General features: G+C 42.9%; 1 protein-coding gene across 4 annotated transcripts; it reads right to left on the minus strand.

Moving 5' to 3' along the window:
- Positions 1–41,804: 41,804 nt before the first annotated feature.
- On the minus strand, positions 41,805–103,516 carry MICALL2 (MICAL like 2). Of its 4 annotated transcripts, none has more exons than XM_020978706.2 (17): positions 102,569–103,516; positions 82,552–82,600; positions 78,900–79,041; positions 73,086–73,270; positions 71,489–71,619; positions 66,543–67,583; positions 64,488–64,681; positions 59,897–59,987; positions 57,756–57,940; positions 52,538–52,675; positions 51,944–52,008; positions 51,317–51,440; positions 50,423–50,513; positions 50,044–50,117; positions 48,908–49,022; positions 47,200–47,246; positions 41,805–42,262 (listed from the first exon to the last, which is right to left on the minus strand). In XM_020978706.2, exons 1-17 carry the CDS (start codon positions 102,709–102,711, stop codon positions 42,171–42,173), a joined length of 2,907 nt encoding a protein of 968 aa, XP_020834365.1. In that variant the 5' UTR covers positions 102,712–103,516; the 3' UTR covers positions 41,805–42,170. The 4 variants fall into 4 exon arrangements, with proteins under 4 accessions (XP_020834365.1, XP_020834363.1, XP_020834362.1 ...); XM_020978704.2 differs by having other exon boundaries at positions 52,538–52,654; positions 64,440–64,681; XM_020978703.2 differs by having other exon boundaries at positions 64,440–64,681; positions 102,569–103,515.
- Positions 103,517–144,179: the final 40,663 nt, after the last annotated feature.

The following is a 144,179-nucleotide window of genomic DNA, read 5'->3' on the forward strand; positions in this document are numbered from 1 at the left end:
CTTGTAGAAGGTCTGCTACTAACCCAGCCAGCAACATCTGGGGCCAGTCAGGCTCACTGCCAGCTTCGTTTTGGATCTGTGCGCATAGAAGCAGCCAAGGCCAGAACCCCAGGTGAGTCACTGGGAGCTGTATCCCAACCCTAGAAATTGCTGGAGCCTAATCTTAGCCACCCACATCCAGGACTAAGCAGGGCTTGCCTGCTTCATCCAAGAACATGAGAGAGAGAGAGAGAGAGAGAGAGAGAGAGAGAGAGAGAGAGAGAGAGAGAGAGAGACAGAGAGAGAGAGAGAGACAGAGAGAGAGACAGAGAGAGAGACAGAGAGACAGAGACAGAGAGACAGAGACAGAGAGGCAGAGACAGAGAGACAGAGAGAGAGACAGAGAGAGACAGAGAGAGACAGAGAGAGAGACAGAGAGACAGAGAGAGAGAGAGAGAGACAGAGAGAGAGAGAGACAGAGAGAGAGAGAGACAGAGAGAGACAGAGACAGAGAGAGAGAGACAGAGACAGAGAGAGACAGAGACAGGGAGAGACAGAGAGAGCTCAAAATACAATGCAATCACAAAACCCTGAGCCTGCGGCTGGAAATATGAGAGAGAAAAAATGGAGGGCCAAGAAAGCCAGGGAAGAATTTAGACTATTGGCAATAAGGAAGCATGGTAGGCTCTTGGGAAGGAATGGAACTTGATCAGAACTGTGCATTAAGAAAATGAATCTGAGAGCCCATGCAAAATGAATTGAGAGTGGGAGTGAAGATGGAGACATACTAGTATTGGAGAGACCAGTGAGTAGGATGCCTTCCAGGGGAGACATGATGAAGGCATGGACCAATGTAGGGGCAATTCAGGAGCCTGGATGGAATGGCTACTGAGCCCCTCTGGGTATATTGGCACCAGTTAAAGGAACCCATTAATCTCAAATCAGAAATATCAACATAGATGCAACTTTCGAATCTTCTGATTGAGGGACACTGACCAGGATACAGAGAAACAAAGCACGTGCCATTTTGTGTGCTCTGGGATGCAGGAATATTTTTACAGTAATATTTGTCAACCTGTCTACACTCTCCACCTACTTTAAGTAGATGCTTTTTGAGAGCAGAACCATCATGCTCTCCTTATTCAGTAGCTCTCCATTGTACCCTCGTCAAACACACTCAGGGAAGGAAACTCTTGGCAAGAGCCGGAGTTGTTGGTGATACTTCTGATCACCTCAAATGTTTCTCTGTCACCTTTGGGACAAAGTCCAAACTCTTTAGACTGGTAAAAGAGTCTCCCTCCTCCTCCTCCATGTCACCTCAAAGCCTCCCCCCCCCACACACACACATACACACCGAGTCTGGTACTTGCCTCAGGGAGGGAGGGAAAGAATTTGGAACTCAAAATTTTTTAAAATGAATGTTAAAAATTGTTTTTGCATGCAATTGAGAAAAAATAAAAAATTATTAAAGTTTTTTTTAATGTGGTACTACCCCAACTTTTCAGCCTTAACCCCCTCTGCAAAGCCAAATTGATCTGCCACTTAGCATTCCTCAAGCATACTTTATGTTTTCCCAGACTCTGCACCTTTGTAAATTTGTCCCACTTGGAATGCCTGTCCTGGTCTTTTGCCCCTCTTTGGATACCATCTATGTCCAAGCCAAGTTCCAGTATCACCTTCTATGAAGCCATTCCTGGCCACTGTGGTCTCTTCCTCCTCTGAATTCCTAGGCACTTGCTGTCTAAATCACTCATTTTTGGCCCCTTCTGTACACTTAATTTTTTAAAAAATTATGAGCATTTATTTCCTCTCTCTCCCACTCACCCACACCCCCATTGAGAAAGAAACAAAAGAAAAACAAAATCCTTCTAACAAATATACAGTCAAGCAAAATAAATTCCCACATTGACTATGTCCAAGATTGTTTGTATCCTTCTGTACCAGTCCATCCACTCGATGTCAGGAGGTACATTAATTTCATTTCAGCAAACATGTTAGTGACTCTATGTGTAAGGTACTATGATAGGCATTAGAGCCGCTAAGAAAAAAAAAAGTCTCTGTCCTGAAGAATCTTATATTCTACTAGGGAAACAGAGGGGAATAAACTTGTCCACAGATAAATGAATAGTGGATAATATGAGGAGAGAGGGCTAACAATGAAGGGTGGGGAAGGATTAGAGGAGGCGTCTCCAAGGAGGTCCCATCAGGGTTGACACACATCGCCTCGTGTTATTGTCGTTGTTGTCGTTATTTACCTTTTTATGTATATAGGTGTGTTGTATCCCCAGGTAGATCATAATTACCTAGAGGTGGGAATGTTGACTTCTTCATCTTGGTAACTCCCCAGTGCTTTGCTCAATAAATGTTGATTGATTGATTGATGATTATTGATAAATGGTTATTGATTATCCTCCTGGTTGGCTGAGTGTCTATCAAAGTTTTCTGAACAACCCAGTGCTCCTGAGCTAGATTCATCACCCTCACCCTTTCTGGGCCCACTTTGGTCTCTTTCTTTCTTTTCCTTCTCATCCTTCAGAGTGGAGCCAAATGTGGCTAGATAAGGATGTAGAAGGGACAAGCAGCGCATTAGGTGGAAGGAGAGCCTGGCTCCTCCAGGCCAGATAACACCATAAATAATCAATCAATCTTTGCTTGATCCATAAGTGCTTGATGTATCCGCCAACAAATTGAATTACCTCCTCTACCAGGAAGTTCTCTCTTGTAAATAAATGAGAACAGAAATGGCCCATATTGAAAAATAATGTTGTTAAAGCCGCTGATTAAGTTTTACACAAGCATATGAGAGCAAACTAAAAGGTTTTAGCTTTTTAATTTAAGAAATGAGGAATATGATATAATTTCAATTTGTGATGAGATAAGATGTTCTCGATATTGTGGTTTCAATTGGATTACATCCTAATGTACTTTATAAAGTGTCAGGCTAGCTGCAGATTAAGGTATGTGTGTAATATTCTTTATTAACAATTTAATGGACTGGCTTTCGCTCTATCTATCTTAATCAGTGTTTCTAGCCCACCTGGGAGGCCTCGTTAGTGCAGAACCTGAAACTCCAACCTGATGAAAGAGGGAACAGAATGATCCATCAGTGTCAGGGATGAGAGGGGGTTATCATAGCTTGGGCCCAACACTGATGGCTACAACATCACCTCCAGCTTCTGGCAGCTGAGTCTGCCTCTCATAGATCAAGGATTCCCAGGATGGGTTCAAGGCCTTCCTTCGTGCTTATCCCCAGGCCTGCTTAGAGGATCAAAGATTTAGACCCAAAAGGGACCTGGGCGATCACTGAGTACAACATGCTCATCTTAGAGATAGGGAAAAGAAGGCCAAGGGAAGCTAAATGATTTGCCCTAGGTCACATAGCTAGTAAGTGTCCGAGGCGGAATTCATGCTCACCAGCTTTGGTTGGTATGTGGGAACGTAGCTAACGGAGGAAGAATGGGAACTAGGGGACACAGTTGTTGGGGAGAAGTTGACCATCAGAAGATGCTGTCCTTCATTAGGGTCCTTTGCAGGGTACTAACGACCAGAGAGAATAATGAAGAGATTCAGTAGCTAAGGAAGGGCTTAGGATCATAGATCTAGAATTGGAAAAGACCTTAGAAGTAGTCAAGTCTAATGACTTTATTTTGCAGATAATGAAATTGAGATCCAGAGTATTTAGGTTGCTCAAGGTCACATAGGCTGTACCCCATCAGAAGCAGGATTTGAACCCAGGTTCTAGTGCTTTTTCACCTGTACCAGCAGTAGCCTAGAACCATGAAAGAGGGAGAATCAGGAAGAGCACAGGATTTAGAGACATAAGAATAGATTCAATTACTGGCCCCACCACTAACTAAATATATGACTTGGGAAAGACACTTCCATCCCTAGGGAACTGTGATTCCTCATGTGCAAAATGAAGAGAATGAGCTAAATAATCACTATGGTTCTTTCTAGCTCTAAATTTTATGATTTTCTGAGAAAGAAGAAGAGACTTATATGTACAAAAATATTTATAAGCATCTCTTTTTTGTGGTGGCAAAGAAGTAGAAACTAAGGGGGTACCCATCCATTGAGAGAAATGGTTGAAAAAATTATAGAATGCAATGGAATACTACTGTACCATAAGAAAGGGGTGTATGGGAGGACTCGCACATCTGGTGTGAGGGCTTGCTGAGCCCTTTTCAGGGCTGCTCAGCCATCGTTGGTGTCCACCTGGCACTGGGCTCTCACCTGTGGCCCCACGAAGCTGCAGAAGCTGTAGCATGCACAGGTCCACACCCCAGTAAACCATCCTGCCAGACAGGCTAAACCAGGTTAAGGATAACTGAGGAGTCTCAAACCCTTCAGTGACTTGAGGGGGTATCTACCCCAAGCACATGAAGACTTCCTCCATGGTCAGATGAGAACAATTTATTCCAATGGCCAAGAAGGTGGCTAAAGCAGGTATCCTAGAGCACTCAGAGCTTGTTCAGACATCAAAGATGCCACTGCTTCCCAGGCCATCACCAGCCATCTTGACTTTTGTCTTGCCATTGGACTTTGATAACTCTGGAAGAGAGAGGGAGGCTGAAAGACTGTGCAACTCTGCTTCACTTAAATTCATTTCATGCTCAAGCCAAGACATCACCCATAATGCTATTGATCCTCTTCAAAGACAAATGACAAATAACAACTATAAGAAATCATGAAAGGAACAATTGCAGAGAAATTTGGGAAGACATGTATGAACTGATGCATAGGAAAGTGAATAGAACCAGGAAAACACTTTTAACAATAACAACAATATTACAGACACAAACAACTTTAAAAGACTTAAGAACTTTGACTAATTAAATGGTCAAAGGATTTCAGGATTCCAGAGGACTGATAAAGTAATATGCCACCCAACTCCTGAAGGAGAGGTTATGGATTCAAGATGCAGAATGAACCATACATGTTTGAACATGGCCAATGTGGGAATTTGTTTTGCTTGGCTATGCGTACTTGTTACAAGGGTTTTGTTTTTCTTTTTTTCTTTTTAATGGGGTGGGGGGATTGGGAGAGGGATAAAATAAATGTTTGTTAATTGAAAAAATACAATAAAAATTTTAAAAAGACATAAAATTATATATGATCTAAAGACCTAGATTAATATAATTCAAGACAATAAAAATAAGCAAAGCAAAGCATAGTAAAGTTTAACAGTCACAATGTCAAGGGAGATAAGAAGCAGCATAGATGGATAGTTCATCATAAATTACTGTCTCGGAGTTTATGAGGTCTTGTATTCTAGGAAGCTCAGGGTTAAAGGTTGACTATGCCCTTGAGATTGGGGGGTTGGATCAGCAACTAGTCATCAGCCAGTTATTATTCCTTGAAGAGAAAAGTCCTACTAGTAAGTTCAGGTGTCTTCATTGTTCTTGTCTGAAACCAAACAGAGTGGTCCAGAACCGTAGAGAGTCCCCAGGAAGGCAGATCCTTGTTTTATCCTTTGAAGACTCTCCCCTGGAAGGTTTTCTTCTGAGCGTGAAGTCACAACAGAATGTTTTCTCTCTCAATTTTTGAAAGTAATTTTTGTAGCATAGGTGTTAATTGTTCTTTAAACATCTGATAAAATTCATCTGTAAATCCATCTGGAACAAGTTTCTACCCTGCCTCTCCCCAATTCCTTTATTGCTAATTCAATTTCCCTTTCTGAAAATGGATCATATGAGAACCCTCTTTCATGTTGTTATAATTTGGCTATTTCACAGTTTGTATTTACAGTTTATTTGTATTTAGATCTTTATAATCCTCCATTTCTTTGAAATTCTCAGTTTTGCTGGCATATAATTATGTACTATAATTAAGCATCATAGCTTTAGATTGGCCAAGCACCTTGTAGGTTATCTAGTGGGTAGTGTCAAATTCAAATGGAAATGAATCTCTGCAGGCAGTGTATTGACTTAGAAAACAACAAATTAACATCATCTTTGTTGTATTGCATTCTTATTTATTTTGTTAGACATTTCTCAGTTAGATTTTAATCTGGTTAATGCCTCACTAAGGAGGAATCCCAATTTGGACACCTCTGACCTGAAGTGTAGAAGAGGAAGCATTTTACCCGTAGAGGTGAGATGGCTTACCCAAGGTCACACAGGTGATGTTTGGCAAATGGGGGATTTAAATTCCATTCCTTCCGCTCTATAACTAGAATTCTTTCCACTGTGGGACTTCAACAGTAGGATTACTGCTCTTCTTCACTCAGGTTTCTCTGAACCTGAGCTAGAATCTAAAATTCCCTGGAAATGGAGATGGACCATAGGAATAGAAGCAGAACTGGAATGGGTCTATGACGATGACTGATAACAATGATCGCTCGCTTTTGTAATAAAGTTTGCAAAACATTTTACAAATATCATCTCCTTTAACCCACACAACAACCCTGTGAGATAGGTGTTATTAGTCTCCCATTTTACAGATGGGGAAATGGAGGCAGGCAGAAGTTAAATTATTTGCCCAAGTCCCACAGGTAATACATGTCTGAGGCTAGACTTGAATGCTTGTCTTCCTGAACCTGGGTCCAACTGTGCCACCTAGCTGCCCACCGTGGCAGCACATCATCCAAACCCTCATTTCACAAAGAAAGAGACGGAGATCTTTCCGTTGTTGTGGCTGCTGCTGAGCCTTCATTTTCAAAGAGAACCAATGACATCACGGGGTGACATCTTGACTTGTGTGTGAATTGGATTCAAGTGAGGCAGAGCTGCACAGAGCCTGTCAGCCTCACTCTCTCCTCCAGAGTCATCAAAGCCCAGGGGCAGGACAAAAGTCACGATGACTGGCAATGGCCCAGGATGGCTATGACTTACCCAAAGCCATACCAGATGGTAAACACAGAGCTGAGATTTGAACGTTGTGCCTTTACCTGAGTCTAATGTGCTCTCTGTCTCTCTGTCCCTCTCTCTCTCCTCTCTCTCTCTGTCTCTCTCTGTCTCTGCCTCTGTCTCTGTCTCTCTCTGTCTTTCTGTCTCTGTCTCTGTCTGTCTCTCCTCTCTCTCTCCCTCCTCCCTCCTTCTTTTCATACACACACACACACACACACACACACACATATACATACCCTATTTGTGAATATATTAAAATGTATGGGTAAATGTATGATTCTAAAGTGCATGATGGAGCAAGTAATACAGGAGTATGAGATGAAGAAACTGAAGTAAAAAGAGCACCTGCATTCCAAATACAACAAACCCTGTAATCCACAGAAAAGGCTGAAGTATACACTGCAAAGAATTTTCTGCATCACAGGTATCAGAGTTATTACTGTTTTGAACATTTTGATTATGATTATGATCATCTTCAAGTCAAGCAGCAAGCATTTATTGAGTGCCTACAGCTTCTTGGAGCCACAGGTGAGAGTTAGGTGACAAGTGAACACCAAAGGCAGATGGAACAATTTGTTCCAATGGCCCTGAAGGCGGCTGAAACAGGCTCTGTGAAGCCCCTGGAGTTTGGTCAGATATTGAAGATGCCAAGTCACCCACCGCATCTTGGGCCATCACCAGTCATCTTGACCTTTGTCCTGCCACTGGACTCTAATGAGTCTGAAAGAGAGAGTGAGGCTGACGACTTTGCACGATTCTTCCTCACTTAAATCCAAGTCACGTGCAAGTCAAGACAGCACCCTGTGATGTCATTGGTCCTCTTTGAAAATGAAGGATGAACAACAATAACACTGCATGCTAGACACTGTGCTAAAGGATGGGGATAAAAAGACAGGCAAAAAACATTCCCTGCCCTCAAGGATCTAATGGAAGAGATGACATTCAATTCAATAAACATTTATTACAGTAGGTTATTGCCTGTGATGTGCCAGGCACTATGCTGAGTGCTGGGGATACAGAAAGAGGCAAAAAAGACAGTCCCTACCCTCAGGAAGCTTACACTCTAATGGGGGAAACACCATAACAGCTAGGTACAAACAAACATTAGCTATGATTAATCCCAGAGGGCAAAGCACTAGCATGAACAGGCTCTTTGCAGAAGGTGTGATTTCAGCTGACATTGGAGGAAACCAGGGGAGCCAAGAGGCAGAGATGAGGAGGAGGAGGAGCAGTCGAGGCACAGAGGACAGTCAGTGCAAATGCCCGGGGTGGAGACATGGAGTGTTGTGTTCTAGGAACAGCAAAGAGGCCGGTGCGACTGGATCACAGAGTGGAGGGGAGGAAGGTACGAGAAGACTAGAAAAGTAGGACGGCACCAGGTTACTAAGGGATTTAAAAGAGGTGGTCTTCACCACTAACTAACACTACCCAACTCCAAAGGATAATAGCTATGGGGAATAATAACTTACTTTTATAATTTACATAGCGCCTTGATGATGGTGATGTATTTTGCAAACATGACTCATCTGATACTGAGAACAACCCTGTGAATTAGATACTTCAGTCATTATTATTCCAGATAAAGGAACTAAGGCTCAGAGAGTTTGATTAATGTGTCCACACTCACACAGCTAATAAATGCCTGAGGCAGGATTTGAACCCAGGTCTTTCTGACTCCAAGTCCAGAGCCCTCATTTCACCAAGCTGCCTGCAAATGGGAGGTAGCAGAGGAGCAGCTAGATGACTCAGTGGATAGAGCACAGGGCCTTCAAATCCAGCTTCAGATACCTTCTAGCTGTGTGACCCTGGGCAAGTCAACTAACTTCTGGTTGCCTTAACCTGCTGGAGAAGGAAATGGCAAAGCACTCTATAATCTTTGCCAAGAAAACCCCATGAATAGTATGGTCCATAGGGTCATGAAGAGTCAAACACAACTGAATGACTAAACAACAGAGGAGTAGGAAGCAGTTTAATTGACAGAAGAGATAATGGTGGCAGCTTCTTTCCTGTGGCCGATGCTTAAACTCTTGCTCTACACCCGGTAGTTGCCTAATAAGTGTTTGTTGATTGACTGCTTCTGACAGAGGAACCCAGGATGCAGTCCATCCCAGCTGGCATATTAATTAAGCAGGTAAAATGGCAGAGATAGGATATAGAAAAGAAGGTGAACAGATGTCCCAAGATGGAGCTAGGAAATGGCAATAATAACTCACATTTATATGACATTTTAACATTTACAAAACTCTTTCCTCACATAATCCTGTGAGGTAGGCAGAGCAAATATCATTATCCCCATTTTACAAATGAAGAAACCAAGGTACAGAGAGATTTGGGTTTCTCTGCCTTGCCGTTCTCTCTCCCATTAATTTGCATGGGAGATGCCCCTCCCAAAAAAATTTCAGGCTTGAGAAAAACTGGGAAGAGGGGGCTCAGACACAGAGAGCTTTGGGCGTTTTCTGGAAGGGTTTTTGTCTTTAAACAAGAGATTCTTAACCTTAGTGTATTATGGATGGCAGTCTGGTGGAACCTATTGACCTATTCTCAAAATAGTGTTTTAAAATAATTGAAGGAAACGCTTAAATTTCAGTAAAAAGTTAATGAAAATAAAGATTTTTTTCTAATGACCTGTTCTCAAAATAGTGTTTTAAAATAATTGAAGGAAATGCTTAAGTTTCAGTAAAAAGTTAATGAAAATAAAGATGTTAAGTTTTTTTCCCTATCCAAGTTCACAGACACCTCCCCCCTTTGCAACCCCTGCCCCGAAATTTACCCATGGATCACTTCTGTGGACCCCACATTAAGAATCTCTGCAATGAAACTAATTGTTCATATGCTAATCTGCACATTAAATTTCAAAGAATTTCTAACCCTAAGTTATAGTGCAGCCTCTGATATAACCCCCTACCCCTTGAAATCAAGAAGTGGAGTTTAAAAAAATACTGAAAGTCTGTAGAAGCTAACTTAGCCAGCTATCTAGCTGACTGGCAGCTCTGTGTCCTGTAAACAACTCTCCAGGGTGTGGAATCTCCTTTTGGAGAGAAAACACCTACTATAGCCAAGACTCTAAGAACTGACAACTCCCTTTATATGGAAAAAAAAAAAGAACCAAAACCACTGAAGGTTTCTACTAGTCCAGTGGACAGATATGTGAAGATTATGTCTTTCAAAAACACCTGTAAAATAAGTCAGTGGTCCTTTAACAAAAAGGTAGGTGTGACACCTCACTCTTCTTCTTGGGGAAAAGAGTGTCGATCAGCTAAGGATTCTAGCTGAAGCCAGAAAGTAGAAGCAGAAAGAAAACTTTGCAACTATAATTCCCAGGGGCATAATGCCTGGCATTGAATAGCAGTGACGAGTGGACAAGTCCATCAGACTATTCATTGGTGATTCAAGAAGCGCTTATTAATGGACTGCTATGTGCCAGGCACTGAGCCAAGTGCTGGGGGTACGAGTTCAAAGAATGAAACAATTCCTACTCACAAGCGACAATCATAGAAGACTAGAAGGAATCAGCACCCAGCAGACAGGTGACCCATTTGTATTAGGGGAATGAGTTGCCCACACACGTATCTGCTCTGGCAACCCATTTTTCCTATAAATGTACTCCTCCCTTCTTACTCCCTACTTGTATCCATCCTTCCTATCGATGGTAAGTATTTATGGGATACAACTTCCCAAGTCAAAGAAAGAAATATTCTATTGCTTCTTTTCTTACAATGTTATTTCAATAAACACCTTATCTTTGAACTAATTGAGTGATGGAGCCAGTTCTCTGGTTGACTACGAACACATCACTTCAAGCTTATGAGCTGTTTTTGAGCACGTGCAGACCTACAGAATACTGGGAAGGGGAGGTGGTGGAATTTGTCTTGGGCGAGGAGGGTCTCATATGAATCGTGAGAAGGGGGTTCCCTGGGTGCTTCTGGGAGAATATTAGTGGACTATTACAACACCAGAAGAATATGAAGAATTCAGAGAAAGTACAGGATTTACATGCATCAATGAAGAATAAATAGCCCAGCCAGGAGAATAATATATATATCACAATAATGTCAAAGAAAATAATACCAAAAGGTATCTGAATTCAAATTAATCGTAATGCTAACCTTGGACCCAAAGAACAAATGATAAATTAAATACACTTTTCTTCAGTTGGTGGAGAAGTGGGGGACTATAGGTACAGAATATGGCATACATTTTGATCATTTTTCAGTCAGTTTCGCTGAACTATTTTTCTTTGTTGTGAGGGTAGGATTCAAGGCAGGGGAAGCAGTATAGTGGGGAAATAACTGTGATCTAAAAATAAAAGATAGCAATAAAACATTTTTAACAAGATAGTGATGATGGTGAATAAGATATCAGGACCCTGTCCACCTCCAACCCCCCCCCCCAGTTATTTCTTTCTAAATAGGTAGGAGGCTTATACTGACCAGTCCTCCCTCTTGGTCCTGCCCTGCCTGCTACCCCTTTCCCAATTTCCCCCCTGCTATCCACTTTTCCATTCAGGATACACAGAGTTCTATCTGCCTCCCTCCCAGCTACTTTTCCATTCAGGACCTGTTGAGGTCCATGAGGCAGGCAGCTTATGATTGGGAGAAACAGGCTCCTTTTAAATCCCCCAGTTCCCACCCCTTGGATGCCCAGCTCTCTGCAAAGGGGGCCTGGCCAGAAGGGGCCTAAGCAGGTGCTTAGAAAGTGGGGGGAGGAGTGCCCAAATGAAGTTGTTTGCGGCTTTTGCTGCCATCCCTGGAATTATTTACAGCTGCAGGCGGTATTAAAGTATGTCGAGCAAGTGTCCTCATTTACATGCTAATTCATTTATACCCTCTGGATTGATTTCTCCAATTCATTTTCAGCCCACTAACTCTTCTGATATGAATTATATTAACACCTCCAGAATGGCAGTGGGGGAACTCACTGGAGCCATAGTTTTCTTGCTGCCCTTCATCCTATCCTACTCATTTCCCTTGTCTTCCCATCTGGAGAGCCCCTCCCTAGGTCTCTCATCTCCCAGGAGGCCCCTGGGACAAGTCTAAGATTATAATAACAGCTCACATTTATATAGTGCTTTAAGGTTTATGGTGTGCTTCCCTCTCAAGAACCTTGTGAAGTAGGGGATCGCAGATATTTAGACCTCCATTTTACAGATGAATAAACTGAAGAACACAAAGGTCAAGTGACTTGTCCATGGTTACTTAGGTAGTAAATGGAAGAGCTGGGACTTGAATTCAGGTCTTTTGATTTCTGATCTAAAACTTTTTTGAGCAACCTACATTGTCTCATAATAAATGACAAATATATACTATTACAATGGGAAGCAGCATGATATAGTAGAAACAATGGGAAATCAGGGGATCTGGGTTCCAGTTCCATGTCTGCGACTCATTCAGCTGTCAACTAAGGAAGCTTCCCATATATTTGTAGAAGCTTTGCAGCAGGGGTGTGGGGGAGCCAGTGAGAAAACTGAGTGTTAAAATTTCAGTGTGAGCATATACATCTCAGAGATTGGCAACACTACCAATTAGAGATTGATTTATTGTTCTGTTGATTTTCTAGATTAAAGAAAGTAATGGAGAAAATTTAATAATGCAGGTTAAACTTAAAAGTGTAGCCTGCCCACATTCTTCCTCCAGAGAGCTGGTTGTTAAATATTTATCCACGCATCCATAGATGGAGGAGAGATTTGTTAGATATGTGGCAAAATGTCAGGGATGATGGGACCATAGAGGCAACGTACCATAGTGGCTAGAGTGCTGAGCACCGAGTTAGGAAGACTAAGTGGAACTCTAGAGTCAGAGGCCCTGGGTTCAAATCCTACCAGGGAAAGGATACTAGCTGGATGACCTTGAACATGAAACTTAATAACTTCCCAGGGCCTTAGTTTCCTCTTCTGTAAAGTGAGGGGTAAGAGTAGAGATAACCTTTCAGTTCTAAATTTATGATCCTGCCCCTGAACCTCTAGGCGTCTCAGGCTAGTCCCTAAGACTTATCTACAAAATCATATATGGCAAGGGTGTCCCCCACATGTATCATTGCATGGCTTGGAGGGAGGTAGAATAGACATCTCCAGCCTCTTCTTCCCCCCCACACTTGTCCAATGAAGACTTTAATTCCCACCAGCAGGGAAAGCAGGAGGTTAGGGCAAGAAACTTGGACATTCTGCTCTCCTTTGAGAGAGGGGGACCAAGCTAGAATTACATCTATTACATCTTAAATATTACTAACCTAGGGGATGTGACTTTCAGGTTCAAGCTCAGCTTCTGATCTCTGTTTCGTTAATGGGGAAAGGAGCAGGACCCCAATTTTATATCCAAGGTTTACCTCCCTTTCCAACAAATACCATAATGAACATGTGTAGCAAATAGCAAAGAAAACCATTTGTTCAAGCTGATAGGAAACAATAATCAGAGAAAGCATCCACATGATATGCCAGACAATCCAGAATGAATGAGCTTTCCCATAAGGAGTGAGGTAGCTCCGCTCAACCAAGAGAGAGTCTCAGATCTCACCCAAGGGGATCTTTCTCTAGTGTAGCAAGCTGAGGATAGGGGCATGATGGAGACTGCCAGCTCCTCTCATTTCAGCTTCTTCCCAAACTCTTAGTTTCCCTTCAGCAACCTGGAAGTAGGGTTGGCACCATCCATCTTAAAGCTGGAAACCAGACACTCTCAAAGTGACTATAAAACCTAAAGAGACTGAAAAGACTTGAAGAGCATGGCCATCTCCTCTCTTGTGCTCTTGCCAAATCAATCCTGACCCACGCTCAGATGGGGCACTTATCTCCATCAATGAGGAAACTCCCATACCAATAGACTTGGGACTCAGGTTACACATGTACACATACAGGTTAGGATGTGCATCAGCAACAGGTGTTCCTGCCTCATCCCATGATGGTATCCTTCATATTCTCTGGGAGCATTCCTGCTTCAAAAACACAGAATCTGCTTACAGACTCTGGAAGATTTTCCTAACAAATAGTGGGGCAAAGAATAGGTATGAAAATAAGCCATCTTTATGGATCTGGGCTCCACCACCATAAAGCAAACCATACCCTAAGATGGAATCAGATCAGGGACAAAGCGTAGACAAGAGTACAGTGGATTTCACACTGGATTTGAAGTTCAAGGATCTGGGTTCAGTTTCCAGCTCTGTCTCTGATCCCACTTACAACCTTAGATCAGTACTTGGGACCTCCATTTCCTCATGCAAAAAGTGGAGGATTGGACCAGATGCCTTCCAAGGTTTCCTTCCCACTCTAAATCTATGATCTGGTGAGATTGGTACCCAAGATCCATTTCAGGAAAGGGGGTAGAGAATGGTTGGAGGAATCTTGAGAAGTACCAAGTTGGGTACTCAGCCTGGGCACAGACTCCAATGATCTGAAAATATTGGGTGACATCACGCTGCAATTCTGAAATCCAGATTTATTGGCCAGCGATCTTCCCCTTCAATTTAATTCAAAAAGCATTTATAAAGCTTCTACCAAATTCCAGGCACTGTGTTGGGTGATAGAGATAGGCATAGGTACTGGACTTATGATTTCATTCATCTAGGGATCTCCTCAATGAGAAAATAAGTGCTGGCGCTCACTTTCTTTGTAATTTATTGTCTTAGAGAATGGTCTAGAGCACTGAGAGGCAAGCCAAACAGTTCCTTTGATTAAGGAGCCTGAGATCAAAAGGATCATAGGCAGGGGTATGCTGGTAAGTGTTTAACAATCAGCTTTCCCCTCAAAAAAATGTATTCATGCCATACTTTTAAGTTTAATCTGCATTATTAACATTTTCTTAGTCTAGGCAGTGAACAGAACAATAAATCAAGGTGATTTGTAGCATTTGCTTATTTCTAAGATGTTCACACTGAAAATTTAACAAGCAAGTTTGAGCTGGCTCCAGCACACCCTGACACAGGGCAAGGGGAGATGGGGGGAGTATAGATAAACACATAAAGCAAGCTCATTGTTTCTTCCCTTTGACCCTAGCAAGATATACTCCTTGAAAAAGGAAAATGGCAAATATTAGAGAGGCTGCAGGAAAATAGGCATATCAATGAATTGTTGGTTGAACTGTGAATTGGTTCAGCCATTCTAGAAAATAATTTGGAACCGTTTCAACCTAGTGATACTATTACTAGGCCTATGCCCCAAAGAAAGAGGAAAAAAGACCTACATGCACAAATATGTTTATATCAGCTCAGTGGTGGCAAAGAAATTGGAAACTGAAGATTTGCCCAACAATTGGAGAATGGCTGAATAAACTATGGTATCTGAATGAAATGGAATACTATTGTGCCACATGACAAAAGGGAAGGTTTCAGAGAAACTTGGGAAGACTTGTATTAACTGACACAAAGCAAAGCGAGTGGAACCAGGAAAGTAATGTTTACAATAACAACAATATTGTAGATATAAACAACTTCGAAAGACTTACAAACTTTAATCAATGCAATGAACAACTGTAATTAGAGAGGACCGATGATGAAGCATGGCACCCCACCTCTGGGCAGAGAGAGGATGGACTCCAGATGCAGAACGAGACAAATATGTTTGGACATGGCCAAAGTAAGAATTTGTTTTGTTTGTGCATATTTTCACAAGGGTTTTGTTTTTATTTTTTTAGTTGGGGGAGAGAAAACAAATGCTTGTTGATTGAAAAAAAAAGGAAGGAGAGAAAGAGGAAAGAAAGAGAAAGTAAGAAGGAAGGAAGGAAGGAAGGAAGGAAGGAAGGAAGGAAGGAAGGAAGGAAGGAAGGAAAGAAGGAAGGAAGGAAGGAAGGAAGGAAGGAAGGAAGGAAGGAAGGAAGGAAGGAAGGAAGGAAGGAAGGAAGGAAGGAAGGAAGGAAGGAAGGAAGGAAAGGAGGAAGGAAGAAATGTGATCTATGTGTATTTTTAAAAAATAAATAAATGAAGGAGAAAAAAAGATTCCCTGCTTCCTCAGACTCTGGTTCCTATTGACCCTGAATCCTTCCTCAGCAATTCAGGGCTATTTGTTCATGCCTGAGAAGGATGTTAGGGGGCGGGATTGGGTATGGAATTTGATTAAGTTACTCAACTTTTGCACTTTGGCTGATCTCATTTTCACCTCCCTGGGACTAACTTAAAATCACTTTGACCTTTATTTAGGCTTATTCTCTATGGACTTTGAAATTTGATTTACCACCATGAAATACATTGCCCTCTTGTGCTCAGCAAACTCCATAGTCCATTTGTGGAGGCCTCAGGTACTCCACATCAAAAGGACAATCTCCTTTTCACCCATCTTTCTGGAGCTGGGCCATGACCACATGCTTCATCGGTCCTGGTGCCCAAAGCACCTTGGTGGATGTCCCAGGCAAGCTCTCCCAGGGCAGGACTCCCAGGTATTGGATGAGCTTCTGCAAAGCTATGGCCACCCACCTGGGTCAACCTCTTTGAATACTATTTTTAGTCCTTAATACCTCAGTTTAGGAAGGATATTGATAAGCTAGAGAGTTCTAGGGGAGGGCAACCAAGATGGTGAAGGGCTTTGAATCTATGCCATAAGAGGTTGAGGTGAAGGTATTGGGGCAGGGGGCAGGGTGTATTTAAACTGGATAGAAGTAGAGTCAGAGTGGATGGGAAAGCTGTGGAAGGAGACCATCCTCACTGACTGATTTGGGAGGGCTTGGCAGCCTCCATCCAAGATCGCTTAACTTCCCTGGGCCTCAGTTTTCTCATCTGTAAAATGACAAGGTAGGATGAGATAGCCTCTTAGGTCCCTTTCAGCTCAAGATCTATGTATGAATCCTATGAATCACAACATCCCAGATTTCACAGGGGAAAAAAACCCTGGAGGTCATCCAGTCCAAACCCTTCATTTTTATGGTCAAGGAAAATGAGGCCCAGAGAGGTTAAGTAATTTGTCCTAGATCGCATAGTTAACAAGTGAGTGAGCCCATATTCACAGAATCACAGAATTTTAGGATTAGAAGGAACCCCATCAGACAACCCGTTCCCCCAAAAGAATACCTACTTCAACACTGCCAACAAATGGTCAACCATCTTCTGCTTGAAAAGTTCCAGTGAGGAGAAATCCACTAGTACAGTAAAAAAATAAAATAAAATAATTAATATTAAAAAACGAGGACTGGCTCTGGAGTCAGAATCCTTGGGTGTAAATCCTGCCTTTGTTGTTTATCTATATGATCTGGAACAAATTAATTTCTCTCAGTTTTCTCATCTGTAAAATGGAGAGGTTGAACTAAATAACCTTTGGGGATCCATCCTACTTTCGGTCTCTGATCCTCTTATGACCTCTTAGAGCAGCCCACACCACTTATGGATAGAACGCTGTTAGGAAGTTATCTTTGACATTATTTAGATTGGCCTCTTTGCTGCTTCCACTCATTGCTTGTAATTCTTCCTTCTGGGGGCCAAACAGAAGTAATCTAAACCCTCCTTTGCATGACAGCCCTTCACATACTTTAAGACATCTTCTGTGCTTGTTAAAGTCCCCCCCTGAGTGGTTCAGAGTGAGTGTAAACCATTCCTCCTACCATCCCTACAAACACTACCTCTCTAAGAGTGATGAGCATTGACATCAGTCCCTTTTACCCGATGGTGGGGTCAAGGGCTTAGGATACTGGTCCAAACTATTCATCCAAGCTCACTGTTATTATTTTGGTTGAGTCATTTTTCAGTTGTGACCCATTTGGGATTTTCTTGGCAAAGATCCTGGAATGGTTTGCCACTTCCTTCTCCAGATCATTTTACAGATGAGGAAACTGAGGCAAACAGGGTGAAGTGACTTGCCCAGGGTCACACAGCTAGGAAGTGTCTGAGGCCAGATTTGAACTCAGGAAGATGAGGCTTTCTGACTCCAGGCCCAGCACTCTATCCACTGTACCGCCTACCTGCCCATAAGCTCCCTGTGGCACTCTACAACTTGAGCCCAGACTTACTTTCCAGCCTTATAGCTAGCATGGATATAGCTCTTTAATTATTACAAAGATCTTTACATGTTTTCTCATTTGATCTTTACAACAATCCTGTGAGGTAGGTGCTATGATTATCTCCATTTTACAGATGAGGAACGTGAGGCTGGGAGAGGCTCACCGATTTGCCCAAAGTCACACAGCTACTAAGTAACAGAATCATTTGACCTTTTGCCCTAATAATCTCAAAGCAATCCTCCATTCCAGCTAAACTGGCTTGGGCACTAACGCCATCCAGAACACACAACAGATTTTCACCTCCAAACCTTAACTTCCTTACCTAGAAAGGCTTTCCCTCCTCTCTGCTTATGCAAGTATGACCCATCCTGAAAATCCCACCTCCCTTAGGAAGCCTTTCCTGATCCACCCCCATCCACACTAAGCTCTTCCTTACTCCCATAGTATTCAATGTCTGCACCACTCATTTAGCTCTTAGCACAGGCAGCCTTGAATCCTCTTTTATAGACGATAGGATTTTAGGATTAGAAGGGACCCTCGAGGTTACTGGTCTAACCTTCTCATTTGACAGGCCAGGAACCTGAGACCAAGAAAGTCAATCAGGAAGTCACCAAGCATGTATTAAACACTATGGGGTGTACGGGGTGTTCAGGGAGGACTAGTGCATCTGCTGTGAGGGCTTGCTGAGCCCTTTTCAGACCTGCTCATCCACCTTTGGTGTCCGCCTTTACCCAACTCTCACTTGTGGCTCTAAGAAGCTGTAGCATGTGCAGCAACCACATCTCAGTGAACCATCTTGGCAGATGGGCAAAACCAGGTTGAGGGTAACAGAAAGGCCTGTAACCTCTTGGTGAGTTACCCCAAGCATGTGAATGCCCATGGAATGGGCAGATGAGAACAGTTTGTCCCAACGGGCATGAAGAAGACTGAAGCTGGCACTATGGAACAATTAAAATTTGGTCAGACATCGAAGACTCCAAGATCATTCACTGCATCCTGGGCTATCCAATCATCTTTTTCTCTTGCCACTAGACTTTGGTGGCTCTGGAAGAGAGAGTGAAGCTAATGACTTTGTGTGACTGCCTCACTTGAATCCAATTTATGCTTGAGTCAAAAACATCACCCTGAGATGTCATTGGTCCTCTTTGAAAGTGAAACAACCAACAATAATTAAGCACCTAGTGCCAGGAACTTTCCTCAATGCTGGGGATATAAAGAAAGGCAAAAACACTGTTGATGCCCTGCAGGACTTCTCATTCTAACAGTCTAATGTGGCAGACAACTTATAAATAAGCTTAGACATACAAGATATGTAGAGATTAGATAGATAACAGTCTTAAAGGGAAGCAGGTGGGGGAGACTGTGGAAGGTAGAAAAGGCTTCCTGGAAAAGGTGGGATTTGAGCTGAGTCTTAAAGAAAGCCAGGAAAGTTAAGAGCCAGAGCTAAAGGAGACAGAGTATTCCAGACATGGGAAGTAGTCAGTGAAAAGAACTGGACATATGGTTTGAGATTGTCATATGACTTCATAGGTATATGTACTATCTCTCATTTATACTAAACTTGATACTATATTTCATTTATACTGTACTAACTTTATATTAAAAGCTTTTGTAAGGACAATGGATCATATCTTCATCTTTGTATCTCTAGTAGTGGCCAGTATGCAGTCCAATGAATGAATGAATGAATGAATGAATGAAAAGCATTCAATAAGTGTTAGAGATAAAAAACAAAAAGCAAGACAGTCCCTGTTCTTACAGAACTTACATTCTGATGGGGGAAGCAACTTATATGGTTGGTTTCATCTACAAGGCATTTGGAAAGGTCCAATGGTCCTTAGCCAAGCAGAGTCAGACAAGTAGTAGTTTAGTTACCTAACCCACACTGTTGCCTGACTACCTCCTACCACGTTTGGTGCTACCCATTCTCAGGAAATAACTTTTTCCCTCTATTAGAATGTGATCCAGTTGTCTCTAAGTGGGAGTCGTGATTGGCCCTTGACACTTGAACAGGCCCCTTACATGGCTAGAGTAGGTAGCCACCTAAATAATAGGATTTAAGAGCTGTGGAAAGGTACACCAGAATTCTTCCAACACTTTAACATGTCTGAAATTAACAACTGTTAAGCTTCTCCTTGGGATTGAGGTCTTAGGTCTCTTGGAGTCAAGATGCAAATATATTGCCTTTTGTATTTTTTGGAGGGGTGAGGCAATTGGGGTTAAGTGACTTGCCCAGGGTCACACAAGGCCAGATTTTGAACTCAGGTCCTCCTGACTCCAGGGCCGGTGCTCTATCCACTGCACCACCTAGCTGCTCCTTATATTGCCTATTTTAACACATAGTAACACCTTGCTATGAATCACCAAGAATCCTTGTATTCATTTCCTAAGGAGGTGGAAGGCAGGAGGTAGACCTTGGTGAGGGAAGGAGAGGAGACAAATGGGGAACTCTGGATAGATGAGGGACTCCACATCCTCCTCTCCTTCTCCCCACAGTGGGTCTGAAAAAGACAAACAGAAAAGAAAAAGAGACTAGAAGAATGAGGAAAGGAAAAAGGATTGGAGCACTGGTTAGAAAAGTCAGCCAATAGAGCTCTGGCCTTGGAGTCAGGAGGACCAGAGTTCAAATCTGGCCTCAGACACATAACACTAGCTGTGTGACCCTGGGCAAGTCACTTAACTCCATGGCCTAGCCAAAAAAAAAAAAAGGAAAGAAAAGTCAGCCAAGACAGGCACCAAGACATTAGAGTCAAATATAACCTACTTCTCAGTATTATCTCAAGCAGGCCTGAGACAGACCCGCCCAATGCTGGCCCTAGGCTAGATGGACTGGATAGGCAAGATGGTGGGGAAGAAGGAAAGCTCCAAAGCTACTTTAGTAGCTCCAAGGTCAGACACCTTCTACCTGGAGAACAGGAGACATCAGTGTCACTACTGTCCTAGGACCAGGACCCTGGGAAGCCAAGCTCTGGGGTAGGAAGACCAGAAGCTGCATGATGAAAGTCTTTTTTCTTTGTGTTCACAGAGAATCTCTCTGAGAAGCCCCTTATTTATTCAGAGCCGTTAATGATCTATCAGCAATTACCTCTGAGATTGTAATTAAAGGGAGCAGCAGCAGAGAGAAAGTGAGACTGAGAGGGAGGGAGGAAACTGCCATGAAGGGAGGGAGGGTGAAAGAGATGCAGAAGAAAAAAGAAGAGATGGTGATAGAAAGAGGAGGAGGAAGGGGAGCAGGAGGTAGAGGTAGATGAATAGAGAGTGCTAGAGAGATAAAGGAGTCAAGAAACAGAGACAGAGGGAGAAGGAGAAAGAAGAAAGAGATAGAAAGGATCAGAAACTGAGTGGAGAGTTAGAAAACAAGAGAGAGACAGAAATACCAAGATAGAGGGATGGAAAGAGAAGAAGAAAGGAAGGAAGGAGGGAAGGAAAGAAGGAAGGAAGGAAGGAAGGAAGGAAGGAAGGAAGGAAGGAAGGAAGGAAGGAAGGAAGGAAAGGAGAGAGGGAAGAACAGGTACATGGTACAGCTTATGAGAAGGCCTAGAAGAATGTGGCTGATTAGATGAAGTGGATATTTGAACTAGAGAAACAAGTCACTAAATAGATGGGGAATTAGGAGATCTAAGCTCTAGTCTCAATTCTGTCTGTAATAGCTGTGTGTCCTTTACCCCTTTATAGGTCTCAGTTTTCTCATCTGTAAAATGAAGAGGTTGGATTAGATAATCTATGCTCCATATAATCTATAAAGCTACCAACTCAGGCCACCTCAGAAAGTAAGGAATATGCTTTGTAAATCTTAAAGAGCTAGAGAAACATGAGCTATTATAATTATCACAACTCTAATATCTTATGCAAAATATTTCAAAGAAAATCTGGCCTCTTGGCCTGATCAGCTGTGGGACAGAAACACATGTAACCTGGAAGATTGTTTGTCTAGAAACAATAATAGTAGAGGGCTCCCTGAGGAAAGGTCCTTGGTGGTCAGAAAGCCACAGGGTGAGAACCTTGGGTAGAATAGAAGTGACCAGTACAACCAGTGTTCAGTCCAGAATACCCCAGCTACTCAAGGGCTTTGAGGCAACTAACACTCTGTCCCAAGACATCAAAGGGGATTCTAGACATCCAATGCTCTGAACCTCAAAGATCCAGGAGGGCTTAACCCCTAGAGGTGAAGATCACTGCAGGAACCTAAAGGACCCAGGGTGACACCATGCATAGTCAATGACCCCATCCAAAAGCACAGCAGGGAATAAAGCTTGTCCCTGGCATAAAGTCTCAGGGAATTAAAGCTCAAGACAAACACTAACCAAGATTATTGTAGATCTAGAGATTCCCCAAAGGAAGGCTAGTAACCCTGAAACAATATAAGCAGAAGTTCAAAGGAAAACAGATTTTCCACAGAGATTACATGAATACCTAGAAGAAATAAAGCAAGATTTTTTAAAAAATTAAATAAAAGCTTTGGAGGAAAGAATTAGGAGAAAAAATAGCTTAAAAGAGAGTGATGAAACTTATCAAAGTAATGCATTTCCTGAAAACTGAGCTATGCCCAATAGAAATCAATGACTCCATGAGACAACAAGAAATGACAGAACAAAATCAAAATACTAAAAAAAAAAATAGAAGAAAAGATGTAAGATGGCTGATATATTTTTAAAAGCTTACTTTGAAAACAGGTCAAGGAGACAGTATTTAAAACTCATTGACTTCCTGAAAACCATAATAAAAATAACCAGGATATTACATTTTAAGAAATCAAATAAAAACTGCCCAAATCTATTAAAACCAAAGAGCAAGATGGAAAGATTCCACTAATCATCTCCTGAAAGAACACCGAAAAGGAAAAGTCCTTTAGCCAAATAGCCAAAATCTAGACTTTCCACAGCAAAGAAAAACTACCATAAGCACCCAGAATGAAGCAGTTCAAGTGCAAAGGAGCCACAGTCAGGATTATACAGGATTTTATAGCTTCTACCACAAATGAGAGGGGATTTTGGAATATGGCATTCTAAAAGACAAAGGACCAGGGCTTACAACTAAGAGCGATTTACCCTGGAAAGCTGAATATAATTCTACAGACTTGAAGACTTCAAGCATTCTGATGAAGGGATCATAGCTGAATAGAAACTCTGAAATACAAACACAAGAGTCAAGAAAAACCTAGAAAGCTAAATTTATTTAAACAATTGGAAGGAACTATATGATGATGTACCGCTAACATTCCAATGGCAGTAGAAGAAACAAGTGTCCCTTCAGAACCTTAATACTGTCAAAGTATATTGACAGAGACAAACACACACATACACACACACACACACACACACACACACACACACACACTGAGAAGCTGAGGGGTGGGCATGGATTGTATCTGTTCTGAGGGCTTGAAGAGAAGAAAGAAAAGGAAGGGTAAGAGGAATACACTTGAGTAGAAAGGAGGAAGAAGGAAATGTAACTTGCCCTTTCTCATAATTGAGGGATGTGAGAAGAAGAGTATACAAATATGGAGGAAGAGGTGGGGTATTTGATGAAACTCACTCCTCTGAAATAAGGGAAGGAGGAGTGAACCCAAACAAAGAGTTTGGTGTAGAAATACCATAAACTCAACAAAGAAAAAGTAGATATTGGACTAGAGCAAGATGAAGGATAACCCCCAGGAAGATAATAGTTGTCAAGAAAACAAACTTCCTGATCCTGAAGGGAGAAATTTAAAGAAAAACAAAGAATAAGAATCTAAGAAACTATCAGCTGAAGAATGACTGAACAAATTGTGGCATGTGAATGTAATGGAATATTAAGAAATTGAAATGAGTTTATTTCATAGAATCCTGGGTAAAAGAACTGTTACTGAGTGAAGTGGGCAGAACCAGAAAACCTATATTTACAATAATAGAAATATTTTAAAGACCAAGAACTTTGAAAAACTGAAGAGCTGTGATCAATGCAGTGACCAGCCATGTCTCCTGTGGACCTATGATGAAGCATGTTAGCTACCACCTGACAGAGAGGTGATGGACTCAAGATACAGAAAGAGATATACATTGTTGCTTATAGCCATAGTCATGCATTTATTTTGCTTATGTTACAAAAAATTTTTTCTCTCAGTATTTAATTTGGAGATGGGAGTTGGTCAAGAGGGGGAGTTAGCAATAGGGATGCCCCCCCAAAAGGGCAAGCCAATAAAATATTTCCCAAAATGCACAGAAGGAAACAAAAAGATGTTCAGAAAGAAGCACAGACAGGATAGTTTTGAAAGTAACACGGGTTTTAGCATATACTTTTTATTTTTAAGTAAGCATTATAAAGTAGAGATTTACAGTTTCATGTCCAGTCCTCTTTTTGACTCCACCTCCTTCTCACCTGTCATATTGCCACCATAGGAATCCTCCCACCACCACCATCTCTACTTTCTAGTACTTCTGCTCATGTTGTTTTCCCCTATTAGAACATAATCTTGTTAAGGGTAGAAACAATCTTGCTTGTTTCTATTTGTAAAATCAGCACTTAGCCCAATACTTAGTACCTAGTAAACATTTAATAAATGCTTATCCATCTATCTATATGGAAATGTAGAAATGCTTATTTTTTATGTTTAAGCTCAAAATAAAAAATAATGTTTAGAAAGGAAATTAAGATGATTAAAAAAACCACTTTATCAGATTTTTATTAAAGGAGTATCCTATACAATAGACCAGCTAAGGTGGCACAGTGGATAGAGGGCTGGGTCTGAAGTCAGGAAGACTCATCTTCCTATGTTCAAATCTGGCCTCAGACATCTACTAGCTGTGTGACCCTAAGCAAGTCACTTAATCCTGTTTGCCTCAGTTTCCTCATCTGTAAAATGAGCTGGAGAAGGAAATAGCAAACCATTCCAGTATCTTTGCCAAAAAAACCCTAAATGGGGCTACAAAGAGTTGGATATGACTGAAATAAATAAACAATCCTATACCAATGAAATCACAGGTCTAAAAAAATTCTTTATGAGAATTGCCTTTATCTAGAGAGGCTATCCTTGATGAAAATATGAAAACATATGGGCAGGTTTTCACATAATTTATTGAAAGGCACAGCAAATACAAGATAATAGTAGTATAGATCTATAGACAGAGGGGACCTCAGGGACCATCTAGTCCAAGTTCCTCATTTTACAGATGAGGAAACTGAGGCACAGAGAAGTTATACAACTCTGATAGGAAAGAGTAAGAATCAGAAACCAGATTTGAGAAACACAAGAAAAAAAATCAAATCAATAAAGGATGCCACTACCTAGATTTGAGATGTGGTTGTATCGGCAATCCAATGCCTATGTCTTGGACAGAAACTATTGTTGAAGAAGAGTTGAGTACAGAATTAAGTAGGAATGGGAGGATGGGTTGGATCGCCTTTGGGAAATCGTACAAGGTTGTCTATGTTTCAAAGGCTACGTGGCACCATTGGTAGAACCTCAACAGAGATTTTATGAAAGCAAGAAATGCACAGAATGAACAAATGTGAATGGCCTCCAACCTGCAGCATTAGAAGGAAGTGTCATCGATGAAATCGCTCATCCTTTGAAGAAGGGAACTGTCAAATATTCTATGATTCTGGGTTCTAATTGGCTAACCCTTAACAGCATACAATTTCCCAGAATACAGACCACAAAAGCCAAAATTTTTCAAATATTATTCTGCACAATACTAATTGATGTTTAGAATAATAGCAGCTCACATGTATAAACACCTTCTAGCTATAAAAACATTTTTATATATTAGCTCATTTTGATTCAACTCCATGAAGTAGCTAGTGCATGTGTAAAGTTATTCCAATTTTAGATGTAAAAAATGAGACTCAGAAAAGTTAGTCACTTGCCAAGTTCATTTAGTTGGTAAAAGATGGGACTCAAAACCAAATCTATGTAGTGGATAAAGTGTTGGATTTGGAGTCAAGGAGCCCAGGTTCAAATGCAACCGTAGACACTTACGTAGTGTGAGACCCTAAGCAAGTCAGCTAACCTCTCTTTGCCTCATTTCTTCATCTGGGACATGAGTGGATTGGACTAGCTGATGTCTAAAAGTCCCTTCCCAATGGTCCTATGACCTCCAGACATCCAAAGGTGAATATAACAATAACCCTAAAGCTCTGTGACGTCCTGAAGTATCCATTCAATCAGCAAAGTTCTTGATAATAACTTTTATATAGTGTTTATTATGTGCTCACTGTGCTAAGTGCTTTATAATTATTATCTCATTATCTCACAACAACAATGCTGGGGGACAGGTGCTATTACTAACCCCGTTTTACAGAGGAGGCTTGGGCAGGGACCTATTGTAGGCCAATCAGAGAGCCAGAATGATTTGGGTTTGGGTATGGCCCTTAAAAAAGAAATCTAGGGGCAGCTAGGTGGTGCAGTGGATAGAGCACCAGCCCTGAAGTCAGGAGAACCTGAGTTTGAATCCAGTTTTAGACACTTGACACTTACTAGCTATGTGACCCTGAGCAAGTCACTTAACTCTAATTGCCTCACCAAAAAAAAAAAAACAAACCAAAAAAAAAGAAATCTAGCCCAGATGGCTCTGGAGGAAAATGTGAGGCTGGTGACTTTGCACAGTCCTCCCTCACTTAAATCTAATTCACATGCAAATCATGGTGTCACCTTCCTGATGTCCTGGTCCTCTTGGAGAACAAAGTGACAAGGAATGAAGAGATGAAGGAACTGAAGCAAACAAGAGGTCAAGTGACTTGCCCAGAGTCACACAGCTAGTAAGTTTCTGAGATCAAATTGGAACTCAGATTTTCCTGACTCCAGGCCCAGTACTCTAGCCACTGCACTACCTAGCTGCCCTAACTTGATCTAGTTTTAATGTTGCATATTTTCCTGTCTTCCAATTATTTGAAAAAAAGAAATCAACGTTCAACATAAGCTATAGATACTGACTCTCAGTCAACTAGAATATTCAGTTAACCCCATTCTCCTATTTCCTGGCCGTCCTAGATAAATTAGAGTTACTGGGTATTTACTTTAAAACAAATTTCTATGAAAGTGCCAGACAGGTAGATGGTTGGACAGAGAGATAGGAATTTGGAGTAACCTGTTCAGTGCTGAGTGCTTTAATTGCTATCTTATATAATAACAACAGCAAGCACTTATATAATGCTTTAAAGTTTACAAAGCACTTTGCAAATATTATTTCATTTTATCTTCACAATAACTCCAGGATGGTAGGTGCAATAATTATTCTTATTTTATGGATGAGGAAATTGAGACAGACAGAGGTTTAAGTGACTTGCCCAGTAAGTGCTAGTAATTGTCAGTTCCTCTTGACTCAGGCCCTCTATCCACTACTTCCTTTGTTTCTCAAGAGTCTAGCATAGTACCTGGCACAAAGATGGTGCTCCTAACCCACCATCAACAGAGTGTTTGCCTTGAAGCTTCTTCTAATAGCTGTGATAGACTGTGTGGAGTCTTCCAGACCCTCTCCCCTGGTCCACTGGTGTTAGAGATTTCTCATAATAAGAATAGCTTGATCATTACTATTATTATTATTATTATTCATATATATTACTTATATAGAGCTTAGAGACACAGTGTTACCTGGTAGAAAGACAACTAGCCTTGGATTCTGGAAGACCTGGTTTCAAGTCCCATATCTGACAAATACTGCCTCTGTCACCCTGGGTAAGGGTATCCTTGGAGTACCCCAGCAACTTTCTAAGACTTTAAATTGTAAAATACTTGAAGATTTGCATTGGTAGAAGGTGTTTCCTTCCAGTGAAATCCCAGCTCCACACCACCCATCTGGTTAGCTAGGAAGCCAGCTAGCTTTATGTACATTACCTCATTTGGTTCTCACAACCACCCGTGAAGTAGGTGCTAGGAGCATTAGCTTCATTTTACAGATGAGAAAAGGTGGAGATTAAATGACTTATGCAAGGGCAGGGGAGGGGAGAGAGAGACAGAGAGAGGAAAGAGAAAGAGAAATAGAGGAAAGAGAAAGAAAGTGAGAGAGGAAAGAAAGAGGAGAGAGAGAGAGAAACAGACACACACAGAGAGAAACAGAAAAAGAGAGAGAGGAAAGAAAGAGAAGAAAGAGAGAGAGGGAAAAGAGAAAGAGAAACAGAGAGGAGACAGAGAATTTTGATGTTTGATTTCATTGATGTGGGAATCTCTAACAAGGAAAACACCCTCTATTTAACACACCTTCACCCTAAACATCTTCTTGACTTACTGTCTCCCATCCAGAGGCTAGGGTGTCCAGACGGATGAAAGCCCATTATGTCTAGTGGCCTCTTCCTTCCCCAGCCATTTTTCTTCTAGGACACACACTTAGTCTGCCCCATCCCTTTCCACCTCTTGCTCCAGGAATAGTAATCAAATCGACACAACCATAGCTTCAGGGGAAAGTGCCTTAATCAACTGCCCTATTGTTTCATTGACCATCCCTGCTACTTCCCTGTCCAAAAGCCCTTCCCCAGTCTCTTTTCTTCTAGATGAGTTCTCTTCCCGGATGAGAATATAAATTTATTGAGGTCAGGTACTATATCTCTTGGGTATTTGTGTCCCTAGTCAGTGCCTGGTACATAGGTAAGTACTTCATAATTTTTTTTCATTCATTCATTCACTTATTCATTCATTCCAATGACCATACAGTAATTAGTGGAACCTAGATTTGAACCCAAGGGTTCTGTCTCCAAATCCAGTGGTAAGGAAAGTATCATATTAGTTCATCTGGGAGAGAGGAGTAGGTCCCTCATCAGGTACTATTAACCCTAAATTAAGTGAACCAAGCATCTCAACACAGCAAAGGAAGAAGGGAATGATTAGCACTGTGGTACCATGAGAGAATGAAGCTGGAGACATTGCATGAGACAGGGTATAATTCCCATGCCTCCTGCTCCCAACATAGTGTTTTCCATGAATTTGACTGGGCACCTATGTGACTATGCAGTCAGTGTAGAAAGAGCACTAAATTTGGAGTCAGAAGACCTGGGTTCAAATCCTGCCTCGAATGCTTACCACCTCACTTAAACTCTCTGGACCTCAGTTTCCTTATGTGTAAAATGAGAAGGTTTCACTAAATGGCATCTGTGATCACTTCTAGCTCTAGTTTCATGATCATGTGACTCTGAACCACTGTTATAAACATGATTATATTGACACCCATGTCTCTAGGTGCATCCCGTCCCTACTTAATTGCCACCCCCACCCACCCCAACTTTTGGAGCACTTTTCCCTTCTCTTCCCAGAAAGAGACAAAACAGTCAGAACGGTGGTAGCTCCCGAGGCTGATGCCATCATCCTCAGACCAGAGACCGTGACGCTATGGCCCCACAGGCAGCTGTATTTGCCCTCCAAGAAGGCACAGAGGGCAGAATCAAGTTGCCCTGTTGAAGAAAAGCCACAAATGACAGGTGGAAGGAAGAATGCAGATGAAACCTATCTGTGCTGAAATAGTAACAATTTCTTCCTTTGTCTGGTCCCAACATGAGTACAGGGAATTCCCGGTGAGGAAACTCCTACCAATGCAAACTGGCTATGGTTACTTAGCTTGTAACCTTAGAGAGCTGGCTACCTGAGGCAATGAGGGGTTAAACAATTTATCCAGGGTCACATAGTCGATGTGTCAGAGATGGGATTTGAATGCAGGTCTTCTGGATTTCAACGCTGGCATCATCATCATCATCATCATCACTAATTACACGTATCTAGTACTTTACCATTTGCAAAGTATTTGAAATACATTATCTCACTTAATGATATTGCTAGACATCAGATAAGGAAGGTTTCCTTCCCTAGCTGCCTTTAAGAACCAAGTCAGGCATCACCACGCACAGGAAGCATTCTCTGGTTTCCCCAGCTACCAGTGCTTTCCCATCCAATGTTACATTTCGTTTGTGTTCTATGAGTCTTGGATGTTTCCCCTTCACCCACCTTAGAATGTAAGCTCCTTGAGGGCAGGAATACTTTGTTTTCATATCCCCAGCATTTAGTACAAAGCCTGGCACATAGTAGGTGCTTTATATATTCTTGTTGATTGACTGAATGATGTACAGACAAGAAGGCTGCTGAGGATCTAGTCTAGAACATTTACCCCCAGCTTTCTGTCTGTCGCTGTTGTGAGAAGTCTCTTCCCCTCTGCCCCTCAAACAAACAAAAAAGGCAGGTTTTAAAAGTCTCGAGTCCTTGTCAGGGCATCTCATCTCTTGGGGTTATCCTGCACAACCTTGTGCAATGTGGTCAGCACTATTCTGAGCAAGACAATGATCCAAGACAATTCCAAAAGGATCATGGCGAAACACTCTATCTACCTCCAGAGAAAGAACTGAATGCAGATCAAAGCATACTATTTTTCACTTTTTTTATGTTTTTTTTTCCTTTGGGTCTCTGTCTTCTTTCACATCGTGACTAATACGGAAATATATTTTGTATGATTGGACATATATATACATATATATGTATATATACATATATATGTGTATATATATATATATATAAAACTGATACATTGATATATATCAAACTGCTTACCATCTTAGGAAAGAGAGAAGTGAAGGAGGGAGGAAGAAAATTTGGAACTCAAAATTTATTTAAAATGAATGTTTAAAATTGTCTTTACATATAATTGGGGAAAGAATAAAATATTCTTTTTTAAAAAAAATGTGGTCAGCACCAACCATCCTCCCAACTCCCAGAGAGGAATTAGGGGTCATTGATTTCCTCTTCAACCCCTGGCAGAACCTCATTCAGACAATGAAGCACAGAAGGGGGGTTATTCCATCTTACTTATCCTTTGAGACATAATTCAAGGCCCACTTCCTCCATGACACTTTGACCAACTATTCTAATTCCTACTGATTTCTTCTAGCTGTGAGGTCCTTTCAGTGCTAGGACTTCTAGCATATTTTGTCCTACACATTATTGCTGTTGCAGGGGTGTGTGTCTCACTCCCTTCTAGACCATAATGTTCCTTAAAGACAGATTATTCTATGCTCCTCTGGTATCTCCCAGTGCCTAGCATAGTGACTTATACTGGGCAAGAGGAGGAGAGTTATAGCTGCCCAGAGTGTCCCCAGTGTCTTCTGGAGGGATCTGAAGCAGGATTTGAATTTGTGCCTTCTTGACTCTGGGTCCAGGATTCTGTCCACTATACCACTTGAGGTCTTCCAGACCAGTTCTAACACTCTTTCTCACTATGCCCGTCTTTGTCTAGAACAAGGCCAACACAAATTTGGGGAAACTCCAACCAGTTGAAGAGTAAATAAGTGTGGGCCACAGGATTCCTGGATTCCAACTAGGAGCTTAAAGACATTAAACTTCAGAACTCCAAGATATCATAGGCTAGTCCAACTCTCCCCATTTGACAGACAGGAAAACTGTGGTCCAGAGAGGAAAAGTGATATGGGTAAAATCACACAGCAAGTTGATGGCTCATCATAGTTCTTGAATAAGGTGGGGTGTGGGAAGGAGCTATATCTGGTTGGAAGGACTTGCTTTTTCTATTTCTGACCAAGCCCCACCAGGACCTGTGCCAGAGGCTACAATATGGGATTACCTGAGGTTCTAATACACCAGTTCTTTTTTTTTCCCTTTTTTTTCTTTTTCTTTTTTGATGAGGCAGTAGGGGTTAAGTGACTTGCCCAGGGTCACACAGCTAGTAAGTGCTATGTATCTGAGGCTAGATTTGAACTCAGGTCCTCCTGACTTCAGGGGGTGCTCTATCCATTGTGCCACCTAGCTGCCCCGCCAATGCACTAATTCTTAACTGTCACAGCTGCTGAATGTCCATTCATTCAATCAATACACACATATTGTCCACATTTATTACCCATAAGTGAGCTCCTTGATGACAAAGAGGTTCATTTTTGTCTTTTTGTCCCAAGTGCCTGGCCCATCAGTCAGTTAAGCATTAAGCACCAGCCCTGTGCCAGATACAATTCTAGGTGTTGGGGAAACAAAAAAAGAAATAAATACGAGTTACGTGGTGCAGAGAATAGAGCACTGGGGTTGGAATCAGGAAGACTCCCGTCCATGAGTTCAAATCCATCCTCAGACACCTACTAGCTGTGTGACCCTGGACAAGTACTTCACCCTGTTTGCCTCAGTTTCCCCATCTGTAAAATGAGCTGGAGAAGGAAATGGCAAACCACTCCAGAATCTTTGCCAAGAAAACCCCAAATGGGGTCACAAAGAGTCAGACACAAATGAAATGACTGAACCCTGTGCTCAGGGAGCAGGGGGTGATATGCCACTTGTACACAGATAAGTCAAGTGACTTTGAAGAGGGAGAGAGGATCAATGACAGTGAGGTATGAGGGAAGTCTTCATGTAGGTGGTGGTCCTTGAGCTGAAACTAAAAGGGCAGAGATGAGGAGGGAGAGCATTGTAGGCCTGAGGGACAATCATTGACCTCTCTGCGTCTGAATATATTCTGAGACTGTGCCCACAGATACCTTGTAAAGAAAGGAGGCTGGAAATAGCTACCTAATTGATATGAGAGCATGAGGGGTTTTTTTGCCGCATTGATCAGACTTTAGCTGAACTTTCTATTTCCACAGGTGGTACAGTGGACAGAGCCCTGAAACTGAAGTCAGGAAGACCTGAGTTCAAATGCCACCTCAGACACTTATAGACACTGTGTGACCCTGGGCAAGTCACTTAACTCTCCCTGACTCCCTTTCATTAACTGTAAAATGGGGATAATAATAGCGCTTACCTTCCAGAGTCGTTGGAAGGATCAAATGAAATATTTGTAAAGCTCTTGGTGAAGTGCCTGGCACATAGTAGGTATTTAATTAATGTTTGTCCCTTCGCTCCCTTAGTGCCTCCTACTATGTGCTCTGCAAACAGAAAGTGGCTAATTAATCTGTGTTTGCTGAATGGAATTATCTGTCTCTTCTAGACTTGGAACCTTATCTTTTCAAACCTTTTTGTACCAACACATCCCAGACCTCTCACAAAGCACTATTTTAGCATCTCTCTTATTATATGCCATTTTGTATTAAAGTTATTTATATGTGTATCCGAGCCTCCCCGCTGGACTTTAAGTGCTATGAAGACAGGCATTTATGTAAGCTTTGTGTCTCCCCCAGTCTACCACAGTGCTCTGCACAAAGAAGGTGCTTCATTAATACGTGTTTAATTTAATTAAGTAAATTGATTGAAGCCCCAGCTGTTTGTTCCCCTCCTCCAGACAGGAACAGATGGCATAGCTGAACGTGTGCCGGATTTTGGAGTCCTCAGACCTGGGTTCGAATCCCATCTCTGTTCTTTACTATTCTGTGTCACTTTCGGCAAGTCACAAACTCTCTTTGGTCCTTGACGTCTCCATGGAGTCTGTCATTTTGACAGCTTCTAAGATCCCTTCCAGCTCAAAATCTATGACCTTCAGATTTCCCTGGCGAGGTACAGCTCATGCTGCTGGCTCCCTTTGGCACTCATCTTTGTACTTAATGCATTTGTTGGTGTTCTGTCCTTTCAGTCACGTCCATCTCTTCATGACCCCATTTGGGGTTTTCTTGGCAAAGATACTGGAATAGTTTGACATTTCCTTCTCCTGCTCATTTTATAGATGAGGAAACTGAGGCAAACAGGGGGAAGTGACTTGCCCAGGGTCACACAGGTAGTGTCTGAGGCTGGATTTGAACTCAGGTCTTTCTGACTCCAGGCCTGGCACTCTATGCACTATGCCACCCAGCTGCCATACTTAATGCATTCTCTGTACCATTTAATCGCTTTATAAGTTTTCCTTTGCTGTTTCTGGTATATTTGTTCAGACTGTAAACTCCTTGAGGACAGGGGCCATGGCTTCTCGTCCTCTTATAGTTCCCCCCCCCCCATCAGCTAATTACACGGTAGGAACTCAACAGCTTCTGGGGGACAAGACGGAATGTTTTGCTAACAATCTCCAAAGTTGGCCCCATTCCCAGCCTCCTGGAGCATGAAGTCCTGTGACCAGGGCTGGCCATAAGGTCACCCTAGAGTTATTGGCACCCTGGGTTACAGCACTTTTCGGTGGCTATCCCATTTTTAGGGTCCCCCTAATACGTGGCACCCCAGATCAGGCCCACGGTACACTTCACTTGCCCTGAGCTCAGTACCCATAATGCCCTTCGCATGCTGAGCTGGGGCTTGAGACTCATGTCCCGTGGGGGCAGGCGCCGAGCGGGAGGGAGCAAACACAGCGCACAGCTGGGCAGGCTGGGCTAGATTACTTCCCAGCAAGCTGGATTAATTAAACCACCAGGCTTCGGATCTGGGAAGGCGAGCTCTGCTTCCACCTGGCGATGAAAAAGCTGTACTACAATAATAATTATTATCTCTTTAATCCCATGGCCCTATTGCTTGAAGATTCGCATTATTCTGTCCTCCGTGAGAGTCAAAGTATTATTAACTTCATTTAATAGTTGGAAACGAAAGGTCAGCAAGTTGAAGTGACTTGCCTATGAGTACAGAGCTAGGAAGAATCCAAGCTGGGCCAGATTCATAAATCACAGGATTATAGATCTAGAGATGAAAGGGACCTTTGAAGTCATAGAGCCCACCCCTTTCATTTTACTGAGGAAATTAAGGCAATAGAGATTAAGTGACTAGCCAAGGGTCACACAGCTAGTAAGTATCTGAGGCATGATTTGAACTCAGGTCTTCTTGACTCTAGCGCAGCTAGGTGGCACAGGGGAATACATTTTAAGGCCTGGAATCAAGAAGACTCATCTTCCTGAAGTCAAATCTACCCTCAGACACTTACTAGCTGTGTGATCCTGGGCAAGTCATTTTACCTTGTTTGCCTCAGTTTCCTCATCTGTAAAATGAGCAGGAGAAGGAAATGGCAAACAACTCTAGTATCTTTGTTAAGGAAACTTCAAGTAGGATCACAAAGAGTTGGACATGACTGAACAACAACAATTCTTGATTCTAGGTCCAGCGTTCTCTCTGCTATACCATCTAGCTGCCTCCTATACCAATCTCTGGACTCCAGTTCCAACACTCTTTATAGCACCATGCTGTGTTTCCATGTCTCTCCAGAATCCTACATTCTTCCTCAGAATGAATCTCGAAAGCAATGGTGCCCACCCCAGCCTGTCCCTTGAAGTACAAAACTGGCTTGCCTAAAGGCACACAGAGAATAAATAGTAGAGGCAAGGCTTGAACCCAGATCTTTTGATTCCAAAACCAGTGTTCTGCCTTGCTGTTATCTCCTTCCCTGGCATACTAATATGAAGGGTTCCTCTTGGTCTGGGAACCGCACAGTCTCCTGGCAGGAGTAGCTTCATGACAGATGGAACCTCTGTCTTAAGTGGTATCAAACAGGGCTGTGTCCTAGCAAAGAGCCCTCCTTTTTTTTTATTACTAACAATTCAGTACTAGGTATTAGAGCAACTGATGCATGTCCTCCTGCTATAATAAACAAGAAGACAAGAATCCTCCTTTATGCTGATGAAATGGCTTTATTGTCTTAAATTAGGAGTGGTTTTAAGAAGCAGTTGGAAATGTTGACCTTCTCTATCAGAATAACAATTTGATACTTGGGTTTCCAAGTAGCAAATTATTATTCTGGCTAGAATAGTCAACAGATTCACAGCCACCACCACAGATAATAATAACCAGCATCCCTAACATTTGTACAGTGTTCATTGTAGTTTCTCAAAGTACTTTCAAGTACATTATCTAATCCGCTCCTCACCACCTGGACAAGAGGGTTGCTGTTCAGCCGATTCAGTCGTGTCCCATTGTTCGTGACTCCATGGACCATACTACTGTCAGTGGGATTTTCTTGGCAAAAATATTGGAGTGGTTTGCCATTTCCTTCTCCAGTGGAAGAAGGCAAGCAGAGGTTAGGTCAGTTAGGAAGGTATTTTTGTGCCCGCCTGAGATGAGAAAATTGAAGCTCAGAGAGATTCAATGATTGGACTAAGGTCACACAACTGGTAGATGACCAGATGAAGATTATAGGGATCATAGGATTTATAGCTGGGAGGGATCATTTCTTTAGCCCAACCTGCTCATTTTTACAGATGAGGAAACTGAGGCCCAGAGAAGGTAAATGTTTTCCCCGGGTCACAAAGAAGCAATCAGATTCAACAATAAGCTGCTTCAACTCAACAGGACTGTTTCAACTCAAGATCTTCTGACTTCCATGAATTACACCAAATCTATATTGCACACTGTACTAGGTAGGCATTTGCATGAGCCAAACCTATGATTTCATTGGTACAGGGAACTCAGGGTGAGGTGTAGGAAGCTCTGTCAATGGACATTAGCAACTGTTTTGTAAATTATGGTTTGAAAGAGTTGCCTAGGGGCACTGATGGGTTTAAGTGACTTGCCCAAGGTCACAGGACCAGAATTTGCCACAGGTGGACCTTGGTTCTGAATCTGACTCACTATCCATTATGTTACATTGCCTCTCATAATGGAATTTCAATGACCAGTCCCAAATATTTCCTTCCAAAACACCAATTCACTCAATGAAGGGCAAATTTTGTGGCTAACTCGTCATGAGTCTACCAGCAATGCTTCTTCCTTCTTCTTAAAATAAGATTGATTACCAGAGGCTATCCATCCAGAGCCACAATAAGGCAGTCAACTGGTAACATCAGCCCTAAAAACATTCAAGCTAAAGTCATCTCTTCCATGTTACACTGGAGAGAACTTTAAAGACTCAGTCTTAGTAGTGCCAGTGCTTAAGAAAAGTCAAATCTCTTTGCTAAAAACAAACAAAAAATCCAATGTTGACTCCATGCAGGCCCCCATACTGATTATGGCCAGTATGCTCTATCCAGGTGAGAACAGAAGTATGGCTTTTTAACTTTCACAACTAACTTTCACAAAATCAACTTTGCCAATGTTCACACCTGTTCCCTAACTTTATGGCACTCGATTTAGCCAAAACTACAGACTATAGAGTCAGTCATAAAATTGTCATGCTTGGAAGGAGACTTAGAGATCACCTAGGAAAGGCTGGGGTGTGGAGGGGAGGGGTATATAGTGGAAAGTACAATGGACACGGATGAAGGGCTGCATTACAGCCTGCAACACTCCCAAGTGCCACTAGAACCAGATTGAAATGTAATTGGGAAGTATTTAGCAAAATAAAGAACAATATAATAGATTTGTTATTGTTTCTTCTTCCTCCTCTTCCTCTTCTTCCTCTTCTCCTTCTCTTTCTCCTTCTCCTCCTTCTCTCCTTCTTTCTCTTCTCCTTCTTTTTTCTTACTCTTCTCCTCCTTTTCCTTCTCCTTTTTCTTACTCTTCTCCTCCTTCTCCTCCTTCTTCTTCTTTTTCTTATTCTTCTCCTTCTCCTCCTTCTCCTTCTTCTTCCTCTTCTCCTCCTCCTTCTCCTTTTCCTTCTTCTTCTTCTTTTTCTTACTCTTCTCCTTTTCCTTCTCCTTCTTTTTCTTACTCTTCTCCTCCTCCTTCTCCTTTTCCTTCTTCTTCTTTTTCTTACTCTTCTCGTTTTCCTTCTCCTTTTTCTTACTCTTCTCCTTCTCCTCCTCCTTTTCCTTCTTCTTCTTTTTCTTACTCTTCTCCTTCTCCTCCTTCTCCTTTTCCTTCTTCTTTTTCTTACTCTTCTCCTTCTCCTCCTTCTCCTTCTCCTCCTTCTTCCTCTTCTTCTCCTCCTTCTCCTCCTTCTCCTTCTTCCTCTTCTCCTTCTCCTCCTTCTCCTTCTCCTTTTTCTTCCTCTTCTCCTCCTCCTTCTCCTTTTCCTTCTCCTTCTTCTTCCTCTTCTCCTCCTCCTTCTCCTCCTCCTTCTCCTTCTTCTTCTTCTCCTTCCTCTTCTTCTTCTCCTCCTTCTCCTTCTCCTTCTTCTGTCATTCAGTTGTTCAGTCATGTCCGATTCTGCATGACCCTGTGGACCATAGCACACCAGGCACTTCCAACCGGAGGGGCTCATCTTCCAGCGTCATATCTTTTAGTACTTTAATACTGTCCATTGGGTTTTCTTGGCAAAGATACTGGAGAGGTCTGTCCTTTCCTTCTCCAGTGGATCCCCTCTTATCAGAATTCTCCACCATGACCTGTCCGTGTTGGGTAACCTTGCACGGTGTAGCTCACACTTTCATTGAGCTACGTAAGCCTCCCCACCACCACAACAAGGCAGTGATCCAGGAGAGGATAATAGAACATTAGTAACTTTAATATGAACATATATTAATAAAGAGCAGCTAGGTAGCTCAGTTGATAAAGCATCTGGACTGGAGTCAGGAAGACCTGGGTTCAAATATGGCCTCAGATACTTACTACCTATGTGAGCCAGAGCAAGCCATTTAACTCTCTTTGTCCTCAGTTTCTTCAACTGTAAAATGAGCTGGAGAAGAAAATGCACCTCCAATATTTAGAAAACCCCAAATGAGGTCATGAAGAGTCGAACACAACTGAAAAAACAACAACATTAATATGGGGGGGGTGCTAGGCAATGGGGTTAAGTGACTTGTCCGGGGTCACATAGCTAGTAAGTGTCAAGTGTCTGAGGCCGGATTTGAACTCAGGTCCTCTTGACTCCAGAGCTGGTGCTCTACCCACTGCACCACCTAGCTGCCCCAACATGTGGTTCTTTAAATAAATATTTAGCCTGCAGGGATCCTTATGTAAAGTTTAGTGGTCCCCTTTCTATTTGAGTTTGAGAACACTGCACTGGATGATAAATAATGACTTCAGAGGGCTAAGGAGTCTGACTCTGGATAGAGAGGTAGTGGACTACAGGGGCGTAGCATGGCATATATCATCAGACCAGCAAAAGTGCCACCACTTTCTGTTTGTTTTGTTTAACTGGACTTTTTGTGTTACAAAGGAATCATGGTAAGGAATATAAAGCACCAGGATAAATGTGAGCCTCGAATATTATTGTCCATCATAACACTCAGAGCAGTTGGCAAGTGGCTATTTTTCAGTCATTTTTCAGTCACGTCTAACTCTTTATGGCCCATTTGGAGTTTTGTTGGCAGAGATACTGGAGTACATGGCCATTTCCTTCTCCACCTCCTTTTACAGATGAGGAAACTGAGGCAAACAGGGTGAAGTGACTTGCCCAGGGTCCCACAGCTAGGAAGTGTCTGAGACTAGATTTGAACCCAGGAGGATGAGTTTTGGTGATTCCCTGTCTGGCGTTCTATCTGCTGTGCTACCTAGCTACCCCTAATGGCAAGGCAGGATGTCAAATCCAGGGCTCCTAACCTCAATCCAGTGCTCATTCCTACCATCCTGTTTGTTGGCACTTTAGGGATATCAGAGAAGGTAAGCTCTTTGAGAGCCCTGGTTTTGGGTTAGACTGTGAACTGACCAGCCTAACACCAGCCCAAATCTCACTTAAGACACAGCAGCAGCAGCAAAAACAGCATTTATGGAGCATTTTAAGGTTTGCTAATTGCTTTACATGTTAGATTCTTTGACCTTCACAACAGCCCTGGGAGGTAGATGTTATTATGATGTCCACTTAACAGATGAAGAAACTGAGGCCAAGAGAATTTAAATAATTACAAAAAGAATAACTAGTATTTATAGTTATTATGGCTATAATGATAGTTCATTAAGTTTTACAAATCACTATATATATATATATATATATATATATATATACACACATACTTATGTGCACATGTATGCATATATATATGTGTATGTATTGTCTGTTTGTATTCTCTGTCTATGTGTCTATCTATGTGTCTTTATCTCTGTTTCCTCACATGTAAAACGCAGATAATAATATCTACCATCCAGAGTTATTGTGAAGATCAAAGATTTTACAAATATATATATATATATACGTGTATATTTATTAATTTATTAATAAATATAAAAATTAAAATTAAATTATATCTCTCCTTTTTATATTTCAAATTCATTTAAAACATATACTTTTAAAATAAATTATATATACATACATACATATATACATGTGTATATATATAAATATCTCCTTTGATCCTCACAACAAAACCTGGGTGGTAGGTGCTGTTATCTGAATTTCACATGTGAGGAGAGAGAGACAGAGAAAAACACAAAGACAGAAAGGGACATAAAGATAGAGACACAAACAGAAACAGAGACAATGACACAGCGGCACAGAGACACAGACACAGACTGAGAGACAGCGAAAAAGAGATAGACAGACAGGGACCTAGGTTTGGCTCAGGCTACTTTATCGAGGCCATACAGGACCTCACTCAAACCATGAGGGCTTGGCCTTGGCCAGCCCTAGGGTTTGTGTCTTTGTGCACAGCTGAGCCAAGGGACAAATTAGAAGGGCACTGCCAGTATTTTTCCATCCAAACTTCCTTTGGTATATGTAAGAACTCTCCTATGAAGTGTGATTTGGGCTGGGTCAGGGATGGGTTAGTATGCAGCACGCTCCCAAACCCCTTTGATATCAGTGGGGCCCACGGCACACCTTAAAATGCAGGGAACAAGCTTAGAACTAGCTTTGCTGCTTCAGAACTAGCTGAAAATGGAAAAGGGCCATTAGTTTCTATTGCAGCAATGAAAATCATGCTGGGTTCAGAATTGGAGGAGCTAGGTTCAAATGCTCATTCTGCTACTTACAGTGTGACCTTTGGCAAGTCACTGAACCCCTTTGGGACTCCGTTTATCTCAATGGGAAAGAAGTCGCACCGGGTGGCCACAAGCTCTGATCCATTATGGTTTATGAAGTGTTGTATCATTTAATAAATATTTCTAGTCTTAAGTCTCTTGTAACTATTAGTTCCTTGAAATTAGAACCCTAAGGGGGCAGCTAGGTGGTGCAGTGGATAGAGCACTGGCCCTGAAGTTAGGAGGACCTGAGTTCAAATCTGGCCTCAGACCAAACACTTGACACTTACTAGCTGTGTGACCCTGGGCAAGTCACTTAATCCTGATTGCCTAAAAAAAAATAAAATTTTCTTAAAAAGGGAATTAGAACCCTAACAATGACTAGCTGGTCCACCGGACTAAAACACCCTTCACTGTACAGATGAGGAAACTGAGGCCAAAAAAAGTTAAGTGACTTGTCCAAGGTCACACAGATATGTAGCAAAGCCAGGTTCTCTGACTCCAAATCCAGCACTCTTAATATCCCACCTCTCTGTCTCCCCCTACTCTATCTAGATCACCAAAAGAAACCCAAACCTCTGACCTATAGGATCTCCGGACCTCCCCAGAAATGCCCTCCCTGAGTAACAATGTAATGGAAGGAGTGTGAGAATAGCATCTCTATCTTTTGTGGAACCAGAGCAGAAGATGGAGTCTTACTGTTAGCTCTTGCCCCTTCAACATGAACCTCGTCAAATCGGGCCTCAGGAATGCCTACCCCAGCAGACACATTTGCCTGTTCCCTCCCTTCTGAAAAAGAAATGAATGGAACTGTTATCCCCCCTTCCTCCCAAGTTGGCAGAAACTCTGAGAGCTGAATTTCCGTCCCAGCTGTCATAATCAACTCATTTCAGGTGCCTAGATGCTGCTGCTCCCTTTAGATGGACCCTGCTCTGTTTTCTCCCAGGATTTTCTGTTCTGGGTTTCATCCCTAAGCGGCTTCCAAGTCTTCCCGGAAGAAGACAGGGCATAAATCTTAAACAAATTAACTAATCTTGCAGGGGGTGGAGGATGGAACAGTAGGGAACGACTTGGGAAGGGATTGGTGAGCTCTATAACCCTGATCCCTCGGTGCCTCATTCCTCGGCAACAAGATGAAGGTAAATACCAGCATGGCTAAAAGCAGTTGTTCTCCTGGAGAGACCTCGGGGACTGTAAGTAGACCCTAGAACCCTCTTCCCTCCAAACAGTGCTAATTAATGCTACCATGGGAACCTGAAATCTTTCTGTTTTAACCTCGCATTTCTGCAATGCTTTCCCAAATGCTTTCTATAATATTTCTAAAACACCTTCACATACATCAAACAATGTGCCTCACTTGATCCTCATACTGACTCCAAATCCTCACAATCCCATAAAAACTTAGGAGCAGACAGGTTTGATGACTTTCCCAAGGGTATAGCATTAAGGTTCTAGGACTCAGATCTTCTGATTCATAGGGTTCATCCTGAATCAGCAATTGGCTAGAAGTCATGGGCATGACAGGGCAAAGAAGGGCAAGAAAGGGTGGAGAGAGAGAGAGAAGAAGCTGGATTTGGTTCAGTTGATTTTTATTATGATGATGCCATAGGAGAACTCACTTAAAGGCAAAAGGGTTTGGCCTCCTCTGGCCCTGGAGTCTCTGCTTCTATTTGAAGGCCAGGAGGTCTCTGCCTCCCCAGAGTAAACTGGCCAGAGGACTCCCCCTCCTAAGGAGTCAGTCTCTGTCACTTAATCCCTTCTTTCCCATTGTGGGAAGTGATGAGCTTGTCACCCTCTGACAAGTCCTGGATTCCACACCCCCTCTTGTCTTTTCACATCCCAGATAGTGGGTGAAGCTGCCAGGATGGATGGAGTTGGGGGATGGAGACAAAGAATCACCCCATCTGCTTTGGCCAGGTCCTTGGAGAGTGGGAGGCCTTACGCTGATGTTTTGCCCTTATTCTTTGGCTTCCAAATCTTGGATAAACGGGACTTGGTCTTCTTCTTCTCTGCTCCATCCTTCTGGAGGTCTGCAGGGAAGAGAGGGGAAACATAGTTGAGTCCTTGGCCAGCCAGACCCTCACCTACCCAGAGCAGAAATACACAAAGTAGGCAGTCGTCTAAGTATGTGCCCATTTCAGAGGATGGGTCCAATGTGCTCATGTTACAGATGAGGAAGAAAGACTGAGGCTTAATGAAGGGACACCAGAGTCATACAGATAGGATGTGAACCCGAGTCCTCTGGCCCCAAATCTGGTATTCCTTGCCTCGAGTTTTCCAGCCTCTGAACCTCAGCTAACACCATTCTCTCTAACTCCTTCCTCATCTGTAAAATAGGGATAGTAATAACACCTACATCCCAAGATTTTTGTGAGGATGAAAGAAGACAATAATTGTAAAGCACTTAGTGGCATGTCTAGTACATGGCAAGTATAATATAAATGTCAGCTATTTTTTTTTTGGAGGCAATCAGGGTTAAGTGACTTGCCCAGGGTCACGCAGCAGTAAGTGGCTATTAATGATTAATTTTAAATTATCCAAATCCTTCAAAGCCCAGTTTTTGGGGGTTTTTTTGGTGAGGCAATTGGGGTTAAATGACTTGCCCAGAATCACACAGCTAGGAACTACCATGTGTCTGAAACCAGATTTGAACACAAGAAGAAGGGTCTTACTGACTCCAGGCCCAGCTCCCTATCTAACATGCCACCTAACTGCTCTTCTAATGAGATTAATTAGAAGGGCTTTATGACCCACGAAGAGTTTGCGAATTCGATACAGTAATAGATTTGGAAATAATAAATAGAGAAGCAACTCTTTTTGAAAGATATCCTAATTCAGACCAGGAATGTACAAATAGAAAAGATAACTTCTAAAATCTCCTGATAAGATCTTTATTGATGGAACCCTAAATTATTTTGTTATAATTACTAGTGTGCTGAATTCAATCTGGGGCTATAGAATAGAAAGAAGACTATGTAGTAGGGGTTTAATAAGTGCTTGTTGATTGGTGATTTGCTGATTAACTGAGTTGGTTTTCTCAGTGGTTGGAGGGCTGTATCAGCAAGGCTGAAGGCAATTTGGATGCAAATGTTGGCTGGTTAGCTTCCCTCTGCTTCTGGGCCCCCGCTCACCAGACCTAATCTAAGCAAATGGTCCATCAAGTAAACCAGGAAAGAGTGTGTAGCCACAATGGTGACCTAGGGCTGAACCAACATGGCAGATCAAGGGAAAGGCACAGCCAACACTCTACTATCTTTGATCTCCTTCATCCCCATTTTCTCTAACAGGTTGCTCTCACCAATCTCTCTCTCTCTCTCTCTCTCTCTCTCTCTCTCTCTCTCTCTCTCTCTCTCTCTCTCTCTCTCTCTCTCTCTCTCTCTCTCTCTTTCTCTCTCTCTCTTTCTCTTTTTCTCTCCCTCCCTCCCTCTCCCTATCTTCTGTCTCCTTTCCTGCTGCCTACCAACATGGCCAAGTCTTCCTCCATCCTTAAAAAACCCTCACTAGAGCCTACCATGACTATCGGCTATCATCCCATATCTCTTCCTGCAAATTCTCTTACAAAAAGTATCTACCCTAAAGTCCTCCACTTTCTCTTCTTACTCTCTTCTAAACTCTCTGATAGCTGACTTTCATCCTCATCATTCAACTGAAACTGCTTTCTCCAAAGTTATCAATGATCTCTTAAAATTGCCAGATCTAATAGCCTCTTCTCTAGCTTAACCCTTCTTCTGCATTCAACACTTGTTCTCTCTCTGCTCATGGATACTTTCTCCTCTCTGTTCTCTGTTGGTTGTCTCCTACATGTCTGATTGTTCCTTCTCAGTCTCTTTTGCTAGGTCTTCATCTGTGTCATGCCTACTAACCATGGGGGTCCCTCAAAGTTCTATCCTGAACCTTCTTCTCTTTTCTCTTCAGGCTCTCTTACTTGCTGATCTCATCAGCTTGGGTTCAATTATCATCTCCATGCAGATAATTCCTAGATCTATTTATCTGCCCCTAGTTTCCATCCTGACCTCTAGACCCACATCACCAACTGTCTATTGGTCATTTCAAATTGATCGTCCCATAGGAATGCACAAAACAGAACTCATTATCTTTCCTTCAAAACCTCCCCCCTTGTGAACTTCCTTACTACTGTCAAGAGGACCACCATCCCATAGGTCACCCTCATTCTCAACCTTGGTGTCATCTTCAACTCCTCTCTCTTCCTCACCCCACAAATCCAATCAGTTGCCAATTTCTTTCTTCTCAACATTCCTCACATACGTGCCTTTCTTACCACTCATATCAACACCATCCTGGGTCAGCTTCTCATTGATTCTTGCCTAGACTATGGCAATAGCCTTCTAATTGGGTCCCTCCGCCTCAACTCTCCACCTATTCCAATCTCTCCTCTACTCAACGGCCAGAGCAATTTTCCTAAAGTGCAGGGCTAACCATGTCACCCCCTGTTCAATAAGCTGTCCCAGCAATCTATTACCTGCAAAATCAATTATAAAGTACTTGGTTTCGTGTTTAAAGCTCTTCACAACCTGATCCTTTCCTACCTTTTGCATCATCTTCTATTTCACTCCCCTCTACACTCTCCACCATACAGCCATACTGGTCTTCTTGCTATTTCTCACATATGACATTCTACCTCCTTTCTCCAGATCTTTGCACTAGCTATTCTCCATGCCTAGAATGCTCTCTCCCAAATTCAGACTCTTGGAATTCTTGGCTTCCTTTAAGACTCAGCCCAAGTACTGCCTACTCCAGGCCATTCCTGCTGGTGACATCCCTTCTAAGGCTTCGTTCCATCTACTCAGTATTTGTCTCATATGCTGATTTATGTATGTAGTTTTCCTCATTTGAATGTAAGCTCACTTCCTTAAAAATTAGAATAGAGCAATTGGAAGACAGTGACTTTATGAGAAATCAAGACACTGTAAAACAAATCCAAAAGAATGAAAAATTAGAAAACAATGTGAAATATCTCATTGGAAAAACAACTGACCTAGAAAATAGATCCATGAGAGAGAATTTAAAAATTATTGGACTATCTGAAAGCCATGATCAAAAAAAGAGCCTAGATGTCATCTTTCAAGAAATTATCTAGGAAAACTGCCCTGATATAGTAGAACCAGAGGGCAAAATAGAAATTGAAAGAATCCACAGATCCCCTCCTGAAAGAGATCCCCAAAGGAAAACTCCTAGGAATATTGTAGCCAAATTCCAGAGTTCCCAGGTCAAGGAGAAAATATTACAAGCTGCCAGAAGGAAACAATTCAAGTACTGTGGAAACACAATCAGGATAACACAAGATTTAGCAGCTTCTACATTAAAGGACCGCAGGACATGGAATATAATATTCCAGAGGGCAAAGGAGATAGGATTACAACCAACAATCAGCTACTGAGGAAAACTGAGTATAATCCTTCAGGGGAAAAAATGGTCATTCAGTGAAATAGAGGACTTTCAAGCATTCCTGATGAAAAGACCAGAGATAAACAGAAAATCTGACTTTCAAACACAGGACTCCAGTGGAACATGAAAAGGTAAACAGGAAAGAGAAATCATAAGAGACTTATTAAGGTTGAACTGTTTACATTCCTGCATGGAAAGATAATATTTGTAACTCATAAGAACTTTGTCAGTATTAGGGTAGTTGAAGGGAAAAAAATTGTATGTATGTATAGATAGATAGATAGAGGGCACAGGGTGAGTTGAAGATTAAGGGGTCATATCTGGAGAATAAAATTAAGGGATGAGAGAGGATGATACTCGGAGAAGAAAGGGAGAGGTAGAATGGGGTAAATTATCTCACAAAAAAAAAACAGAAAAGAAAAGTCTCTCACAGTGGAGGGGAAACAGGGGAAGGTGAGAGGGAATGAGGAAATCTTATTCTCATAGGATTTGGCTTAAGGAGAGAATAACATACACATTCAATTGGGTATGGAAATCTGTCTTACCCTACAGGAAAATAGGGGGAGAAGGGGACAAGAGAGCAGGGGGTGATAGAGAGGAGGGCAGATTGGGAAAGATGGTAATCAGAAGCAAATACTTCTGAGGAGGGACAGGGTCAAAAGAAAGAATAGAATAAATGGGAGGGCAGGATAGGATTAAGGGAAATAGAGTTAGTTTTTCACAACATGTCTACTATGGAAGTGTTTTGCATAACTGCACATGTACAACCTATATTGAGTTGCTTGCCTTTTCAATGAGGGTGGGTGGGGAGGGAGGAAGGGAGAAAATTTGGAACTCAAAGTTTTAAAAATACATGTTTAAAAAAAATGTTTTCAAGTGCAACTGGGAAATAAGAAATACAGGAAATGGGGTACAGAAGTCTATCCTGATCTTCAGGAAAATAGAAGGGGAAGGGGATAAGAGAAGGGAGGGGGGAGAGATAGAAGAGAAGGCAGACCAGGGGAAGGGGTATTCAGAATGCATGCCATCTTGGGGTGGGGGGAGGGGTGAGAAATTTGGAACTCAATAAACTTGTGAAAGTGAATATTGAAAACTAAAAATAAATAAATTTATATTTAAAAAAATAAATAAATAAAATAAAATGGGGATTTTTTTTAAAAAAAAAGAATGTAAGCTCCTTGAGGGCAGGGGCTGGTTTTTGCTTTTTTCTTTGTATCTCTAGCATTTAGCACAAGGTAAGTGCTTGATAAATGCTTGTTGATTGAATGATTGATAAAAGATAATGGTCTTGGGCAAGGATATGGCATAAGACATTCCAGTTTCATCAACATTCCCGTGGTTCACCTTAACTTACCCAACCTGATGACTGCTTCAGACTTCATTTCTTCCCACCCCTTAATTTGAAGTGATATGCTTAGTGGACTTTAAAGTGACCTCTGATTCACTCCCTCAGATCAGAGTTTGGACCTCCCTACTAACCCCAATCTTTTCCCAAGATTCCCAAGAATCTGCCCTCAGGCCCTGATGACTGCCTTCCTTCATAAGGGCAGGTATAGCTTACCTAGTTTCTGGATCATGTCCTGAATCACCTGGTCCTCCTCTTGCTCCCTGAAAAGAGAATGGAATGAGTTTATAAGGGCAGGTAACAGTCAATAGACAGGTTCCTACAATATCCTTATGTCTGGATATGGCTCTGACACCCAGGTACCCTCTATAAGACCCCACCACAACCAGGGAGGTAACTAGTCATATGCCCTTGCCCAGCCCACTGGACATTTGAGGCAGGAAGATGCCAGCTCCAGCCTTGGCATCTGCAACTGCTAGGAGCAGCCCTGGGCTGGACGATTAGAATTCGTTAACTATACTTGTCAGTTTTAAAAAGATAAAAGGAAATTAAACCAAAACAAACAGGAAACACAGACATACACACACATAAAATCTCCTCCAACAATGCATTTACTGGCAGAAGAAACTAGCAACTCACAAATGACCCCCTTGGCCATTCTAAGAGAGGTCGGGGGCCAAGTGGTGCATTTTCCTCACAGTTAGCGCAAATCGGCTGATGTATTAGCTGACTATGTTTTTAAAGGAGTCTATGGAGAAATATTAAAACCAGAAGAAAAAAATTTCACCAAATTAACCTCTCACCCTAGATTCCCCCCTCCCCTTTCCCAGGAGACAAGGAACTAGAATCCAGCCAAAACAGGGCCTCCTATCTTACAAAGAGGCCTGGAGAGTCCTTCCTCATGGAGGAAGGGTGAGAGAGAGGGGGGATCTTGGGAAGAGGCTGAGAACAACAAAGAGTCTACCCAGAAGAATGATTTCCTGTCCACACTCTTCCCTGCCCCCCACTCCAGACTGGCCTGGCTACTTCAGACAAGTAGTTTTTCTCAATCCCTTTCCCATGGCCTGTCAATGGGTCTGGTTCTGTCAGTCTCCCAGTTACCAAGGCTAGAAGCCTGGAAGTCTATCAGTGTGGTTCCTCCCTCGCCCTCACAACCAATCAGTCGCAAAGTCCCATCCTTTTCTTCTTTTTCAGCATCTGTCCACTGTACCCTTCCCCCCCATTATTTGTAATTTGCTGCTGGCCCTCACTTCCCTGCACCTGAACTATTCTTGCAATAGCCTTCAGCCTGGCTTGTTGTTTTTATAGTCCATCTAGCACACTGCGATCAGATCATCTTCTCTACCTTCCTTTATGTCACTCACCTGCTCGAAAGCATACAAAAGCTCCCTATTACCCTTCAGTTCAATCTAGCACTGCCCATTTGTATTATCTGGTTTGGATATCTACAACTATAGATATATACATACACTGATATGGGCAAGCTTTAAAGATTGCTCATTCACCTGCCTGTCATAATGTGTTGTGAGGAAAACAAGGTTTAAACATCACTTCTTACACCTAGCTTTGTTACCATGGGCAAGTCAATTAACCTTTCTGAACCTCAGTTTCCTCATCTGTATAATGGAAACATTGAATGTAGTATTTGCTTCACAGGGGTTTTATAAGGATCAGACGAAATAATGTAGATAAAAGGGGGTGGCATGAAGTAGTGGAAAGACCACTGACAACTTCGAACAATACCTCTGACATTCAGAAAGACCTGGATTCAAATCCAGCCTCAGACACTTACCAGCCGTGAAGAGCCAGGACAAGTCACTTAACCTGTCTACCTCAGTTTCCCCAACTATAAAGTGGATTGTCCAAGGCTCCCTTTTTGTTCTCATCCCCCTCCCTTTATCTACCTCAGCCATCACATCCTCACCTGATCCGATCCTCATCCAGACAGTCCACGATGTCACTGCGATCATTCACCGTATTCACATACTGTTCCAGAAGCTCCTGCTCCCTTTTCTTCTCCTTTGGTGTCTTCAGTTCCTCTGTAGGTTTAAAACAACAATGGTCCAGCCTGCCCTGCCGATTCTGTTTCCCAGGGTGAGCAAGCTAGCCCTTATCAAGTGGCTAGTCCCTACTTCTCCTGCAGGTGGCAGCATCTCTTCTTCTGTCTGATGGTAGCATGGATGCCAAGTAATTGGGAGTCCATGACAAGACAGCTTTCCAAAGCCACAGAATCCTATAATCTTAAGAGTTGGAAAGGACCCCAAAGGCCATCTAATTCAACCTCTACTGCTGGCAAGATTAAGACCTCTTGAATCAGGAGCTGAAGGTATTTTAAATGCTTTCAGCTAAGTAACAGAGACCTCAGAATGGTATAGAGGACAGAGCACAGGATAAGTCAATAAGCCATGTGACTTCATTCCTCTGGCCTCAGTTTCCTCACCTATAAAATAAGGGGTTTGGGATATACTCTTCAAGGTTCCTTCTGGCTTTAAATCTTATGACTTAGCTGCTAAGGTGAGAAAACTCCAGAAACCATGAGCAGGAAGTAGCCTAGAGATGTACAAGTGATAGGATAGCTATCTTTAAGTATTTCCAGGATTACCATATGGAAAAGGGATCAGACTTATTCTGCTTCTCAAAAATAGAACTAGTAGCAATGGGTAGAGGTTGTTTAGAGATAGACTTGGGCTTGATAGAAGGAAGAACTTCCTAAAGGAATGTGCCTCACCTAGAGGTACTGGGTTCTCCTTCACTGGGGGTCTTCAGGCAGACCCTGGATAACCACTTATCAATGGGTAGTGGAGACTGGTCTCCTGTCCAGTTGAATGGGTAGTAGATGGCCTTTAGGGTCCTTTCTCACAGGGTGTGGGACCTACAGCCTTGAGGCCACATGTGGCCCTCTAGGTCCTCAAGTACGGCCCTTTGACTGAATCCAAACTTCACAGAACAAATCTTTGTTGTTCCAGTAATGATTCCAGCATTTCATAGTGGGCACAGATATTCTTCTGCCTTTCTCTACTTGGGGTAGGGGGAGGCTAAGAGGCCTGGTCACCTACTTACCTGACTTTTCCAACAAGCGGCGAAGTTCATCAGCGATATCAAGCTGCATCTCCTCTAGACGCTGCTCCTTGGCCCTGGGAAAATCCAGCACTGAGCTCAGAGTGACCTGGGCCTTCCCTTTCCCACCCGACTAAGAGTTAAAGTCACTGGGGGATGCTGTTCTCTCACTGTTAAAAAAAAAAAAAGTCTTCCCCAACATCAGCCCAGCTCTGCCTCTCTCTTTCAGACGGGGAGTCTGGGGTGGGGGAGGTTTCCTGCTCAATCTCCAACCCCAAGGGCACAGAGCAGCAAGCAGAAGGTTATGTGCCCTCCCCCCAGTTCACATCAGCCATGAGGTGGGGGTGGGGGGTAGGAGACTAAGGATTCAACTCACACTCACTTGTACATCAGCTCCGACTCCTGCCTCAATAGCAGCTGTTTCTCGTGAATGAGTTTGAACCATTCTACCATGAGGGCATCTTCAGAGTCATCTAGACAACAAGAAGGGAGCATAGGTAGTCTTAGACCAACATATTCTGGGGTACCCTGAATACCAAAGGCAGGACTCCACTGGGAACTAGGTGCACGTGAGGCACCAAATGTTTCCACTGTTCCCTGTCCACCTTTGCCTCAAATAGGGTGAACCTCAATGAAGACTGCTCTTCCATACACCTAACTAAAACCAGATACCTAAACCCCTGGGTTTTAGGGTCCCTGCCTTGGCATAGTCCACAGGTGATGCAGAATAGAGCGCTCAGTCAAAGCAGCTTCTTCTAACCCACCTTGTCTAGGGGTCCTCTAAAGCTTCTGAGCAGCAGAAGCCCCTCCCCATGCCCAGACCTTTCTTTCCCTCAAGGGAAAGAGCCAGGGTTGAGCACCACTGAGATGGAGATTGCCAGGACCTGAAGCAGGGGATGTTTCAAGGTCGAAGGCAAGGGTGGGGAGAGGGAACCAGGGAGATCAAGCAAGAGTGCCTCGAGTAGCAAACACTGGCCCCCCAAACTACTAAGAGTAAACCCAAATAGAGTTAGAACCCAAAGCCTGGGTCACAAGTCAAAACAAGGGTAACTCAAAGAAGGTATGGGTCAGAATACCAGGCCAGTGGTCAGCCTGATGTTGAAAAACTGGGCCTCCCTTCTCCCTGCTACTGGGCCAGTCGGCTTCCTGGCAGGTAGGAGTGGTTAGCAGATAGCTCCAGCCAAGGAAACATACCTGGGAGCAGCCCATCCCTGACCCCCACCAACCTGATTCCACTCTCTCCCCACCGGAACTTGGAGCCCTCCCGCTAACTTACCTCCCTCGGCTTCCCGAAGCTTTCTCTCCAGGTCTATGCCTTTCAGTTCTAATAAGTCCAGCTCTTTCTCAATGTCCTGAATCTTCTTCTGAATCTCTTCCTCTGACATATAGTCAGGGTGGAGCTAAGAGGCAGGAACAGAGAGGAGGAAGGTGATTACAGGCAGAGATGGCATAGTATAATTAGAGTTGGTGTCAGGAAGACCTTGGTTCAAATCCTGCTTCTGACACTTGCTAGCTGAATGAGCCAGGGTAAGTCACTTAATCTCTCTAAGCCTCAGTTTACTCATCTATAAAAGAAGGAAGTTGAACTTGGTAGCCTACAAAGTGCTTTCCAGTTCCAAATCTACAAGCCTATGATCATTGCCCCCTCCACCCCCAAAATAACCACTAATCTCCTGAATAATACAATGCAGAGGGGATTCAATTTAATTTATCACACCTCTTTAAGTATCTACTATGTGGCCTCCCCTCATTCTTAATGTGAAAAAAAATAATGCCAAGCCAGTCCTTTCCCTGCAATGATGGTTCCTTCCATTTGCCCTTCCATTTTGCCCTTCCTTCTCTCTCCCTGCCATCCATCCCCCCAAACCTCCAATTCTCTTGCTATTTCTCTTTTCAAACACACCTTGACTGGAGATTTCACCTCCTTCTTCGGTGAGATGGAGAAGCTTGGTGGATTGCAGGGTCTTTCTGAAAAGGAAACAAAACCCACCAAACCCTTCAATAAAATGAGACTTGGCCTCTATCACTCCATCTCCTGATGCTGGGTATTCCAATGACTGTCCCTCATGCCTGGAATTCTCTCCCTCCTTATCTATATCTCCCGCCTTCTCCAGCTTCCTTCAACTCCCAGCAAGAATCCTCCAAAACTCACAGGGTTCAAATAGCCCCCTTGTAGCCTGGGTCACATTCATTCCCCTCCCCCCTCCCCTTAACCACTGCAATCTCTAATGTTCTTTGTATTGGGTCTGAGCCCAACAGGACCACAAAGATACCCCACGGGAATGTCACAAGGTTTCCATGCCTACGAATATTAAATGACTCATGAAACTTTCCTGACTCCTTGGGTTATTTCCCTTGGGGAAAAACCAAAGGGATAAGGGGGAGAAGGAAAGAAAAGAATTAGGAAGATTGATGAGGGGAAATGGAAGGAGGAAGGGTGGTATCCATCTGAGGGGGCTTGGCCCCCCACTCTGGGCAGGGAAAGCCTCAAGCTGACCTGGCTTGTTGAGCCGACTGGGCTTCTCTGGAGGGATGGACTCTTCCCACTTCTGCTCAGGCTTCATCCAGTTGTCAGAAACATCCAGGTTGGGGGGTATCAAGAGTTTCTTCCGACCTGTTGGTAAAGCATTTGGAGCTACATAGGGAAGGAAGGAAGAGAAAGACAGGGAGTGATGAGAGCCAGGTGGATTTGCAGTCCTGTTTAGGGCCATATTAACCTCAGCCCCGATTTCCAAAACAAATCTTAATCCACAGGATTAAGTGCACACCGGAATTCATCTTCATTCTTCAACCACATACATTTTTTTTAAACCTTATTCTCTTAGTTCTAACTCCCAACCCACCGCAAACCTAAATCACAGACCTCTAGGAGTAGAGTTGAAAAGAACTCTGAACCCCAAGACTTAGGGTTTGTTGAACTGAATAGAATTTTTTTCAGTAGTGGGGATGGGTTTGTATTTTACCATCCATACTCTCACCTAGTCTCCACACCCCTAAGTTAAGCAGCAGACATCATGAGAACTTTGCTGTGAAAACCAGTCATGAGAACAGAGTTTGGATCTCGGTTCTGACACTGACAACCTGTGTGAACATGGTCAAGTCCCTTAATCTTTCTAGTCTTCATTTTCTTCATCTGCAAAATAAAAAAAGTCAAACTAGATGGTCTCCAAGGTTCCTCCCACATCTAGATTCAATGATCCAATTACCCTAGAAATAGAAACACTCAGGAAGATTAAACTGGGCCCAAAACAACTGAGCCAGGGCTCAAAGCTGGGAAGCAGAGAGGCTGGTGAGGAGGAAGGCATGGTAAAATAAATGAATGAATGAAATAAGCAAATAAATAAATGGGTGTACAAATAAATAATTAAATAAACAAATGAATGATTGAATCGATAAATAAGTGAATAAATGCCAGATAGATAAATAACAGCAGCTCAGATCTCAAATCACTTGATAGTTTAAAAATCACTTTCACAACAACTCTTATTATTTCTTTTTTACAGAAAAGGACACTAAGCTAAGTTCAAATCCAGCCTTATATCAAACGCTTGACACTTACTAGCTGTGTGACCCTGGGCAAGTCATTTAACCCCAATTGCCTAAAATAAATAAATAAATAAAATAAATTTTTAAAAATAGAAAAAAAGAAAAGGACATTAAGACTCAATGTTAGAGCTGGAATGGACCCCCTCATTTTACAGATGAGGAAAATGAGGCTCAGAGACTTGCCCAAGGTCACAAAGCTGGTAAGTGGTAGAACTGGGATGTGATCCTACTTCTTGATTCCAATAATAATGACAATAATACCTAACATTTATATAGCACTTACTATGTGCCAGGAACTAGGCTAAGTGCTTCATAATTATTATCTCATTTGATCCTCACAATAACCCTGGGAGGTAGATGCTATTATTATCCCTATTTTACAAATGAGGAAATGGAGGAAAACAGAGCTTAAATGACTTGCCCAAGGTCTCACAACTCATACCTGTGGCTGAATTTGAACACAGGTCTTCCTGCCTCCAAGCCTGGTGTTTTATCCACTGGGACTCAAGTTCCAACACTCTATCCCCAATGACACATTACCTCTAACATAAAATGACTTGCCTGATTACACAACTATGTTGGAGCTGTCGCTCAAATTCAGGCAGTTTACTCCAAGGTAAGCACTCTTTCCACTATACCATGCTGCCTCTCATCTCAGGGAACAAAGAATGTTCTCATATTTGAGAAGCAGAGCTAGGAGAAAGGAAGACTGCCATAAAATCCGTGGCAGCTCCCCAAAGTCAACCTCTTTGTTCAGTCATTTCAGTTGTGTCTGACTCTTCCTGACCCCATTTGGGATTTTCTGGGCAAAGAAACTGGAATAGTTTGCCATTTCCTTCTTCCAGCTCATTTTACAAATGAGGAAACTAAGGCAGGTAGGGTTAAGTGACTTTCCCAGGGTCACACAGCTAGCAAGTGTCTGAGGCCAGATTTGAACTCAGGAAGATGAGTCTTTCTGCCTCTAGGTTCAGAGCTCTATTCACTGCACCACCTAGCTGCCTAGAAGAAAGGAAGACTGCCATAAAACCTGTGACAGCTCCCAAAAGTCACCCTCTACCACCCCAAATACTAAGGCTCATATTCTCCCGGAAGGTCAATATCTACATGTTTCTCCCATGCCTTAATTTAGGATCATCCTATATGGAGATTTTTCACAAGTCATCAAAGTTAGACCTGAAAGCCCAGCCTAAAGAAGTCAGTGAGATCCTTAAAAAGAAAACTAAATCAGGGGGAAAGGCCATGAGGAAAGACACAAAGCAGAAATATCAGTCCCAGCCAGAAGCCTCCCACACTTCTCTGCATGGCTTCATTAAGGAAGGCTTCAAATGAAAAGCATACCACACACAGAAATACACGTGCACACACATAAGAACACACGCAGAAACACAACACATAAGAATTTAGGCATTGCAAAACATGCACACATAAAGGAGCACACAGTACATAAAGATACACACACACAAACATATATACATTGAAACATACACACATGTAAGGATGCAAAGACAGAAATGAATGATTGAATTGAAAAAGCATAGAAAAATACATGTGGAGGGTTGGAACTCCTTTTTTTTTAATTAGCTGCTCAAATAGTTTCATTCCAGCATTATATATAATTTAAAAAAAAAACAAAAGAAGACAAAATTAGAAACAATCTAAATGTCTAGAAAGAGGGGAAAGGTCCAATAAATTATGGTATGTTAATATAATGGAATACTGTGATACAATTAAGATGAGGAAGTATGAGAAATCAGAGAATTGGGGAAAGACAACAATGAAATAATACAAAGTGGAAAAAAGTAAAACCAAAAGAATGGAGTTTATAATAACTACGATTGCAGAATAAAAGGTACAGAGGAAAAGGGGCTAACTTCGATGTCAGAGGACTCGGGTTCACAGCGTCTACTTACTACCTATTTGACCGAGGGAAAATCACTTTACATTCCCTGGCCTTCGTTTCCCAATTTGTAAAATGAGGGGGTTGGACCACAAATAGCCTCGGAGGCCTCTTGCAGCCCTAAGTCTATGCTCTCATGAAAAATGAATGAGAATGAATGGACAAAGAATCTTGATGGATACTTACAGGAAGGAACTAGTAAAGTCTTACGATACATGAGGCATCTAAAACAATTCAAATTTAAATAGTTATTAAGCAAGTTTACTGGCTCATAGACCCATGTCCTAAAAGTCTTAATGTTGGCTGCAAATTATTAAAACTGCACTAAGATTTTTGGGACACCCTGTATAAACTGAGGCAGCTAAGTGGCCCAGTGGGGCCTAGAGTCAGGAAGACTGATCTTCCTGAGTTCGAATCAGGCCTCAGACACTTACTAGTTATGTGACCCTGGGCAAGTCACTTAACCCTGTTTGCCTCAGTTTTCTCATCTGTAAAATGAGCTGGAGAAGGAAATGGCAAACCACTTCACTATCTTTGTCAAGAAAACCCCAAATGGGGTGACAAAGAGTTGAACACAACTGAAAACAACTGAACAACAAGAAGTATAAACAAAGAAACTTGCTTAATAATTTTTTACATTTAAACTAATTAATTTAAGCTTTAAAGGCTTAAAACTTCACTAAGACTTTTAGGATGCTTGGATTGTTGCTTAATGTTAAGGTTTCTAATAAATTATTTAATTTTTTAAAGTAGTCATTGCTGAATGTTAATTCTTATTCCACTATTTTCATGAAAATATTTATGTTATTTATTCAAATTCTAAAAACTACATGTGGAAAGACTCCATGTCTCCAACACACACACGACACACAAAAGAAATCTCACTCACATATAGCAATGAAAACATATTCACCAACATTAGAGGACAGAAAAAATATTCTAATGAGGGAGCATACACCCATTTATTACAAATGAAAACAGCTCTTGTTCCTTCTAGAAAATGCCTTTTCCCTTTAGTCACACCTGAGTTTTTCAAAATTAAGAAATAACCTAAGACTCCAGTAACGTAAGCTGCCCTCCACAAGCCAGGGCCTGCCCCAGCTCTCAGGGCTTCCCCGACTTTCCCCACGCCAGGCAGAAGAGCACACAAGCCCAGAGAAAATGCAACTTAAGGAAAGGCCTGTGTCAAACAGCCCTGTAAGGGAATGCCTGAGGCCAGAGACTTTTCGCTAAGCCAGGACATTTCAAGTTCTGTTTAATCATGAGTGGTCCTTGATCATACCCACTTGCCATGAGTTGTTACAGAAATAAGACACTTAACAAATCCTTGTTGAGCTATACAACCTAGAGTTTTTACAGTACAGGGAATGGGTTTGCCCTGAGCCATCCACACCTTCTCACCCAGTCCCCCCCAAGGATAGATGACACAGCTTTGTGAGATACTCGGTTAGGGTTAAGGTTCTAAGTCCATGCAACCAGTATGACCTTGGACATGTCACTTAACTCTCTGGACCTGTTTCCTCATCTGTGAAATCTGTGAAATTGAAGAACATGGTCCCTAAGGCCCCTTTCAGCACTAAATCTATATAATTCTATGATCTTTATAACCAATTCCTTAATGATTAAAAATACCTTTCCTTCTCTAGTCCTTTCCCTACCAAACTACCTTGTATTTAAATAATAATAATTAACGGTTACATAGCACCTACTACATGTCAGGAACTATGCTAAGTGCTTTACAATTATCACCTCATTTGATCCTCACAACAACCCTGGGAGATAGGTGTTATTATTATCCCCATTTTAAAGATGAGGAAAATGAGGCAAACAAGGTTAAGTGACTTGCCCAGGATCACACAGTTAGTAAATGTCTGAGACCAGATTTGAATTCAGGCCTGACTCCAGGCCATCGCTCTATCCACTATACCACCCAGCCACCTAGCTAGAAGGGTTTTGTAGGCTAGGCAATGGGGATGCTGAGCAAGGCAGTGAATATGCCTTTAGCAGGACAGGGATCATTGGCAGGGTCAACAGTAAGTAATGGCCTAAACTACCGGAGGAGAGGGCAAAAGAAATAGCATCCTTCTACACTCCCCTCCAGAAGATGCTGTAGCCCGGACCCCAGCAATGACAGACTAAATGATAATACCTGTGACCACCAAAGCCTGTCCTGGCTCCAGCCACGGCCAGGAGGAAGATGGTACTTGTTGAGACGATGCCCACAACCATTTGTTCCCCCTCTAATTCCAGGGAAAACTCTTAGGATACTTACTTGTGGGGCCAGGGAGTGGGCCCTGGCTATTACTGGAAAAGCTGCTGGCTGAAGCAGGGGTTTTGTCCTTCAGGACCGGGCTCAGGGTAATCCGTATACCTCCTAAGGAATTTTCCAAAGGCTTCTTGGGAATGGCCAGCCCCTTGGTCTCTATTAAAGCTACTTTCTGCTTTAGTTCTGGAACCCTGGTAGGATGAGATGAGATGAGTGTAGGAAAGAACAGATATATGTTCCCCCACCTTCTCCTATGATTCTCATTCTCTCTCTGTCTCTCTGTCCATCTGTCTATCTGTCTCTCTCTCTCTCTCATACATGCATACACACACACACACACACACACATACACACATACACACACACACAGCCCTGACCCTCCCACCTACCTAGGAATACACCTCACTTTTCAATAGACCCATTCTCAAACCACTGTGTGCAAATTAAAATTTTCTAATTTGATCATGTTGCAAATGCTCCACAAACCTGCTGCTTAAAGTATGGGAGACGAATCCTGAGTAAAACGGAGAATTGTTTTTTAACATGAATAAATGTTCCCTGATGTATTTGCTTTGTAAGTCTGGAATTTTGAATTAAGGTACTAGGTATTCCTAAAGTGGAGCTGTTCTGAAGCACCTTGGTCCAATTATTACTATTAATAATAATAATAATATTTATATGGCATTTTGAGTATTTACAAAGCTCAAGTACCTTTACAAACCATGTAACATATATTACATATATGTATATAATGTGTATACATATACATGTGCATACACATACATATACTATGTATATATACACACATACATATTTTTTCACCTGTTTTATCCATACTACAATCCTAGGAGGTAGGTGCTATTATCATCCCATTTTACAGGGGGACACTGAGGCTGAAAGTGAAAGGTTAATAAGTTTCTGAGTCTTCCTGACTCCAAATCCCCACACTCCATCTATGTTGCCACCCAGATGCCAAGTTGGCTCCCCACCCCCTATTGGATCTGCTCTTTACTCAAAAGAAAAGAACTTTGTTCTGTATCCTAGAGTTGTGTTTTCCCCCTCTACTCATTTTTTTTTTTAGGCAATTGGGGTTAAGTGACTTGCCCAGGGTCACACAGCTAGTGAGTGTCAAGTATTTGGTCTGAGGTCAGATTTGAACTCAGGTCCTCCTGACTTCAGGGCTGGTACTCTATCCACTACACCAAATAGCTGCCCCTCTACTCGTTCTCTTTTTTCCTTCCATTCCTTACACACACACACACACACACACACACACATACACCTCCATAAGGCTTTGAGCATTTGTAAAGCTCAAATACTTCTGCAAACCATGTAACATCTATTACATACACACACACACACACACACACCCCTCCATAAGGCTTTGAGCATTTGTGAAGCTCAAGTACTTTTACAAACCATGTAACGTCTATTACATATACACACACATAAAACACACACACACACAGATATATACACTCATTTTTAGCCCATTTTATCCATACTACAAACTCAGACTGGGCCTACTGATCCTGTCCTGCAGGCCTCTCCCTAGCAAAAACATATGCCCTATAGACCCCAGCTCAGACATGCACACACAAGTATACAAAGAGTATGGGTAGGTAGGTATACACACATACACAGGTAAACACAAGTGTGCATACAGATAAACATACGTGTATACACAAGTATATAGATTGATACACAGTTAACCTCCAGATGTGCATAGAGCTGGGTGTATCTTGCATGCAGTAGGCACTGAATGAATTGTGTGTGCTTGTGTATTGGGCATATCAGGTCACGTGTTATATATGTGTCTACTTGTACATACGTGCATGCCAATATGTGCCTTGTGTTGGACCAGTAAATCAATATGCATGTATATAACTGCGTACACTAACTTTGCACAGATGGAATTACAGACATGTACATACATACATGCATGGACATGTATCCATACACAAATAAACATACTAATAAGTAGACTCCCGTGCACTCATATACAGGTAAACATGGGTCACACACATACATGCGCTGACATTCATACGTACAAAGGTACACATGTCCCCTATGTACAGGTGTGAGCAGAGCTCACTTGGTCATATAGTTTGGAGTTTCTGCTCCTGGCACTGCCCTGAGTTACTCACTTGTCCACTGAAGATATTTTCTCCACGGGCTTTAGTTTAGATCGCCAACCTGCAGGACCGTCCTGGTTTTCAACAGAGCTGGGACCCTTATCTAGGAGCAAGAACATCGAATGAAAACATTTGGAAGGGCTGAGTACTTGGGGCCCCTCCCCTGAGTCTCTACTATAGAAAGGGATCTTCATTCAGGACTTAGAACCCCAGGGGAGCAGCTCATGACCAGTCCAGCTCCACTTTACAGAATTCAAGATGGCCACAGTTGCCATCCTGGGCCTGTTTCCTTCTCTGTAAACTGAGAAGCTGCACTAGCTGCTCTAGAAGGCCCCTCACATCTCTAACATCCTGTGATTCTCTAGAACTGTCTTGCTCTCCCTGGGAAAGAAAATAGTATTAATAGTTAACATGTATACAGCACCGAATATGTGCCAGATCATCTGATCCTCACAATAACCCTAGGAGATGGCGTTATTCTGTTCCCCATTTTACAGATAAGGAAAATGAGCCAAACACAGGTTAAGTGACTTGCCCAGGGTCACAGGGCTAATCAGGCCAGATTTGAACTCAGGTCTTCCTGAGGTCCAGCACTTCAACCACTGCATCAAATCCAAAGATGCTGTGTACCCAATACAGCCCTCTCATCTTACAGCTAAAGAAACCGAGGCATAATGAGATAAAGTGACTTGCCCAAGGGTTACACAGTGCATCCTCAGCAGAGCTAGGACAAGAATCCAGATCACTAGATATCTAATCCAGAAAGGCCTCCCCAAGTTGTCACATCTACTCCCCTATCTCAATGGTCTCTACTGAGCTCAGGCTGTTTGCTATAACTGTGAGGGAACATCCCAGTTAAAGTGGAAAAAGCTGGTTTGGAAGAAGAGGGTGTAGACCAGCCCTACGTCCATACACATCTTCAATATGCTCCTATCTCCTTTTTCCCCTGCCCTCCTCTTCCCTCATACCTTCTTATTTACCTCTGCTTCCTAGAATTCTCACTAGCAGTGCCCCAACATTTCTCCTCCAAGATCAAAACAGACCTATATGTTTTTTCAAACCTTCAGGACCTTGCCACCTAAACTAATAAATTAATATTCAAGTTCAAGTGTTAAGTGACCCATAAAGGCATCTCTCCTGAGATATTTGGGGGCAGCTAGGTGACACAGAACACCAGGACTGGAGTTTGGAAGACTCATCTTTGTGAGTTCAAATCTGGCCTCGATACTTATTAGCTGTGTGACCCTGAGCAAGTCATTTTTTTTGCCTCAATTTCCTCATCTGTAAAATGAGCTAGAGAAGGAAATGGGAAACCACTTCAGTATCTTTGCCAAGAAAACCTCAAATGGGGTCAGGAAGAGTCCGACATGACTGAAACAACAATGGGAGATAATTTACATTTTAACAGGGGCTCCTGGAAAAGATTAAGAATAACTAGCATTATACTATTTTCACTTTTTTTGTTTTTTGCTTTTTCTTTCTTGTGGTTTTTTTTCCTTTTTGTTCTGATTCTTCTTTCACAACATGATTAATGTGGAAATATGTTTAATATGATTGTACATGTATAACCTATATCAGATTGCTTACAGTCTTGGGGAGGGGGAGGGAAGGAAGGGAGGGAGAAAAAAATTTGGAACTCAAAATCTTATAAAAGTGAATGTTGAAAACTACATTTACACGTAACTGGAAAAAAGAATTGGGAAATAATTGGGAAATGGTGGGGGGTGGGTGGAGGGAAGGGGAGAATAGTTAACATTTATGTGGGGTATCCTAAAAATCTTAGTGCAGATCTAAGCTACTGAAGCTTTCAAGCACACTAAAAATTTTGGTAAGCACCACATAGCTCTTCAAGGTTTGCAAAGTCCTTTATATAGATCAGCAGAGTAATAGCTAACAGTGAAATTTCATGAATCATGACAGGCCAGTGGGGAAGATATTCATGGCGGAAAGGGGTCCTTCCAGGAGTCCCTCAAATCACACCATGTATGTGGCTAGCTATACTTTACCCACTTCGGCACTCATTCTGCCGATTTGACTCCCCACTAAAGTCATCTGTGCAAAGGCAGGATAGGAGGTTTATAGAGCACTCCACTTTGTGCCTCTGGCTAGCTACATGTCATTCTGAGCACACCTCAGTCAGTCAGTCAATTAACATTTATTAAGTGCCTACTAAGTGCCAGGGGCCATGCTAAGCACAGAGAATTAAAAAAAAAAAAAGGCAAAAGAAGTCCCTTCTCTCAAGTTGCTCACAGTAGCCTATGCTAACTTAGTAAGTTGAAAAGGAAATAAATTCCAGATTTTGCTGACCCCGGTATAATAATGTGGAGAAAGGGGATACTGGGAAGTAGTCTAACATTACAACACAATGAAAACATACCTTGTCAAAGGAAATGAGGTTAGTATGAGGGTTTTCTTTTTATTGGTCAGGTTTTTGTTTTGTTATTTTTTGATGAATAGTCCACAGTGACTCATCTCTTTTTTTTTCTTTTAATTTTTAGGCAATTGGGGTTAAGTGACTTGCCCAGGGTCACATAGCTAGTAAGCGTCAAGTGTTTGCTCTGAGGTGGAATTTGAACTCAGGTCCCCCTGACTTCAGGGCTGGTGCTCTATCTACTGTGCCCTATGATGACTCATCTTTACCTGGATGTGCTGCTATTAATTCCAATTCAGCAGATCCAAAATTAAAATCTTTTTGTGTGTGCAGAACTTGGTGCCATGAAAATCTGAATTCAAATTCTACCTTGGACTCTTACTAGTTGTGTGACCTGGGTGTCACTTAACCTTCTACCTCAGTTTCCTCATTTATAAAATGAGAATAATAATTCCCACGTCCCAGGGTTATTGTAGGGACCCAATGAAGTAACATTTGTAAAGTACTTTGTTGATCTTAAAGTGCTATATAAATGTAAGTCATAATAATAATAATAATTATTATTATTATTAACTTTCTCCCTTTACTTCCTAACTTTATTTACCATTTCAGCTCTCATCCTCAATCCATCTGACTTTTCACTCTTTTATCACTCATCATGTCCCATCAAGCAACAGTCCAGTCTTGTCGACAACCTCGTCAGCGTCGATTACCTCAGCCCCTTCCTTTCACCCTCACCACTGCCATCACAGTTCAGGTCTTCCCATCTTTTCTCCACTGGACCATAGTCACTGCCTCCTCCCTGGTCTCTCTGTCACCAGGCTATTCCCCTCTCTGATACATCCTTTTTAGACTGATAAGTAAGTAATCTTCCTAATGCACAGACCATTAGATCATAAATTAAGAGCTGGCTGGGACCTTAGAAGTCAATGAGTCCAGCTTTCCTATCTGCAAGCTGAGGCAATTAAAGCCCAGAAAGGTTAATTACTTTGTCCAAGTTCACACAGGTAACAAAGTAGCAGAGTCAGCCAAATTCAGCAGGGTTCCCACTACCCCATGATTTGGCTCAGAGGGAATTAAATGGCTTGTTACCCTTTTTGAAATATCTAGCGTCAGAGCCAGGAGTAAGTTTCCTGAATCCAAGTCCAACACTGTTTCCAGTGGAAAATCGATCTTCTGAACTGTCTCCACGCCTTTGCCCTGGCCAGCCCCCCTTCCTGCAGTGCAGTGCCTCCTCATCTCTACCTCAAAGAGTCCTTTACTTCCTTCAGAATATACTTCTATGTGAAGCCTTGCCTGATTCCCTCCCCGCCTCAGGAAACTCCCTAATTATTTTGTAGTCATTTCAGTCACGTCCAACTCTTCCTGACTCCATTTGGCATAGATACCAGAGTTGCAAACCATTTCCTTCTCCAGCTCATTTTACAGATGAGGAAACTGAGGCAAACAGGGTGAAAAGACTTGCCCATAGTCACAGCTAGTAAGCGTCTGAGGCTGGATTTGAACTCAGGAAGATGAATCTTTACACTGATTCTGCATATGCTTGTACATGTACATGTTATGTTCCCTGATGACATAGTAGACCCTGGACAGCAGAGACTTACATTTTTTTTCTTTGGATTCCTAGCAACTGACACATAGTAGGTGCTTAATAAATGCCTGTTAATTGACTGACCAATTGATCAATTAATCTTGGGCAAAGCCAGCTGTTACATTCTGTGGGTTTACAGAGAGGTTCTGTGTACAGATCATTAAAGGGAGGGGACAGGTGGGACTTGTGGGTGCGGCTGGCTCACCCCTGGACATATTCCTTGTTTGTGGGCCCAGAGGCTTTGCTGTTTGCTCTTCCGTTAGCACAGCCAGAGGAGTGGTAGTGGGTGTGTCCTTGTGGTGGGGGCAGTGTTTGTTCATGCCTATGTTTCTCTCCTTCAGGGGGATGGCCAATCTGTACTCAAGGTACAGTGCTGTGGCCCAGGGCCAGTGAAAGCTGTGCCCCGGAAGAACATTCTCTGAATCACCCCTATAGGGACTGCAGGAGTGGGACCCTGGCCATCAGAGATGGAGGGACCCTGCAGTAATATTTCAAAACAGAAGAATGAATGGAGTCAAATAATATTGTGAGAGAATAGTATTTCAGAGCAACCTCATAAAAGAGGGAGGGGAGGGCAGATGAGAGAGCCTCACCGGCTACCACTGAGGTGTCAGCCTTCTGTCTGGTGTTTGTGAGCTCACCGCCTGGACGAGAGAAGGCAGGGCTCTTCCTTGCTCTCTGGGGTGATGCTGGTGCAGAAACCTTGCTCTGGGATGAGAGTGCTGTCACTACGCCAGGCTGGGAAGATGCAGGCTCCAGCTTTGTCCTGGGGGCCCCTCTCGGCCCTTCAGCTTTGGGATCTGGTGTCAGAACACGGGAAGGGGTAGGAGATGACCTGGCGGAAACAATAAGGCAGGGAGGGAGTCACAGGAAAGGTCTCCAGGCCCCGTCAGGTCCTTCTCCCAGGGAGGGACGAATCATTCTCTCAAAGTCTTTTATTGTCAGCCAGTCCTCCAGGACCCACACTCATGGAAGGAAGCCATAGATGATGAAACTACAAATCAAAGGCTTGAACTGGTTCTCTGCTGCTCTGGGGAGGAGCTTTGATGTGATTCAGGTGATTACTTTGCCAATTATAATTGGGGTAAGTTGATGTATTCATTTGGGTCTGGACCCCTCAGCACACACCAAGTGGTGGTTTCAGGTAGAGGCCCAGAAACAGGCCGGGGGGCAAGCAGGGAGAAGCCAACTTGGGGTTAAAAGCATACCATGATAATCCACATATGGAAAATCCACATGCAAATAACCAAGAGCTGGCTGCAACTGAGGGGATGTTTATTGAGCGTTCACATGGATGAATGAATGAACTTTTAAAGCTCTGTTTGAGTTACTATTTGTACTTAATAAAAATTGTATTTCTAAAAAAAAAAAGAAAGAAAACCTCTACACACACAGATATACCACCTGACAAGGCTGGCCAAGCCTGTCAGCAAGTAAGATTACCTAGGGACACCATCCTTTGGGGGTCTAAACAGTCCAAGCTTAAGGGGTGGGGAGGATAAGATAGGAACCAAACATATCTTAGCCTTCTCAGGTTAGATACTTTTTGTTTCTTAATTTGCCCTCTTTCAAAATGCCAATCTTCCCTTCTTCTCACCTGAAGGACAAAAGCATTAGGGCCTCACCTTAGACCCATTAAGGAACACCACACTGTGCACAAAAGTATTTATAGCAGCTCTTTTTGGGGGATGGCAAAGAACAGGAAAATAGGGGGTGCCCAGAAGTGAGAGAAAGGCTGGACAAAGTATGGCCTGTGAATAGAAAGGGATACTATTGTGCCTTCCGGAATGATGAAAGGGATAAGAAGGCTTGTATGAACGGATACCAAGGGAGGACTGAAACAATTTACACAATACCAACACAATCGTAAAAATGAACAACTTCAAAAGACTTAAGAACTCTGAACAAGAGATGACCAACCACGATTCCAAAGGACCAATGATGAAAAATTCCACCCACCTCCTGACAAAGATGAGTTGGACCCAATATGGGAAATGAGATTTACATTTTTTGGACGTGGCCAATGTGAGAATTTGTTTTGCTTGATTATACATATTTGTTACAAGAGTTTTACCTTTTTTTTTTCTCAATACAAGGGGGGGGTAGGAGGTAAAGAAAATACATGCTTGTGAGTTGAAAAAAAAATTTTTAACTAATTTTAAAAAACCACCCATTGATCCCAAAGGATGATCCTACTTAGCAAGACTGAAATTACAAACTGTGTGCCTTTCCAAATCCCAGGGATATTGACCCAGATCTTCCACGTCCTCTGGATAACACCAGAGGGTGTTAGGACCATCTTTTGTCTCCCATGCAGGCTCTTACCTGTATGTACAAATCCAGTCCGTTCCACTCTAAAAATCACCTTGCATGCCATTTTGCATGCTGTTTCTTGTCATGCATGCTGTAAGTTTTCATCTCCTGGCTTATATAAACGTATAATGTTCTCTCCATTTATAGCAGGAAAGAGAATGCGTCCTCAACTTTTTTGTGTGTTTATGGACCCCTTTGCTTCATGATAAAATCTATGGACCCTCTTCTCTGAATGGTATTTTTAAATGCATAAAATAAAATACACAAGCTTATTTAAAAAATCACATTGAAATAATTAAGAAAATATTAATTTTTTAACAAGTGCTTGGACCCTAGATAAAGAATCCATGATCCAGAGCATACGTGAGGAAAATTCCTCTTACCTGCTGGGGCCCTGGGCAGTAGTGCTCAACTGACCATTTGAGGCAAAACCTGGTCCTTTCATGAGGTTCTTCACAAGGAAGTCTCGAGCCTTGTCCTTTGTGCTATCCTGTGTAGACTGACCAGGAGCAGTTGTGACCCCCGAGGATGTTTTCCCAGCTGCCTGGGAGGAAGTAAAAGTCAGACCATACACCTTGGAAGCGGGCGGTTTGTCAGCTGAGGCCCCAGAAGACTGGAAGAACTTTTCCCGAGCTTGCTGTGTCTTGGACGCCAACGAAGTCCAGCTATTGGAGCTTGAGTCTGCTTTGTGCTGAGAAGCAGCTGTATAGGAGTTTAACTGGTTTTGAGGAGCTGCACGAAAGTCTGATTTGATCCGAGAAGTGATGTTCTGGGTTGCTGCTGGAGGGTCTGATTTGCTCAGAGGAGATGTGCGTGGGCTTTGAGGAGTCACACTAAAACTTAATTTACCCTGAGGAGAAGTCGTGTGAGAATCTAATTTGCTCAGGGCAGGGGTCGTAGGTGGATCTGATTTTCTTTGAGCAGATGACCACCCCACGGGGGAGTTATTGGTAACACCACTGGGCTTGCCTCTGTCTGGAGAAGAGTTCTGGGTAAACCGGTTGAGGAAGGAGTTTGACGGGGTATTTGTACTGGACGTTGACTTCTGGAGGGCCGGGTTGATGGGGCTGAGGGAATTTGTGGCACTATTGCCCACAGAGGATGGGCTCCATCCAGACGACTGGACAAAGCCCTTGGGAGTGGAATTGCTAACAGGCTGTCTGCCTGGCTGGTTGGTTTTCTGCCCAGTCTCCTTTGGTTTATCTAGTTCTTGGGCCCTCCAGGATACACCAGGGGATGTGGTATCCATTGGAACGGGGTTGGTCCGGCTCGGATACCCAGCTGCTGGCTGCTTTCGATCTGTGCTAGGGGACTTAGAGTTCGGGGTGGAAGGTCTGGTGTGGTGGTCTGTGCAGACAAAGACACCAGGTTCTCCCGTGGACTTGTAGGCACCTGAGTGGAGTGTGTTGGAACACTGTTTGCATCTGTGGATGTAAGAGAGATCATTAGGGGGGAAAAAAGTCCCCCAAGAAGCTACGCTTGTAAGCTCCCATCTTGGAGCATCCATTCCAACCAATTCCATCAACTCCAACCAATCCACCAACATGTGTTCCATGACTACCTGCTACTGTGCTGTGTTTGTTGGGGGGAATAGGAATATAAATACTCTGACTCCCTGTGGCTGTAGCCATCTGACCTGCTTAGTGCAGTACCATCCAGAAGCTTTTAAAAATTAGAATGACCAACATCACAACTAGTGCAGATGTAAGATATGAGAAGACTACCTCTGGAAATGGAAGACACACCTTGCTCTCACTCTACTCTCCCATTCCCCCCCACCAACCCAGATGACATGCCATTCCTCTACTCAAGAATTTTGTGGCTCCCTATCACCACAGTCATATTCAAACTCCTTTGTCTGGCACTCGAAGCTTTTCATAATCTGTCACTACCGTACTTTTCCAGACTCATCTCATGTCACTCTATTTGCTCTAGCCCCTGAGTTTTCATCCCTCCACCTGTGCCTTTGCTTATATCTTTCCCTCTGTCTAGAAGAGCCTTCTCTCCCCTCTTGGTCTGATGAAGCCAAACCATCTTTGGAAACCCAACTCAATGCTACCTTCTCCATGAAGCCTTCCTAGATAGCCATAACCTTTTCCCTCTGATAGCACTTTTCAAAACTCTAATGTCCTGACCATATATGATCAGTTATCTTGTTCTCCTACTCAATGGCATAAGGACAGATACACTGTCTTTTCTAGACTTTTTATCTCTCTCCATGTCTAAAAAAGTGTTCTGTACAAAGTCAGAGCCCGATGAATGCTGGTTGAATTGGAGACAGCAGGTTCACTTGTGCACATCCTAAATCTCTCTGGGATCTTTGCTATCCCAAAGGCTCCCTCATGTCCTGGCCTCACCATCCCAGACATTCCACCCCCACAGCCTCTCTATATAAAGTGCTCATGGTACCAAGTGACCATGCCCAGGAAGGCTTTGTGGGGATGGAAGACTCAGAGGAGTCCATCCTGGGCTAAATGGAGAGGAGCAGCATGTTTTTGATACTCACTACCCAGGTGACCTCGAGAAAGTCACTAACCTTTACTGGGCCTCAGTTTCCTCAACTGTAAAAGGAAGAGATTATACTAGATGGACTCCGAGATTCTTTCCAGCCCTATGGTTATGAGTCTATGTATCTTCCATACCAGTAGGTCATAGTCTCCTGCTTCTAATCCTAGGGATCACTGATCCTGAAAGCTGCAATCCAAACCTGGGGAATAAGCTATGAGAAAACTTCAATTAACCAAAACCTGACAGGCCAGAACCCTCAATAACCTAGGTTCCTGCCTTCCAATGATACTCTACTTTTAAAAGAGTCCTATGGCAAGAAAACACACCTATAAAAGGATTTAGTTTTATTTGGGGGGGGGGTTTCAAAAGGCAATCAAGATCAAGTGACTTGCCCATGGTCACACAGCTAATAAGTGTCTGAGGCCAGATTTAAACACAGGTCCTCCTGACTCCAGGGCCAGTGTGCTACCTAGATGCCCCAATTTTTTTGTCTGGCTTTTTGTGTGTGGGGGGGGTCCTTTTTTTGCTTTTTTTGCTTTTTGGTGAGGTAATTGGAGTTAAGTGATTTGCCCAGGGTCACACAGCTAGTAAGTGTCAAGTGTCTGAGGCCATATTTGAACTCAGGTCCTCCTGACTCCAAGGTTGGAGCTCTATCCACTGTACCACCAAGCTGCCCCATGCCACCTAGCTGCCCCTGGGTTGTTTTTTTTTCCTTAACTCAACATCATATAATGTCACAGCTATAAGTAGACCTTAGAAATCATTTAATGCAATAGTTTCCACCTTATGGACTGAAGAGTTTTTGCAAATCCAAAAATAAGCAAACTTACTTCCTGTGGCTTGAATAATCTCTCTCTCTCTCTCTCTCTCTCTCTCTCTCTCTTCTCTCTCTCTCTCTCTCTCTCTCACACACACACACACACACACACACACACACACACATACCCTTTATTTTTTTAAGCAATAAGTAAAGGATGTGATTAGTAAGATGCAAACTCCTTTGAAAGTATAACTGAATCATAGTAGCTTGGCTTAGTAGTAGTAGTAGCACATAATCTTGGTCAACAGACATTAATTTCTTTCAGATAGGAATTCTATTAAATTTTTTTAGGTTAAATTTTTTTTAAATGTTTATGTTGGGGCAGCTAGGTGGTGTAGTGGATAAAGCACTGCCCCTGGAGTCATTAAGACCTGAGTTCAAATCCAGCCTCAGACACTTGACACTTACTAGCTCTGTGTGGCCCTGGCCAAGTCACTTAACTGCACTGCCTAACCAAAAAAAAAAATGTTTATGTCAAGTCTCCATATTTAAAAAGTTTGTGAACCATTGACCTCATCTGATGAGGTCATCTGATGACCCCCTACAGATAGAGAAACTAAAGCCCAGAGAGAAGTGATTTTCTCCAAGACCACAAGGCTAGTTAGTGGCAAAGCCAGGTCTAATTCCAGGGTTCTTTTACCTATACTACACTATTTCCATGGGATGTTCTAGGTTCAATCTTAGTTATTGTTCAGTTGAGAATAACTCTTCATGACTCCATTTGGGGTTTTCTTGACAAATATACTGGAGTGGTTTATCATTTCCTTCTCCAGCTCATTTTACAGATGAGGAAACTGAGGCAAACAGGGTTAAGTGACTTGCCCAGAGTCACACAGCTAGTGTCCGAGGACAGATTTTAACTCGGGAAGATGTGTCTTCCTGATTCCAGGCCCAGCGCTCTATCCACTGTGCCACCTAGGTTCAGTCTACCTTCAGCCCATTCTCTCTTCTCCAATCCCCATTAAGTTTCACCAACAATCAGAGTAAGGACCCTGAGGCTTTGCCATATTCTTAAACATCCATTTACACTCAATAAACTGTCTCACTATGGCAGGAGCAGGTACTTAGACATTTTAGAAATCTTTTAAACAGGCTTTGGCCTTAGCCTTCAAAAACCCGATTGATGAGAATGCCCATTCCCAGTACATTCCTGATTAATTCAAGGTCTGACTTGTACTTGGGTTAAGCCAATGAGACAAGTAACCAAGAGCTGACTTTCTAAGCTCCTCTACTGGTTCTGTGATTAGGTAGAAAAGTACTTAGACTTGGATATAGCAGTGAACTTGGAGTCAGGAAGACCTGAGTTCAAATCCTGCCTCAGACAATTACTGGCTTTGTTACCCTGGGCAAGTAATATAAACTTCCTCAGCTTCCCTTTCCACATCTGTACAATGGGGATAATAATAAGACCTACCTCCAAGGTTCATTTTAAGATCAAGTTAAATGAGCTAATCTAAGCAAATCACTTTGCAAACCTTAAAGCTCTCTATAAATGTTAACCATCATTATCACCATTTGTGTGACCTTTGGTTTTCTCAGTCTACAAAGTGAAAATCAGGCAGCTAAGTGGTACAGTGGATAAAGCACTGGGCCTGGAATCAGGATCTTTGTGAGATCAAATCTGGCCTCTGATACTTACTGGCTATGTGACCCTAGGCAAGTAACTTAACCCTGTTTGCCTCAGTTTCCTCCTCTGCAAAATGTGCTGGAGAGGAAATGGCAAACCATTCCAGTATCCTTGCCAAGAAAACCCCAAATGGGGTCACAGAGAGTCGGACACAACTGAATGACAAAGCAGAGATGATAATAATTGTACCACTTACCTCCCAGGGTTATGATTAAAGGGAAGCCTTTTGAAAAATTGAACTCACCAAAGAAACACATGTTAATATTATTTGAACTAGATGACCAACCCAGGCCCCTCTAGTTTTCAAAGAATGAAACTATGAAACTCTACCTGCTTCCCAGCAGATACTGACAGGAGAGGTAAAACAGACCTACCTGAAACAATTCCTATGGTAGAGCTTCCCATCAACCAGGTGCCTCTGCACCAGGTGCACATGTTTCTTGCAGATAGCACAGATACTGCTCCTGGAGCCCTGGGGGCTTTCGATGCCCAGGGAGACCCGGCCCTAAGGGAAATGGAGACAGAACCCATCAGGTCAGCCTCAGGAGCCAAGAGCCTGGCAGAGAGCAGAACCCAGACTGTGGTCAGCCACAGGTAGGATGATCTCTGGGAGGAAAGGTTGTTATTACTGGGAGGGGCAGAAAGCACATAGCAAGAGATGGGAAACCAGATATGTATCCAGCACTTTTCTGGGCCTGAATTCCTGGCTCAGGCCATTTATTCATTCACTGGCCGGGGCCAGGCAATCTCATCTTCCCCACCATGCTATCAGCCTTAAGCAACTAGTTTTGGTAATTTGCCCCTGTAAATTATGTTAACACTCACTGAACTTTGGACTTTGCTCTCCATATCTAAGCGGCCTTGAAAGTTCTAATAATGGGTCTGGCTCAATTGTACTTTACTAGGTTATCTCTCCACCCATCAAAGCCTTCCTTTTCACTTATTGGCTGAAGGATAATGAGAATTTGGCCTTTGTCTGGATTTATCAGCTATAAAAAATGCCACACCCAGACTGATCCTGAGGGAGGACCCACTTACTTCTCCTATACTCATTCCTCACTACAGGTCAAACTGAAACCTCCAGGCATATCTCTCAACCCAGGGGTGGGGAAGGCCCAAATTATTCATTTCCACCAATAGTCACCAACTAAAGCAAGGGTTCTTAACCTGAGGTCAGTGAACTTAGATTTGAGGCTCTTTAAAAAAATATTTTCATAACCATATTTCAATGTAATTAGTGGGTTTGTATCCTACTTATTTAACTTTATACATTTAAAAACATTACTCTGAGGAAGGGTCCAGAGACTTCCCCCAGACTGCCAAAAAGTATCCGTGACATAAAAGTTTAGGAAGCCCTGACCTAGAAAAAATAACCCCAGAAAGATCCATAGGCATAATTTGTAAAAAGGGGATAATAATATCACCTACCCCCGCCAAGATAGTTGTTAGCACCAAGTGACATCACAATTGTAAAGCACTTAGCACATAGTAAGCATTATAGAAATGTTAGCTATTATTATTATGTTATGATTATTGCTGCTTTTGAATAAGGAAATTAGAGAAGATAATCTGCCTTTGTAACTCCTTCCCAAATATAACGAGAAGTAAAACTTTCTGGATCAATCAGAAGACTCCATACTAAGATGCCATATTTTTTAGAGTCTTAAATTCTATCAGAGATATTATGGAAAGAACAGAACTGGAAATAAAACCATGAGTTGGATATTTAACTCATTTGGCTCTGATACTGGGGGGTCTATCTATGACCCTTGTAGTCTCTCACCCACAGAAAAAAAAAATGGTTTATAATGTCTAACCCTCCCTGTAATGAATGGAAAAACAATCCACATTGTACTTTGAGCTCCTTAAAGAAAGGCTTCTGTGAGAAGGCAGGGTGTTATAACTGTAATACAGTGCCAAATTTGTGTAGGGTGACATAGGTCATAAGAGGGAAAGATCTGGGATGCTTACTGGTTTTGCTGGTGGGAATTCCGTCCCTGTGCTCTTCCCTTGGACAATGGGGTTTGTCCGGACTGGAGACAGTGGCTGCGCAGGGGCTGGGGAAGCAGGCTTGACAGGCTGCGAAATGACTTTCTTCCCTACAGGTCCCTCACTCAAGTCTGAAGAAGGCCTCTTCACTCCAGCCATGCCCCCAACTAGGATAGAAAACACAAAGAACAGATAAGGGCCAGTAGAATCAGCTCCCACCGGCACCCCAAGCCACTACCACCACCAAGAAGCAACAAGGCTATACCTGTGCTTTCCCCTTAAAGCCGAGGTGCCAACCTCCCCATCTGCCTGAATTAGATTAAAATGTAATTGGGAAATGTTTAACAAAAGTAAATGACTATGTAATACAGCACTGATAATGTTTGTTTGTGGTTTCCTAAGTTAACATGTGGCCCGCCGGGATCAGTTTCTATTTGAACCTCACACCAGGGCCTTAGGCTAGACAGGGGCTTCCGCAAAGAAGGAGTCCACTGCTCCCCAAATTTTTTCCATCTCTGAACTTGCCAGAGCAGACTGAAACAAACTTGAGGGGCATTCTTCTGACTCCCTTCACCCCCAGCCATCCTCTGATCCAGCCATCCACACACACCATCACATTAGATCCACACATAGAGAAGTCACAGGTAAGATTCTGATGTGATGGAAAGAACACTGCATTTGGAGTCAGGGGTCCCAGGTTCAAATCCTGGCTCTGACCCTTATTAGTTACATCAGCACAGGCAAATCACTTCCTCTCTCGGCCTCATTTCTCTGTAAAGAGAATGGGCTGGGCTTCATGACATGTAAGACCCCTTCCAAATCCAACATCTATTATTATTATTTTGTTGTTCAGTCATTTCAGTTGTGTCTGACTCTTTGTGACCCCATCTGGGGTTTTCTTGGCAAAGATACTGGAGTGGTTGGCCTTTTCCTTCTCCAGCCCATTTTACAGATGAAGAAACTGAGGCAAACAAGATTAAGTGACTTGTCCAGAGTCACATAGCTAGTAAGTGTCTGAGACCAGATTTGAACTCACAAAGATCCTGACTCCAGGCACAGCACTCTATCCACTGTACCACCTAGCTGCCATCATCATTATTATTAATAGTAATAATAGCGCTTTAGCACATTAAGATTTGCAAAATTTTTCTACATGTTATCTCGTTTGATCCTCACAACAACCCTGTAAGGTTTTACAGTTGAAAAAACTGAGACTGAGAAAGATCAAGTGATTTTCCCAGGGTCACACAGCTAGTATCTGAGGCAGGATTGGAGCTCACGTCTTCCTGACTCCAAGTCCAGCATTCTATCCACTAGCCCCCCACGACAGACCAACATGCTGTATCAGGGGTTTTACTAATGCTCACACAAAACACACCGCACTCCCGCTAGACGGGTGATCAAACTGTGATTCTCAAATCACACCTCTCCCTACTCAACTTAATTCACAGGAATAAGAATTTACTGAGCACTTACCACTTGCCCAGCCCTTGTGCAGGTACTTGGAAATGAAATACTAGGTACTAGGGAAGTGCCAATGTCAGGTATAGACAATAAACTCAGAGGCAGAATAACCAAGCTGGGGTGAAAGGACCTGTGCTCCAGACCCACCTCTGACACTGATTACTCTTACTAGTGTAGACAAGTCTCTTAGCCTCTCTGAGAGCCGAGTTTCCTCATCTGTAGGAGTATTACTACACCCATACCACAGGATTGTTGAAGGGAAAACATTTGTAAAGTTACAAACTGGTATAGAAATGTGAGATATTTGGTGCTAGTCTAGTTCAAAGAAGGGAGAGTTTGCTGTGGGCTAGAATGATCACAGAAGGCTTCTTGGAAGAGATGGGACATTAACTGGACCTAGAAGGACAGGTTCAATTTGAATAAGAAAAGGGAAAAGATTAAAGAGAAAAATAAGCTCAAGTACAGGAGCAGCTAGGTGGCACAGTAGATAGAGCACAGGGCCCAGAGTCAGGAAGACCTGAATTCAAATACAGCCTCAGACACTTACTAGCTGGGTGACCCTGAGCAAGTCACTTCCCCCTGTTTGCCTCAGTTTCCTCATTTTAAAATGAGCTGGAGAAGGAAATGGCAAACCACAATAGTACTTTTGCCAAGAAAACTCCAGATGGGGTCACAGAGAGTTGGACATGACTGAAATGCCTGAACAAGAAGAAATGTGCTAGGCACTATACTAAGTACTTTACAAACATCTAGCTTACAGATTATCTCATATAATTGCTGGACTAATTAGCCTGTTCCTAGATATTAGCTGAAATACATACATACTAGCAGGTTTCTCTTCTCCCTCTACAGTGGTCATAAATACCCTGAAGCAGTCTGGGACCCCTCCAGTACAAAACCGGCCAAGCAGATTATGGAAATCCAGAATGTTATCCCATCAAAGACCTACTGTATCCATTAAGGGCTAAGCAATGGCACATTAATCTGCCATGAAAGGGTGTGGATGAATAAATCCAGAGGAACACTCATAGAGAAGTGAAAAATGAGGAAGGAGAGAAAGGAGTGATGAGAAGAAGAGGGAGGAAGATGGGAAGGCAAAGGACAGAAGGGCAAGATAGACATTCAGGAGTTTAATCAACATTCAGAGCTATAAAGGAACATAGAGGTCATCTAACCTAACTCATTTTCTAGGATCACTGAGGCAAAGTAAGCCAAATAGTAAACACTAGACCCAGGTGATATAGGAATAAGCACAATAGCTACGATTCCATGAAAAGTCTTTGGACTCCAAAGCCAATGTCCTTTCCATCGGGCAAGATGCTTCTCACAAACATTTCCTAGGGGAATGGGGAATTCCCATTGCATTGATGGAGTGTAGCAACCAACAAGGGGATTGCATAAAGCCCCCTTAGCCTGGACCAAACAATCAGACTGTGATTCTGCTCTCCCTCCCCCAAGCCCCAAAGGCTCAGCTTCAAATCTTCTCAAGTCAGCTCTTGGTGGTCTAGCAAAGATCAGGCCCTAGGAAGGATCACAGAAGATCATAAAGGATCACAGATTCAGAGTCTGAAGGGACCTGAGGGCCACTGAGTTCCAATCCACTCCCTCCCATCATTTTACAGATAAGGAAACAGAAGACCAAAAAAAAAACAAAACCCAAAACTAAGTGAGTTGCCCGAAGTTGCACAGCTCGTAAGCTTCTAAGGTGGAAAATGAACCCAAGTCTTCGCTGACTCCCAACACCAGTGTCCTATCTAACGCACCACAGTCTACAATTATAGGACCAGAGGACGGGGGCCTTAGAGCTTGGATAACACAGAACTGTCTGCAGAGGGAGGGCCTTTGGTCTACATCTCCACAACAGTGAAAACACACAATGGGTCATAGAGGTCCCCAAGAGGGGATTTTTCTATTTCACTAGAATAAAGAAAAATAGATTTCCTCAGGGCTGGAAAAGTGGGGGTAAAGGGGGAGAAAAAGAGACTAAAAGAAAACGGAGGGAGGAGGGAACACAGAGGCTGGCACAATTCCCAGAGTCACTATGAGTTTTGAACGGGAATTTCTAAACCTCAGATTAGGAATGTGGCAAAGGGAGGCAGGGAGGAGGGAGATGTTAATAAAAGGCTGAGCCCAGCAGAGCTGGAGAGGAAATCATGGGTGAGTGGAGCACAATAGTGGATGAAGTAGAAGCTTTGGAAAAGGTCATGCTACTTGGGAAGAGGGGGGCCTGAGGACTCTGATCTGCCTTGTTCTGAGACCATGGCCCTACCTGCCAGGCACCCCTTACATGCCCTATTCAGAACACGCACCCTGTTCTAACACCCCCCTGTCCCTGAGTTAGACTAGATCTCCCTGTTAAAATGCAAAGGAGCCAGCAAAAAGGCTTTCACAGCTGGGTCTTGAAGGAATTGTATCTAAAGTACCTGAAGCAAACTTTTCATGTCCCCAATACAGCCACAAGCTCCATTAGCACTATAACACCAACAATAAATATATATATAGCTCTCTAAGTTCTGCCAACTGCTTTTACATATGTTTTCTGAGTTGATCTTCACAGCAGCCTTGTGAAACAGGCCCTATTATTACCCCCATTTTACAGATAGGAAACTAAGACTGAGACAGGTTAAGTGACCTATAAGAGACATGTTTGCATAGTTAATATTAATGTCTGAGGCAGAATCCGAACTCTGATCTTCCTGACTCCAACCAAGTCTAGCACTCTCCCCACTACACAGTGTAGTTGCTTGAGTACCTGTCGTATAGGATACACGCATTCCTTTCAGTAAGAGAGAGGGAAGTCAGGGTTTCAGGGTCAAATGAGATAATAGTAAAGCACTTGGCACGCTGCCTGGTGCGTAGAAAGCACTATATGAATGTTAGCTATTGTTATTGCTATCACAATTATTAGCTCATGAAACTGAGGCAGACAGGGGTTGATGACTTGTCCAGGGTCATGAAGCTGGTGGGTGTCTAGAGCTGGATTTGAGCTTAGGTCTTCCTGGCTGAAGTTCCAGAGTTCTATCCACTGCATCACCTAGCTACCATTGTGGTGGCTGTTGTCATTTTTTAAATTAACTGTTTACAAACCAGAGAGAGAGAGACAGGGAGAGAGAGACAGGGAGAGAGAGACAGAGAGAGAGAAAGAGAGAGAGAGAGAGAGAGAGAGAGAGAGAGAGAGAGAGAGAGAGAGAGAGAGAGAGAAAGAGGGAGAGAAAGAGGGAGGGAGGGAGGGAGGGAGGCAAAGAACTGGACAATTCATTCATTGTTTAAATGGGATGATAAACAAGGAGAAGGATGTTTTGTGCACTCTTGTTTCAAGTAGAGAAACTGGAGCTTCTATAACTGAAGAATGGATTGGACTTCATCTGCTTGGCCCCAGAGAGCAGAGCTATGACCAATGTTGGAAGTTACTCACTATCTGAAAAACCCAAAGAGCTGCCAATAGAAATACAATAGAAAGCCCCCCATCCCTGGAAGTCTATGGATAGAGTCTATCCGCTACATTGTGAGCTCCTTGAGGACAGGGTCTGTCTTTCCTTTTGCTTATATTTGTATCTCTGGTGCTTAACACAGTGCCTGGTACGCAGTAAATGCTTAATAAATGTTTGCTGCCTGCATGATCAGAGAGGCTGGTTTCAATCTGAACCCATACTCATACCCCTACACTAGAGCTATTGAGGGATGACAAACAGATATAGTTCTAACCCAGTTAGAATTAACTGCAGCTAGGTGGTACAGTGGACAAAGGGCCAGGCCTGGAGTCAGGAAGACACATCTTCCTGAGTTCAAATCTGGCCTCAGACACTTACTAGCTGTGTGACCCTAAGCAAGTCACTTAGCCCTGTTTACCTCAGTTTCCTCATGTGGAAAATGAGCTGGAGAAGGAAATGGAAAATCACTCCAGTATCTTTTCCAAGAAAACCCCAATTGGAGTCATGAATAATGAGATAGGATTGAGATTGGAGGAGACTGAAGGAAATATCATCCAGCCTCAGTCCTGGACCTGAATTTCCCTTTTATCAACTCGGCCATTTGGAGGTACCAGCATGACCTTATTCCTCCTTTCCACAGAGGTGAGGCAGATCCCATATCCCATCTATCCATGCCATTCACCAGGAATGTCTTTATATATCTAAAATAGACATTTTCCTACTAAGTCCTCTATAAGTCCCATCTTACATGGGATTTAGGAAAATTGTTGAGGCGAGAGAAGGTTGAATTAAAAAACTCTTCCTCCCTAGGGTTTCTCTCAAAACAAGAAAAAGAGCAGCCCTGCCCAATGGCTATGGGAAAGGCACTGAGGAAGAAGGTGAGAGTGGACTGACTACTCACTGGGCGACCGGCCGTGGAAATAATTGTAATACTGGGAGACATAAGTCAGAATGCTCAATCGATCTGGCACCTTGAGAGCCACCATATCTTCTGCATCCAACAGGGCTGGTATCCCTAGCTGCTCCTCAGCCACCTGGAATGCCTGTAACAGATGGGAAGAAGGACAAAGGCATAAGACACCTATTAGGTGAGACAGGTGACTACCCCTCAGGGTACTTCGGGCCCAATGGCTGAAGTTGGGCAAAAGAATATGCCATCCCTGCCTCATTCTCCTCTCTACCTACTCTTGCTTCCAAGACTTACAACCTCCCAGCACTAATGAGCTATAATTCTATACAAGCTTTCCTCAATTGCCTCAGCCTGCCATGATCTTTCTTCCACAAATCTACAGGACTTAGTGTCCATAACACATCACATCAAAGCTTTGTGATACATGATTTTGCATTGTCCATGGGGGAGGGGGTGCAGTTTTCTCATCTGGGAATTCCCTAGATCAATGACATCACAGTCAAGTCTACAACCATATCATCATAACACCTGACAGTGAAAGGGACCATCAGGAGTCTGCCCCTCAAATGCAGGCAGGTAAATTTCTAAACAATTCCAAACAGATGGGAAAGGGAAAGACGACAAGAAGAGCTATTAATATTATCTAGCACCAGTCTTGATCTTACGGACAACATGACCTGAGAGTTTTAGACATTTTTGGCTTAACGTTGGATAATTTGGTTATGAAAGAAAGTGCAGGGCTAGAAATTAAAGAAGAATTTCCCCAAAGGTCCCCTGATTTTTTTTTTTGGCTCTTTCAGTGATTTGACAAACACAGATCAATGTCCTAACAGCTCTTTTTTTGGCACTGGGCTAAAGACACATTCTTTCTCAACACGAATCCTTATATGGTCAGTAATTACCCAGAATAGCTTCTCTGAAAGAGGGAGATGCATGCTCCCAATAACCCCAAGAGAGCCTTCTCACTCACAAAGCAACCATGTCAAACAGCACCATACAACAAAAATGACCCAACGTCTCCCTCACTCCCTCCCTAATCCCACTCTACACTCCTCCCCACACCCCTTTCTGGAGCTACCCAGTGCACACAGAGAATGAATTATGTTCTCATAACTGGAGTGATGGGAGAAAGACACAGATTAGAAGGCACTGAGGTGTGTGAGAAGGAAAGAAAGGCAGGAGGAAGAATAGGACAGGCTGGAGAGACACAGATGCTGTCATCCACCAGACTGACTACTTAGTCAGCTTCAAAGGCAAGAGACGTCAAGCAAGTCAACTCAGTAGGGAGAACTAAGTGGGTCATCCCCGAGATCTCTCTCTCTTTCCTTGAAAGCAAGGACTAGTGCTTAGCACAGTGCCTAGCACAAAGTAAGTGCTTAATAGATGTTGTTACCTGCATGATCAAGCAGGTTTCATCCTGAACCCAGACTTATGCCCCTACACTAGACATTGAAGCTCTCTCTCCCCACCCACCTTCAGCATACCAGATACCCTCCAGTCTCTGGACTCCTTCCTGAAACTATCAGGCCACAGTGTTCCAAAGACAGCTGATCCGTCCAGTGGGAAACAAAGGAAATTTCCAGACTTGACCCAAAGAGCTGGTGTTGCCTAGAACTCTTGCTGGGGAGAGATTGGAAAAGCAACCAGAGACCCAGATAAGGCATAAGTCCGAGTACAGAGAAAGAGATTACATAAGGAGGTAAAGGGAATAAGGATGAAGAAATGGAGCCTGGGCATGATCTTCTTTCTTCCCATCCCAAAGATGATGACAAAACAGCGCCAGAGTTCTGAGGAGCTAAGCCAGTCCTGCAAAGATTATTTATTAAAGGTGGGGCCTTGTTTACCTTTCTCTCCTACCTCCACTGTCCTTGCCCACCTCCCCTTAATCCTCTGTCCTCATTCCCTGATCATCACCCAACTCCTGCCCTATGCCTCCCCCCCCACCTAATCTCCTCTCCCACATTCTCCCCTTTTTCTCCACTGCTCCCCACATTCTCCATAATGCCACTGGAAGTCTCAGGCTCTGATGTCCTAGACTCAAGTTCATTTGCTTTTCTTTTCCATATATATATAGTGAGAAAGAAAAAAGAAGAAGCTATGTAACCAAAAGCCAGAACACTACATCAGGGAATGGGGAAATACCCATGAAAGAGAAAAAGAGCCTGAGTAAAACTCTGTTTATAGCTCCCCATGAGCACTATTAATTACAAGCATTCACATAGGACAGGGAAGCAATATAACAGTGAAGAGAGCGGAGTTTGGGGTCAGAGATCCTGAGCAGAAATCCCAGTTCCTTATTTATCGCTACCATAATGTTGGGCAAGTCACTGGGTGTCTCTAGGCCTGTTTTCTCATCTGCAAAATGCTCTGTGAGTCTATAATTTGTATCCACATGTGGTTTGTTGATCATTTTCTGTAGGGTCATCCTGGGAAGCACCATTGACCAGAGTCTCTGGTAAGAGATTCATAAAACCTAGGGAGAAGAAGAAAGAAGAAAAAGAAGAAGAAGGAGGAGAAGAAGAAGAAGAAGAAGAAGAAGAAGAAGAAGAAGAAGAAGAAGAAGAAGAAGAAGAAGAAGAAGAAGAAGGAGAAGAAGAAGGAGAAGAAAGGTGAGAAGGAGTAAGAGGAGGAGAAGGAGAAGGAGAATAAGGAGTCAGCCAGCTGATAAAGGTGAGGGAAGGTATGGGGTGTTGGTAAGGAAAGAGAGTAAACAATGTCTTTGGTCACTGAAAGGAATAAAGGTTGAGGAGTGGGAGAGAGGTCCATGTCCCAGGCCTGCTCTGGCTCTGGGTCAGCTCAGGCCAGATCTGTCCTGGAGAGAGGAGCAGCTGAAGTCCATCAGACCTGACACTGGCTCTCTCTGGAGTCAGCCCACGCTCCCAGCAGATGGGTGGTCTGAGCTTCTGCGGCAGCCTAGGCCAGAGGAGAGGCTGCTCCCAAGGAAGCCCATTCCTTTCTCCCACCTGCTTCCCCTGATTCAACCCCAATACCACCTCACCGGAACCCTCCCCACCCTCAGGAACTCCGGGGGAACTGGAAAGTCTGGCTGGCACCTAAACAGAGGGAAACAGGCTGAGAGGAATGAGGGGCAGGAAAGATTAACAACCCAAGCAGTCTGTGACATGAGGCTGGGGTGAGAGTCTGTTTGTCTTCTGAGAGAGAGCTGTTAAAAAAAAAATTTTCAGACACTTATAGGCAGGAGCTCTGACTCTGACTTCATTTGTTAGTTCAGAAGCACCTTTCTCAGCCTCAGCTGGCTTATGTGCAATCATGGCAACAATTCCCCATGAGATAACAAAGCCCCTCAGAAGTCTCCTTAAAAAAAAAAGGGAGGTGGTTTAGAAAACCGGGTGTGACCAATATATAGGCAGATTCACAACTTCCTTAAAGACATAAAGGACTAGTGGGGGAACTGGAAACGGAAGGGAAACCTAAAGGGCGCCAGTTGTCTGAGTAAGAATATGAACCGAGATGGGAAGGTGTCTCAGGCTCCAAGATTCAATCTGACCTCAGCTACGCAGAACTAAGGAGTGAGAGATACCCTTCTCCCGCCATGAAAATGCTGCAAGGGGACAAAGCCGGGTCACAGAAAGCAAGAGTGAGGACAGAAGAATAGATAGAGATGGAGGAATATAGCACTTACCAGCTTGTTGTTTTCATAAATGTTTTCTTTTCTGAGGGTGCTGAAGTCTCTGAAAGAGAAAAATAACATGAGGTAAAGGCCCAACTAGCTTGGCTTGGCTTTCTCTAAGACTCTTCAGCCTCCCCTCTCCAGCCTGCACCCTACCCTGCTGCAAACATTGCCCACTTCCCCTCAGGTACAGAGTCCTGGGGACAGATCAGAAAGCAAGGCCACAGCAACCTTGTTTGCCCAAGTGAGGATTAGAGCATTGAAAAAAAAATAATCATGGCAATCTTTGACATGTACAAAGCACTTCATGTTTTTATAAAGTGTGTTTATATCCCCACTGATTCTCACCACAACCCTGAGAGAAACCAAATTTCAGAGAGACCCATTCAAGGTCACTCAACTAGGAAGAAATAAAACTGGGACTAGAACCCAGGTCTTCTAGCCCAGGTAGTACGTCTAACACATCAGGCCACCTCCCAAACACTCTGGGAACTGACTCTTCCCCATTGTCTCTCTTGAGCATGAACCCAGGTCATCTCAGAGTTATGAGGCCCAGTCAGCCCAGTGAGGTTCAGCCCATCCTTAGAGCCCTCAGCAACAAAACCTACATAGATATGAGTGTACCAAGCTAGACAAGTGGCCTGGCCCCTAAGGAGCTCATAAGTCTTACACATGCAACAGCAACTCATCTAAGAGGTCGTAACATTAGAGTGGTAAAGACCCTTAGAGATCTTCTAGGTCAAGGGCCCCGTAACTCTCAGTGAGCTGCGAGGACCAGATTAAAACGGGACTGGGATATGTTTCGCAAAATAAATAAGATACAAAATAAATAAATAAATAAAAATACAATCCAACACAAATAACATTAATTCTTGGTTTCTCAACTTAATATGCAGCAGGGATCCTTTTCAACTTGAGTTTGACACCATGATCCCTTCATTTTTCATTTCATTCCTGAGCTGGACTCAGGAAGACCTAAGTTTGAATGCCGCTTCTGACACTAGCTGTGTGATGCTATACAAGTCACTTAACCTATCTCAGCCTCAGTTTCCTCATCTGTAAAATGGGGATGATAATAATAGCACCTACTTCATAGGGATACTATGAAAATCAAATAAGACAACATGCGTAAACTACTTAGCAAACCTTAAAGCACTTTGTAAATGCTTTTGTTGTTAATTGAGTCATTTTCAGTTGTGTCTGATTCTTTATGACCCCATTTAGGGTTTTCCTGGCAGAGTCTGGAGTGGTTTGCCATTTCCTTCTCTAGCTCATTTTACAGATGAGGAAACTGAGGCAAACAGAGTGAAGTGACTTGCCTAGGGTCTCACAGCTAGTAAGCATCTGAGGCTGGATTTAAACTCAGGGAGATGACTCCAGGCTAGGCATTCCACCTACTGCCCCACCCAGATGCCCCTGTAAACGTTTGCTGCTATTATCATTACAAGATAGGAAACCAAAGCCTGGACAGGTTAAGTGTCTCACCCAAGGTCACAGGAAGTAAACTGGAGAGTCAAGATTCAAACCCACTATCTAAGATACCCAGAATAACTTTACAATATTAAGTCAAAAGGTAAAAGAGTAATTCAGGTTCACCTTAATTCCCCCACTGCACACAGCAGCTCTCTGAGTCAGCATGGAATGTGGATGGAATACTGGCTTTGAACTCGAGGAAACGGGTTTAAATCCTGCTTCAGACCTTTACTAGCTACCTATCCCTGGGCAACTCACTTAACCTCTCAGACTTAGCTTCAGTGTTTGACTTGCTAACACCTAAAGTCCCTTCCAACCCTAAACCTATATAATCTCTCACTTCCCTATGACCATCAGTCAAATTGACACTGGGCTGGCCACGGAGTCTTAAGTACAAAGAGATCAGAGGAGTGTTGCTTAGCAGCTGGAACCCGGGGATGGAAGCTAGGAATCCTGGGTTCTGTGCTCAGTTTTCCAGCTGGCCTGGGGTCAGGCAGATACTTAACCCCAGGCTGATCAACCAAAGACAGAAACCAGAGTTTCCAACGTCATTGAAAAAGATTGACCATGTTTTTTTCTTTTCAAAATGTGAATAACTCATTCTTTCATTATAACAAATAAAACTAGCAAATTTTTATTTTAGATGTGAATTTCCCTATGCAGCAATATCCTTGTAAAAGACATAACATTACTTTTCATTACAGTAACAATACAACATAGAAAAGCTTCCCTGCCTCCCCCCACCCACCCACCCAGGCTCAACTTGGAGGTTCTGAAGGCCCCAAGCTTGTCCACTCCAGAGTAAACTCCTCTGTGCCTCATTCTACATCTAACCCCTTCCTGAGGATATCAGGGACATGATGATATTGGCTGTCTTCCTAGGTGGGCTGGAGGGGCAGATGGCAAAGCACTGTGGGATCCTTGGGAACAGAAAACGTTAAACAGGCAATAAAGGGTATTTGTGACGCCAGCAGCTTACAGTGGGAGGGGGGAGATGAAGCTAAGATGAGGCCGAATTTGAACTCAGGTCTTTCTGACTCCAGGCCCAGGGCTCTCTCCATTGAGCCATAGGTAGGTTGATTGATTGATTCAGGGAAAGGCCAGGCCAAGCCAGCAAAGAATACAGTTTACATTTTAAATAAAATAAAACTTTATTTTAAAATATGGAAAAAGCCCATTCTTAGTTCTCAGGCTATATAAAAACGGGGATCTTGGCCCTTTCTTGCAACTATTTTTTAAATGTATTGCGCTGTTGTAATTACTAAAACACAAATTCATTTAAACATTACTGAGTTTCTCAGTGTTTTCACCATGCATTTTCACAATAAATAGCAATTATACAACTCCTATCACATAAAGTCCACAATTTTTTTTTTATTTTAAAAGGGGTGGGTGGGTCAATATCCTCAAAAAGTTTGGGAGTCACTGGACTAAACTAAATCAGTACATGGTAGTCCTGATTTGGGAGCAAGGTTAGCCCATCCAGGCCTTCATTCCAATCCTCTGCTCTGGGTTAGGACCATATCCTTGGCTAGGGTGTCAGAGTAAGTGAAAGCAACCGCCCCAGATATAAAACCCATAATACCCTGCATCTGGGTGCTCCACAAATACCCTCCAGAGGCGTTACTTAAACAATACAAAATCTTCAAAAAGCACAGAGGCCAAATGGGAACTTGGATCTTAAATAAACATCTGATCATCACCACACCCACCTGCAGAAACACAATGACCCACCAATGAGTGCAGGACTCCACCCGTATCCCCCCTCCAAGGTTCACAGTCCCACAAAGAGCCCCCCTGCCTCATCCAGGTGTTTCCTTTCCAAGGGTCTCCAGCTGTTTCTCTAACAATGAGAGATGTCAAGGTCACCACTGCCCACCAGAAAGGGGAAGAAAGCCAGAAATGACCTCAGAGGCCATCTTGCCCAATGTTCTCTTTTTACAGATGAGGAAACTGAGACCTAGAGAGGTTAAATGATTTGCCCAAGGTCATACAGGTAACAAGTATCAGAGGTGGGATTTGAACCCACATCCTCTGACTTCTAAGGCAGCTAGGGAGTGCAGTAGAGTCCTGGAGTCAGGAAGACCTGAGTTCAAATCTGGCATCAGATACTTACTAGCTGCGTGACCTTGGGCAAGTTATGTCACCCTGTTTGCCTCGGTTTCCTCATCTGTAAAATGAGCTGGAAAAGGAAATGCAAACCACCATTTCTGCCAAGAAAACCCCATGGGCTAAGTCCACAGGGTCACCTAGAGTTAGACATGACTGAACGAATGACCCACAACCTCTGACTTGAGAGCATTTGCTTTTGCATCTGTTTCAGGATGCCTCCAATCTCAGGTTCTTCTCTTTCCAGCAATGAATGGATTTTGTCTGATGAAGTTCCTCCAGGGTATCAGGTATCAATTGTAGCATAGGAGAAAGATTGGCTAGGTGGCACAGTGGATAGAGCACCAGCCCTGGAGTCAGGAGCACCTGAGTTCAAATCCAGCCTCAGATGCTTACTAGCTGTATGACCCTGAACAAGTCACTTAACCCTGTTAATCTCAATTTCCTCATCTGAAAATGAGCTGGTGAAGGAAATGGCAAACCACTCTGGTATCTTTGCCAAGAAAACACCAAATAGGGTCACAGGGAGTCATACATAACTGAGCAACAACAATAGAAAGAGGGTTTATTTGGCATCTCTGGACCTCAGTTTCCCCACTTGTAAAATAAAGGAGTCAGATTAGGTGATCTCTAAGGTCCCTTTCTGTTTTTAATCCAATGAATCCCATAATTCTCTGCTGCTCACTACCTACCTATGTGACCTCACACAAGACATTTTCCTTCCGTGGACCCAAGTACCCTCAGCTTTAAAGTGAAGGCTTTAGACTAGTCAATCTTTAACATTAGAAGACCCAAGAAATATCCATTGAAGCAGTGCATTTTTTTTATCCATAAGGCAAAGAAAATAGAGCTAGAAGTATAATTTTTATTTATACAAATTTTCTCTCACTCGATGTATCTGGCCTTTCTAATTAAGGTCCCTTGACTCTATAAATACTATAATGAGGTAGGTAGGTGGTATAGTAAATGGAGTTCTAGATCTGGAGTCAAGAACACTTGAGTGCAAGCATCTGGCTTCTGACGTTTACTAGCTGTGTGACCCTGGGCAAGTCACTTAACCTCTATCTGAGGCTTTTTGATCTCTAAGTTTTCTCATCTTTAAGAAGAGGCTAATAATAGTACCTACCTCTCAGGGTTGTTCTGAGGATAAAATGAGATAATGTTTTAAAAACTTTAAAGTGCTATATCAATGCTAGCTATTATTCTGAAGATGATGATAATTACACAGCATTAACGTAGCACTTATGGTTTGCCGAGTGTTTTATATATGTTATCTAATTCGAGAAAGAGGAGGGTGCTATTATTAGCTATTATTATCCTCATTTTACAGATGAGGAAAATCGAGGCCAAGAGAGGTTAAAGTGACTTGCCTACAGTCACATAATATCTGAGGTCACATTTGAACTCAGTTCTCCCCACTTCGGGTCCAGAACTCTATCCACTATACCACCTAACTGCCTGATAAAATCACTTAACCTCTCTTGACCTCAGTTTCCTCATTCATAAAACTGGATGATCCAGTGTCCCTTCTAGCTCTAAATCTGCTGACTCCATAATTCCAGACCATAGCCTTGGGGGAGACAAGGGCAGTCACTGTCGGGGGGGGGGGGGGGGGTTGGGTATCTGTGTGCCTGGGAGGGAGAGATGGGGACAGACAAGGACTAAAGGCTTAAACATTGGGCATAAAAGGCAAATGTGCTAGGGATAGCGGCTAAGTACTAAGGGTGAGAGATCAATACGACCAGGGGTTAGAGGCTGAGTACTACGGGTAAAGAAATAGATAATAAAGATGAAAGGCCAGGGTCCTAGGGACTAAGGATTAGGGATGAGGACTAAATACTACGAAAAAGGGTTAAGGTTCTAGTGGTGAGAGGTCAAGTACTGAGGATGGGAATTAAGGCTTTGTTTCTCAGGGTGAGATTTGAAAGGCATGGCTGGTAATATAATCCTACCATAGGCCTGCAACATGTAGGCAGGGCTCTTAAAAAACAAAACAAAACAAAACAAAACAATAGGGGCAGCTAGATGGCACAGTGGATAGAGCACCAGCCCTGAAGTCAGGAGGACCTGAGTTCAAATCCAGCCTCAGACCAAACACTTGACTAGCTGTGTGACCCTGGGCAAGTCACTTAACCCAAATTGCCTTAAAAAAAAACAACAACACTATAAGGACAAAGTTTCTTCATCATTTTTGTTTTATTAGCATAGCTGAGGAAAGACAATTGACTTGTCAGCAAAGAGAAGCATTCTCAACCAGTCCAACTATCTGAACATACACTGGATAGAAAAGACTCGTAGGACTGCTATGGTTTTGGGTGTGTTCTCCTATGCTTTCCTGCTTTGTAGGATAAGGCCTTCTGGGGCGGTGAGATCAGAAGCCCAGTGGAGAGAGAACGCTGGGACACAATCTTCTGAATTCTTCAACATTCTTCATTCTTCTTAAATGTTGTTCTTAATTCTTAAACAACATTCTTAAATAGTGTTCTTAATTCTTTTTTTAAGTAGGCTTTATCTTTTCCCCAACTGTTGTTCTTAATTTTAAACAACATTCTTAAATGTTCTTAATTCTTTTTTTAAATATATATTTTATCTTTTCCCCAACTGTTGCTCTTAATTCTTAAACAACATTCTTAAATGTTCTTAATTCTTTTTTAAAATATATATTTTATCTTTTCCCCAACTGCTGTTCTTAATTCTTAAACATTCTTAAATGTTGTTCAAAATTTAGGTGTTCTGCTCAATAATTTCTCCTGCCTTCCATCTACTGACCTAAATCCTAAATATTTTTCAAGGACCAACTTCAGTCCATCTTCTCTTGGAAGCCTTCTTTTACTAAAAAAAGAATTTTACTTCTCAACTTTATCTCTTAGCTCTAAGCTCATATAGCCTTTCACTGACTGCACCATTCTATCAGGCATTTGAAGTAAAACCACTTCAATGTTCATGACAATAACTTTTGATCATGAGAAGGTCCCTCCCCTCCCAGTCATCTAAACTAATCGCTTCATTTAATAGATGAGGGAAATGAGTCCCAGAGGAATGGAGTGACTAGCCTGCTGTCACACAGCTCCTAGGCAGAAAAGCCAGGACTAGAACTGAATAAGTTGTCTCCACTCTGCCATGCTTTCTCTAATTTTCCACTAAAGGTTCTATCTATTTAACTGCACAAGACCAACCTACATGAGCCTGAGATTGAGTGAACAGTCAAATGTGCAGTGCTGACTGAAAGTGCTGAAGGTGTGCAGACACGGAAGATATCAGCATGGGCCAGAGCAATCAGGGAAAGCTTCCTGCAGAAGGTGAAGATTCCGTGAAGCCTTGCCTGACTGCAGTGATCTTCACAGTGATCAGAGAGAAGGTTTTGTGTTCAGATCTAACTCAAGGGTCCCCCACCCATCCTGGTCTAGCATTCAGCCCTCATAGGACCACAGGAAATACCACACTGAGTCAGAGCCAGGTTTCTCCTTTCCAGACTTCTGCTACTCGGGCTCCCAAGGGCATGCCATGGAAGGGCATGGTTGTCTTCCCTGACTTCACACTCTCTGTCCCTTAGAAACTTTGAATTCCATCTACCACAATGATCCAAAAATATGCCTCCCCTGGATATAGGTTGCAACCTTAAAATGAGATTTCCTAGGATGAAAAATATAATTGTATGCTGAAAAATAATACCAATTAAAGGCAAGTCTCCAGTTTTATATGGCTAGATTTCAGAGGAAGAAATGCTGTGATATTCAAACCAATAGAGTACAGAATGCCATAAGTTACTACCCCCTGGAAAAAGTAGGAATTCTTTTGATTTTATCCGAAACTTAGCCAGCTCAAATGCCAAAGGGGCACTTAAGCATCCTAGTATTTCAGGGTTTGGTGCCCAGGTCTGTGTTTGACCTCAGTATTCATGACAATAGCTTTTGATCATGAGAATCAATGTCAGCTAAGAAGGAGGTCTTTGAGGGAGTTCTGTCCTTGACCCTATTCTGGTCAACATTTTTATAAATGACTTTAATGAAGGCAGAGATAGTGCGCTTATAAAATTTGCAGGTAACAAGTCTCTGGGAGGAACAGCTAGCGTATTGAGTGGCAGAGTATAGAACCAGCACTATCTTGATAGACTGGACAGGCAGGACGAAGTTAACAAGATGAAACTGAATAAAGCTGTAAGTCAATTCAACAAATACTTATGAATATTATTGTTGTTTGTTGTTGTTTAGTCACTTTTCAGTTGTGTCTAACTCTTCTTGACCCCATTGGGGGTTTTCTTGGCAAAGCTACTGCAGTGGTTTGCCATTTCCTTCTCCAGCTCATTTTATAGATGAGGAAACTGAGGCCAACAGGGTGAAGTGACTTGCCCAGGGTCACACAGCTAGGAAGTGTCTGAGGCTGGATTTGAACTCAGGAAGATGACTCCAGGCTCCATAATCCACTCCCCCCACCTAGCTGCCTCTGAGAAAGACACAAAGTCTCTAGTTCCTGCCTTGGACTTTGCATTCTCTTAGAGATAAATGTCAAGTTCTGTTGTTGGGTTCAAAAGATCAGCTACCAAAGATGAAGTTACAGCCTGTTAGTTTTCAGCTAAACATTGTCCGTCAATCAACAAGTACTTTTTAAGCACCTACTACGTGCCCAATGCTGTGCTAGGCATGGGGATACAAGCACAAAGAATGATACAACTGCTATTGGCAAAGAGCTCATATTCTAATGAAAGAAGTAACACATACATGTAAAACTACATACATGGGGCAGCTAGGTAGCACAATGGATAGAATGTCAGCCCTGGAGTCAGGAGGAACTGAGTTCAAATTCAGCCTCAGACAGTAGCTGTGTGACAAGGTCACACAGTCACTTAACCCTGATTGGCTAAAAAAAAAATATATATATATATATATGTATATGTATGTGTATATATATGTATATGTATGTGTATATATATATATATGTATATGTATGTGTATATATATATATACATATATATTTTTTAAACTATGTACATCAGAAATTTAAAGTTAGTCAATATAAATACATACAAAGTAGTTGAACATAAAACACTTTGGGAGGAAGGGCACTAGCATTTAGGAAGATCAGGAAGACTTCATGAAAAAGATAATGTTTAATCTAGATCTTGAAGGAAGAAAGGAACTCTGAGGTGAAGGTAAGGGGGGAGGGGGCACGCATTTATTAAGCACCTACTATGTGCCTGGGACTTTACAAATAATAAAGAGGGAGTACATTCCAGGCATAGAGAATCACCAGTACAAAGGCACGGAAATGGAAAAGGGAATTTATGGAATAAAAAGAAGGCCAGTTTGTCTGGATCACAGAACACAGGAGGGAGAATAATGTCCAAGTTGTACAGGGTTTTGAAAGCTAAACAGGGAGTTTACATTTTGTCCTAGGGGCAAGAAGAAGCTGCTGGAGTTGATTAAGCAGAAAAGTCACGTGGTAAGGTCTGTATTTAAGGAATATTACTTTAGCAGCAGGGTGTAGAATGGTCTGGAGTATAGAGAGGGAACCAATTAGGAGGTTGGTGCAATAATAGGTAAGAGGCGATGAAGGCCTGAATAAAGGTGGTAACTATGGGAGTAAAGAGAAGGTGTCAGATTCAAGAGCTGTTGGGAAACTAAGAAATGGCAAGGTTTGACAAGTGATTAGATATAGGGGGTGAGGGACAGTCCAAGATAATGCCAACATCATGAACCACGAAGAGTGGAAGGATGATGGTGCCTTCTAAAGAAACAGATATGTTTGGAAAAAGGAAGGGGTCTAGCAAGTTTAATTTGGCACATTTTGAGTTTAAGATATCTCTGAGACGTTCCGTTTGAAATAGCCAATGGGCAATTGGTGATGTAGGACTGAAGCTCAGGGGAGAGACTGGGGCTGGATATATAAATCTGGGAGTCATCTGGATAGAGATGATAGTTAAATTCATGAGAACTCATGAGGTTAGCAAGAAAGAAAATGTAGTGGGAGAAAAGAAAAGAGCCTAGGACCAAAGCTGGGGAAATACCCACAGTTAGGGAGTGTGGTGTGGCTGATGAATCTACAAAGGAGATTCAGAAAGAATGACCAGGGAGGAAATGAACCAAGAGAGAGAGTAAAATAATGAAAAACGACCACAACCAGAAAGGAGAGAGAATCCAGGAAGAGAGAACAGTCAACAGTGTCAAATGCGAGAGAGAAGTCAAAAAAGAATAAGGACTAAGAAAAGACCATCACTCAGTCCACCAGTCAACTAACATGTATTAAGCACCTACAATGTTCCAGGCACTGGGGACACAAAAAAAGCCAAAAATAATAATAACACTAATTGTCTCTGCTCTCAAGGAGTTCACAGTCTAATTCGAGAACAAATATGCAAACTATGTACAAATGAGATACAAGGTAAATTGAGGATAATCCCAGAGGGAAGGCACTAACATTAAGGAGGACGGATAACTAAAAGATGATTTGTAACTTTTGGGGAATTTCCATTAAATCATGAGGTAAGAAGCCAGACTGCAAGGGAAGAGGAGAGGAAGTAGAGTCAGAGAGAACAGACAATTTTTCCAAAGAGTTTGTCTGAAAAGAGATATAGAGAGGACAATAGCTTGAGGATACGGTGGGTCTACTGAAAGTTTTTCAAAGATGGTGAAGATTTAGACTATTTGAAGCAATAAGGAAGGTACCAGGCAGCTAAGTGGGACAGTAGATAGAGTGCTAGGCCTGCAGTCAGGAAGACTCATCTTTCTGAGTCCAAATCCTGCCTCAGACACACTAGCTGTGTGACCCTAAGCAAGTCATTTTACCCTGTTTGCCTCAGTTTCCTCATCTGTAAAATGAGCTGGAGAAGGAAGTGGCAAACCACTCCAGTATCTTTGCCATGAAAACCCCAAAAGAAGTTATGAATAGTTGGACGAGAAACAGCTGAACAATAAGGAAGGAACCAACTGATAGTGAGAATGTTAAGATGAATGTTTCAGGGATAATTGAGGATTCAGACTGGTGGAGTAGCCAGGAGGGGATGGGATCAAATGTAGGTGCAAGGGGTCAGGCTTGGCAAAGAGAAATGCAACCTCTTTGTCAGAGACTGGCAAAAAGGAGATGATGCCAAGGAGGTGTTTTGGGGTTTTTTAGATGAAAAGAACTGGAGAAGAGGGAATTCATGTTGAATGATCTCAATTTTCTCAGTAGAGTTTACAAATTCCTTAGTTAAGGGGTGGGGGGGAGGGGATGGAAGGCAGAGGGGTCAGAGGCTTGAGAAGCAAAGAAAAGGTTTAGAATACTTTCTGGGAAAAATACCCAATTTTCAAAGATATACAAAAAAGGAAGTGGACTACCAACAGGAAGATATTTCCTTATCACAGGAGGTCTTCAGACAGAGACTGAATGACTGGTTGTTGGGGATATTGTAGATGTGACTCCAGATAGATAGGTGGACAGATATACAGACAGACAAGCAGACAGACAGATAGATGAACAGACAGACAGACAGATAGATAGAAAAGCAGACCACAGAGGTCTCTGTCAACTCCACATTTCTTGGTCACGTGATTCCCATCACACTCTTTGCAAACTAGGCAATGCATCTGCTTCCCCTCTCTGGGCCTGAGCCTTCTCATCTGTAAAATGAGAGGCTTGGAAACTGTCTCAGGTCCTTTGCAGTTCTTACATACTGGGATCCTGTGACTGACAAGGTCTAATTATTACCGTCTGTCCTTTTGTAGCGGCTCTCCAGCTCTCAAATCATTGCTCTTCTGGACCATTTCTAATTCTTCTCTACAGAGGGATCCTTACTCTGAGGTCTGTGAATTTATTTCTTAAAAATGTCATAAGCCTATTTCAACATAATTAGTTTCCTTTGTAATCCTACATATTTTATTTTATGTACTTAAAAACATTATTCTGAGAAGGGGTTATAGGCTTCCCCAAACTGCCAAAGGGGGTTCAAAAAAGGTTAAGAAGCCCCGTATAGTTCTGAATTCTAAAAGGATTCCAGGTGCAAATACACAGTTGTTTCATATAAAGGGACAATAATGCTTTCTATTTTGCTTCCAAATAAAACTCATTCATTTGTCAAGCATTTTCCCCCATTCATTCATTCAGCAATTAATTACAGAGCACCTACTGTGTGCTCAGCACTCTGTTAGGCAAATGCCCGGCAAGGAGAGCTTACGCAACCTCAATTCCCAACAACATGGTGAGCAGGCACCCCCTCTCTGCCTGCCAAGTTGCTATTGCTCTGACTGTAGCCCCTTATGGCCACGCACAAACATCTGTTGAGAAATGAGAGCTAGCAGCTGCTCACAGATCTCCAGTCCCAACCACCTCTCACTAACCAGCCCTGGGGCTCCTGGGGATTTTATACCCACTTCCAAATTCCTGGAGTGCTGACCTCACACTGCTTTATGGCTTGGAACAAAATCCAACCACTAAGGGGGCAGAAGGTGGGGGGGGGTGCTGTTCGAAGGGAAGGGGGAGGGGGAGGGTACTACCAGGGGAAGGAAAAGTGCTTCATCAAAACCTTCCCACTCTGGCTTCTCTGCCACATCTGGAGTTAATCCCACAGAGAGAAAGAGAACAAGCAGCCCCTCTGCTCACACACCACACTCCAGTGGATGGTTGCAAGACAGAGAAAAAGAGAGATACAAAAAAAGGCAAAGGGAGTCAGAAACACAGAAAATGAGACATAAAGACATAAAGAAATGGATGTACAAAATCAACTACAGAGAAAGAGACCAAAGGAGGAAGATACCCATTCAAATAACAAGTCTTTATTAAGTTCCTACTATATACAAGACACTAGGTGCTAGAATGGAAATAAAATTAGACAGGAACACAAAGAAAGGGAGACAGATCAAGAAACACATGTGAGAGACAAAAGGAGACAAAAAGGGTTATATATAGGAAAGAGTTGCTCCATTCATTGACGCCAAGTCTACAGAGGAAAAAACTGCAGCCTTCTGCCTCCAGGGAGTCAACTACAGAGAGGTATCCCTCCCCTTCTGGACTTCCTCAGCCACCCAGAAAACTCTGGCACAATTAACAGAGCAGGGCCTCTGCTGGGGGGGGGGGCGCGCTCAAAACAGGGCTGCTGAATCTGGTTCCCTGATCCTGAAAAGGTTAAATGAAACTGGCATGTGGTGGCAGAAAAGGGGCAGAGCTGCCCCATATTGGGACCCCATCTGCACAAAAGGGTCCAAGACCGCTGGAATAAGCTTCTCCTATTTCCCAATAGTCCCTTCACCACAGGGTGAGCCAGGGGAAAACCCAAGAACATCCAGACTTTTTTCTCTTGTGGTGAAAAAAGCTGGGAAATTGACTAGGGCTTCTCCTCTCCCGAGGGAGAGAGGATTCAAGTTTCCTCCTCAAGGGGTATCTTCACATTGGGGTCTCAACACATGGGCTGCCTGACATCAGTTGGTGAAAGGAAGAAAAAAATGCTCATTCCCCTCCATGCTCTTTCTGGAAAGAAAACAACAGGAAGGGGAAAAGGTCATTGGAGCCGAGTACCCCCTCGCCTCTAGAATAGAAGGCCACTTGTCCACTCAGCCGTTGGAAGACGGGCTCCAGGCTTCCTGCTAAATGTCTAGTGTCTTCGTGTGGGAAGTGAGGTCAACCACAGTCCCCTCCTTCCCCTCCTCCCCTCCCCACTCTCTCCAGAGGCACCACTTCCAGTGAGTCTTGATGCTTATGCAAAGAAGAGAAATAGTTTTCTATCAGGAGATAAGTGAGGTGTCTCAGTAGAAGGCAGGCTGGATCTAGCATGACATAGAAAAAGTCTGGCAGCTGCCATCTTAGACCTCTGCCTTTCCCCATCTTCATCCCCCTCTTCCTAACCCTTATATTCTCCAAAAGAGGCAAGAGCAGAATTTTGGTCTGCTTGGGCTAGAAGGTTCCACAAAAGATCATCTAGTCTGTCCTGCTGTTTTGGGGTAGAGACAGAGACACAAAGCAACTCAGAAAATATGGCACCATGACACAGTCTAGGGTCACACGATCAGGAGATAACTTTCTAACATCTCACCTAAGCCTTCTTAAAGCCTTCTTTTCCCCAAGTTCCCTTCACTCTTGTCTTGCCTTCAGTGAAAGATCCATTCATGTGTCTGCATATGACTTATTAAGTCCTTTCCTTCCAGCTCTTCAATCTTCCCTTCTCTAGGCTATAGAAATCCAATTCCTCCCTCTTCTTTTCCCAAGGAACCAGAGCATGGGGAAAACACAGAACCCTTTCCTGAAACACTTGAAATTTCTAATGGGCAATTCCAGGGTGGCAGAAGAGCATCTACAAACATCAGAGGTGCCAAAGTCCCTTTTAAGTGGTTTTAGCACCTTTGCAGCCAGTAGGAAAAGCAGTGGGGAGACCCGCCCTGTAAGGGCGTGACCATTTTTTTCCGGGGCTGCGCTCACCTGGGCTGGCTTGGGAGACTGTTGTTACCAATTTAACCTGCCCACGTGGGCTGGAGGCTTCCAATCCAGCAGGTTGGAAAACCCTCAGGCAGAGCCCATTCCCAAGGCTCTTACTCAGTGTTTATGGGCCCTGACACTCCCAAACCCTCAACCCCTGGGGAAAACCGTAGGCAGAGGGAAGAGTTTAAGGGCAGTGGCCTAGGCCACTAAGAGTATGTTGGTATAGCTCCGGTGTCAGGCTAGAATCATTGGCCTCAGCTCTCAATCTTCACTGCCTGCCCCTCCCACTCCCCCTCAAAAAAAATATATCCCCCATCCTCCTCCTACTCGGAAAGCAGCAATCCAATTTCGTCCCAGCTCCAGGTTCAGAGGACATCTCTCTAGCTACCTCCAGCCTCTGCCATTCTTCACACAGCTGCCAAAATCATCTTAATGCAAATGTCTGATGTCATCATTCCCCTACCCAAAAATCCTCAGGAGCTTCTCCTAGTGCTTATAATGTAAAATGCAAACTCCTAAGCCAGGCTCTGAAGATCCTCTGCATGCTCCAAACTGGAAAACTAGCTTCCTCCCCCACACACACTTCATCTCTCCTACCTCCACGCAATTGCAAAAGCAGTTCCTAATGCCTAAAATATACTTCCTCCATAGCTTTACCTGCTGAAATCCTCTTCCTTCCAGGCTTAGCCAAGAGGCTTCCATGAAGTTTTTTCTGATGTCCCCTCCTCTCCTGCCTAGATGAAAGTTGATGTCTCCTTTGTCAAATTTTCCTAGAATACTTGGTTTCATCTTTCCTTTTGCGAGATCATGAATGCATTTTTAAAAAATTGTTAAGCACCTACTGTGTGCAAAGCACTGTGCTAAGTGCTGGCTTTTCAACATACATAGATCACGCTCTCCCTTTTATCACTTTCTGGTCTGTATTCATTTGATCCTTCTTATTTATTTACATAGTGCTGCAAGGTTTACAAACAGCTTTCCTTAGAGGGCACTAGGGCAAGTGTTATCATGCCCATTTTATAAATAAGAAAGTATTAGAGGCAGGATTCCAACCCAGGTCTTTTCTGACTTCAAACAGCCCTTTCCACCACACCTTAAGGGCAGAGACCCTGTTGGCTTTTTCCGTCTTGCCATTCCCAGCACTTAGCATCACAGTGCCTTGCATGCAGTAAGTGCTTCATAAATGTTTATTGAATTTGGAGCCACCCATGAGGAAGGTTAGAGGAACAAGAATCATTCCATGAGGCTAAGGGGCGACTGACATCAGTCTTTAAGAATACACTGAGTTACTATTCAAAGACATTCTCCATTTCCACTGAGGGCAGACCAAGAGGGAATTCAAAGGAAGGTTTCGGAGATTGAACAAAAGGAAGGGCTTCCTGATGGTGAGGTTGTTAGATACTGAAACAGGATGTCTCCTAACCTTCTCCCAGGGGCCTTAAAAAGTAAGAAAGATTATCAGTGTCCCCAGATGGGTCCAGGGTGACTTAGCTTGGGAACAAGGCAACAGACTCAAAAACTCCTCAACTCTCTCCACCTCTTCGATCCCCAGCCCTTGTTTCTTTTCTACTTTGTGAATCCTCCTGGGCAAAATCTGGAATGCCAAGCTGGCTTCCTTTTGTATCCTACACACTCCTGGGCCACCTGTCCTCTGTGGGGTAAGCCAGGCAGACTCAGGCGACATGAACTAAGCTTAACATCAGTCAAGATTCACAGCTACATGTATATTGTTTATTTACGTATTTGTGTTTAAAGTTTTTTTGTTTTGTTTTGTTTTTCATTGTAGGAGAGGGAGGGAGAGAAAACAAAATTGTTAACTGAGAAAATTAAATTTAAAAAAAACTTAAAGTCAGACTTAGACAAATTATTTTTTTTGGTGGGGGGGAGGCAATTGGGATTAAGTGACTTGCCCAGGGTCACACAGCTAGTAAGTGTCAAGTATTTGGTCTGAGGCTGGATTTGAACTCAGGTCCTCCTGACTTCAGGACCAGTGCTCTATCCACTGTGCCACCTAGCTGCCCCTCTAAGACAAATAATTCTTAAATAAAATAGCTCCCATCCACCCACCCAGCTCACAAAGACTTTTTTAAATTATTGCCAATCTTTATTGGGATTTTTGGACACTTTCATTAGTGAGGATAGCTGGGAATTGAATATTCCAAATTGATATTGGGAACTTGGCCACTTCGGGGGTTAGGAGGACGCCTGACTTTTCTATTCCCTGAAGTCCTGGCTGGGCCGATGGTGGCCAAAGACATCTGTGGACTGATGGCTGAAGAGCAGGGCTTCCATGCTACTAAGACTAGAGGTATAGGTAGCAACTGCGGGACGCACCCAGGTGGATGGATGAGGAAAGAAGATAGCAACAGCTAGTGCTACATAAAAACCTAACACTCATATACAAATCAACAGACCAAAAAGTCGTCACTAACTACATGTTGACAAAGCCTGACCCTCCCCACTCCTACACACATACACACTCCTCAGGCTGCTCTCTCACGACTTTTGAATTGCTTTAATTATGTCACCTAAATAGAAACATTGGGGAAGGAGGAAGAGGAGACAAAGTTGTATTTGCTTCAGACTTTGGCATCCCCTAAGGATGTCCTGGATAGGGGTTATACCAATAGCTTAGAATCTTCCACTTCCCTGCCCTGCTGGGCGTTACAACCCTCCAAGGAGCCTTTAAAAAAAACCGACTGCTGATTGAGGGTCACTTCCAGGCCTTCCCCAGGTGTTTCCTCACTGACTGGTCCTAGAAAGGGGACTCCCCCTCAAGGAAAAACAGAGAACGACTCCAAGTCACTCAGCAGACAACTTACCCCAGCAATCAGGAAAGGACAGATAGCTTGTGGCTGAAAAAGGCCAAGGGGATCATGGAGGGACAGGCTCCAGGGAGCTGAGAAACCCCAATAATTTAGGACACTTTGGTGGTACCTGAAAGAAGATAGAGAGGAGGAAACAGGGAAGCAGCAGGGGAGAGATGAGCACATGTGGTTCAGGAAATTGGCCTAGTAACCCACACAAGCTGGCACACACATGCCCACAAAACCCCCACGAAGTTCCAAGCAGCGGCAGCAGAGAAGGGAAGCTAGGCAGAACCCAAGGAGCCCAGGAGAAAGTAAAAAGATTCAGCTTGTGCTGTGGGTCTGAACAAAGATGAGTACACCCGTAACAAGCCAGACTGGGCCAGGCCGGGCCAAACAGCCCTTTCTTCCCACCTCCCTTTTCCTTACATAGTAAGAGAAATCTGAGGGAATCAGCTAAATTGTCAAGGAAAGGAAGGTGAGAGAAATTCCTGGCACCCACCAGGTAACCCTCAGTCTACCCATCTGGGCCCCCTCTGCAACCACACCAGCAGGACAAGCAGCTAGACTCCTGGACTATGGAGTTCTAGGTCACTGGCAAAGTACTTTTCTCCAGTTCTGTCCTCATAAGACACATGGCTTTGTTTCCCTAGTCACTGGGTCACAGTATCATAGAATGAGAGATGGAAAGGAACTCAGAGGATACCTAGTCTGACAGAGAGGGAAACTAAGACCCAGAAAAGGCAAGTGACCTGCCTAAAGCTGTCACAGGTAGAAAGTGGAAGGGCTGAGATTCAAACTCAGGTCCTATGACTTCAAGTTCAAGGCACTTCATGCTTAACAAAATTAGCCCAAGGGATCACAGGACATTACTGTTTTGGTGAAAGGCAAAAATATGACATTTCAACATTTTTGAGGGGTCACAGCGACAGAGATGGAAAGGACCGCACAGTTGTAGGTGCTTAATAAATGTTCACCGAATGGACCTCAGAGGTCCAAACATTCTCATACAGTCCACAATAACCCTGTGTGCCCCTGGGACCAGATTAAAATGTAGTTGGAAAATATTTAACAAAATAAATAAAAATACAGTAAAACGCAGATAATATTATATTTTAAAACTAAGTCAGTATGTCATCCACAGGGATCATCCTGTGCAGACCAGTGGCCCCTGTTTCTGTCTGAGTTTGACACCACTGGTCTACATTTTACTGAGGAAGAAACTCACACTTTGTGGGGGCACAAAGGTAGTCAAGTGACTTGCCCAATGTGATACAGAAGGTAAGAAGAATAGGATTTGAATCCAGATCCTCTGACTCCAAATTCAACCCTCCTTGTACTGAATCACACTGCCTAGAATACGTGTGTGTTTGGAGGAATGGAATAAAATCTTAACACCCTGCTGAAAATTACCATTTGAAGGAAGCAGAGCCTAACCAAACACGTTCATTTTTTTTAAAAGGGCAAAAGCATTCCTCTACACATTTGAAATGTATTTTAGAATAGACATGACCTCTCTGAGCATTTCCAAATCTGCTGGTAAGGAAGTTCACAGTGCAGGAAAGAGAGGAGGGAACAAAATAAATAAAAGCCATTTTTCTGAAAGGGTTTCTTGCCTTCTCTGCAGTAGCAGGAGCCAGAGCCAAAGAACAAGTCTCCACGTGACCAGCCTGGTGTGGGGTGGCAAGGACGGGTTGACTAGTTACGTACCATTCATTCCCAACTCCTGGGCTTCAGTGGCCACTACTGACAGTCTTTCTCCAAATGGGTTGTACCACGGGTTTACTAGGGCAAGACCACATCCTGGTGTATTCCTGAGCCCTACCTTCCTGGCACTTCATTCTCCTATCACCAAATTTCAGAACGGGAACATTTTAAACCACTCTTAGTCGGGCAGTTAACACCTCTGAAGAACTGTTTTTATCCAACCTCCTCCACACTCAGCACGGCCTTGGCTTCAACTAAGGAGGGTGGGGAGGCCTCACTGGCTACTCTCTATAGCCCAGGAAACCCAGTGTTTAGCACCACCAGCAGGAATCTAGGCTCTTTCCAAACAAAGCCCTGGAAAACCACCTTCCAGTTCAGATCTTCCCTGAGGCGTAATTCCACGAGGCAGTTATAGGTTAAAAGAGGTTTTCCTTACTTCAAGCCTAGAGGGGGAAATGTTTGGTCCTATTCCCTATCCAACCCCCTCCCCTTGTCACCGGTGGGGAAACAGGATTCTAGCTTAAGATTTGGGAGTTGCTCACTTCGGCTCAGTACTCAGACCCCGCCCCCCCCCGCCCCCCTTCATAAGCCTGACTGGCCGGCAATAACCCACTGTCTCCAGAACTCCTAAAGGAGAGCAGGCTCTGGGCTCCCAGCCAGTCTCTGCTCTGATGGACCAGTGTCTCACACTTTCTGCACAGCCCCATCCCCACCCAAACTGAGCCATTCCTGACCTGACCCGACTGGCTCCAGGAGAAAAAAGGACTTTTCCACCATCCCAGCATCCCTCTGTCTCTGGGCAAATCAAAAGTTTGGTCTCAAGACAAAAGAAACTCAAGGTCCTAAAAGTTTCTGAAAAGGTGCTGATGCCCACCTCATTCATCAGAGGGCAGAGAGAGAAATGAAACATGGGGATGACAACTAGAGATCTAGGGTCAGATAACTGCAGAGAGCAGTGGGGGTAGATGTCAAGTGACCCAAGAACAGATGCTTTCTGCATTTTTCCAGGAAGGGAGAAGCCTGAACTCCTGAAATCTTTGCCTAGTAGCCCAGCTTCTTGGGCATAATAATAGCTGGCCTTTATATAACTCTGTAGAGTTTTCAAAGCCCTTTACATACGCCGTTTCATTTACACCTCAGAAAAACCTTATGAAGTAGGCATTGTGGCTATTATTGTCCCCATTTTACAGATAGGAAAACTGAGGTTAAGAAAGGTGGAGTAATTTGCCCACATTCATATAATTACTGAGTCCTACAGCAGGGATCTGGCCCCAGGTGTTCCTGACTCCATTACCGGTACTTTATCTTCTAACCCTCCCTGCTTTTCCACAGAGATGTGGTCACGTCCTCCCACTCCCAACCCTTTCTTGGTGGGAGGTCCTGAAACAAAGAGACTTGAGAAACCAGGATGCAGGAAGCTTAGTTTCATTCCAGGTGAAGGCGAGCAGCGGCCCGGACCTTGGCCAGGTTTGATGCCAACCGACACTTGTCTGGAGCTAACAGGACCAGAGCTGTCCGCCCCTGGAAGTCTCCGGGCACCCACTACTCACATGAGGTCCGGTCTGTGCCGGTGCAGGATGGCGCAGAAGGCCAAGCCGTCCCTGAAGGAGGTGGTCATGTTGGTGATGTTGACCTCCGGGTAGCCCTCACACTGCTGTCGGCACCACTGCTGCAGGGCCTTGATGGCTGCCATCCTGAGTCAGGAACGGGAACGAAGCGGAGATTTGGTGAGGCTCCCCGACGCGCGGAGGCTGAAGTCCCTCTCAGGCACCCCGCTTCCTGGGTGCAGACCTGGAAAGCCAGAACACCTCTGGGCAGGGCAGGGAATTCCGGGGAAACTCCAGCTCTGGTCCGCCCTTGCTTGAAAGCTCAGCTCCCAGGCGATCAGTTTCCAGCTCCTTAGTCCACGCAGAGCGACCCCAGGGGGCCTCCCTGGAGGAGGGGGCAGAGACCCCGGGGATCCAAGCAAGCTGACCACAGCCAAGTCCCGATCCCCGAGAGAAAAGCCAGGTTCCGTCCCCTTAGCGGCCACAACGGCCGGGGAGAGGGGGATCGGACACGACCGGGAGGGTTGAAAGTCCCGGGCAGAGTGTCGGGCTCCCGCAGCCACGGAGCTCCTCCCCGGCCCGCCCCCAGCTCCCAGAGGCCGGCCCCAGTTGCTCAGGTCCACTGGCTCCGGGCGGCGCAGTCCCCGCGCCTGGGCAAGCCTGCTCCTCTGGGCTCCCTCCCAGCCCCGGGCCGCCGCGGTGCTGCTCCGCTCGCCCGCCTGACGGGCGGTCCCCAGCGCTCCGCTAGCCCGGCAGCCTCGCGCCTCTCCTCTCGCCCCTCACCTCCCCCAGACTGCTGGCCGGCGAGGGAGCTGGCCGCACATCGCCGGAGAGCACCGCAGCCTAGCTGCAGCAGGGGACCAGGCAGGCGCGGCCGGGCCGTGGGTCACCCCCAACTCACTCTCGGACAGCAGTTTTCTGGGTGACCGGGAAGCTCTGGGCCAGATCTGTGGGAAAGAGGAGGCGGGGAAGGAGGAGGCAGAGGGAGGGGACTACGAGAGAGGCGGGGCTGGCCAGTGGAAGGTGCGGAGTGGAGGCACCCCATTCCTAGACAGAAAAGTTGGGGAATGAGGAGGCTGGCCGAGGCCTCATCATGGTCTTGGGCAAGGCACTTCTTCACCATGGGCCTCGGTTTCCTCATCTGTAAATGCTTACGAAACAATTGAACTAGAGCAAAGGTTCATAATCCTTTTTGCCTCTCGGACCCCTTTGGCCGACCGGTGAACCCTCCTCAGAATAGTATTTCTTAAATGTATAAAATAAAATACATAGGATTGCAAATGAAATGCATTCTATTGAAATATTATTTTCAAAACTTTCAAAAAGTTTCACAGGCCCCAGGCCAAAGACATCCGGTAACTAGGTTGATGATCCCGTGCTTCGGGGGGGGGGGGGAGAGGAAGAGAGGAAAGGCACCCTCCCATAGCACTAGCTAATTGTGGTGGAAACTAGAGGTCCTGGATTTCAGGCGAAGCTAAGGGATTTGTAGCAACCTGGCCTAATCATCTCTCCAGAACCGGTGTTTCTAGCCTGTAGGGATCTTTTTGAATCCTGACTCAGCTAAGTATTCAAGCACAGGCTCCATCTCATCTACCCAGCAAGCACCCTGTGGAATGGGTTCCTGCAGTGGATGAGAGTTTGAACTAAATGACTCTTAACGACCCTTTCAACTCTAAGATTCTACAACTTTCTACTGAGCAGACAAGACTTTAATTCATTTGGCTACAAAGCCAGACTCAGCTGAGGCTGACTGATTAATGTCATCTATCCTGAAACGCTTGATTGTCTGATTGTTAAGTCTCCAGCTCCTATGTGACTTGCCCCATCACACAGCTTGTAAGTATCTGAGGCAGGATGTGAACTCAGGTCTTCCCGACTCTAGGCCTGGCAATCTAGTCACTGAGTCTAGCTAGCTACCTAGCTGCCCCTGAAATGCTACAGGATTTTAAAAAACCAACCACAATAACATGCGCTATTTCCACATGAAATCCTAATTTATGAGTCCCTTGCTTACTGAACTACAAAAGCTAGAACTTGAATTGGTAGGAGAGGCCAAGGGTCTCAACTGCATAATAATAATTAATAACTGTTCATACACATATATGACTTTCTAATTAGAAAGTATTTTCACATTCATGATCTCATTTGATACTCACAAGGGCCTAACTCATGTTAGGTAGATGGTGTAAATATTATTATTCCCATTTTTCAGGTGAGGATACTGAGGCTTATATAAGTAAAATGAGTTAATTATCTAAAATTAAAAAACTAGTAAATGGTTTGAGACCCAAGTCATCATTTTCTGACTTGGAATTAATCACAGAATTTCAGAGTTAGAAGGAACGTCAGGAATTTTCTACCTCAGAGATCCTTAACCTGGGGTCTGTGAACCTGTTTTTTTTTTCTTTAACTATTTTAATATATTTTTTGTAATCCTATGTATTTTATTTCATGCATTTGAAAAGAGATTCATGAGCTTCATCCCAAAGGAGCCCATGGCACAAAAAAAAAGGTTAAGAACTCTTGTTGTAGTCCAACCTATAACTAAATGGAAATCTCCTTGCAAGTGGATCTGCTATATATGATGGAGGATGTCCAGGGCAGGGTAACTCACCACTTTCCAAGGTGGCCATTGCCCTCTGATTGTAAAGAGGTTTTTCCTTGTATCCAGAGGTGTGCTAGTAAATGTTTAACAATGACTCTCCAAAGGGGGGGAAAAATGTACACGCCAAACTTTTAAGTTTAATTGGCATTATTAACACTTTCTGTATCACTTTCTTAAAGTGAGACAATCAACAAAATTACAAATCAAGCCCTGATTTGTAGCATTCACCTATTTCCAAGCAGTGAATGCTCACACTGAAAATTTAACAACCAGTTCTTAATAGGAATGGTCACCAGTGTACCCAAATCCACATTCCAAATCCACCTCATGAAATTCCCACCCACTGGTCCAGCTTCTGCCCTCTGAGGCCAAAAAGAAATAAATCTCTCTTCTACATGACAGCCTTTCAGATTCTTCAAGACAGTTACCATGTATATCCCTCTCAGATTTCTCCAAATATCTTTCAACGTTCCTTCAAACAATCCTCATGGGATACTATCTCCAACAATTTCAAGAGAAAACAAGAAAGGGGAAGGGATTTAGGAGAACTTATCCTGTTCATTTCCCTCCCTTCACAGGCATTTATCTCGGTGCCTAGCTCCTGGGGCAGCTTGGTGGTGCAGCAGATAGAGCACTGGGCCTAGAGTCAGGAGGACCTGAGTTCCAATGTAGCCGCAGACACTTCCTAGCTGTGTGACCCTTGGCAAGTCACTTTACCCTGTTTGCCTCAGTTTCCTTATCTGTAAAATGAGCTGGAAATGGCAAACCACTCCAGTATCTTTGCCAAGAAAACTCTAATTGGGGTAACAAAGAGTCGGGCACAAGTGAAAAACAACTCAAGAACAAGGGCAGCTCTTATTCCTTTGAGTCATGGCAAGCAATGTTCAATTTGCAATTGTACTTGAACAGACTAACATCAATTTGTTTAAGCTAGGAAGAAATGAAGAGAAATAATCTCTCAAATGTGAGCAACTTGAGGGAGGCATCAGACCCCTGAACATACCCTCCAAACTCTGACTGAATGCCAAAAGGCCAAGCGTGCCAGCCCCATCCAGAAGTGATGCCAATTTAATTTCAACAAACAATAAGTACCTACTAGGCGCAGGGCACAAGTAGAGAGTGCAAAGACAAAAAACAAAAGAATCCCTTCCCTCAAGGAGCTTACATTCTGTCAGGGGAAAGAAATGTGTATTTATTTAGTATATATTCTATGTATACTAAAACACACTCACACACAACACATACATATCATCTCCTCTCCATTCTGCTCCCCCAGATTATAAATTCCTTTAAGACAGACTGTTTCATTTTCATCTTTACGTACCCAGTGCCTGGCACGTAGTAGGTACTTGATAAATACTTATTGTTTACATGCTTTCATATTTATATGTTTATATATAAGCATATACAAAAAATACAGCAAAAATTCAAGGTTGAAGAGGAAAGGAGCTTTTACAATGTGGGGAGGGTCGGGGATCAAGGAAGAAAGATGTTGTGCAGGAAGAGGTGTCTCACTCTCTGGAAAGAGTAGGGGGTGCTCTACCTTTCACTTCACCCGGAAAAAGCAGGCATCACATCTCTGACATTCTAAGCACGACTGATGAGTCTAACTGTGGGTGAAGAGAAAACCAATCTCATCAGGATGAAGAAAAAAACGTAGAACAATCCGGTGTTACTTACACCACAATTCAGAAGAAGGCACAGTAACAGCTGTAATTTGTAAATCACTTTAAGGTTTGCAAAGCACTTAACATACGGTATGTCATTTGGTCCTTACAAGAATCCTGTGAGGTAAATGCTATAGTTTTCCCTGTTACTGCAGAAGACAACACCATCCTCCCAGTCTCTCAGGTTCAAAACATAGGAGTCATCGTGGACTTCTCACTGTCTCTCCACCCCCATATCCAAGATGTCCATCCATTTCCCCTTTGCAACATCTCTCTGATTCATCCCCTTCTCTCACCTGGCACTGCCCCCACTCTGGTGCTGCCCTCATCACTGCACACCTGGACTGTTGTAACAGCCTGCTGGTGGGTCTGCCCACCTTAAGGCTTTCCCCACTCCAATCCATTCTCCACTCCTCCAATAAAGTGATTTTCCTAAAACACAGGTCTGATTATGTCATCACACACACACACACACACACACACACACACACACACATACACACACACTCCAGTGGCACCCTATTACCTCCAAGGTCAAATTCAAATGCTCTGTTTGGCATTCAGAGCACTTCATATCCTTGCCTGCTCCTATCTTTCCAGTCCAGTTACCTCTTACTTCCTGATACGTACTCTTCAATCCAGCAGCAGTGGCTTCCTGGCTGTTCCACGAACAAGACACTGAGAATTTTCTCTAGCCATCCCCCATTCCTGGAATACTCTCTCTCCTTCATTCCGACTACTGACCTCCCTGGCTTCCTTCAAGTGTCAACTAAAATCCCACCTTCTACAGGAAGACTTCTCTAACCCCTCTTAATTCTAGTGCTTTCCCCTGTGTTAATTATTCCCTATTTATCCTCTATATTGCTTGCTTTGTATAGATTTGTTTACATGGCTCTCCCATTAGATTGTAAGCTCCTTGAAGGCAGGGACTGTCTTTTGCCTCTTTTTGTAACCCCAGATCTTAGCACAGTGCCTGGAACATAGTAGGATATTTATTGATTGATTATAGGAAACTGAGGCTGATTGCTTTTAAGTCACATGCTCTAGATCACAAAGATAGTAATCAGCATAGTCAGTGTATGAATCCAGGTCCTCTTCCCTGAACTATTTACATTTATTTTGGTGGTACCACTTGGTGGTGTGGTGCAAAGAGCACTGAATTTAGAGTCAGGAGATCCTAGGTTTAGAGCTGGAAGAAACCTGAGGTATCATCTAGTCAAACTTCTCACATTTTACAGTCAAAGAAACTGAGGCTCAGAGCTGTTAAGCAACTTACCCAAAGTAAACAAGCAGTAAATGACAAAGCCAGGATTCAAACTCGGGTCATCTGATTCTAAATCCAGGGCTCTTTGCTGTTTTGAATTATGCTGGGCCGAAAACCCAGGGTTGGAATCTCAGCTCTGCTATTGACTAAGCTGTAAGTGTGGTGCTAGGCATTTTCACTTTACTTCTCAGTTTCCTTATCTATAAAATGAAGTGATGGGACTAATTGTTCCCTTCTACCTCAGACATGCAAAGAGTGTATTAAATGTTTTTCTCTTTCCTTCTTTCTTTCTTTCCTTCCTTCCTTCCTTCCCTTTTCTCTCTTTATTCCTCTATCTTTTCTTTCTTGTGTCTTTCTCCTCTTCTTTCTTTCTCTCTCTTCTCTTCCTCTTTTTTTTTCTTTCTCTTCTCTCTTAAAGTGGTAGAGAGAGGAAGGGTGATTTTTGTTGTTTTTAGCAATCAACCATTGCCACAGTGGATAGAGTGCCAGCCCTGAAGTCAGGAAGACTCATCTTAGTCCTGTTTGCCTCAGTTTCCTTAGCTGTAAAATGAGCTGGAGAAGGAAATGGCAAACCACTCCGGTATCTTTGCCAAGAAAACCCCAAATGCGGTCACGAAGAGTTGGACACAACTGAAATGATACAACAATAACAACAATATTTATATAGCACTTTACAATTTGCAAAGCACTTTACATGTTATCTAACTCTTTAAGGTTTTACAGAGGAAGAAACTGAAATTGATCAAGGCTAAGTGACTGGCGGAAGGTCACACACAGGCAAGATTTGATCTCAGGTCTTCTTGACTCCAAGTCCAGAACTCTAGCTACCCAGCAGCCTCCTGCAGTGAGCATGCTCAAATTCAAGGCCAGTTCTTCTCATTTCAAATCTGACATTCTTTCCACCACATTGGTTCCTTCCAACTCTAATATTTAGGGATTCTAATGCAAAGATAAGAGTTAAATGGGCTTCTCCAAAAGACAGTGAGATAGTAATCAAGACAGAATTACAAAACGTTGACTCTTCTCATATCCTGTCCAAAAGACCTTTGAGTTACCCTGTAGTTTCAGGATAGAAAGCTGATGGTTATTTAAAGGGCTGCAGATAGCATCTGCTGCTGCCCTTCCTAGAAGGAAAGAGCTAGGCTATATAAGATAAACACATGAGTAAAATAGTATCTATTACAATGAGCATGAATTACATCCTTATCCCAAGTCATAATGAAGAAGATGTAGCATGCCCTTTGCATGCGAAGGAGGCACAGTGACTTGTGATACAAGAAACAAAGTCTTAGTGAATTAAATGAAAACCCAAAGTCAGAAACCATTGCTTTAGCAGCTAATATAATATGAGCTGATGTGCATAGAGTGCTTTATACATGTTTTTCTTATTCGATCCTTATAATGATTGTGTGAAACAGGTATTACAATGACTTGGCCAATGGTTGCACAGCTGGTAGGTAAGGAAGGCAGGGTTTAAACATGAATCTCTCCTGCTTCCAGATTCAGACTTCTTTCCACTCTATCATGGGGCCTCATCTATTCTATGCAAAACACTACAGTGAGAGGTAAATATACAAAGAAAAAAATGACATAATCCTTGTCCTTCAGGAGTTTACAATCTGGAAGGAAGGAAAGGAAGAAGGAAGGAAGGAAGGAAGGAAGGAAGGAAGGAAGGAAGGAAGGAAGGAAGGAAGGAAGGAAGGAAGGAAGGAAGGAAGGAAGGAAGGAAAGAAGGAAGGAAGGAAGGGAGAAGGAAGGAGAGAGGAAGAAGGGAGGGAGGGAGAGAGGGATGGAGGAAAGGAAGAAGAGAGGAAGGAAGGGAGAGAGGAAGGAAAGCAGGAAGGAAGGAAAGAGGGAGGAAGAGAGGGAATAAGCATTTATTAAGTTCTTACTATGAGCCAGTCACTGTGCTAAAGGCTTGGGATATGAAGATGAGAAAAAAAAAACCTGTCCTTGAGGGCATTCTGCTGGCAATGAAAGCACACAAAAACAAGCTAGAATACAGAGTAGGAGGTGAATGTACCCATGGGGGCAGGGAGGGTCATGGTTTTAAAGTCCAGAGGAAGTCAGGGACTGAGCCAGGAGAACTAGCAGGAATGTAGCATGTACACAAATAAGTATGATTCCAGTGGAGCAGAGGTCATTAGTGATGGAAGTAATGGATCCCTCAGATATCCATTAGTTCCACAACCTCATTTTACAGGTAAGAAAACAGAGGTTTAACCTTTTTGTGTCATGGTACTTTGGTGAAGCCTTCTAGACCTCCCCCTTTCAGAATAATATTTTAAATGCATAAAATAAAATTACGAAGGAAGCCAATTATATTGAAATTAATATATAACTTTTCTCATCTAAGTTTATGGACCTCCTGAAATCTATCTAGAGATGCTTAGGCTCTCTGGACCCACCTTAAGAACCCTTGAGGGGGCAGCTAGGTGGCGCAATGGATAGAGCACCAGCCTTGGAGTCAGAAGGACCTGAGTTCAAATCCCGCCTTAGACACATAACACTTACCAGCCATGTGACCCTGGGCAAGTCACTTAACTCCGATTGCCTCACCCAAAAAACAAAAAAAAAGAACCCTTGAGGGAGAATCGTAACAAGAGCAAAGGAGGAATACAAAATGTGCTAGGAAAATTTGAGGTTGAAGATGGCATTTCAACTAGAAGTGGGTTGAGAGGGAGGGTGGCTCAAGGAAAACTTCATGGAGATTGTATCTGAGCTGAGCCTTGAAGGAAGAGCAAGATTTAAGTGGGCAGAGGGAAGAGTATGTTCCAAGCAAAGGGAGTAGCTTTAGTAGATCAGTTAACAGCCAATTATCCAGTGGCTGGAATGTAGAGGGCATTAAGGAGAAAACATTGAAGTAAAGATGGAAAGTGAGAACCAGATTATGGAGATGTTTAAAAGTCATAAAGGGTTTTTATTTTTATTCTATAGGTAAGAGGGAGCCAGAGAAGTGTTTTGAGCAGGAGAATGACATGGCCCCTGGGTTCAAGCAATGAAACAAAGGCACTTCCCATAGCTCAAAAAACCACCGGCCTTAGGGAGCCCTCAAAAATTAGCTTCCCTTTTTCTGGTGCACCATCAACATAATATATCATGTTATTTCATCATTGGTGTCTGGCATTAATAGTCATCGTTAGCATAATGCTTCACCCCATTACTTTACAATGATTGGGTTAATCAGTCATCCATTGTCAACAGGCAATCACAACGTCATGAGACTTAAATGAAAACCAGGTTTATTACAAGAGAAATAAACATGCATGTGGAGCCCAAAGAGTTCATAGTCCTTACAGAAGTTTGCATATTTGTGGTGGTGGTGGTGGTGGTGGTGGTGGTGGTGGTACTTCTTTCCAAAAGAGGACCGTGACATTTTGCATATTTATAACAGTACAACAAAAGAAGGAGAAAACAGGAAGGGGTGTGGCATGGGAGGGGGAAAGGTGCAGTAGAGTAGGAAAAAGGACTTACCTTGGGCAAGTCACTTTACCCTTGGAGCCCTGGGCTTCATCACCCATATTGGACTACATGATCCCTAAGGTCCCTTTCGTGTCTAAACGCTATGATCAGAACTGTGCATGAAGGATATTTGGAGACTGAATGAAGGATGGATTGACGAACAGAGGCTAGGGCAGGGGGACCATTTGAGCAACGATTACAATGGTCCAGATGAGAGGGGATGGCATTTTGCTCTAGGGTCATAGTAGTTTAAGGAGAGAACAGAAAACGAATTACTCGGACACAAAACTCCATCCCCCCTACCCCGCCCTAGGCATTTTCACTGTCTGTCCCCAATGTCTGGAATTCTCTCCCTTCCCACCTCCTCCTCCTGGTTTCTTTGGCTTCCTTCAATTCTCAGCTGAAAACCCACCTTCTACACATAGGAGGAGAATGAAGAGAGAGGAGTATCAGGAAAACAAAAAGAGACGAGAACCTTGGTTTCTCCATCTGCAAATGGAAATAATGATTGAATCACTTACCTTGACAGGTTGTCATGAGAATCAAATGAGATAACTTAGGAGAGTATCCAAGAGAAAAAGGTGATCAATACTGTCAAATGCTGCAGAAGGGTCAAGAAAGATAAGTTTTGAGAAAAGACCATTCGATTTGGCAATGGAGAGATCAGTGACATTTTAGAGAGAGCAGGAACGATGATGCCAGAAGTCAAATTACAGAAGATTCAGAAGAGGAAGTGGAGGCAACTAGGTGTACATGACTTTCTCAAGGAGTTTAGCCATAATGGGGAAGACAGATATAAAATAATAGCTAGTAAGGATGGTCGAGTCAAAGAAGGCTTGGTTTGTTTTAAGATGAGAAAGATGTGACTATGTTTGTAGGCAGCTGAGAAGGAGCTAATTATCTCATTCCACATAACTACACTATGAGGTAGGCACTATAGGTATTATTATTCCCATTTCACGGGTGGTAAAATTGAAAAGCCTATGGCTAGGGCTGCTTAGAAGGTGGCTGAGTTCTCTTGGGTATCTCCTGGTAAGGTAACCAACTGAGGTTGGACGAAGGGATTAGCCAGTACCATTTTTAGTACAGGCTGAGGGGAAACAATTGTGAGGCCCAGAGGAAATAAGTGAGCAGTCACTCAGCTAATAAGTATCAGAACAGAATTGGAACCCAGTTTTTCCTCACTCTAGATCGAATGCTCTTTCCATTATGCCTTATGATTATAATACACCATATAATGCTAGCTTTTATTATTAGTTGATATAGTAGTAGAAACAGCATTAGAATAATAATATTGCAACAACAAAAAGAAACAGAAAGTACAAATTACATAGTCAAAGGTTGTCATCCCATGGGATGAACACAGGCCAGTTTTCTGTTTCATCTGGGCTCATGGTTGCTGCCAGGGCCCACACCCAGCTGCTTTTGAGATCTCTTATCAGCTACCCCACCAGGAGACTCAGAGACGTTGCGTTAAGGCTGAAGGTCACGTAGCTAGTAAGTAGCTATTAGAGCTGGGATTGTAATGGCCACTTCTTGAAAGAGAAAACAGTCAGTGGTCGCAAAACTCCATTTGCAGAAATTAGCCACCGCAACCATAAAGATTGAGGTTGACCTTTAGAAACTAGAGAAGAATATAAATATAAAGAATATATCAATTAATAATAAATTAATTATAATTAAATCATAGTAAATAAATAAAAGAATAGAAAATAGTGAGGTGAATAAAGAGGTGAAAATACTGGCTCATTAAATAATCTTACCCAAAGACTGTTAGTTTATGTTAAGCTGAATGGATGCTTCTAGTCACGTCAGGCAGGGTTCTATCTAAGATCTTCAACCGTTCAACATTTTCACCCACAATATGGTTGATGACGCAGATGTCATGTTTTTCTTTCTTTTTTTTTTTAAAGCACAAAGCCAGGGGAGATAGCTAGTAAATTGAATGATGGAATGATGGATCATGGGATGAGCCTCCCAGAAGATCTTAGTAGATCCTAAAAGATCTTAGTATGATGGAATGAATAAAAGATAAAATGTAGCATGGCATAGTAGATAAGAGCTGGCCTCAGAATTAGAAAGACCTGAATTCAAATTCAGCTTCTGACATTTATTAGCTGTATGACCATAAGCAATTTACTTCAACTCTTAGCGCACCAGGCAAAGTTACAGACAAATAACTAATTTTCACTGAAGGAGGAAGTTTCCATGCTGTTAATTCCCAATATTGACAAAATCACAGATTCAGTCTCTTTATCCTTCCCTTCCCCAAAGGAAAGTGTTACATGAAGAGCCAAAAGCTCAGTGGCAAAAGAATAAATCAGAGAAAGCGTGTACTTCACAGCAGTTTCTTATGGGAAAAAAATCGACCATTTACTACCTGGGCAGAGCTAAAACTAGAAATTTCAGCACCTGGGGCCAGTGCATTTGGAGGGAGAGTCAGAAAGCCTAGGGCATCCTGAGGTGTTTCTGGGGAGGCCAAAGCACACCAACATTGTTGCTTGTCTAGGGGTACTCCTGTGACATGGACCTCTAAGTTCCGCAGCATGATGGAGGTGGTCTGCCTGGGATGGGTTTATCCATACCAATGTGGCACTAAGGAAAGCCAGATTCTGGGAGAAGGGCATAACAGTGAAAGGATTCTGGGCACAGGTGCAGGGAAGAAGTAACCTAGGGCACAACACAGGCCCACTGGCCAGAATTTACCCCAAAGCGCTGCACCATGCCTCCTCCCCCATTCCCCAGAAGTCAATGCCCTGAAGCAAAGTCCTGGTCACCTTTATCCAAATTGCAGCTACAAATGTGAGCAAAGTTAAGCAAGTCACTTCCCCTTTGTAAGCCAAGTTCCCTTCCCTGCGAGAGGAGAGGGTTGAACTAGATAAATTCTCCAGTCTCTGCTGGTTCTAACATTCTGTGACTGGCTGGTCCTATGATAAGACCCGGGGAGTTGGTTAATTACAAGCACAATATGAGCCAACCATATGACTGAAAAAAAGCTACCATAATGCTGCTTTACATCCATGAGGGTACAGAGTCCAGAAGAACAAAGGTAATTGACAGGCATCATGGTACAATCGAAAGCACACTAGCTCTGAAGTCAGCAGACATAGTATTTCCAATGCATAATGTATGAATTTGGACAAGCCATTTCATCTTCTTGGGCCTCAGTTTCCTCAGCTGTAAAAGGAGGGGGTAGGACTACTTGGCCCCTGGGGTTCCTTCCACCTCTCAGTCAATGATCCTGTGGTTATTCCCACTGAATTCTGTCCTGGTCACATCACGTCTGGAATATTCTGTTCAGTGGGGTACCACATTTAAAGAAGGATGTTAACAAACTAGAAAGCACTTGGAGCAGGGATTCTTAACCTTTTGGTATTATGAGCCCCTTTGTTAGTCTAGAGGAGCCTGGGGACCCTTTCTTAGGATAATGTTCTTAAATGCATAAAAAAGTATAAGATGACAAAGGAAATCAATTGAATTGAAATAAGGCTGTAAAATGTTTTTTAAAAAATTTTAAATCTTAAAGTAGACCCAAGGTGTTATTCAATTGTTTCAGTCGTGTCTAGGTTTTCTTGGCAAAGATACTGGGGTGGTTTGCCATTTCCTTCTCCAGCTCACTTTACAGATGAGGAAACTGAGGCAAACAAAGGTGAAGTGACTTGATCAGGGTCACCCAGCTAGTAAGTGTCTGAGGCTGGATTTGAACTCAGGTCTTCCTGACTCCAGGCCTACTACACCACCTAACTGCCCTAGCTAGACCCCAAACTAAGAACTAACCCAGGCTCAGTTTCCTAGAAGAGAAGCCCAAATATTCTCAAGGGTATCTCCCTGGTCGTATACTCCCCCCACCCCTCCATCTCTCTTTCAGGCATCCATGTGGCCCCTAGAGATGTCATCAAAATGGTAAGGATAATCTAAGCCAAGTCAGAAGCTACAGGAACACAATCTAGCCATAGCAGTGAATCAGAGGAAGAGGTATTAGGGAAGGGTAAGAATTTCAGGACCAAGTCTCCTGAACACTGAAAAGGAGTTCCTAGATAATGCTGAATCCCTGGACCAAGCAGAAGCTGGAGCCAAAGATCAGCAAGAAATAGCTTTTGTTACTTGTCCTTCGTTCTCGAAGAGGACCATGACAACAAGGAGGTGATGCCATGACATGCAAGTGAATTGGATTTAAGTGAGAAAGAGCAGTGCAAAGTCACCAGCCTCACTTTCTCCTCTGGAGCCATCTGGGTCCAGTGGCCAGATATAAATCAGGATGACTGGAGATGGCCCTGGATGCAGTGGGAGATCTAGGCCTTTTTAAGCTAAGGTCTTTAACAGGTCTCAATTTGACTGAGGCAACACCCAATCAGTGATTAAGCGAGGGATGGAGCCATGATATACAAGAACAAAGCTGTATCCTTTCCATGATATAGAAGAACAAAGCTGTATCTTTCCCTCTACTAGTACTATGATACAGCCTGGGAAGGTCTGGGGAGAAGGAAATATACTCTAGCAACCCCTCCTTCTTTCTTCTAGGGGGAAAACCAGCTCAGGGAAATCTAGAGGACTGCATAGGAGTCTGGGAGAGGTAGAGCTTGCCAGAGGGATGGGTTATGTGAGTCTCTAAGCATCCCCAAGGTCTTTCCCATTCCAGAGGTCCTTAACCAGAGTGGTAGCATAAGTCTTGGGGACTCACCAGAAAGAGAAAGGTCAACTATCAACCCCAAGCACTTTCGGCTTGCAAGAGATGGGACACAGGCCAGAATGGAAGCAGCCTCAAATTCTGGGTAGTACAATAAGCCTGGAAGACTGTATAGGTTGCTGAGGAGAAGGTAGAGGGCCACCAGAGAAAGAAGGAGAATCACTGGGCCTTGATGGACTCACATACAAGTTCTTTGGGTTTCACATTTTTGTTAAATACAGCCTATCCCGTGTCTACCCCAAGGGCTTGCAAGGGAGTTGAGGGTTCTTGTAACTTTTCCGTAAAGGTCTAAGTTTGAGCCATATTCTGCTGTTCCCAAGGGAAATGCTGGGTGGGGCCATAAGCTTAATAGTATGATTACGGGAAGCCCCCAAGAATGAACCAGGTCCATGAAAACCCCAGATACTTTGGTTTTGGGCCAAGGGTTACATGGGGTGTTTGGCCTAGAGAATGGAAGACTTAAAGGAGAGGATGTGATAGCTATCTTCAAATATCTGAGGGATTTTCTTGCGGAAAAAAAAAAGTATTAGATATGTTCTTTGTTTTTGCCAGAGGGCAAAGCTGAGACCAATAGGTAAAATTACAAGAAACCAGATTTGGGCTCAGTTTATCTAAGAATTAAGAAGAACTAGTTTTTGTAAAATAGGGCATATGTTTTCAGACATGGCAAATATATGGATTTGTTTTGCTTGACTAAGTTCATTTGTCAGGAGAATTCTGTCTTTCCCTTTATATTTTAGGAGAAGATTTGGACAGGGGGAAGGGAGAAGCTATAGTGTTACCTAAGTAAAAATAAAAGAAAGTTATTGAAGCATATTTCAAAATACCCAGAAGGGAATAGAAGGAAGTTCAGAGGGAAACCCAGAAAAGCAGGGAAAGTAACAATGTTAAATTTATAATATACTTTAGAAGAGAAAAGCTAGCTGTACATGGTAGTGTTTAGAATTTTACATACGATCTATTCTAATTTACATATGGAAATATTCACTGTCTCTGTTTCTGTCTCTCTATGTGGGTGTATTTTTTAAATTTGGGATAAAAAACATTGTTTAAAAGAAATGAGTTCATCAATCCTACCACTTATTAGCTGTAGAACCGTGGACAAGGCATCTCTTAACCATCACTGAACCTATTTTCCTCACTTGAAGAATGGAAACAATATTTGCACTCCTTAACTACAAGGCTGTGGTTAAAAATGTTTTATAAATTGTAGAGTGAAGCGGGGTGTGTGTGTGTGGGTGTGTGTGTGGGTGGGTGTGTGTGCGCACGCGCGCGTGCTGCTATAATCGTTATATAGAGATAGCATGGCATGGTAGGTGGCTCAGTGGATAGAGCACTGGATTGGGAATCAGAAAGACTCCTCTTCCTGAGTTTAAATCAGGCCTCAGACACTTACTGGTTATGTGACGCTAGGCAAGTCACTTAACCTTATTTGTCTCAGATTCCTCATTTATAAGATACGTGCTGGAGAAGGAAATGGTAAAGCACTCCAGTATCTTTGCCAAGAAATACCCCAACAGGACCATGAAGAATTGGACACAACTGAAAGGACTAAACAACATGGCATGGTGAAAAGAGGACTAGCCTTAGAGTCAAGACTGGGGATCAAGTACTACATCTTGGATGTAGGATGTATCTTGGATACACACCAGCTCCATGCCCATAGGCAAGTCACAACCTTTTGGTGCCTCCAAGGAACTTTCAAGATTATAATATATTGGGGCAGCTGGGTGGCACAGCCCTGGATTCTGGAGGACCTGAGTTCAAATCCAGCTTCAGACACATAACACTTACTGGCTGTGCAACCCTGGGCAAGTCACTTAACCCCACTGCCTAACCCCCCCAAAAAAAAAAGATTATACTATATTAGCTAATCTATACATGTCTCAATAGATAGACAGTATATAGCTATACTGTCTAATTATATAATATACAAATGTAAATTAAAGCAACTCTGAGTTTCCACCTCACACCTATCAGATTGACAAAGGTGACCAAAAAAAGAGGAAAATGATAAATATTAGAAAAGCAGCAGAGAAAATAGGCTCATGAACACACTGTTGGTGAAGCTATAAATTGATTAAGCCATCTTGAAAAGTAATTTGGAACTATGCCTCCAAAGCTACAATACCACTACTATACCTAAAGAAAAAAGGACTATTTATATGACCAAAAATATTTATATCAACTCTTTTTGTAGTACCAAAGAACTGGAAACTAGAGGGATATCCATCACTTGGGGAACAGCTGAACAAAATATTTTATATGAATATAATGGAATACTGGGTAGCTAGGTGGCACAATGGATAGAGTTCTGGGCCTGGAATCAGGAAGACTCCTTTTCCTGAGTTTAAATCTGGCCTCAGACACTTCCTAGCTGTGTAACCCTAACATGACTTCAAATTCAGCCTAAGACTCTGGCTATGTGACCCTAGGCAAGTCACTTAACCCTGTTTGCCTCAGTTTCCTCATCTGTAAAATGGGCTGGAGAAAGAAATGGCAAACCACTCCAGTATCTTTGCCAAGAAAACCCCAAATGGAGGCATGAATTGACTCCAAATGGAGACAGGATTGAGCAAAATATTGTAATTGCCATAAAAGCACAATAACTTTTAAAATCCAAGGCTCTACCTATTATAATCACCCTGCCACCCAAACAACCTTCATTTGGTATTCAAGGCCCTTGATAATCTGTCCTCAAACAACCTTCCCCAAGCTTATCTCCATCGGCTCCAAAGGCTTCTGCTCCAGTTAGATTGGGCTCATAATACCTTTAGTCACACCGCTTCCTCTGCCCACAAGGTCCTTTTCTGCTCTGTGCCTCTCTGAATCCTGACCAATTTTCCAGGCCCAGGTCAAGCTTCCACCTCTTTCCTGAAGCCCCAGGCCAGTTCTCCTCTCTCTGACCTACTACAGTATTTATTCTTATTCAGCACTTATCATTTGCTGCCTCAGTTATACAGTTATCCCTTCCACATCTCAGGGTTAGGAGCCCAGAGCCCTGCAATCTGGAAAATCCACATAAAATTTTTTGGCCCTCCCTTCATACCAAAGAAGAAGTCTGAATTATTATGGTATTAAAAGATAACATGCATTTCTGAGTTTCTAAACTTTTCCTGTGTCATCTGCTGGTCTTTGTGTGTTGTCTGCGGCATCTACAAAACTCCCCCAAAATTCCCATTTAATTCCTTATGCCAACCCGTGATATATTGAATCCTTGGGGATGGGGAAAGTCAAAATGTGGAAGGGCTAGCTGGATTTTCATCCGAAGCTCTAAGAATAGAATTTTAGATTCTCAGAATCACAGAACCTTAGAGCTAGAAGGAACTCTAGTGATCACCTAGGCCACTGACTTCATTTTGCACTGGGGAAACAAATCCAGATCTTGCTCAAAGTCACCCAGCTTTGACATTGCTTCAGTAAATAAATGATTGCTTGAATCTGGGAGACCTGGGTTTGAATCCCAGCTTCATATGGTTATCTGCTCTAATGAGGGTCAGACTCAAATAAAAACAAAGGGATCCTTTGCAGACTGACTTAGAAAACTCACATGAACATTATCTATGTTGTATTGTATTTTTATTAGCAGTGTTGCAGATGGTCCTGGATGCAATGGGAGACCTTGGCCTTTTTAAGCTATGGCGCCAAATGACTTATCTGTATATGGAGAATTAAGGACAAACAACAAGTTATGCTAAATATTTCCCGATTACCTTTTAATCTGGGGAGTAAGTAGCTGCTGGTGATGAGCTCTGTGTCCTTTGACTTAATTTTACAGGTGGGGAAGCTAAGGTCCAGAAATGGAAAGTGACTTGTCCAAGGTCACACAGTTAATAAATAAAAGCTGGGATTTAAACCTAGGACTTCTAGCTTCAAGTCCAGTGCTTAAAGAAAAAGTTGGGGGGGGGGGTTAGTGGTGGTGGGGAGCAAACAGTATAGGAGTTTATAAGGGTTTGAAGGGCTGTCCTGAGGAAAAAGGGATTAGACTTCAGGTAAGGCTAAAAGTAGGAGAAATGAGTAGAAGATACAAGATCAAATGTAGATTTGATGTAAAGAAAAATTTTCTGGGGCAGCTAGGTGGTGCAGTGGATAGCACTCTGGCCTTGGAGTCAGGAGGACCTGAGTCTAAATCCAGCTTTAGACACTTGACAGTTACTAGCTGTGTGACCCTGGGCAAGTCACTTAACCCCATTCGACTCACCAAAAAAAAAATTTTTTTTTCTTTTGTATCATCTTGGAATTCTATCGTCTTTGGAAAGTCTGCAGGATTCTCTTTTCGTTGATTAATTTTAGTTCATGTTTTTCATATCGCAATACTTGCTCAGTAGATTCTGGCTTCACTTTGGGATTTAACTCATTCTTCTTTGTCTTTATGATACTGTCTGTTGGCTTACCTGCTTGCGAGCTTTGTTTTTAGTCCATCTTTCTCTCTTGAACTTTCAGGCTTTCAGCCTTCTTCTTTTACTGTAGCTACTTACAGTACCTCTGATTTTCTTCCTCACTCTTGGTCCCATCCCCCTTCCACTGCTGAATGGACCCCTGAGGCTGGATTGCTGGCTGTCCTCAGCCTCTTGAAGTTGGGGGAGGGGGAGGTCATCTGGACCCAGGTCCTTGTCCGCAATAAATCTTGGAGCAAGAAGACTAGGTTTCTGGTCCCCTCCCCCTAGGTCAGAGGAGTCCCCTCCTTCCCCTTGGACGCTGCCCTGATCTCTCTGCACTGCTGCTGTCTTCCCTCCAGTCTCCTTCCTCCAGACCATTTCCATTTCCTTCATCAGGCTGGGCAGAATCTATGTCTGTCACTCCTGACAGGCTCCGAGGAGGTTCAGGCTGAGTTATTGCCATGGAGGAGGGGATGACAGGAGTGAGTAGGGATGCCCACGCTAAACTCCAGAGTCACAATTTGAGATTTTGCTTATGCCCATTCTACCCATAAGGTGGGATTTTGGGTGGGGAGGAAAGGGAAATGCTGAGTGGGAATTCTAAGTATTTAAATTCGCCATTGTAATACCATGATTTTTTTTTTATCTGATGTGGTATTTTTGTCTTTTTATCTTGTGGAATCAGCTATAATTATTCTATATCTAGCACATAACTCTTCTGTAATCCTGGTCAGAATTGCCATGGAGATGGGAATACTTTCCCAAAGCAGTTCTGATGTAAGGTTATACCACTTTCTGAGGTTTTTTGGTAGATTTTGTATTTTTATCCCCAAGTACCTCTCAAGCAGATATAGATATATATAGATAGATACATATACACACATATATACATACATACGTACATGTAGATAGATATAGATATAGATATAGATATAGATATAGATATAGATATAGATATAGATATAGATATAGATATAGATATAAATATATCAAACATAACCTTAAAAATACTTATTGAATTGAATCAATTGTGCCCTATAGAGTTGGGGTTTTTTTCAGTCTCCTAGATAATATGTTCCTTCCATAGGATCATAGATGCTGGGAGGGATGTTAGAGGCCATCAAGTCCAATCCGCTCATTTTCACAGATGAATAAACAGACAGAGAGGTTAAGTAACTTGTCCAGAATTACAGTGTCTAAGACAGAATTTGAACTCAATTCTTCCTAAGTCTAATAACACTATGATGTCTATCTATTCAAACAGGGGCTGATTGACCTTGGGCAAGTCACTTAATCTCTCTAGGCTTCAGTTTATTCACCTGTAAAAAGTGTGGGAGTGGAGGGAGTTGGGTTAGGGGTGTCTGAGGTTCCTTCCATCCCTAAGTTCCATAATCCTTCTTTGTACCTGTCACTGATGCTAACAGAGGGAAGATCTGTAAGTTGGGCTTGGCTTTAGACTGCAAAGGGAGGTGATGATCCCAGTGACTATATATTTAGTACTGCATTCAAATCTGGCCATTATGTTTCATTAAAGGCATTGACACGATAGAGCGTATCCAAAAGGGGGTGACCAGGGAGATGAAAGGACTAGAGAGCATGTTATTTAAGGTTTAGTTGAAGGATAAGTATTTCACTTAAAAAAGAGACAACTTTGGGAAGACATGATCATTGTCTTTCAAACGCTTAAAGGCTTATTATGTGGAAGGGAGAGAAAAAGTTTTCTATTTGGTCTTGAAGGGTGGAGTGGGCTGAAATCAGAGTCAGAAGACCTGGGTTCAAATCCTATGTGACAACAAAGCCAGTGAGAAAGCTGGGAAACAATTTTTACAGCCATTGTCTTTGATAAAGGCCTCATTTCTCAAATATATAGAGAACTGAGTCAAATTTACAAGAATACAAGTCATTCCCCAATTGATAAATGGTCAAAGGATATGAAAAGGCAGTTTTCAGATGAAGAAATTAAAGCTATCTATAGTTAGATTTAAAAAATGCTCTAAATCACTACTGATTAGAGAAATGCAAATTAAAACAACTCTGAGGTACCACTTACACCTATCAGATTGGCTAACATGACAAAACAGAAAAATGATAAATATTGGAAAAGATGTGGGAAAATTAGAACACTAATGAATTGTTGGTAGAGTTTGAAAGTATACTCAAAGTGCTATAAAACTGTGCATACCCTTTGATCTAGCAATGCCACTACTAGGTCTGTATGCCAAAGAGATCATAAAAAAGGGAAAAGGACCCAAGTGTACAAAAATATTTATAGCAGCTTTTTTGTGGTGGCCAAGGATTAGAAATTGAGGGGATGCCCATCAATTGGTGAATGGCTGAACAAGTTGTGGTACATGAATGTAATGTAATACTATTGTTCCGTAAGAAATGGTGAGCAAGCAGACCAGAACAACCTGGAAAGACTACCATGAACTGATGCTGAGTGAAGTGAGCAGAACCATGAGAACATCGTACACAGTAACAACAATATTATATAATGACCGATTTTGTTAGACTTAGCTCTTCTGAGCAATACAACAATCTAAGACTCATGAAGGAAAATACTATCTACATCCAGAGAAAGAACTATGGAGTCTGAATGCCGATTGAAGCATACTATTCTCTCTTTTTTTGTTTTTTCTTTCTCATGGTTTTTCCCTTTTGTTCTGATTCTTCTTTCACAACATGACTAATATGGAAATATGTTTAATATGATTGTACATGTATAGGCTATATCAGATTGCATGCTGTCTTGGGGAGGGGAAAGGGGAAGGAAGGAGGAAAAATTTAGAACTCAAAATCTTATAAAAGCAAATGTTGAAAACTAAAAATAAGTTAATTAATTAAATTCTTTTTCAATGCTATGTAATTTCAGAAAAGTCCCTAAGGGAGCTAATCTCATAAGCTTTCAGTTGTCTCATCTGTAAAATGGGAATGAGGAGGTGGATGGAATAAATGACCTCTGAAGTCCCTTTCAGCTCTGAATCTATGACCCTATAATCCATCACCTTACCCATCACAAAAACTTCCTAAGAATTAACTATCAGAAGTGAGATGGGCTTTCCGAGAAGGTAATGGGCTCCCACACATTGAAAATCATCATGCCAAGACTGGATGATGAATAGTTAGGGATATCCTAGAGAGGGAATTCTTGTTGAGGTGGCCTATCAGGTTCTTCCAACACTGAAAGCCTATCTTTCCACCACCCCCCACTTACTACCCTGGATTGTTGTTATTGTTACTGTTTTTATCCTTCATTCTCAGGGAGGACCATGACATTGGGAGGGTGATGCCATGACATGCAAGTGAATTGGATTTAAATGAGGGAGGGCTATGCAAAGTCACCAGCCTCACTTTCTCCTCTGGAGCCATCTGGATACAGTGACAAGATATAGATCAGCATGACTGGAGATGGCCCCAGATACAGTGGGAAACTGGTCTTTTTGAGTTAAGGTCTTTCCCAGGTCTCGGTCTGACTGAGGCAACACCCATTCAATGCACTTTCCTAATGCCATGGTCCTCTTCAAGAGCAAAGGACAAACAACAACCTGTGAGTAGTTGTAGCTGTCCCACTGAGGACCCAACTGGCCACTTCCAGTTGGGCAATAAAGAACTTTCCTTTCTTCCTTCCTTCCTTCCTTCCTTTCTTTCTTTCCTTCCTTCCTTCCTTCCTTCCTTCCTTCCTTCCTTCCTCCTTCCTTCCTTCCTTCCTTCCTCCCTTCCTCCCTTCCTCCTTCCTTCCTTCCTTCCTTCCTTCCTTCTTTCCCTTCCCTTCCTTGATCACTGAAACCCTGCAAGATATCTTGGAGTTTACAGGCTAGATCTCTTTCTTAAGGACCATGCTTCAAACTCTGGCTGTCATTAATTGGCCAACAATAGGCCCCAGCCCAAACCTCACCTGGTCATTGTTTGGGCCCTGATGGCTCAGAGTGAGCGTAAATAGCAATTGTTTCTGCTCTGGCCAGAACCCCTGAGGATCTCTCCTGAATATTTCAGTCTGCATCCCCCAAATAAACTGTTGCTGTTGTTGCTTGCTTGTCCTTTATCCTCAAAGACAACCAATGCCATCACGAATGTGACGTCTTAATGTGCATGATTTGGATTTGAGTGAGGCAATGCTATATCAGCCTCACCACACTCTCTCCTCCAGAGTCATCAGAGTCCAGTGGCAAGGCAAAGGTCAAGATGGCGATGGCTATTTGAGGAAGGATCCCTATCTCACACTCCTCTGTGCCACCCAGATTGCCTGGCACAGGATACATAGCAGATAATCAATGAGTATCTGATTGTTGATTAAATCTCCATCCCAGTCTGCGTGAGCAGGCCAAGTCTGCAGGCAATCGTTCCCCAGGGAAGCCTATGGCCAGACAGCCCCAGTCCCAGCCTCCCACACTCAGATCCGTCAGATACTGACAGATCCAGAAAACCCATCATGGACTTGGAAGCCTGCAGCTCTTGCTCTGTCCTGAGGGGAAATGGAAATAACTAGTTGCTATTCTGGATTTAATAACCCTTGTGACATTTGGTTCTATGGAAGCCCCGAGAGGACAGGAACCTCGGCAGTACAACTGGACAGCAATCCCATTAGCCAGGGCTAAGAGAGTGCTAGGCAGCAACGTGTCAGACTCCATGGGGAGGGGCCTGGAGTGGCAAAAAGCCAAGGTGGGTATAAGCAGCACTCTCTCACAAGCCACTAGCCCTGCCCTCAAAGCCTCCTGCTGTCCCTGGGAGAGAAGAAACTGGGGGCAATCACTGCCCTCCTTTCCACTATCAGCCGGTTCTCTCTAAACAGAACACGTGGTTAAACAGGCTTGGGCTTCTTCTACCCCACCTAGTACTGGGTAATCTTTTCCAGGCAAAGAAAACAGGAGAGATTGCTCTGATTACTTCAGAGTATGTACCTCTGCCCTTGGTGAGAAAGAAGACAATGCCAAAGACTTGGAGTGGGGCAGAAACCAGGACAGAGACAAAGATGAAGATGAAAACGACAATGACAACCAGGGTGGGGCAAGGAGGGCTTTGTCCTGGGCACAGGATGGAGAGTTTATTCGTGGCACTTGCAGTCATTAGTACAATGCTCGATATGTACTAAGTATTTAATAATAGCTTCTTTTAATTGATTTGGTAACATAAAAACCTATGATGCCCTGGGACAGGCTTTCTTCCTTTAGTGGATACACCCCAAGTGATCTCTTCCCTGGTTTCCTCAGAACTTCCCAACCAGATCCCCATGGCAGCCTCTCTGTGTGATTACCCCCTTATCCACCCATTACCTCATTTTGTTCTTATTATCTCATGCAAAAAAAAAAATTCTAATTCTGACTCAAGCAGAGACAGAAACACAGACAGAGAGATAATGAGAGAGAGAGCACAGGGGCAGCCAAAGAGAAGGAAAAAGGAGTGAGAGAGACAGAGACAGAGAGACAAAGAGAGAGACAGAGACAGAGCCATGTATGAAGTGCCTATTATGTACCAGGTACTGTTACCTAGTACCAGGTACTAGGCTATCGTTGGTGTAACAACTATGTTAGGCATTGGGAATGCAGACATGAATATGACATTCCCTGGCCTCAAGGGGTTTATGTTGTCTAGGTCAAAATATTGGAAAAATGCAAAACTACCTGAATGAAAAAACACAGGAAGGGAGGGTAAGGCAGAGAGAATTTAACAAATCAGAAAATTCATTGCATGGGATTTCCTAAAGTTTGACTGAGATCCAATCAGATCAGTGTGAATTCATCCAAAGCAGGATTCCTAGATTTCCAAAAGGTCAGAGTTGGAAAAGACTTCAGAGATCATTATCTGGTCCAACCCTCCTTATCTTACAGATGGGGAAACTGAGGCCCAAAGAGGGAGGCCTTGTCCAAGACCATGCAACCCTGAGTCTAGAGCCCACTGTCTCCTGCCTTCTTCTCCCTGTGTTCTTTCCATGTCTTCACAGTTTCCAACTCAGATAATCAAAGTTCCTTCCCTAGAGCTATGAAGAATTCTGGAACCCAGAGATCAGGCCTAAAGAGCAGAAGGAGAGAAGGCTGGCTTTGCTCGGGGTTAGTTATGTTGGCTTTGCCGCAGCAAAGGGCTTTCTCGGCGAGGTGCACAGCCCTCCCACAAGCCTTCCTTGCCGAAGAGCAAACAGCATAAATTATCATGACCCAATGAAAACAAACAGGTCAGGAAAACTAACTCCCTCTGAAGAAAAAAATATTTGTTGAGCTGACAGGCTAAGGAAGAATGTTGTTTTTCTGATGCTTTGTTTTAAAAGGCTGCCTATAAATTAATTAGAAAAAATTAATAATACATACAATATATAATATATTAATAGCATATTTATATGACATGATATGGATAGTATACATTAATGTCTGAACACCTCACAAATAATTTACAATGCATTTTCATTTCCAGTGCGTCAACAATAACCGGCCAATGCATTTGCTTTTTTTTTTCCTCTCTCTCCCTCTCTTTTTATTTTAACAACCCAAATTTTACATTTCATTATAAATGGCTTTGCTGGGCATGTCTGTAACTTTTACGCTTCCATTCACTTTATTATTAATGGCTTCCTGAACAGTAACAGCGTAACGAAGCACACAATGCATTATAAATATTTGATGTGGCATCTATAGTCGCCCATTTATCATTTATAACGGGTTACAAAAACATTATAAAACATTTACTACGCATTTATAGATCATTTTCGGCTACCACCACGATGTGTTATAAATACATTATTAATCCTCAGTACGCCATTTATAGGCACCCCTTGTAATGTGGCTCATCCCCCAGCTACTCGCCAACAAACAGAACCAGGGCACTGATGGGGACTCACTTTCCAGGGGAAAGAACTGCACCAAAAAGCAGAGAGAGAAATAGCTCTAATCAAGCCTGGCCAGAAAGTAGTCACCCTCTTTAGAGACATGGTGTGATGAATGGCCCCAACTCTCTCTCAGAGATCATTGGGGGGTTGGTGGGAGGGGAAGCAGACGCGAGGTTCACTGCAGCGAAGGTGCCACGACCCCACAAACGTGAAAAGAACCTTGGCTCTGAAATCAAGGAACACAGGTTCAAGTCCTAGTTCTACCTATGTGACTGTGGGTACAGCCTCTGTCTCTTCAGCTGTAAAATGGGGAGCTTGGAACTGGTGATGGCTAAGGTTCCTCCCAAGTCTGTGAGCCCAGTAGCTCATTCAGGTGGAACCCCACATCTCAGCATCATAGAGAGACAATATACAGCAGAATTGTGAAAGAGGTCACCCTCCCAGGCAATGTGATGGCTTAACCTAGTCAAAATCCAGCACTCTTGTGAAACTCCCAAAGGAGTCACAGTGAGAGTGGGGGGATTTTAGGTGCTAAAGACTGGCCTTGGAGGATGATAGAATCTAGAGTTGGAGGGAAGTCCGAGCTCTTTTAATGAAGAGGCTCTTGACCTTTTTCATATCAGAGACCCCTAGAACCCCCTTCTCTGAATAATGTTTCTAAATGGCTTCCTGTAAACTCTGGCGTGTTTTTGTTAATGGCACAGTATTAGCATTTGCTGTTGAGGAATGAAGGGCACACTGAATAAAAGGGAGGAGATTTTCATATTTGCATGCCAGTCCAAGTGTTAATTCCATACAGTTCTCTGCATACCTACCAGAAAAATCAAGGCACATTAGTGTGGCTGGGTGCTTCTTTTGAGAACCACTGATCTGGATATTCATTGACTTCTTCAGGGTTGCTGAAGCAGGTGCCGTGGAGCACTTAGACCTTGGTTGGACGTTGAAGGTGACAATCCACTGGATCCTGGGCCACCACCAGTCATCCTGACTTCAATCCTGCCACTGGACTTTGACGACTCTGGAGGAGAGAGTGAGGCTGATGACTTTTAGAAGCTCTGCCTCACTTATACCCAATTCATGCACAAGTCAAGAGATCACCCCTTGGTGTCATTGGTCCTCTTTGAAAACGAAGGATGAACAACAAGGATCAGAGCTGAAAGTGCCTCATAAGGTGATGAGTTCCCTGTTAATATAAGTGCTCAAGTCGAAAGTAGGTAGCCACTGGCCCAGAAAACATAGGCTAATAGATTTAAAACTGGCAGGTACCTTAGACCTCTTAGACTTGGCAAAGAATTGGAAATTGAGGGGATAGTCATCAATTGGGAAATGGTTGTGGCATATGAATGTAATGGAATACTATTATGCTATAAGAAAGGATGAGCAGACTGACTTCAGAAAAACCTGGAAAGACTTGTATGGTCTGATGCTGAGTGAAGTGAGCAGAACCAGGAGAACATTGTACACAATAACAGCCATGTTGTGTGATGACCAACTTTGATAGACTTTGCTCTTCTCTGCAATACAGTGATCTAAGACAATTCCAACACTCATGATGGAAAATGCTATCCACATTCAGAGAAAGAACTATGGAGTCTGAATGCAGATCAAAGCATACTATTCTCTCTTTTTCATTTGTTTGTTTTTTCTTTCTTGTGGTTTTTCCCTTTTGTTCTGATTCTTCTTTCACATGACTCATGGAAATGTGTTCAATATGATTGGACATGTATAGCCTATATAAGATCACATGCCATCTTGGGGAAGGGGGGAGGGGAGGGAGGGAAAAATTTTGGAACTCAAAATCTTGTAAAAGTGAAAACTTAAAAAAAAAAAGGAAAAAAATCATAGACCCAAGCCCCCTCATTTCACAGAGGAGAAAATTGAAGCCCAGAGGGATTAAGTAATTTGCCACGGTTATATAAGTAATAATAGGGCAACTAGGTTGCCGGGAGCGCCTGCGTCCCCGGCTGTCGTCTGATGCCCGCAGAGTGTGAAGAGAGAAAGAAACACGGGCCAGGTGAGAGCAGTGAAGAACAAACTCTGTTTATTGATCCGAGGGCTCAGGCTTATATAGTACTGGATCAAGCAATAGTAACATTATTATTCATGAAAAGTACAAATCTAATTAAGTGATTTCCTTACTTCCTTGTACCTTGTCTGTTACATTCTTTCCTGCGTCCTGTCCTGTACCCCATCCGTTTCCTCCCTTCCTGCATCCTGTTCTCAAGAGACGGAACAGGGGGGTGGTGAGCCGACATCCTGAGTTTCACAGCTGTCAGGCTTAGTACAATCTACAGGTAAGACCTGGGCTGGCCTAAGCATTCCAACTCCCCAAAGCCAGCCCTCTACACTAGGTGGTGCAGTGGATAGAATGCTGAGCCTGGAGTCAGAAGACTCACCTTACTAAGTTCAAATTTGGCTTCATATACTTACTAGCTATGTGACCCTGGACAAGTCACTTACCCCAGTTTGCCTCAGTTCCTTATCCATAAAATGAGCTGAAGAAGGAAATGGCAAACCATTCCAATATCTTTGCTGAGAAAACCCCAAATGGGGTCACAAAGAGTCAGACATGTCTGAGCAACAATAATAAATATAAATTAATATAGAGCAGAATTAGGATTTTAAACAAGGTCTTCAGACTCCAAACTCAGTATTCTCTCCATTATACTTGTTAAAAAGAGATTCCTGCATCAGATAGATTCCTATATAGCTTCTAAGATTTCTTTTCAACTCTAAAATTCAATGGCTTTCTGGTTCTATTCTGTTAAACGTATGGCCAACTCTAGACCTTAATACTCTGAAAAACGCTACATCAGACTCAGAGAATTTAGAGCAGTGGCTCATATGGTATAGTGAACAGTCTAACCCAAAATGTGTAGAGAAATTATATATGCCCACATACACATATTTACGTATATACACATGAGTTATTCATGTGTATAAATATACGTACGTGTGTATGTATTTTCATATATATATGTATGTATATTTTCTCACCTGACAGCCAAGATGCCCAAAGCTCTTCCAGAAGAGCCAGAAGTGCACTTTAACTAGGTTAAGGCATCTGAGAGAGAATGTCCTTTCACAGGGACTGGTTTTTCTGATTAATTCGTTATCACCCTTCTTCCTGGTAGAACAGGATGAAGTTATTTTTTTCTGGGAGAAAGGTAGACAGGCTAACTTGGTGGCAGGGTTGGTTTCCCCAAGGAATAGCATGGGTGTCTTCAGTCTTATGATTTTTCTTTTATTGTTGTTGTTGCTTTTTGGTGAGGCAATTGGGGTTAAGTGACTTGCTCAGGGCCACACAGCTAGTAAGTGTCAAGGGTCTAAAGCCACATTTGAACTCAGGTCCTCCTGACCAAGGCCAGAGCTCTATCCACTTCACCACCTAGCTGCCCCACGTCTTATGATCTTAACTCCAGTGGCTCTGGCCATGGTGTAATGTGATAGCTCCCAACCTGAAAGGTGGCATGGTAGAATGTTAGGCTTAGAATCTGGAACACTTGGGTTCAAATCTCACCTCTGACACTCCCTACCTAGTGAACATAGGCAAATCATTTAACCTCTCTGGGCCTCAGTTTCTTCATCTGTAAAATGAGATTAGATTAGATGGCCTCAGAGGTCTCTTCTCTGCTCCAAATCTATTATCTGTTCTGGTATGAGGAACACACCTTCTGGTAGGAGGTTTTACTTGTATTATTAGCCTCCAAATCGTTTTTTGTTTGTTTGTTTGTTTTTGAAATGCAGAATGACAAAAGGCTGCTGTGAATTCCATAATATTTTTAGATGACTTTGCATTTTATTAATCACAGCCTCATTAACATACATTTTGAAAAGTAGTAACACCCATTATTCACACTGTGTTTTGCCATAGCTAAATAAAGATCAAAATGGCAGTGGTTGGCGTATGTATGTATTCATAGGGCATTGTAATAACTCTGCACCCTGTTGAGGTAGCCTGCCTGCCTTATTCCACCACCAAGTACCCCAGGATGACATAGAATTATAGCTTTAGCACTAGAACAGATTTTAGAGGCCAGGGATTCAAACCCCCCCATTTTAGAGGAGGGGAAACAGAGGCAGAGAGACATAACGAAACGTGACCTAGATGATACAGGAAGGAAGGGGCTATTGCCAATCGTCTTGACTCACGTCTCGCCACAGGAGTCCAATGACTCTGGAGGAGAGAGTGAGGCTGATGACTTTGCACAGCTCTGCTCACTTAAATCCAATTCACTTGCAAGTCAAGACATCACCCTCCTGATGTCATTGGTCCTCTTTGAGAACAAAGAACGAACAGTAACAACAGTGAGTGTCTGAGTTTGGGTGTGAACCCAAGTCTTCCTGACTCCACGTCCTCCATGTCGTGTTACCTTTTTGCTATCGGGGTGATGACATCTAGTGGGGGCATGGAAGATGGGGGGGGTATGGGGTATATTTTCCCTCTCCAGAAGGATGACCCTCACCTTGCAGCCTTCCACTGTCCCATGCTGATCTGAGATACAGCCACCCCCAAGGCCCTGCTCTAGGACTCACCTCCCCACACTCCCGATTCCAAGGAAGATGGTTGAATTGATTGCTTTCTCTTGGATCAATGGTACCCTCCACTCAGACTGTTCTTAAATCCTGCTGGCCACCCTCTTCACCTTCTCAGCTCACTTGTTTTAGCCCTAGATAAAAATATCACTAGTTAGGACTCTGGGTGACACTAAATAACATCCCTTCTGCTGGGAGGTTCGCTTCAAAAACATCTTGCTTCAAATGCCAGTTTTATTGGCTTTTCCTTCCTAAGGAAGAACATTCCAGGGTCTGTAGTCAAACACTGCCGGGTTTTCACAAAGTCAGACTCTCTCTTAACTATAACAGGTGACAAGCAATGTTAGAAAATCCTCCTGATTGGTATGGGTGTGTAATGGAAAGAGCACTGAGTTTGGAGAAAATGGCCTGGGTTCAAATCCTGATGTGGTCACCTACTACTTATATGTATAAGTATATTGTATAAATATTGTAAAAATACAATAAATAATTATATAAATCCCTTCGATCTACATGCCTATTAAGTGTTAAGTGCTTACTATGTTCTCGTGAACATAGGCAAATCATTTAACCTCTCTGGGCCTCAGTTTTTTCAGCTGTAAAATGAGATTGGATTAGATGGCCTCAGAGGTCTCTTCTCTGCTTTTATATCTAGGGATATAAAAATAGAGGTGAAACAGCACATGCCATGCAAAGCTGGTGTTTTAGCTAAGACTCTGTCTGGCTTGGTCTGCATAAGTTAGATCTCTTTGTGCTTCCTTCTGAAAATGACAGAATCATGACATTTAGAACTAAAAGAACCTTGGAACTCATCCAATCCTCTCATTGTTAATAATAATAATTTCTTTAACCCAGACCTGTGATTTCATGAATTTATTTGCCGGTGAAGAAATTCCTTCTATCGATGCAGCTCAGCAACTCATTCCAACAGAATGTACGTTCCTGGAGGGTGGAGATTTTTTATTTTTTGCCCTTTCTTTGTATTCTCAGCACTTACCACAGTGCCCTGCACACAGTAAGTGCCTAATAAATGTTTTTTGACTGTGTGATTGGCTAACTGAAATTTACAGAATTAGATAGTTGCCTGGTGGCATTGAAAGATAAATTATTATTATTATTATTAATAATAATAATAGACATTTATATACTTTTTAAGATTTGCAAATCATTTCACAAATATTATCTCATTTGATCTTCACAACATCCCTGGGAGGTGGGTGCTACATTATTCCCATTTTATTGTTGTTGTTCAGTCATCTCAGTTGTATCTAACTCTTCATGACCCCATTTGGGATTTTCTTGGCAAAACTACTGGAGTGGTTTGCCATTTTCTTCTCCAGATCATTTTACAGATGAAGAGACTGAGGCAAACAGAGTGAAGCGATTTGCCCAAGGTCACACAGCTAATAAGTGTCTGAGGCCAGATTTGAACTCAAGAAGATGAGTCTCCCTGACTCTAAGCTTATCATTCTAAGCACTATACCACCTAGCTGCCCCAGGCAGAGGTTAAATGACTTGCCCAAGATCACCCAGCTAGTAAGGGTCTGAGGCTGGATTTAAACTCAAATCTTTCTGACTCTATGCGCTGCACCATCTAGTTGTGACCAAAAAATCTTCATCCTCTAGGAACATATATTCTGTTGGAAGGAGTTGCTGAGCTGCATCAATAGAGGGAATTTCTTCACTGGGAAATATGCCAATGAAATCACAGGTCAGCTAGAAAGGAAGTATTAGAAGTATTAATTAATTAATTTATTTATTCATTTATTTTTCTTTTTCAACATTCACTTCCATAAGATTTTTACTTCCAAATTTTCTCCTCCTCCCTCCCCTTTCCCACCCCAAGATGGTGTGCAATCTGATATAGGATATACATATACATTCATATTAAACATATTTTCACATTAGTCATGTTGTAAAGAAGAATTAGAACCAATAGGAAGAAGCACAAAAAAGAAGAAACCAATAAAAGGGGGGGAAAAAGGAGAGCAAATAATGTGCTTTGATCTGCATTCAGACTCCATAGTTCTTTCTCTGGATGTGGATAGCATCAGGAGTCTTTTGGAGTTGTCTTAGATCCTTGCATTGCTAAGAAGAGGTAAGTCTATCAAAGTCAGCCATCGCACAATGTGGGTATTACTATGCACAACGTTGTCTTGGTTCTGCTCACTTCAGTCTGCATCAGACCATATAAGTCTTTCCAGGTTTTTCTGAAGTCCATCTGTTCATCATTTCTTATAGCACAATAGTATTCCATTACATTCATATACCACAACTTGCTGAGCCATTCCCCAATGGATGGGCATCCTCTCAATTTCCAATTCTTTGCCACCACAAAAAGAGCTGCTATAAATATTTTTGTGCATGTGGGTGCTTTTCCCATTTGTATGATCTCTTTGGGATATAGACCTAGAAGTGTTTTTCTTGGTCAAAGGGTATGCACTGTTTTATAGCCCTTTGGGCATAGTTCCAAATTTCTCTCCAGAATGGTTGAATCAGTTCACAACTCCACCAACAATGCGTTGGTGTTCTGATTTTCCTACATCTTCTCCAAAAGGAAGTATATTAAAAATGAGAAGATTGGACTGAATGATATCTTAAGGTTCTTCCAGCATATGTACCCAAGTTTGTGTCCAGGAACAAGACTTGAACCCAGGTCTTCCTGATTCTGAGGACAACTCTCAATACACTTCCTGCCAGCCTCTCAAAAATCCTAATTTTTGACATTTACATTATTACCTTTAGATTTACAGCATTGAGGGCATTCATTATCTCATTAGATCTTCACAATGGTATGCTACTATAATTGTCAATGTCACCATTTTATAGAAGAGGAAATGGTCTGGGAGAAGTTACTCAAGCTCTCACTATTAAGCACAGCCAGGATTCCAACCGGCATCTTCCTCATTGTCTAAGTACAGAAAGTAGGGCCCAGAGAAAGGAAGCAATTTGCCCAGGTCACAAAATGCAACCAAGCAGCAGAGCCAGAGCTCTGGACCTATCCATTAAGCCCCTACTCAAGCACTGACCCTGGAGTCAGAAGACCTGAGTTCAAATCCTGACTCTGATATTTACTGACTCTGTGACCTGGAGCAAATTACTTCAACTGTCTCTGAGCCTTTTTCCTCCTGTGTAAAATGGAGGTAACACTACTTGTACTGCTTATCTCATAGGGTTATTGCAAGGAAAATTGCTTGGTGAACCTTAAATTATAGCTGTGTGATCTGGGATGAGTCATTTGACCCCTGCCAGCCTCAGTTTCCTCATCTGTAAAATAAAGGTGTTGGACCCCTTGACTTCTAAGGTTCCTTGTAGCCCTAAATCTATATAACTCTATGATCCTTAAAGGGCTATAGTAATAATATATGTATTATTATGTAAGTAATAAATAATATGAGCAATTAGGTGGTGAAATGGATAGAGCTCCAGCCCTGGAGTTGGGAGGACCTGAGTTCAAATCCAGCCTCAGACACTTACTAGTTAAGTGACCCTGGGTAAGTCACTGAACTCTGTTTGCCTCAGTTTCCTCATCAGTAAAATGAGCTGGAGAAGGAAATGGAAAACCACTCCAGTATCCTTGCCAAGAAAACCTCAAATGGGGTTATGGAGAATCAGACACAACTGAAATGGCTAAGCAACAGCAAAATAAATAGTATATGTATATACATGTATGTACATGTGCACATGTTTGTGTGTATACATATATAGCTATACATGTGTGTATACACATGTATGTGAGCTATACAAACATATATTTCTTTATATACTCTCTTACATCATCACAATAGCCCATTGGGCTCTTTAACTACATGCATATACATGCTTTTACATGCAAAAGGGTATACGTGCAGGTTTATTTATCTATCACACCAAGGAGCAAACATATTCTGTGTTAGGAACAATGAATCTGTAGCTTGGAGGAGAGCTGAACTGAAGGCCAAGGATGTTCTTCTCTTCCCACAACAAAACCCATTCCCACTTCCCAAGCACTGAGCCCCAACTGGGGTTCCCTACTTGAACTATCTAGCTTTAGGCATTGACCACATTTAACAATATCTGCCCTCCCCAACAGACACACACACACACACACACACACACACACACACACACACACACACATACATTTCTTGCTGCCATGCTTCCCTATCACAAAGAGGGATTTGGAGTCAGAATCTCTGAGCCTCCATTTCCTTATCTGCAGAAAGAGGAGTTGGAGGGGGAGGGGGATGGGAAGTTGGAACAGATAATCTTTATTTCCTTCCAGTTCTAAATTCTATGATCAACCTACTGTACCCATTCTTGTCCCACGCCTTATCCCCTCAGAATCAAGTGTTCCCATCTCTGCTGCCTATTCCTTGGGCAAGTCACTTAACCTCTGTAGGCCTTGGGTCCTTCCTCTGTAGTGAAGGGGTTGGACAAGTTGGCGTCTGCATCCCTCCTAGCTCTAACACTTTGTTCATATGATCCCATGGTGCTATGATCCAACAGTTGATAGATTACGTATGCAGGGAAAGCTTGTGATGAGATTCACACAAAGGGAACATGTAACCAAGATCTATTCATGGAGGGGAAATTTGCACCTCCACCAATGCAGGACCACTGGTGTTTTCTGGAGCCATCGTTGGACTGTCCCCATCAGGCTCAGTCCACAGTGGTCTTGCCTGAGGTGCCCTCTCTTTGGTCTCTGCTGGCCATGGTTCCCTGTCGGTCTTGAGTCACTGCAATGATATGGTGCTGCAGCGGTTCTCTGGTTGCTTGTGGTTTTCTCCAAGAATGGCTCCATTGGGCACAAGGTTGAAGAGCGTGCTACCTCCAGAATCTGCTTCAGCTGGTGCCCTCAACCAGGAAGCTATTTTTGTCTTATAGGAAGACACATAGAGACTTTTTAAATTTACTACTGCTTTTTCAAACAGGCCAAAACCCTTGCACCCCCAGTGATCAGCCTACAGAAAACCATTAGTGGATTTTCTTCCAATCTTAGGGGTCTATCTGTTTCTTTAATCCTTGATTGAAATTGGAGTTTCTTCTCCAGAAGGGGATTTCATGAGCCACTTTAACTTGTACCTCAGGCCTAAAAGTATCTTTTCACATGCATTTCCTGTTCACTAACAGCAGAGTCTCTCTGAAGCAGGAATTCTTAACCTTTTTGGTGTCATGGACCCCTTTGACAGCCTGGTGAAGCCTGTAGACCCTTTCTGGGAAAAATGCTTTTAAAGGCATAAAATACATAGAATTACAAAGGAACCCAATTCTATTGAAATAGAGTTATCCAAATTTTTTTTTTTAATTCACAGCTCCCAGATTAAGAATCCCTGATCTCAGGAATCTCTGACTTAGAGTCAGAAAGTCTGTGTAATTTCCTGTTTAATTTTTGATGGCAAAACTACATGTCATCGGTGTTCTCTTAGAGGCTTTTCTTCCAGCAAACTACTAAAGGCTCTCCAAACTAACTATGCCACAGAACATTCGGCTTTTTCATTTGTAAACTACAAATTCTATTGTGCTATAGGAAAAGATGAAAGGGACACTTTCAAAAAAACCTGGGGATATCTATATGACCTGATGCAGGGTGAAATGAGCAAAACCAGGAGAACGATTTATACAAAAACAACCACATTATAAAGACAAACAACTTAGGAGGACTTAAGAACTCTAATCAGTGCAATGACCAACAATGTTTCCAGAGGACAGAAGATGAAGCATGTTATCTGCCTCCTAACACAAAGGTGATGGACTCATGATGCAGAATGAGACATGTTTTTGAACATGGTGTAAAGAGAATTTTTATTTTTTATTTCCTTTTATTCCTTCTACATATTTTGGTTAACAGTAATATTCGCCTCATTTGATCAAAACCTGTCCTATGGGATGTACTTAATGTCTTAAGCATTCCTTAGATAAGCCAAAGGAAGATTCTCAACTGCCTCCAACTCCTTGGCCGCATGGAAATCCCTTCTCCTTCTTTTAGCCTACTTGTGAACCTTCTAACTGTAATTTAATCTGTAACCTGACTTAGTTTACTTATAAAGTTTGTTTGATGAAGTTTGTTTCCTATGGGGATGTATGAGATTATGACTCTGTTTAACTAAATGTGTTCAACTTTAATGACATTGAAGGAAATATGCTATTATGGACTTATCTTTTAACTGTTATGGCCTAAATAAGAGGAATGTACAAGATTGCAATACAGAAAAGAATTATTTCTCTGCCGCTCTGATAAAATTTCACCGATAAGATGGCTTGCTCCTTAGAATCCTAATGGTTGGGGTTTTTTTTAAGGCCTGAATATAGGGCAGTTACAATAGATAGAGCCGTAGGCCTGAAGTCAGGAAGTCTCGTTTTCCTGAGTTCAAACATGGCCTTAGATACTTAGTTGTGTGACCTTGGGTAAATCACTTCACCCTGTCTGCCTCAGTTTTCTCATCTATAAAATGAGCTGGAGAAGGAAATGGAAAACCACTCCAGTATCTCTGCCAAGAAAACCCCATATAGGGTCACAAAGGGTCAGATATTCTGACACTTGAAGAGCTGGTCTTTGTTACTTTTTATTTTTCAAATGAGGAAACTGAGACTGTGAGAAGTCCAGTAACTAGCCTAAGCTAGTAACCCACTGCACCACATCTCTTGCAAAGCCTTTACTTTACATATATTTTCTCACTTGAGCAGCATGGAATACTGGATTGAGAGCTGGACTTTAAGTCCAGAAGACCTGGGTTTGAAAGTCATCAACAGCACCCACTAGTGAGTGACAGGGAACAAGTCCCTTAATCTCTCTGAGCCTTACTTCCTTGGGGAAATGGCCATAATAATAGCACCAACTTCACAGGCTTGTTGAGAATTGAAGGAGATAATATATTCAAAGTACTTTGCAAAGTAATAATCAAAGCTATCTGATACTGATTAAAAACCAGGCCCTTCCTGCTCTATCTCTTAATACCTATGAGTGGGATGTAGATGAGTGGAAAAGAGCTGGAAGAGCATTCAGGGTCATGGAGAAATGGGACTGCACCACTTGGGAAGAGAAGGTCTGTAGAGAGCTGGCCTCTGACCACAAGGCCCCCACCTCACCCCAGCAACAAAGCAGCTGGCCAGGATTCTAGTCAGACGAGTGTTCAAAGGTCGCTGCTGATTGCTTGTCCCTGGAAACTGAAATTGAAACCTGGACAGCTTTTGTTCTGAGTAAGCAGGTCGTGCTGATTGCATCAATTCGGGTGAAAGCTCTGGGCTCCATAGCAACCCTTAGCCCCCATTTCTCACCTGCCTTTGCTTGCCGATCAAGGCTGACAGACCAGGTAGGTACTCAGGGCCTAGGTCTCCTTTCAGAAGGCTAGGGCTTCCCCAGTCACAGATATTCCCCCCCTGGGGACTTGGGAAGGCTGGGCAAGGAAAAACACCATCTCAGAAGCAATTTCAGTTACTATTACATTTTCTCATATCTGCCTGTGGCCATTAATAAGTCAACAATCAACAAATATTTATTAAGTGCTTACTGTGTGCCTGGCATTGTGCAAACCTGAAGATAGAAAGAAGGGCAAAAACAGATTGTGGTTTTTTTTTTATTTTATTAATTTATTTTGATTTATCAACAATCACTTCCATATGCTTTTGAGTTGAAAATTTTTCTCCCCCTTCCTTCCCCCCCCTCCCCAAGATGGCGCACAATCTGATATAGGCTTTACATTTACATACCCATTAAACATATTTTCACATTAGTGAAGTTGTAAGTAAAAATTAAAACCAATAGGAGGAACCATCAGAAAGATGAAACAAAACTCAACAGAAGGTAAAAATAAGTGAGAGCGATTCGACTTCCATAGTTCTTTCTTTGGATGTGGACAGCATTTTCCATCCTGAGGCCTCTGGAGATATCTTAGATCCTTGTAATGCTGAGAAGAGTTCAGTTTAACAATATTAGTCATTGTATAACATGGCTGTTATTGTGTACAAAGTCCTCTGGGTTCTGCTCACTTCACTCAGCATCAGACCATATAGGTCTTTCCAGGTTTTTCTGAAGTCAGCCTGTTCATCATTTCTTACAGCACAATAGTATTCCATTACATTCATATACCACAACTTGCTGAGCCATTCCCCAATGGATGGGCATCCTCTCAATTTCCAATTCTTTGCCACCACTAAAAGAGCTGCTATGAATATTTTTGTACATGTGGATCCTTTTCCCATTTGTTTGATCTCTTTGGGATATAGCCCTAGAAGTGCTATTGCTGGATCAAAGGGTATGCACATTTTTGTAGCCTTTTGGGGACAGTTCCAAATTGTTCTCCAAAACGGTTAGATCATTTCACAACTCCACCAACAATGCATTAGTGTTCCAATTTTCCCACATCTTCTCCAACATTTATCATTTTCCTGTTTTGTTATGTTGACCAATCTGATAGGTCAGATTGTGTTTTTTAAGAAACTTATTAGCATCACATGGGGCAACTTGGTAATATCAGTTTGTGCTCCAAAAGTTCCTTGGGGATGTCAGCAGGATCAAATCCTGCTCCTCAGACGGGCCCCAGGGAGCCCCTTCTTTTGCTGAGTGCATTGCTGAAAAGGAAACTGGCCAACAATGAAGAGTCAGGGAAGAGAGGACAAAATGAACAGCTCCTGGGAGAGCTCAAGTGTTCGTCTTAGCCTGTTTTCTCCCTACTGAACCATTGTGGGTATTTGAAGTGACAAATCGATTGCCACTAGAATAGGGACTGGGACCCAGGCCAAGGAAATGGACAAGATCCGTCGTGGGAGGAGGGAAGGAGGACTTCATTGGAGCCCTTCAAGTGGAGGCTGGACTGGTCAGGGATGTTACAGAGGGGATTCCTGTTTATTTTCAAATAGGACTAGGTGATATCTGAGGTTCCTTTTCCAACTCTAAAGATTATGTGATTCTGAGAAGGAGAGAGGGGACTGAAGAGGGGAGAAGGGGAGAGAGGAAGGAAAGGGGAGAGGGAGAGTGAAGAAAGGAAGGGGGAAAAGAGAGGGAGAAGGGAGAAACGAAAGCAAAAAGATGGGAAAGGATGAGGAGAAGAAGAAAAAAGGAGGGGTAAAAGGGAAGGAAGAGGAGGGAAGAGAGGAAGAGAAAGGAAGAAAGGAAAGGAGAAGGGAGAAGGAAGAGCAGAGAAATAGGAAGGAAAAAAGGAGAAGAGAAGGGAAAGGAAGGAGGGAGAGGGAAAAGAGAAGGAGGGAAAGAAGGGGAGTGGGAGGGGAAATGGGGAAGGAAAGAGAAGGTGAGAGAAGGGAAGGAGAGAAAAAGAGGGAAGAGGAAAAAGAAGGGAAAGAAAAGTTGAGGGAGAGAAGAATAGAGAGAGGGTTGAGTGGAAAAAGACTTGGGCTTGACCCTCCTTCCAGGAGTTCTGAGCCTTAGGAAAATTGTGAAGTTTGCCTCAGTATCCCCTCCTTTCCCTTTCTCAAGCCTTTCCCAGAGACAGTTCCCTTCCCTTGTGATAGACTTGGTGCTCTCTTTTTGTCCCTATACTTCCGATTTAGATCCTGTATGTTCATTCACACTGAGGTGTCAGGGATTTAAGGCCCTTTTCCTCTTCTCAGGGGGCATTTGTATTTTAAAGGGGAAAGTGAACAGCCTAACCCAAGCAAACGAATGGCAGTCTTTAAGTAGCGACAGGAACTTCCTTCTTCTCTCCCTATTAGGGTCTTTGGAATGGAGCCAGCAGGCATCGGGCCAGCTGAACCTCCCAGCGCAGAGACAATGCCCCTAGTCTGAATCCCAGGCCTGACTTAGAGGATGAAGAATGAGAAGGAAATTCGGAGATAATTTAGTCACGGGATTTAAGCTGCCTTGTTCTCCTGATTCCACCCCTAGACTTTTCCCGTACTGTGAGTCACCGTCCTCTCCACCTTAAGCAAGTCACAGAATCACAGAATCTCAGAGTTAGAAGGGACCCCAAAGGTCAGCCACTCCCATCTCTAGATGAACAAAAATCCCTTCCACAACGCCCCCAGCAAGGCCTGAAAATCTTCAGCTTTTCACCTGGATACCTCTCCAAGCAATCCATCTCACTTTTGAATAGCGTTGTTCAGAAGCTATTGAAAAAGTCAAGCCTAAATCTGCCCCTCGTTCTATCTCCAGCCAACTAAGCAGAATAATCTGATATTCTCCAGTTCTTTCCACTTCAATCAATCCTCCTAGAGTCCCTTACCACATAGCCCTGTGGACTCTTAAGGAGCTTGTGTGGCAGCTAGACGACAATAATCGACAGAGTCCTGGTCTTGTAGTCACAAGACCTGAGTTCAAATCCACTCTCGGACACTTACTAGGTGTGTGACATTAGGCAAGTCATTTCACCTATGCCTCAGTTTCCTCATCTGTAAATATGGTGATAATAATAGTGCCTACCCTACATCCTCTTCCCAAGCTTGTTGTGAGAATTGAATGAGATAGCATTTGTAAAGTACTTTATAGATCCTAAAGCCCTATAAAATGCTACCTTTTGTCCATGTCCTCCCTAAAGTGATTAAACTCAACGCTCCAAACATGGTATGACCACAGGGTAGAATACAGTGAGATTATCACTTTCCCTGTTCTAGACCACACATGCCCAAGATTGCACATGACTGCCATGCTAAGAGCTTTACAAATATTATCTCATTTGATCCTCACAAGTACCCTTGGGAGGTGGGTGCTATTGTTATCCCCATTTTACAGTTGAGGAAACTGAAGCAAGCAGAGGTTAAGTGGCTTGCCCAAGGTCACACAGCTAGTAAGTGTGTGAGGCTGGATTTGAACTAAGGTCTTCCTTAGCGTTGGACTCCAGGTCCAACACTCGATCCACTGAGCCACCTGGCTGCCTCTAGAGCCCACAGAACTTTTTCATATGAACTTCTATCTAGAATGCCTTCTCTATCTTGTGCCTGTGAGGTTGATTTTCTGAACCCAGATAAGACGACTTTACATTTAGCCCTATTGAAATTCATCTTCTTAGGCTCAGCCCAACATTCACATCTGTATGTTTCTTATTTGATCCTCACTCCATTATCCAACAGCCATGCATCCTAGCTTGGGGGTCCATCACAGCCAATCTGATAAGTGTATCACTTATGACTTTATCCAGTGATAAAATACTGAGTAGCACGGATCTTTGGAGCACCACACTAGAGACCTCCTTTCAAGGTGATGAGGGAAGCCTCAATGAAAACTCTCAGTTTCTGTACTGCTGAGAGATGGTTCCCATTGTTAAGCACCCTCCCCACAGCAAATGAAGCTCATCTCTAGGATGCTAGGATGCCACTGGCGAATTGTCAGGGACTTGGCTTCCTTCCCTGGCTTTTCTTGAGAAAATCTGGAAAAGTATAAAGTAGGCGCCCCCACAGACCACTAGGCAATTTATCCCCCTTCCTTTTTTGGGAGGGAGGAAAAGGGGCTTTTCTCTCTTTTCATTGCTTTTCTGCTTTTCCTTATCTCTACAATGGTTACTGCTCATGAGACATTTGACACTAATTGCCGCTGGAAAGCCAAGGTATTATTGCTGGCCTCCCGTACCTGAGTGGAAGGCTTAATTGCTACTGTGGATCCCTGGTCTTTTCTTCTGAAAGTTGCCGTGGGAAGAGGAACTGAGCTGTGTTCACAGACTAAAGGGAGAAGTATGGAGACGAGACGAGAGGAGAGCCAAAAATCTAAAGGCCAAAGGGACGTTGAAAAGTCAAATAATTATCCTCCTGAAGCCAGGCGGAATTGGACAAATCCTCCCAGATCCAGGCTCACTTCTTCACTCTCTCCAGTACGTGCCACACTGTATCTTTGCTCAGGCTGTGCCCCTAACCTGGGATGGGTTGACTCTCCTTTCTTTGCTTGTGCCCAAGCTCTCAAATATCACTTCTTCCACGCAGCCCCTCCTTGACTACCCCAGCCCACACTACTGTCTCTCTTCTCTGAATGTCTGTGTCACACAGTGGAACAGATCACTCAGTATTACATTATGAAGTTCTCTCCATGTTTCAAGTGTCTACATCTCATATCCCCAACCAGAGAGGAAGTTCCCTGAGGGCAGGAATTTTACATATATATGTGTGTGTATATGTATATGCATGTAGAGGGATTTTACATATGTGTATGTGCATATACAGGTATATGTGTACATAATCACATATATTCAGATGTGTAAGTGGATAGCTACATATTGTACATAAGTGTATATGCATATGCACATGTACACAGAAGGGACCTCATTTTATATATGTATACA

Source organism: Phascolarctos cinereus, unplaced genomic scaffold (assembly GCF_003287225.1).
Source record: "Phascolarctos cinereus isolate Bilbo 61053 unplaced genomic scaffold, phaCin_HiC Scaffold_4;HRSCAF=312, whole genome shotgun sequence".
Classification (NCBI taxonomy): domain Eukaryota; kingdom Metazoa; phylum Chordata; class Mammalia; order Diprotodontia; family Phascolarctidae; genus Phascolarctos; species Phascolarctos cinereus.

What these genes read in the sequence shown, in the direction of transcription:
- MICALL2 (XM_020978703.2), bottom strand. Translation starts at nt 102,711, where the DNA reads ATGGCAGCCATCAAGGCCCTGCAGCAGTGGTGCCGACAGCAGTGTGAG. An exon ending in TTTCCACGGCCGGTCGCCCA is followed by an intron (nt 73,271 to 78,899) that starts GTGAGTAGTCAG and finishes TTTCTATCCTAG; the next exon opens with TTGGGGGCATGGCTGGAGTG. An exon ending in CAGTCGGCTCAACAAGCCAG is followed by an intron (nt 52,009 to 52,537) that starts GTCAGCTTGAGG and finishes TTTCCTTTTCAG; the next exon opens with AAAGACCCTGCAATCCACCA.